The sequence below is a fragment of the Glandiceps talaboti genome, chromosome 2, assembly GCF_964340395.1.
Source record: "Glandiceps talaboti chromosome 2, keGlaTala1.1, whole genome shotgun sequence".
Lineage (NCBI taxonomy): Eukaryota > Metazoa > Hemichordata > Enteropneusta > Spengelidae > Glandiceps > Glandiceps talaboti.
Window position 1 is genome coordinate 15,213,239 of NC_135550.1, and position 144,179 is coordinate 15,357,417.

Sequence of the window (144,179 nt, forward strand, 5' to 3'; positions counted from 1 at the left end):
TTCATGGAAAGGTGGGAAATCTTGTCAAACTCTATGCATAAATTTTATTTCATTTCATTAAATTTTAATACTTGAATTTAATTTGGTGGGGAAAACAAATTAAAAAGCCTGGAAAAATTTGGATAGATCTATCCATAACAAAAATATAGACATGGCAAATTGAGTTATTTCTTATTTTGCTTTATTTAGAATTATAAAAACGTAAAAGTTTTCATGACCATGTTTAAATCATACATGATTGTGAAAATGGTGTTTGTCTATTAAATACAACTGACTTTACCTGGCTGGTATTCATTATTGATAATATAATGGACAATGGAATTAGCATACCGAGGTGGATGGGGTGGAAGATGGAATTTATGATATGGGAGGGGGATTGGAACAATGGAATTAGCATAATATAGAGGAGGGGCAATGGAATCAGCATACTGAGGTGGATGGGATGGATTATGGAATCAGCATAATATAGGAGAGGGGCAATGGAATCAGCATACTGAGGTGGATGGGGTGGATTATGGAATCAGCATAATATGGGAGGGAGGGGTAATGGAATTAGCATAATATGGGGAGGGGTAATGGAATCAGCATAATAGGGGTTGGGGTGGGGAGGACAATAGAATTACCATAATATGAGGGGGGATGTAATTAGCATAATGGGGGTTGGGGATGGGGCAATGGAATTACCATAATATGGGGGAGGGGACAATAGAATCAGCATAATGGGGGTTGGGGTGGGGTGGACAATGGGATTAGCATAATAGGGGGGGGGGGCAATGGAATCAGCATAATAGGGGTTGGGGTGGGGAGGACAATAGAATTACCATAATATGAGGGGGGATGTAATTAGCATAATGGGGGTTGGGGATGGGGCAATGGAATTACCATAATATGGGGGAGGGGACAATAGAATCAGCATAATGGGGGTTGGGGTGGGGTGGACAATGAGATTAGCATAATAGGGGGGGGATGGAATCAGCATAATGGGGTTGGGTGGGGTGGACAATGTGATTGACATAATATGGGGGAGGGGGGCAATGGAATCAGTATAATGGTGGTTGGGGATGGGGCAGTGTAATCAATATAATGGGGTTGGGGTGGGGCAGACAACTGAATTAGCATAATGGGGGAGGGGGTTCGTTATGAGAAGATTACAACTAATCACTCACCACCTCCCCCAGTCATTTAAAATAATAGTCTCCTTTTATAACCTTTATCTTCTCAAGAACACAGTATAGTACTTTACAAGATATTTGCGTACAAAAAACGTAGGCCGTAAATTTCCTCATCATAAATCGCTGATCCTCTTGACAACCGACAACACTACTAATGTTCCCGTGAGATATTTTCACAAGGGCAAACAAATTTCTCTGTCTCCTGAGAATGCCAAACTGTATGGACAACAAAGTGAAAATTAACCACATTTATAAGATATTACTGTCTATAAAAATAGCGCCTTGAACATTCTACCACAGCTGAATATGAATCAATTCTAACAGTACTAAAACAATTCACTCGGTTTGTAGTTGTTGATTTAAAAAAAAATCTCACTTTTAATATCTCCAATAGTGTATAAATTGAACAATTCTTTGAATATCCCTACATTGGAGAGACAGAAATCAAGAATCAACCAATTTTTTTATACATATTTTGACAAACAAATAACATTTTCAGACCTTACTGTTTGCACATCAAATTTCTGAACAATTCGTCATCTAACCATCTCTAGAAACATTCAACCAAATGTCTGAACAATTCGTCATCTAACCATCTCTAGAAACATTCAACCAAATGTCTGAACAATTCGTCATCTAACCATCTCTAGAAACATTCAACCAAATGTCTGAACAATTCGTCATCTAACCATCTCTAGAAACATTCAACCAAATGTCTGAACAATTCGTCATCTAACCATCTCTAGAAACATTCAACCAAATGTCTGAACAATTCGTCATCTAACCATCTCTAGAAACATTCAACCAAATGTCTGAACAATTCGTCATCTAACCATCTCTAGAAACATTCAACCAAATGTCTGAACAATTCGTCATCTAACCATCTCTAGAAACATTCAACCAAATTTCTGAACAATTCGTCATCTAACCATCTCTAGAAACATTCAACCAAATTTCTGAACAATTCGTCATCTAACCATCTCTAGAAACATTCAACCAAATGTCTGAACAATTCGTCATCTAACCATCTCTAGAAACATTCAACCAAATTTCTGAATAATACGTCCAGTAGTTGTAGGGTTAATAAGTTTTCAAAAAAACCAAAAACATTTCTTTTAACTCGAGTTGCCAATCCCCCAAAAGTGAACAATTCCCCAACTAGACACCATAAGTAACATCCCACTAAAAAATACAATGGAAATGACATATTACACAGTTTAAATCTACTATTACAGCAAAGAGACATGATGGTACTTTTTGATGATGATGATGGGAAAAATATTACATCTGGTACAAAACTTCTAAGGTTCTGTCCTCCTAAAACTATTTCAAATATTGGAAACAGTACAAATGTCGTTCTCCTACACTGGAACCTTTGACAACTACACTTGATTGATTGATTGATTAATTGATTGATTAACCATTTGAGAAATCTTGTGACCTGGCTAGATGGACTACAGTAGCATTCAGAACATGTATGTCCAATTCAAACATTACAACTGTCAACAATATCAATCATTATACGCTACAAGCTGAAAGTAAGGCTTTCATGTATGATTCTAAATTAGTCCATAACATATTATATTCTCTAATTATGCATACATACACTAGTTAAGAGTAATTGTGTCACATTCTATCAAAAACTGAAATGCGCTTTTTTTTCTCTGTGTGATTGAAATGAAAGTGGCAACTCTATATAAATAGAATAAACATTAAATGAAGCCTGAAACAGAGTGTCACCTGACTTTGACAAAACACCTGACAACAATGACAAATTTCGTTGACTGACTTGACAAACTTGTCAACACTGCTACATATCATTGTCTGCAGTGGCAGAAATCTCACCAAACATGTTCTATGTTCTTTGCACGGGCCACCTTTAGGTGATCTACACCCAAAATAGGATAAAAATACAACAACTGTACCGTACTTAAATTTCTGTCGCATTGTTTAGCGATGAGTGTACAAGATTGTTGTGGAACCAGACAATGCTTCATTTCAGGTATATAACACAATTATACAAATATTTCAACTTTTGCTATAGTATGCAACCACTGTGGCGTGATATGTACAAATAATATATTTTACACACACATCAAAGTCTAACCATATCTTATGACAGTGCTATAAAGCAACAAAACAGTGCAAGTCTCCAGAGGGCTCTTATCAAAACACTAAGTTCCTGGGGAGTGAACTCGCTGAATATTTCATAAGGAAGCATACCTGTTCTTCGTTAAATATGTATCCTTGTATTCTCAGTTAATAACTGTTATCTTGTCTTGTCTTGCCTTCAGATATCATACACAAATACACTTGTCATCAAATCAAACACACTGCCATCTCAAAAAATGACAGCACACACACAAAATTATAATTTGTTGGTTGCCTTAGCATCCCTACTTCAGGCGTTGTTCACAGTGTTGAAATCCTGCACGCGTCAGATTGTTAGAAAGGGGCACAAGTTGAGTTTATATTTCTATGGGTAGTTTTTACCACACATTACAAACATACCTGCAGTCTTCTACTTTAACACTGAAGCCTACTCAACCATCACTTGCTTTTGGCAAAACTGAAACAGTTACTTCATTTTTAATTTAGTATATGTACACTAGTAGAATGTGTGTGAAGTGTGCTAACAATGCCAGAAAAAGAGTCTCAATGTCATCGAAGGTATGTATTGACATTAACATTTTGATGGATATAGCATTTTCACAAGTAAAACTAATCAACCATGCTGTTTTATCTCAAAATAGTACACACTGGTACATCATTATCCCTACACCCCTACCCCTCCCCCCACCCTCAGTGAATACACAATAATTACATGTTTACACACTTCATTGCCAATTAGCATTTGCCTTCACTATTTTCTGTTTTAAATTTGATGAGAATTTCTGGAACAGATGTTTTAGCATTCATCAAAATTTCTGGGGCAGAACTATCAATAATCCATTATGACCCCAGGTTTGACATACATGTATACCATATGGCTATATGATTGTGATGATGAAAAAAGGATACACATATGCCGCATTGTGATAAATTTGACTAAACATTGTGATAGTGAATATTAAGTGGTACATAGGTGAATTTGAATGCCCTCAATGCGATAGTGATGTTAACATTACACCAGTATGGTAATTTATATTGGTTAAAAACTAAATATTAGTCCTGTCCCCACGTGGAAGCTTGAAAGGTTTTCAAAACTGAATCAAAAATCAGTTTTCCCAAATTGCACTTAAAACCGGTTTGGTGGTTTCAAACTGATTCAAAGTATTAAATCGGATTTTGGACCTGATGCAAAAAAACAAAAACAGAACTGAATTGATTCAAATTTATTGCTCAGTTTTGTAGTGGAGACAGAAACCCCAGTTTTAAAACCATGTTTATAACTGAATTGATTCAGTTTGAACCTGTTTGAATTGATTGAGGTGGGGGACAGGGTTATAATATCATTTGTACATGTACATGTATGGCTGTCGACAAGCTACATGCAGAGCTAAATCAGGGCTTTCTTTCCAATGCTTTCAGTACACGAGTAATACAAAGATGATAACAAAACCAGTATACAAAATAAAACAATGCAATATCTTACAACCAGAGTGAATCTAATTTACAAATATTGTGATCTTATCAATATGACCTCAAAATGGGGAAATTTTCTAGTTGTTATGTACAGTAAAATACAACTCGAACTTCTCATCAAATCTGAATGGCTAAAACCCTTGAAGCGAGATTAGAACCATGATTGTGCTTTGGTTGACCCAGATGTGTAACTGGGGACCTAATAGGACAGAGGTTTCTATGTCAATGCTTTTTCCTATGCACTTTGAGAGACTGCAATAGACTGTATGCCCCCTAGGGAGTTGAGGAAGTTGTACTGGGTCCGCTGTACCAGTTATAGGCCTGTACCTGGGGTAATACCTGCACAGTGCTATGATTATGGCATCCACTGTGAAAAGCACTCTACAGCTGATATGTATTCATTCTATGTACACTATTATTATTTAAAGCTGTGTAAAAGTAAGGAGTATAAAAACAGTCACGATCACTATTAAGTGCATTTTGCACAATCCTGACATTTCAAATGAATATTCGTTTACCTAAAGGATAAGACAAGATAAAATGAAGCTTCAAAACCCAACAGATATCTGTGTACTGAAAGAGATCATGATACACCTCAAGTTCTAATAAACAGTAAAGTACGCATAGCAAGATCTAAGAATTTATGCACACCAAAAACAACCTCAAAAAAATGAGCCCTGAAAGATCAAATTAGCATAGTTAGATAGGAAATGACAGAAATAATCTATCCATTCTATTGGGTTCTAGTGTTCCGAACCGGAAAATATTTTCCTCTTCCTATCATTATTATCACTATTATTATTACATTGATGGGCTTTCTATTTTCAGTCATTAATATAATACAACACATTCAAAACACATAACCAACATCGACAGAGATATAATATCTTATTTTGGGTTATTTCTCCATACCTGTTAAAAATGTAAATATCTATTTTTTCTGTGACTCAAAATAACAGAGGTATTAATTTAGATTTTCAGAATTCCAGAAAACTGTCAAGTAATCTTCCATATTGTATTCAACGTAAATATATTTATTTGATCTATTTTAATATTCATCTAGTCAGGAAGCTGATCCACGGCTAGGGCAAGGATTCATTAACCTTGGTGAAAGATAAAATATTATCAGATCACCTAGTGAAATTAATAACATTTCTTAACATGATTATCATCATTATAGGTACGCTGTAAGCTGATATTTAATATCAATTTCTTTCCCTACATCTGGATAACCAGTTTTTGCATATGTGTCAATTGAGGGTGATGGTGCCACTTGAGGGCGATAGTCATTTAGGACAATCATATGTCATCAGAATACAGGCCTAAAACTATATATACTACAGCCATTTTGAAATGGATGGATAAAAAAAATACCTTGTGTTTCAAAAAATTCACATACTTTACAATTCAGTTTTATTTCAAATTTAGAATTATACTACATGATTTCAAATGTATCCCTCACTATTAATGAATGAGTAATGAAAGTGACTGCATTAACACACAATATAACGTCATATTTTCACCAATGAATAATCCTGAGAGCTTTTTTTTAGTTTGATTCATGGTTGTGACATGATGCTCCTTGGAAAAAAATACACAGTAATAAACATAGACATAGATATACATATTAAGCTTGCCAGCAAGACAGACAGACAGACAGACAAACAGACAGACAGACAAGCAGGTAAACACAGACAAGTCATGCACAGATACTGTACATACAGATAACACAAGAGGCAAGTCAGTCAGTAAGTCAGTCGGATAGTCAGACAGACAGATAAAACAGACATAAGGCAGTCATACACACACTGTTGACCACACACACACATCCACCCACCTACTACCCCCCCCCCCCCCCCCCCACACACACACACACACATTTTCCAAAGCTGAATGAAATTATGTACTAATTTTTGACTACACAATACTTGAAGTGGTCATATTTTTAGAGTGTTACTCAAATCACCAAGGAAATACTCCCAAGCAGTACCTGGCACAAACAGGATATAATTTATAAATCAGGACTTGACCTTTCACCTTTTGAGTGGTTCTAGTTATATACCCCTACTGATGTCATAAAACAGGAAGTGATGAACCTTCAGCTTTGAAGTAACTAAACTTACAATTTGAAAAATTTGATTTCTTTGTTTAGCAAAAAAAACCATGATCCCCCCCCCCCCCCAACATGAAGAAATGGGTCTAAGGTTTGACATTGAATCTGGAGTAACCCGACCAGTGTGCCCCTTAATGATAGCCAAATTTTGTTGTTGTGAGTCAAAGTGTGAAAAACTGTCATTTCTTGTGAGTCACCACATAGTAAGGGATAGGGAAACACCAAATTTGGGTGCGTCACTAGCCTGCATCAGTGGTGAGTCAAATTTGCTTAGCGGGCACACTGACCCTAACCCTCACCCCCATCCCCAACACCACAACTTCCTGAAACTGAAATATTACAAAATATAGGAATTCTGCTATTTTAACATTCTAGCCATTGATATTAGAAAAAAACATTGAACAGAAATGAAAATCTTTTAAGGTATGAAATCAACAAAAAAAAATGAAAGCAAGCACTCAAACATTTCACCATTGTGTACAGAGAAAATAATGAAAATCAGAAGATCAGACTGAAATAGATTAATAACAGAGAAATACACAACCCTGCCTGCTGTTAAATCAACAACCCACACACATGGTTTAATATAGTTGTCCAATTCAAAATTTCCTTCTCTGCATGATAGCCCACTTTCCACTACAACACAGTGGAAATCAAAACGATTGCATTACACTGTACATCAGTTCCAACTGAACACTTTCATGTACCGTACTGTTGATACAATTGCCTACATACTGAAAAAAACAAAACATATTTTCTTTTCATTGGGGAAAATACACAGTAAATCAGGCCTCACCAGAAGTGCCGACAGTTGATTGTGTTTACACAAAGCACATGAAAAGGCTGAATTGGAGCTATAGTTATATTTCAAAATACACAAAGCAATGTTTTTTCTCTTTGAGGGTTCCATTTCAACTTATGTATGTGTACTTATTAATAACATGACAGGTAAAAGAAAATCACTCATGCCTCCATTCAACGCATCAAAGGTATACTGATATTTTTTAAATATTTTTTTGATAATGATTAAAAAAGTATATGATTTCTGGTCCAAACCTAAAACATAATATAGTTGTCCAATTCAAAATTTCCCTCTCTGCATGATAGCCCACTTTCCACTACAACACAGTGGAAATCAAAACGATTGCATTACATCAGTTCCAACTGAACACTTTCATGTACCGTACTGTTGATACAATTGCCTACATACTGAAAAAAACAAAACGTATTTTCTTTTCATTGGGGAAAATACACAGTAAATCAGGCCTCACCAGAAGTGCCGACAGTTGACTGTGTTTACACAAAGCACATGAAAAGGCTGAATTGGAGCTATAGTTATATTTCAAAATACACAAAGCAATGTTTTTTCTCTTTGAGGGTTCCATTTCAACTTATGTATGTGTACTTATTAATAACATGACAGGTAAAAGAAAATCACTCATGCCTCCATTAAACGCATAAAAGGTATACTGATATTTTTTTAATATTTTTTTTTTATAATGATTAAAAAAGTATACGATTTCTGGTCCAAATCTAAAACATTGAAATTGTATATCAGGTATTCCAAGAGCATTTGTAGCCGTAATTTCTAACAAAAGTTATTATATTAGATAGTCTATTTTTTTTGAGTTACTACTCTGGAAATAAAGCTATCCTATCAGCAATCTAATAAACTGAAACTTTTTGAAATGTTGATATAAGCTATCAATGAATGTTGATGTAATAACACTAACAGTAGGGTGGCATCTCTGAGAGCACATTTTCCTCAACTCATTCTCGCAAACCAGATGCTCGTTAAGAACGTTGCCGTAAAACAGGCCGTGGTTTGCGATGATGCATCAACTTCTTACAGTGTGGTTACATTACCAGTTGCAAAATCAGATTCACAATGGCAGACAATGAGTCCAGTCTCATATTGAGCTTCAGATTTAGTCTCTTTGACACTCCAAACCTGCATACATTTCATTACAAAATTTCTTGAAATGGCCCACTGAGATGCAAAACTAGTTGAGGGATCATAGCATTTTTTGTACACATTCTTTTTTCTGCTGATACTATAACACACACTGTTGAACTGTGAAATTTGTCAAACAATGAAGACGTTTTTGTACACATGTACACCTAACATTGACATGATAAAAGCACTTTTAAATAAGACATTTGGAATTTACCGCTAGTATATGAAACATATTTATTAAACTCATGATGGCAGATGAAAAGGTTAAGTCACTATGGAATACACATACATAGATCGATTTCTGCTATTTTCATTGTACAGACACTTGTAAACACCCAAGTGTATTAAAAGTTGAATTCCGTTGCCCCGAAAGCAAAGCTACATCAAACCCCCAATAGACTTTGCAGTAAAAATTTCCATCTCAACTTTTAACACAAGTCAAAACCAAAATCTATAAACTGACATGTGAATGTGTTTATTCAAGCATACTTGTATCACACAAGGTGTTTCAACAAATTACTGAGGGAAATTGGAATGCACTTTGCTTTAGTAATGATTTGAATGGACTTTGTCATGTTATGCTGATATTTTCAGAGTTCAGCTAGTGTTTGGTCTACCCCGTCCCTCATGGCCATTAAGTTTACACAAAACGATGTAAATCCGGGGAGGATTTTGAAATGAGAACAGAGATACAAGTGAAATCATTTCACTTCAAACAGCCTTGTTTTGATTGACAATTTTTTTTCCTATATTGCGATATTTCATTGTGTGACTCAAGAAAATTTTTACCAATACACCTGGTTCAACAAAAATCTTACCAATACGCCTGCCTGGTTAACAAAAATCTTACTAACACTGTGTTATTTTTTTTTTTTTTTTTTTTTTCACATTTTGATATCATTACCTAAGGTGATTGTTACACTGTAACTTGCAAGTGATGTATTCCTACTGGGGCACTGCTCAAAATATATTACAAAGTAAATGTTACTACATTGTACATGATTTGGTGACAATATGCTCAGAAAATGTAGCAATGTTGTCAGATTTGAAGTGTGTCAGACGACACTGTTTCAGATTAAATGGTTTCAATTATAAAAAAATTTGGACTTCCTGGTTGCCTCTATCTTCATGACATGATGTTTAGAATAATATTGAAATGTACTTGTGGCTTTGTGATGACCATGTATTTTGACAAAGCATCATCACAAACACACAGAAATATCATTGTCGCAAACCATGGCCTCTTTTACGACACCGTCCAAAACGTGCCATCAAGAGCTCTGGTTTGCAAGAATGAGAAATATTATAGATAACTAACCACCAATACCTAGAATTACATACTTGATAAACAAAAGATTTTCAAAATGACCTAATGAGGGCAGCCTTCAATAAATTTGTGCCAGGTTTATCATTGGGCATGATTCAAGGTGATGGATGACCTACACCAGCTACCCTTTGGACATCAGCTGATTAAAATCAAACCACAAAGAACACCAACATTAACATCATAATGGCTACAGGCAAAACATCACTGTAGTATTCAGTTAATGTGGCACATACAAAGAGAGTTTTGATGCTTGAAAAAAAATAAATACACAAAACCTAGATTGCTTGGTGGTCTGAAATTACAATACTTTTGTTTAATGTTCATGCATGCCATTGTTGGCATCAAAAATAGTCTTCTGGCATTGCTAACACAGTTGATGGTATCTTAATAATAGGGGTTTCCTTGCCATTGTAGCATTACATGTATACTGTAGTAGATAAATTGTCAATGAATAGTGTATGTATTATAGCCAAACAGACAGTATGTACACATCATGTTTGAGTTCTACTAATAGCAGGGTGATGGTTAAGTAGTATGCTTATAAATAGAATTCAAGAAATGCACTTTATGTGCTGCACAAAAATGCCTTCCCCCTCTCCTCCCATCCCCTCCCCTCCCCCAGCTTATGCCCCTTTAACACAAACAGAGAATACTAGACTGTACATCATGCTATGTTTACTTACAATATAGTCTCAGTGAGACTTGCTCAAGTCTTTGGCCTTTTTTTCACTCTTTTATTTGAATACAAAATTTGAATACAATTATTCATACGCATGAAACAGTGACCTGAGTAAGGGATTGCGAACAATTGGGTGAACAATAAACCCATGGGAGTCTACTAGTAACCGAGAATAATGTGTGGTTGCAAATAAAGCCTGTGACTTCAACACCAAGAGTACAAAATGGCCTGGTTAGAAATCTGTACCAAAACAGTCTCAAAACCTGTTTAACCTGTTGTAAAACTACGTTGTGACGAGTCTTACAACAAAGATTTACTACACCACTGACTATACCAAGATGCCATTCAGTCACATGACTACCATGTGACTAGGACTGAGTAACCAATGAGAAGAGGCCAATATATGATGGTTCTTACCTTGTACCTCCAAATAGTACCATTTGTTGGCCAACCACACAACAACACTGTCTTCTCCTAGGGCATGGTTTGACAGGACCTCCGGCTTTGATTTCTGTCCACGTCATACTGGTTGGATCTAGTTTATACATGTCATTATAGTGTTTATCTTTAAGGCCGTTGTATCCTCCAAATATGAATATCTGACCATTGTGCAAAACTGTCAACAGAAATAACAGACTAAGCTTTATCGGTTTGAACATTTTAACCTTTTTAAACCTTTAATTCTATTTGACTGAAGTAGCTACTACAAATTACTAGCATAGACAGTGAAGGGATTCATTCCACTGTCTATGGTTCAAGATTGCATTACTGTTAGCCACCTTTGAATTAAAAGAAAGAACATATAACAGTAGCCTCTTGAGGGCACACTATCGAATCATCATATCAGAAATTTGTTTCTTGATATGTGTCACTAGTGAATACACACACACACACACACACACACATACATGCACACACACACACATACACACACACACACACATACACATACATGCACACACACAACATATGAATTTTTTATACATTGATTGTATATATTACAGTATTAAAAGTACATGTACATACAGTGACAAAAAAGTTGTATCACAGGCACAAAGACACATCCAAACACACGCACACACACACACGCATGCACACACGCACACACATAATACATACATACATACATACACACACATACATACACACATACACACATACACACACACATACATACATACATACATACATACATACATACATACATACATACATACATACATACATACATATATGTTTTTCTTGAAAAAGAATATTTATTCGAAATGTCGGATTTAACAGCTATATATACGGACTGGTTTATTAGTTCCTTATGCATTTCTTTCTTTCTACATACATACATACATACATACATACATACATACACAATAACTAAAGTATGTACATACAGTGAGAGCAAAATTGTACCACACAGGCACAAAGACACATCTACATTAACATCCACACCCCCACACACCCCCCCCTCCCACACAAACACCAAAACACTCCAGGACACACACACACACACACACTGATTACACTTACAGGTGGAGTGACTCCGTCTGCCGTCAGGAACAGGTCCTGAGGTGACAGGTTGATACCATGAGTTATCCCTAGTATCAAATACTTGTACTTCATTACAATAAAGTTCCCTGTTAGTATGCCAGGGTCCTTGTACATCAGATCGACCACCAAACACCACCATCAATGAATCTATTGCTATAGCTGTGTGAAAGTCTCTCCAGTAGGCTGGCTCTCCCTGCATCAAACAAACAAACAAAAGATTGAAGAAAAAAATCTTCTATATACTACTTTGCAGTTCCATCATTAGATTGTCAAGCGAATGTGTATTTGAACACAGATATCAATGATGACCACACACTATTAAACTTTTTCCTCTTTCTTGTTATAACAACAGATTTACAAGAAACTGGTAATAATTGATCATCTTCAAACTTACCCTTGTAACACGGAGTAGTTCCCACCTCATAGTGGTCGTATCAAGTCTGTGTACAGTATTGGAGAAACATTCAGACTGCAAGGAAAGGAGAGATAATATGGAGTGATGAATGTAACGACCAGAAAACCTCAGAACCCATATCAATCTAAGCGCTCTTTGACTTTCAGATCTGAAATAAAACACTTGATTCTTTTCATGAGTCCTGATGGCCTTGTTGTGATATAACCATAAGGTATATAAAAATGCAAGGAAAATATAGTTTAATCTTTTTTAAAAGGAAATGCCATTCCAAGAAATAAAGGTACTTTCATAAACTTTGAGTTTTGAAGAGTCATTTTATGATTTCATATCACATAGATTTCCCATAATTACCAAGAAACACCAAATAGGGAACTTGCAATCCAAACTGAGCATGCTCAGACGCAAATGACTATGGGATTATCTGTGGTTATCGTAATACCTAATCTGGAGCTACTGATAAAATTAACCTCCCACAAAGATCAGGGTGACTATGAATTGATCATTCCTGGTTATAAACAATGTAACAATATTGTTTACAATGCTAATTGATTAGTATTTATTATCACATTTCCCATGATTCAACATGTCGGGTTTGCAAGTTTCCTATTGAAACTCTCTTTCACCTTACATTGGTATGTTACCTTATGTGCCTGTGAGCACACGTATATGTATTAGATGAACAATGAGTTTCCATGACTCCTAAGTGCTTCTTACCTTCAGGTAAATTGTTATGAATACTTATTGTTCATCTGATACACATCCATGTCTCTCCAGAACCCAAAGTTTACAGATATACACCATTCCCTGGAGTAGTGTTTCCCTTCAATATGCCACAACTGCATGAACACTCAAAGGGTATTTTCACAACAACTTTCTATACTGCAACAGACTTCTACAGGTGGTCTAATAAACACATTTCTATACACAGTATCAATTTTACAGTTTTCTTTACCTATAAAAGAGGGGAATCGTCATCTAATGAACACAGAACAATTTCTATTTACCTGGTCTTCATATCCTCCAAATATAAAAATATTTTTGTTAATAACACAGGCTGAATGGCCATCTCTTGCTTCAGGTACATCACCACTCACAGATGGACAAGACCACACATTATCAGCTGCAAGGTCAAAGTTCAAAGTCTATAAACATTTGTCATGTCAGATTCTAGCTCAAATACATGGTTGCCAGGACAACAGTGTCAAAGTTCAAATGTTTCATGTTAGTTTTGTTTGTTTACATCATTGCCATACATGTACAGCATAGCTAAGGGACTGTCTTAAAATTTCACATAATTACTTCATTTTAATAGTTGATCAAGACCCCCTTTCCCCAAAACCAAAGTTCACAGGTGTGACATTAGGATGGGTACATGTAAAACAATATTTCATTTGACACAAACTTGTTGATTTAATACTGGTGGCAAAACAAATAGAAAAGACCTTTCCAAAATTTGCCATGGTGGCGCGCTACTTCCTGTCTGTTTGTACTTTGGGGGTATACATGGTATAGGTTACTCAGTTAATCATAGAGTACTACTACTTTCCTCGATGTCTAAACAATATGAAAAACATCCTTGATTTACACTTCTACAGAACACCAAGGGACAAAGCTTGTGAGAAACGGTACTATGAGGTAGTGATACCCCCCCCCCCCCAATTTGAGTGAGGGCGCTGTATTCTCAATTTCCTGTTTGCAGTCTGGAATGGCCTATTGCCAACATACACTTTGTATAAATTGCCACTTTGTATCCAGATGTGTTTGAGTTCAGTCAGTTGCAAGTGATCGCTTTAGTATACTTAACTAAGTAAGTAGAATACTGGGAGCACTTTTTGAATATGCAAGTAACTATTATGCCCAAAAATGTATAAACTCAGTTTGTGTCTCTGTAAACTTCAAGCTTTTCTCTTTTTTTTATCTACACTACCTTTCCTAGAAATTACAAATGTATAATAGGTACATATTGTGGTCTACTTAAAGTGTACTAACCAAGTATGTCATATGAACATAAAAAGAAAATAATCATTGAACTTACATGTGTTATAGCAAAACAGTCTGTTACATGCCCCAATGGAGTCATTTCTTCCTCCCCATAGGTACACTGAATCTCCAACAGCAACAGCTGTATGTCCATATCTCATATATGGTATGGAGTCTGGCATATATGTGTTTGGAAGCTCTGTCCATCTGTATGTCACTATCAAATAAACAACAACAACAACAACAACGACATATTGAGAGTTAGAAGACATGACATGATAAGTATCTATGAAACTGTTAAATAATGTACTTCCTTTTTAGTAGTTCTTTTATGGATAGTTAAATATAAAAACTATGCAAATGTTCACATATAAACAAACAGACAGACACTTCACCATGCCAACTGCACGACCGAACATTAGTTCAGTAAAAATGGCAAAAGTTAGTACATTCCCCTGGCTTTTGGTATGGGGTGTGTTGGAGTAGAGGGTTCTGTTCCAGCGTATATACATAATTATTCTGTTTAAAGGCCCACTTGGTATTAAGCTTAAAATGTAGATTTGAAAAAACAGATGTCTGTCAAAGCTACAGAAAAAGTTGGCCCGGAACGAAAGAATGAGACTATGTAATCGTCATTGCTCAATTGATACGATAACACTAATGTGATGACCCAGAACTGAAACATGGCCCTTTAACCGAGTAAGTAAAACTACAATTGCTACATCACTGCACAAACAACTTTGAGATAATAATGACACAAACAAACACACAGGTGGCCAGACAGACAGACACACATCCCTATCAAAACCTCTCTATTGTAAAAAATTAATTGGTCAAATATCAAAATCTAGGGATACCATGTAACAATGTTACAAAACAACTGCAACGTGCTCACACAGATATCAACTGCACAGAAGTCAATTTTTAGATTCTAGCTTATGTGTTTTTGATAAACAGATGGTATGTTTTTATATCGTAAACTCAATCCCAGGTGAAATAAAGACGACAAAGTCTTCATGAACCCCAGAAATAGTAATGCATTGGGTTCCATAGACCAGGACATAACAATTCTTCTATGATGTAACATAATATGGCTGACATAAAATATACAGGTACATCTACTACCTATTACAAGTCTTCATAGAAAACATAGCCCCCAACTGGTTTGATGTACAATATATTGCAAAGTTATTGTCCAAATTAAAATTTGACCTTGCAGATGAAGCTCTGTGATCAAAAGTCAATATCTAAATAGCAAGCGTACCTCTACAAAACTTCCAAAGATACTGAACGATTTAGTATTTGACCTTGAAGTTGAAGGTCAGGGTCAATGTTTTTAGTATCCAGCTGAAAGCTTAACCCTATGATATACAGTATATGCAGACACTTGAATGGTATCTCTAGATACAAAAGTTCATAAATTATTACGCACTTTGCTCATTGACCTTGAATATGTTGGTCAAGGTCAAAGACCCTGGTACAAAAAGAAAGCTTACCTTTGATAATATGGGTGTAGATATTGAATTGAGCCTTTGTGTATTCAACTACTTGATATATGGGAGGAAGATAAATTTCTGGCTATTTGACCTTGAAAATGGTGGTCAAAGACAATGGTTAAGGCCTCATTAGAAAGCTTAACACACTGACAATGTGAAGGTAGACACTTGAATGGTGTCTGTAATCCTGACCATGAATTAGATTAGTTTCAAGTGAACTATTTCCATGGTCCTCGCCATAATATTTTCTTATTAATTAATGATATTTTCTTTTTGCATTGTTATTATCACTATCAGATGTTTCTGGTGGAAATAAATTCAAATTCAAATTCAAATCAAATCAAATACAGTAGTACTAAAGTCACAAATTAGCCTTATATTGGACTTTTCTTTAAGGTGAATTTAACAAGCTTGTGCTAAAAAGGGAACACATTTACTGGGATATATTCTCCTTTTGGCTATTCTGTACTGTAGTACATGTACTTGCAAACTACTTAATACATGCAAGATGCAAGCAAAGCCAGTGTCATCATAAATATTCACAGCTAACAATATTCTTGTCATTACGATAGATAGTTTCTGGTTCTATCCAGAGAGGGCGCTGTATACATTCAATGTACTGGCAATGTGAACAGAAGACATCGATTGGTCTAAAACTTACACCTATCAAATACATAGACATTGATTGGTCTAAAACTTAACCATACCAAAATACATGGACATTAATTGGCCTAAAACTTATACCCATCAAATACACACATACTGATTGGTCTAAAACTTACCCATATCAAATACACAGACGTTGATTGGTCTAAAACTTACCCATATCAAATACATGGACATCAATTGGACGTAGAGTTTCGTAATCATCCCCGGTGCAATAACCACCAAATGTAAATATTTTATCTCCTAATGCAACAGCTGCATGATTCACACGACGAGGTCCTCCCTCCAGGTGGACTACCCACTGCAACATGGTTGAACTACTGTGTGTCTAGTTCTGTGAACACAACAAAATATGAGTATACCATCTCAAAGCAGTGGAAGAGAGGGACAGTTGCTTTTTGTTTCTTTCATGAGATGAACAGACAGGTATTCGAATCATCGCTGTCATATAATACCTACTAAACCTTGGAAAATTGATTTCATAAGTGTTTTGTTTGCCAGCCTAAAATCTTTATATAGGTACAGATAAATTACTGGTAGGTGTTATATATATATATATATATATATATATATCTGTGGCTTATTATCTGGGGCTTGTTAAGTAATTACAAATTGTGTAACATATATTCTACTGGTAAGGGCATGGCAGCCCTGGGTGAGACTACATTTTATCAGTAACTGGTCGCATTATTGTTTACACTCTATAGTCTACATAGCAAGTAGTGTTCTTGTTAAAAGGAAGAATGCCAGGAGGAATTCAATGTGAATTGTCACAATCCCTCCACTATATTGAAGAAAATCTGACATTGTTTGCATTACAATAATTCCATTGCCTCCGTCTTATTTAACACTTTAACCAAAAACTTCTCATTTACACTCACTACATGTAAGTAATAAGATAAGATAACGCATGTATCACCATCAAACAACAAAGCAATAAGACTGGTAGGTTTTTACTTTTAAGTCTGTCACACACACACACACACACACACACACACACAAACACACACACACACACACACACACACACACACACACACACATACACACACCTCAGTTCAGTTGTTCTAAAAATTCACCACTGCCATGCACAATGTATATGTATGTGTATGATGCAGTTAAAAGTTATCTGTAGGCCAAATCTGTGAGATTACAAGCCAAATCTGTGAGATTACAAGCCAAATCTGTGAGATTACAAGCCCAAAAATGTGTTGACAGTTATGTGTCATTTCTATCAATCTCATCAATTTCCACAAACTTGTGAAAACACAGAATTGTTACATGGTTGCAAGTGATGGTTAAGTACATGTATCCACCAGTAAGTAGAATACGGAGTCTGAATACCTGTTAATATGCAGGAAAAAATGACATCACCAAACATATAAAGTCAGATTATGCCCCTTTAAACAGCAATACTGACAATAATACCTAATAACAATGTATGTAAGATACACATACACATGTAGTACTTTCCCACACTGTGCTAAAAGTATTTTATGGCTATTACCCTGGTACACACATACCAACACAATAGCATATTTACATACATACAATGTATACATGTAACTCCCTGTCTAAGCAGCCTACAATCCACTACAGCTTCTGTACACACATAGGACTACACCTTCCACTCTAGTCTACCAAATCCTAAGTACATGAATGGTTGACTGAGGTACAATCATGCCATCATGGTTTATATCTTTGCCAAAGAACTGTAGCCATTCAGAAACAAATGGCAGCAACGAGGGTCGACCCAACTAGACTCTCTCACAGTCCTCGGAGCTTCACTTTACTAAAGTTGACACTAAATGAATTATTTTGTATGTACTGATTCCATCTACATAACGTACTATATAACTGTACTCGAATATCCTTGTACTGTGCGCCCTCATCGACCACATAGAGATAACTATTTATTGACCTGTGACAGCGATGCTCGGTGTTTTCTCGAAGCCCTCTGAGCCCACGGAGCTTTGCAGTCACACGTCAACGAATGGTTATCTCTATCATGGTCAATGAGGGCGTACAGTACAAGGATATTCAAGTACGGTTATATAGCTGGTATTGGTACATACTAAATAATTCGTTTAGCTTTAATTTTAGTAAAGCGAAGCTCCGAGGACTGTCAAAGAGTCTATGACCCAGCAAGTTATAGATTTGAAGCAGTCCGCTTTAAACATTCAATCACCAATGCAATGTATTGTGAAATTACACACTGACTGGATAGGAAATTTTTGTGAATTATTTCCATCACATCTTTCAGTATCGCACCGACATTTCTGAAACACGATAAAACCAAAGGAACCACCTACCTTTGAGATATTTCAGTCTTTCCTACGACAGGATGTCCTGGGTACAATATAAACCCAATTTTCATTAAAATGTTTTCTTCTATCAAAACAACCCACAGCAATAAAGAGATGTGATGCTGGTTAGATCAGCTGCTGTTAACAGAAAATAAAATTGATAACGTTGAATTTCATATTTTGTAAAAAAAAATGTTTCCTTCCTGCAAAAAACAAAAACAAAAGCAAAAAAGTAACACACATAATGCTTCGCTATATTAGCTGCTGCAAACAGCAAAACAAGTGACACACACACAAAAAAACCCTCGCAAAATTAGATACATGTACAATGTATCACATTTCATTATGTTTTCAGTCTGTAGGTAAAATCTACCTGAGTTCCTCAGTTATTTGTCATGGTTTACAAAGTAGATTGTGTACACTGCTGTATGGGCTACTTTTACCAGATTTCACTCCTCACTCACTGTTGTTACCTGGTTTCCAAAACCATGGAAAAAAGGCTGATGATGGATAATATTCAAGGCTGTAAAACAGGTGAAAGTCGAGTACAACAAGGCTATCTATTACATATACATGAGCATAATTTGTAAGTGGGTGGTTATGGCACTTATGTAACACTCAAATGTCTGGATTCAATTCAATAAATCTGTAGAGAGATGGCTGCCACAAAATGTCAGTGTGTCGTCCTACATGTACGTACATGTATGTAATAATGTAACAAGTTATGATGACTACAATTTTGTCAATTTTTTCCTGTAGCTCAAAGCATCAAATTTTCACTCTACAACGCACACCAATCCCAAAGTAAAAACAGATTTGTGTGAAGTACATGAATGGCATTTACATCCTACACAAATCTAGATGAACAAATTCACAAAAAAAAATGGGGACTAAATTCCGATATATACCCTGGTCGTTCTACATCAAGACAACACATACATCTATGTCAGTTAATCTGCAATACTGGAAATACAAGTCAAATGTTCATTAGCCATTTTTTTGCAGATTTTTCATAAATTATGCTTGCAGTTGCATACATGTAGGTACAATCATACATGTATCATCTTATTTTTGTTTTGTTTTGTTAACTACTATTATTACTGTAGTTATATATTAACTCGTTTGCTTTAGCACCAAAATACATTTTGTACTTAATGCAGAAAATCCAATGAAGAAATGTAGTTTTCACAAGAAAGACAAGAAAATATAATTACTAGTATTATTAGATATTCTTGTCCAGTACATGTACTTGTACTACATTTGTAGTTGAGTCAGAAATAAGTATCAAAACCGTGTGTTTGTCAAGGGTACAAACTGGACATTTTGGTGGCAAATTCATTAATAAAAGTCACTGTTTTGCTGTTCAAATCAACATGGCTAAAACAGTAACAGAGTAAGAATTGTAGGTGTAATAATTTGTCAAATTTGACAATACGAATTAATGTATAATGTGTCACAGAAATAAACATCTTACATTTTGTTTGTTACTTTTTCCATGAAAACTTAAACCCACTCTTAGTTAAAAAAACCAAGGAAAAAAATCAGCTGTCACCATAGAAACATTTTAAAATAGACGCATCAAAATGAACATAATAAAAAATTGAGCTAGTTTTACCAAATCCAATAAATGGCCACAAAATCATCAAATTTCCTGAAGATACAAATCCTTGAATTTGTTTTAATATTTCAAAATGACAAGGAGAAAGATTTCATTTGGTAAAATTAGGACTAACAGCTTGAAGAACTTTGATTTTGAAGGAAATTGATCCCTGAGGGGCATTCTACATTAAGATGTACTACACTGTTGCACTTGACCATTTTTTTTAAATAAAACTGTTTTGTTACATGTAGATATAATGGCTTCCGCTCAATACTATACACCCTGAGGTGTATTGATTTATCTACATCTATATGTAAACTTGTACATGTAGCTGTACACATATTAAACATGGTAAGAAAACATAGTGATTTTGTAAATTTTACGGAACTAAAAACAATGCCTCCGTTGACCAGGACACGTCAAATTTGCACACAAAATGTAATCATTCTCAAGATACACCTGGCAATAATACACATGTACACAGCAGTCACTGTGACTGAGAGTATGACCTACATTGTACACTTGATATCGAATATTTAATGAGCACTACCATATATAGGTATCAAGGCAGGTCAAACTAACATGCCCCCCCCCCCCCCCCCCCCCCCGATTCAAAATAAGCTTTCAAAATGATTTCAACCTATCACCACACCACACTACCTACAGATATTATAATGATTGACCACTAATTAACAGATACAATTGTCTAATTATAAGTAATCAAATTATTTTTAGCAAGTACATCTTTGGTTGTGTGATGAAAACAACATTTCCAAGTTGTAGGTTTTTAATAACATAATCTAAAGCCAATGTGTTTTGGTACAACAATGAAACTACAATAGACATTTTGGGAAGGCTGACCCCCAAGTTTTTGTACAATAACGTGTATTCATTACTATCCCATACGTAACCACAGAACATTCGCATTTATTCTGAAATTTCTAGCCCTATACATATTGATACACACTATTTGCTGCCCCCCCCCCTTTCTCCCATACTTCACATGAATCAGACAACATCACAACACTACCAAATACAATATACCTACATATACTGTATACCCATTTCATAATCCTAACACAATGATTCACTACTGTAACTCACCTTGTCAAATTATCAAAATTGATATTTCATATCTTGAAACCCAAAATATCTTTCTAACAGAAAATATATAGGATATCTCGATTGGCAGAGACAAACATAGAAATAGTGTTTAATATGCATGATGTCATCTTCATACGCAAGTCATGAATAATTTAAATTACATATCGTCTTTCCTCCTACGGCTTACAGTTTATATTTAAGTATTATATCCATGTATCAGTACTTTGAAATTGATAGTTCAACCAACCGAGAACTAAAATCCTCCCACAAAAGACATTTTAAACTTCTTTTTAAAAAAAACTTTATATATGTATATGTATATACATATATGTATTCTACAGGAAGCGTTAGCGATTTTGCACAAAAAAATGAGCACATCTACTTAGAGTGTATACAATGTAGTGTACAACATTGTACATGTACATACATGTACATTGTAGCTGTTTTCTGTTGTACATTCAAACCTGTGTATAGCAGACACCCACGGAGCCCAGACTGACACAGTCGTCATAGGGAGGTGTTTGTTCTATCATGGGTTGTTAATTTACAATGTATATGAAAATCAATGCAAATAATATCAATCACATTCTATATATGAAATGATATCAATTTATCCATAACTAGTACATGATCATACATGTATGCTCACATTACAGTCGACTGTAAGATACATTTTGTACATGTACATGTACGTCCTGCTGTTCACCCTATCAGGCTTCTTAATGATGAGTGCTGGCTGATACATGTACTTAGCGTAGCATGAACGTCTATATCTTACAGACTGACATTACGGGTACCCAAGTCACTTCTACATGTAGTCTGACTTAAAGGCCAATGATTCAATCCCTGGTTATTGCATTAGTGTTATCTTATTAACAGTTGAGCTATAAGATTATTGTTTTGTTCTGGACCACCTTTTTTCTATAGCTCTGCCAGACAACTGAATTTCAACCTAAATTGTACTCCTAATCAGAACTGTGCCTTTACATGTACATGTAAGCCATGATACTAGTAAAACACAAGAACTGTTTTTTGGGGGGGGTTCCCATGTCATTTTACCTAGGTTCCCAAACAAAATTACCATAGACTCTATGGGGAAACACTGCTATTTTTACCCCTTTCCCATTTCTGTTACAGGGGTTCCCCACCTTACTGTAGCAAAAACACTGCCTAGTATAAAGTTACTGTACAATGTAACCAAACTCTGAGCCTACTTAAATTATTCACTTTTTTTCAAAATCAGTTAATTACATAAAAGGGTAAGACTACAACAAGTACTAAATACTTAAAAATAGTACATCAATTGTTTTGTCAAGTGTCATAAATACTTCACTTTTTTAGTTTAAAATGATTTTTTTTACCTTATATTATAATATAAAATGAATTGATCATGGCATTAGCTCAAAGCAAAATACATAGAAACAATATCACAAAACTACAATCAGTAAAGACAGTACCAGGTAATGACATTCACTGTACAGGTAGATACAAGTAAGTGCTGTATTTAATGTGGTCTCCCTTATTGTGTTCTTGGTGCATACCTACTACGGATCCACATATTGTTATAAACTTGAAGGACAAAAGAAACAAAATCTTCAAGCAAAAAACGACTAAAAGCTTACACATCTGGAATATTTTCAGTTTCAGTTTATGGTTAACATGTCATGGGAGTTAGTGGACATCTGGGGAGAGCAGAACTGTCTGACTTAAATTAAGTCAATTCTCCTGTCCCCATATCAATGATTCGATTTCAAATTGATTCCAAATTCCATGTGGGAATAGTGTACCTCTACATCATGTAGCCCACAGTTTTTATAGCTTATTCATTTTCCTTTGTTTTTAATATCATTGCTATATAAACAAATTTTTTTTTTTAAATGGCGCCAATGGCCTTGTAGCAAAACTGAGTATACTTTAATTCACAATTTCAATGTCACCTTGATAGCTTGCAAAACCCACAATTCTCTGTACTTTTCTAGTACAGACGTTGGTTCATGGCTAATTTGAATAATTTGAAAATTTTTATTGACTCTTCTTTTCAGAGAAATCACGCGATGCAGAGATGGTGAAAGTAACTTTTTCGTGACTTTTACATCAACTAAAGCAGCTAGGATAAAACAGGCGTCGTCTTTGTTCCCTTTTAAAACTGGAACTATATGTCATTCCTAATTAAATATGACCACATGGTTTGAACAATGGGGATGATGAAAAGTACTATAACTTTATTTGCCTCTACAGTGGAATTAAATCTAATTTTAAATCAGAACAAGGGAACATAATGTTCATGAGGGTCATTTACATAATTTTCTCTTCTATCATTTCGTTTCACCCATAAGTACTGTTTGTCAGGATTTTCATATTCTGTATAGACTGTTAGAATGGGGTCATTACATATATTACATGTACATGTACCTTACAATAGGGTTACAAGTATTCAGGCATCGTGTATTTCAGGATGCTTCAGATCTGTATATGTTGTAATCCACTATCTAGGGAGACATTATGTACATTACTTGGTCAATTCCAAATCTGCATTATTTTCATTAGGCAAAAAAAAAATAATTGTGTGTTTCCAATAACATATCTACATGTAGAGAATATGTAGATACAACATGTAGGTAGGTCAGGATTTTATTTTATTTCATTTTTATCTTTTTAGTTGTTTTTATTTTTTGCTTTGACCCAAAATTAAATGCAATGTCAGTCAGATTCAGAATACCCAGTCTCTTCTGTGATACTTTGATGAAATGTGAACAGACATCACTGGGGAAAGAAAACAGACGTAGTCATACTACATGATGAAGGGCAAGATCACAAAGAATTTCTTCTCTTTCTGTTTCAAATGTTTAAGAAAAGGTTTAGGGTCGGTCAGGTTATCGGAAACACACAATCTTTTTTTTGTTATTTGGCCTTAGCTAAAATGTTTGTAGAGTTCAGTGAAGAATAACCAGGGCTACATGTACCTATCACCAGTAATTTTCTGAAGTCTATCAAGATATACAATCTATGATAAAAAATATTACATGTCTACATGTTATTGGGAAGAAGTCTCAATCGACATGTGTGGACCATTTCCATCCGGCAACCATCTACTTGTCGTAAGTGACAACTCTATACACATTCATCTTAAAAGACTTTACACTGTGTATTAGACATAGACCATATCCACTCTAACTATGCCTAAATCACCTTAAGATAACTTGACAAGACTATTTATCCAAAGGTAATGAGGACTTAATTTATCTGAATATTCATGACTGTTTATCTAAAGGTAATATGAGTCATGAATATTCAGTGTTCATCTAACAAATATGCAGCCTGCCAAGTACATGTACAATGAGGCAACAGTAGACTACTATGAGAACAATGAAGGTGAAATGACAGGTTTCAATTTCGTGTTTCTGTTGCTGTGCAATCACATGAAATTTACATGATGTGAAATCATAACATTACTTTCCAGAAGCCAAAGTTTAGGAAAATACCTGCATTTCCTGGAGTGGTATTCTCCAGAATTCAAGGTTTATGAAAATACTTGCATTTCGTGGAGTGGAACGTAGTATTCCCCTTTATTTGCAATTTGTAGAAGTACTCTTACAAGTCAGATAGTCCATGTGATTGCTTGTGATTAATGTGCTACATCATCTGTCTTGCATAATTTATCATCTACACATCCTTGGAAACATCTCATTTAAATTTCAGACATATCAACCCTGTATTTTTTGAGGTCAAGTGTTTTACCAATATCACCATGTTTTTGACCCAAACCACATAATCTATGGTGCATTATCAATAATCATTTTGATTTGAACGATTTCACACCTCCGAGTACATTTTTAAACATCTCAATTTGTCATATGCGTCATGATTTCAGAAAACATTGACAAAGCCATGGTGGATACCTAGTGAAAGCTTTGGTGAGCTAATTGAAAATTTCAGTGTAATACAAAGTTAAATTCATGATCTTTAATATGCCATTCTTTTTTTACTCATTGAGTATCATTCATTCATTCATTGTGATTTCATGCAAAAATGGCTACACATGTACATTTTATTTTGTACACTGTAGTTTTACATTTGCCATACAGGCACTGACAAAGTATATTTATCAAAACCACTACATACACAATGTACACTGTGAGCCTTTGTTCAATAGTTGTATACATGTATGTCTTGTTTTTCTCTGTCTATACATGTACATGGATTTTTAAGCATCAAAATGAATAGATTTTGATAGATATTTTTTTATAGAGGACCCTGACACATCTTTCCATGTTGACTTTTTATATGTAGGCCATAACAGAATGTTATATGAGTTGCATATCCACAAATGTACATGTATTACATCACAGCGTCACACACAATATTTGCATTCTTCAAATCTTATCAACATTCTCATTTTTTATATCTTTTCATACCTCTTGTTCCTCATAAAAGTCACAGTTTGAAAGTGATACTTCTGCGCATTTCTGAGAAATGGCAGCCTATGAACAGATATCATTATATACTGGAAGGGACATGGGAATTACACAATGTGATATTTTTTTTCAGTTGATCATGTTACACATACTAATTCATGTTAGTCAGTAGACTTGTCCCCACATTTAACTTTACTTTGAATCGTTCGAAATTGAATCTAAATCGATTCTCCAGTCCCCACATGTATTAAAATCGGTTTGAAACAATTTTAATAGTGCACTTGGTTCACAACCACCTAAGAGAGGGATAATGGGTGGGAGTGGGGGAGGGGTGATTTCAAACTGATTCACAGTAAATCAGGTTGAAAAAGCTGAATCGCATCAATTGCTCCGTTTCCTCAAAGGAGCAGAAACCAATTGAACTGAATCGATTGCATTGGTTTCAAATTGATTCTGGTGAGAGGGAAAATGTGCATTCTGCTTCGCAAAACCACCCTTCTTGAATCCTTTCCTATCTACATTACAACTCAATTAGATATTCCTGAAATGTCTGGATTTATGTCGACTTTACACCTGTGTTCTACATGTTACAGTGTAAAAAGAAGATGCAGAAAACTGTGACATACATGTACATGTAGTTGGCTACCTTGAACTCAATGTATCATAAACTAACACTCATTAATAGCCAAGGCTATCCTGTACAAGTTAGGAGTTATTTCCCTTTGATGTTTTAGTACATGTAAGACATGTACTGGTATTTGAAAGTAATAAACACAATTATGGAACACATCAATACAAATATTTTTATGATGTAAATACATATGGCCATGCATGATAATTCAATTTTCAGTTCATGTTCATTTAGAAGCTTCTCTTTCTAAAGTGGTCATATGGATGAGAAATGGGTATTTATTTTTCTCTATATTAAAACCAATTTTATTATGTTTTTCCCTTGAAAAACAACATACAAATAAAAAAAATGTATACCACCTCCCAGTTTGCAACTCAATAAAATGCAAAAAAAACCCTACAAAAATGTCTGAAAACTTTGCACAGGAAGTGATTTGTACATACATATGTATGTACATACATACATACACACACACATACACATATGTATACATACATACATACATACATACATACATACATACATACATACATACATACATACATACATACATACATACATACATACATACATATCATGAAATGTACTGTATAGTGATTATACACACACTCACATACTTGCTATTCCTACTCTATGGTAGTAAACAACTTTGTTCATATCAGTATTGAAAACTGTAAGACAAGATAAGACAATTCCTAAGCTACCATAGATAGTGATGAGAGACTATAGACAGCTGTCCCAACATTATACTAGACAAGCTAAATACAATTGTAGTGACAGGTGTTAACTTTCTCATTGGTATGTTTGGTATCTAAGCAATTCATCAGTTCCTTACACATGATAGATTGTGGCATACAAGGCTGCACACAACACTACAGTGGTTACATTACGTATCCTAAATTTCTCCAAAGTAAAAACGTATCAGTATTGATAAACTCAAGGATCAAACGTCTGAGTTTTGTTTCTTAATTAAGTGTTAATAGAGGGTGTGGTCAAGAACTGTTGCCAATGATAAATACATAGTACATGTTAAGACTACATTTTGTATCTCCCAAATAGCCCTCCTTAGTACTAGCAGCAGTACACTTGTACCAGTCATTCTATTCATTAGGGTGACCTTATTTTTTTATAATGTTTCTCATAACTTTTTCATAGCAACCATGGATCGGTCGGTTGATCTTTTTTTTTAAAAAAGGTAAGATAATAAAAAAATCATCTTCTTCATGTTTCTCTGCCTCTCCTTATCCTCCTTTCTATCTTCAAGATCTTTTTATTGGCTTCCTGGTAACAAGCACTTCCCCAGCTTACATGTATCTATACAATAGGCATGTTCTCTGGCCCCCTACTTGAATAACTTCCGATATGCGGACATGAAAGAAATGCTCTGTTTGTGTCGCCGTCACCAGAGGCCACCACCATGACTGTAGATGATGTCGACAGGCAAGACACTCAGTTGATTATTCTTGCCAGAGAGGGCACTGTTTCACAAAATATTAAGGGTGAGCAAAACAAATCATTTTGATGTCGGAGTTGAAAATTTGGGTCGATCAGGTAATATGAAACAAAAAAAATAATAAGGTCACGGGACTCACTATATCGTCATAGTAAGGTGTCTGACATTATTAATAATTCTCTTATAAAAACAAGCCCTGATGTCTTTGATGTTTCTATGTAGTACCTTAGTTTCAATATCTATTGTATATGAGACAGACTCTAAAAATGCTTTTGCTTTACATGAAGGAATAGGGAAAACCTAAACGGTACTAGTTTGTATTAATTATGGTTAGGTCAAATAAAAAAAGTTGTTTGGTTCCGGTTACCCGACCCCCACCTAGTTTTTCATGACGACCCTAAACTTTTTTTTACATATTCAAGAAAAATAGTAATAAAATCGTGAAGTCTCACAAGAAATAGTGGATGCGGAAACTGACATCAACTTAAAAAAACAATATAAAACTGTTCTTCCAATCTGTAATGGCTGTACATCTGATAGGAAGAAATAAACAACACATAGACCATTTGGAAAACAATGGAAAACCTGAACTAGACACTCCCACATGAAAAAAAATATTTAATAAAATTAAAAAAAAATCTACCTACACCACCTATTTTAAAATTGAATGTAATGGGAACTACAATCTACACGTCAATTTTTTTTTTTACGCCTTATGATATGCTTGGCCTAATTATAGCTTAAAGCTACACTAGCTTACTTGAGGTATTAGTCTTTAAATCATTCAACTGACAATATTTTCACTGAAAATTGTTGAAATATCAGTAATCAGACATTATACATATCAATTTAGAGGTCTATTTTATCTATCAGCAGCACAGTAATAAGTTGAAATCATTATTCATTGGGGTGCTAAATTTTAGGTCTGGACCCAAAAATCAATTTGATAGGGTACATGTACATGTATATGGCACCATACTGTGTGAACTGCTACAATGTACACAGATGTGTTTACACATGGATGATTCAATAGTGTTCATTATATCCGACAAAACAAATGTTCCAGTTCAAGTTGCAGGTACTGGTAGTGTAGCTTTAAAGGTCAGAAAATAATATCAACTATACATTTCCTTGACTGTGACAGGGTAGGGTGTTCATGATAGTGGCAACATACATGTTGTATTTTACCATGCAGGAGCCATTTTTAGAACAAAAAATATGGAATATATACTGTGGTCAATCTAAGTCATGACAATATGCATCTATGTCACTGGTTCTGCTGTGTTTGAAATATTAGTCAAAATGTTGAAAATTGCCATAACATTCCCCGATTTTTCTTGATATTACTGGCTCTGGTATAATGTTATCCTTCAATATTTTTCTTCAGTCAGCTGGAAAATACTCATGACCTAAGGGTTGTCATTACTTGCATATCGACTCGTAGTGACAAAGACTCCTTTGGAATAGGTAATGAGTATTTTCATATTTTCTGTATAAAATACTGGGGAATGACATCCAATAGTAAGAACCAAGAAGACTTAGTACCTCAAGTGTATCACAGATAACATACACCAAAATAGATATCATTCCCCTATAATTTTCCTTCATTCAGCCAAGGAAAATATGAGTGACCTATGGGGCCTTGTCATTACGAGTCACTAGACGAGCAGTGGCAAACCCTTAGGTCATGAGTATTTTCCAGTTGAGTGACGGAAAATATTGGAAAATAATTATACTTAGTAACTTCTCAAGTATAATTTATGAAATATTGGGAAAAATAATGGCAATTTGGAACATTTTGACTCATATTTTAAGCACCACAAAATAAGTGATGTGAACATGGGGTCGGATTGCCATGATGTAGAACAACCTCAATATCTAGGCTTGTACATGGTATAATATAACTAATATTAAGTTCAAATAGGTTCATTCACTGTGTAGATTCAACAACAAAACTTAATTTCGTCAATCAACAGTGCAATAAAATATCAGACTCTTCCAATATTTCAATGACTGACAGCTATCTTCATCTGGAAATGAGGTCATGACCCTAAAAAAGGTCACGACCTCAAGCCTGAGGTGGTGTAAGTGTTAGACACCTTGTACAAGATGGAAAATTTACGACTACACGATTTGAGCTATATTTCTTTATAGTTTGGACACACTGCTTCTAGGGTGATTATATGTATACACTTGTACATGACTTTAATAGATGATTGATTAACATTCGTTAAGATGTTCACAAATCAACCATTCAATATCCATACGCTATAACCAACTTCCATTTAATCATGTCTCAGAAATATAAGTCTTAACATTTTGCTGTTATTTTGTTCATGAAAACTCAAATCAAGGTGCAGTTAAAATCAAGAAGGAGGAAACTAGGGTCAATGTACACACTTTTGAAATTTTAGAATCCAAATGTATGGCCATTAATAAGTTGTAATAACTCTATAATAACTCTATGGGAAATAAATGATTGTTGATTTTCTTGGAAAACAAGAATGTAGACCACATAATTTATTACTTTAGCTCAGAAGAATAAGGAACAAGATTTCACACAGCAAAAGTTTGGCAACATTTTAAGAACTTTGACGTTCAGTAAAATTTGTACCTGAGGTAAAAATACAAAGTTGTGCCTTCACTCTATACAGGTTTTTAGAAATCACAAAAATTTTATGATATTGCTGTGGGATGAAAACAGCTGTTCTAAGTAACAAACATGGCATTGATCCATGATTGAAGGTGAAGTACTCTATACGTAGTAAGGGGACAGACAGGATTTCATACATCAACTTCAAGTCCAAATGATGGAAATAGGCTATGAAATCAATAAAACTGGGAAATGTCCACTACAGTGTGAAACTAGTTGGAGGTTCAATTCATTTCTGTCCTTCAGCATCGTTACTCTGTTGTGACATGAACTGAACAGAGGATATGCAAACATGTAGTTTTACAAGTTGAAAGAGTTTTAACTTTTTAATACCTAAAGGCCAATACCAGATCAGGATTAAAATTGGGGCATGAAAAAACTATTGTCTGGCAGAGCTGAAGATAACGTTGGTCCTGAACAAAAGAAGGCTTTGTATTTGGCTCCACTGATAAGATACAAATAATCCAAGACCATGGGATTCCAGTATTGGGGTTTAACCTGCTTGCAGTGCTTACTAAGGTACAATGTACATGTAGGTATTTAAATCTACTCAGAACAAAGTGACACACAAAGCTGTCCTGTAATTTCCATCTGTCTGTTTTATAAAATAGACACTATAACTTAAATATATGCAAACACGATATTATAACAGCCACAAGATACAAGATTCTCCCCTCCTGGTTTCTAAGCTAACTGACATGTACATGTATCACACTGGATATATATACGATGTATCCATGATATCATTGAACCCTCGTTATTGTAAAAACAAAAATGAAGTGTCTACTGACATGTGTGACCTTTGACATGGCCCCGAATTTGGCATGGCTATTTCCAATGTCTAGGTATGCAAAACACTTTGCCTCAGTATATTGAATGCCAAAACTTTGAAAATATGTAGGGCCATTTGATAAATCATGTATTTCCAATTTACAATCCATGTGATTATATTCAGATTATGTTAGATTATGCAATCGACACTGAGAGCCTTCAGTATGGCTTGATTGGATCGTGTAATATGCATAATACATTGGCTGCTATGTTGACATGTGTAAATGACCGAACAAATGTGATGTATTTACATTTGTTCTTCTTGATAATGAACTTTCAGTGATGTAAGCATTTTACATGTAGTTTCTAGAAAATTACATTTAGACATTGCAAGTGCCTCATACAGAATCATGTGTTTGTAACATGTGGTGTTTGTAGTTGTACGTACGAACACTGCATACATGTCGCATCCATGTTATGGTGTAACGTGTGCAGCTTGTTAGGCTCATGTAGAATATTTCAGAATCATCATACTGTACACATACACGGTGACGGATCAACTCGTCCCAATTTCAATTCGTCCCATTTCACCTCGTCCCAACTCTTTACAATATAATTTACCTGTGCATATATGAAATCAAAGCTAGTAGTACTCAGTTTGGAGGGTCTGTGGTATCTCGTATTCCACTAATGAAGTACCACTTTTGCTGTAAACACATAATACTACAATACTTAGTTGCATTAACTAGGGAGAGGAGACACGTCTCCAAAACCCATACGCGCGGAAGTCGTAAGCCTGTCAGTCACTAATATTCTCCCTGGTTATTATCATTATTATTTCTTATTTGGATTGTAAACATTAAGTCCTAATGTGAAAAGTGATATTCCATGACTGAGGAAAGTTGTTATGCTAGTATAAGTTCTAGATCTATCAAACACTTAGCCAAAACCCACACCATTTTCTAGCTACGAAATGTTACATTTGCTATGCTTCAACTGCGCCAGGTTGGTAAAATCATGTAATTGTTTTGGTCCCCGTACTTCGAGTCCGTGTATCGTTTAGATTTATAAACGTTTACTAGTGTTGTTGGGGCGAGTTGAAAATGGGACGAGATAAAAATGGGGCGAGTTGAAAATGGGGCGAGTTGAAATGGGATGAGTTGAAATTGGGGCAAAGTGAATCGCAATCCACATACACATACACATACACATACACATACACATACACATACAGCTTAATACAATTTGTATAAAATATAATTTCATATGCTGAAGCAATCATTTTCTAAGATAACTATCCTATCTTTGTGCCAAAACATACGAAATTGAGATTGTAAAATTCAACATGGCATGCTGGTGACAGGCGCCTGTCTCCATCATGCCTTGCTGGTGACATGCATCTGTCACCAGACTTGGCCAAAAAAATAATGGGAACACGAACCATACACACAGTGTACATGTACAACAACAACTACAACCTAAACAAGACATCATTGCCTACTTTGAATTTATGTACATTCTTATTTCTGTTGATTTGTATTTGAGCACAGTGACATTAGAACGCATCGCTCTGAGTCAGGTATTATAACAGTAACACCTTGTTGCACAGTGATTTGGTATTGTACAATGTACATGTACATGTATGGATGGCAGGTACCTAGTGTTTTTAATCGATCACACAACTTCCTAATGTATCCGCGCCGCGGCTCCCCAAATGCCACACCAGACGGCTTCTTACTTAAGTTAGCATACTTACCACTCCAATATCTATTAAAGGATGCTATGACTGTCTCCAAAGTATAAAAGCATGCATAGTACCGAGTATACAATCACAGAAAGGTGCTGTAATCCTGGAATTCTGCTTTTCACAGTTTGACCTCCATTTAGTTTTTGACCTTTGTGACGTTTGCTGTGCGCCCTCTAGAGAGAGTGGAGCTTGGATCATGGAGCTTGCTTGATGGAGGAGCTTCAAACTCATTTGGCGCCATCTACGGCTATCTATTTTTTTTAGGTTTTGCTTTTGTTAAGTGAGTGTCACATGTGCGAATCACAATTGTCGATGACGAAAACAAATGAATATCGAAATGTTTATTCGAGAAATCAGTTAGCGTATGCATTATCTGCAGTGACTGCAGTGCCAGTTGTATGTTTGTGCAGCACACAGTCCCCACTTTTGCGGCTCTAAGACGTAAATTGATGTACAACTTTTTTAAACGTATCGAAAACAGTCAAAATAGTTTAATTGCAGCAGTGCTAAATTCCGATACAATCCTCTATTCGGGGATTCATAAACTGTATAGAGATTTGTTGTATTTTTAAATGCTTTTATTTGTTCATGTGTGTATTTGTCAGGTTGTCTTTTTAAAGTCTTACTTGTTTTAAATTGCCGTTTTTATGTATAGTTTTTTATCTATGGGATGTTTTTGAGCGTGTTTGCGTTCTTTTCTTTCCCGAAATAAATTTTAATAATAATAATAATTATTATCGTTCATTTTCATCTCGATGCTTGGTGATGTGGTAGCAGTATATATGTCGACCTGGCTCTGGAAATATGTGTTCCCACTCAGAGAACCCGGATGGAGACTTGTTGGAGTTCTCGGTGCTCATATCATTTTCTAGAGCTATGTGGTTCGAACTATACATAGCTACCGAATGATATATATTTCTTATTAAGTTTACAGACAGACAGACAGACAGACAGACAGCCAGCCAGACAGACAGACAGACAGGCAGGCAGGCAGACAGACAAACAGACAGACAGACAGACAGACAGACAGCCAGACAGACAGCCAGACAGACAGACAGACAGACAGACAGACAGACAGACAGACAGACAGACAGACAGACAGACAGACAGACAGACAGACAGACAGAGACAGACAGAGAGGGGGCGATCACAACTTGAGCTGAGGGAGGTAATAATAATAATAATAATAATATTAATGTTGTCTAGACATTTAGGGAGGTACAACATTAATCTAACACACACAACCACTGAATCAACTGAAAGAAGGCGATAAAACATCAGCTTATTTGATATATATATGGGAATTCTTCTTTAATATTTCTATCTTTTATTCAAAATATTCACAGTAATTTCTTAATTAATCTATTTCATTTTCGTACAATACAATGGAATCTTCTAGTTTTGGAATAAGTTCTTTGACAGCAGGTCTTCCATTTGGTGCATTGAAACATGGTAACAGAATGTCGACCAAACTGTAACTACCAATGTCTTCCAGTCCTTCAGGATATATAACATAGCCTCGTTTCAGGACTTTTGGAAAGGCGTATCTAAATTCATCGTCATCATCTACAAGCGGCCATGGTTTTGCTGATGTGAATATTTCGATGATGGTGGCTGCTGTAGACCACACGTCAAGGGTTGACCGTAAAGTCTTGGTCAAGGGGATAACTGCTTCTGGTGCCATATACTGTAATGTACCGTCACCAACGTGTCTTTTTGATCCAATATATCCAGAGACACTGAAGTTGCTTAGCAGCAGTTTATCATTATCGACCTGTGAAACGATATAAGTAAAAATATTAACTTCTACAAAAATATGATAATGGAAACATAAAATTTGCAAATTATAGCTTCCGTGTAGTGTTTGGCACAATACATGTAATCAGTGGGTGGAGAGAGAGAGAGAGAGAGAGAGAGAGAGAGAGAGAGAGAGAGAGAGAGAGAGAGAGAGAGAGAGAGAGAGAGAGAGAGAGAGAGAGAGAGAGAGAGAGAGAGAGAGAGAGAGAGAGAGGGAGGGAGGGAGGGAGGGAGGGAGGGAGGGAGGGAGGGAGGGAGGGAGGGGGAGAGAGCGGGACAGACAGACAGACAGACAGACAGACAGACAGACAGACAGACAGACAAATATACAAAAATAAAGAAAGCTATGTACGAGTAGTAAAATTGTTCTATATGACTACATTGGTCTTCACTAACATTACAAGTCTACAGTAATGTATACTTACCAGAATATTACGTGGGTTGATGTCATTGTGTACAATCTTGAGATTATTGTGCAGGTTATTCACTGCCTGACAAAGCTGAATAGCATAACCAATCTTCTGCGTGTAAGTAACCTGGCAGGTAAAACATATACACTGTATAAAAAACATAATTCATATCGCAAATCTAGAGAACAAAGGAAAAATGTAAGGTTATTTTGTTGGTAGCAATATCAAGTAAAATATTTGATAACTCACCTCAAATCTGTCTTCATAAATAATATGTCGCAAAGTAAGTTCGCCTGGAATGTAATTAATAAAAGTCGATACTGTGTACAACTCAGTTGATACTCCAAACAAGTGAATGAAATGACGACTGCCATCTTTAGTGATATCCCTAGGAAAGAGAAGTAGAAACAACAGTGAATAACTAAACTTAATGTGCGATAACAACTGCTCCTTACTAGCTAATTTAATAGCAAAATTTCACATTTTGGCATGAAGCTTATTTTTCTTTCGTTAACATTTCGAGCAATATTTCATTGTGACTTTTCAATTCTGTCAAAATATTATCATTGCGTACGATCCTTACAGTTCACTTTTAGCAACTCCAGCCGTCCGTTGCCAAGAATTCATCAGAAAAAATATTGTATCGCCGACGTCGACGTATCACATCGTTTGTTTATGGACTCCGGTGAAAATCGTTAACTTGTAGAATTTATATGAAACAATGATACACATTAAAGAGTACGCATACCATTGACATTTACACGAGGATGTTTTCTTCATGCACTCATTTTCAATCTCCCATTCACATTAAAAAATATATATTTGATTACCTTAATATTTGCAACTCGTTGTGGATGTTATTTGGTGCTATTTCGTCACTGAGATGGACTTGTTTCACAGCCATTATCTTATCGGCCATTTTTATCTTCATAATTTTGGCGAATCTGCCACTATGAATTTCAGTGAGTGTCTCCCAGGAGTTCGGTGCAACTGTGTGCACACCTGTAAGCAAAATATAAGTAGAAATAGTCTGTCAAGAAAGTGTACTTTCCTATTAACGTTTTTGGATTCGAAGAACGTACTTTGTAGGCCTAATTACGAGGAAAATTATTTTCGCCAATTTCTAGTTAGTTGACATTTAGTTAGACTGTTATACCCTATTTTATTAGTTCAATATAGAAGGAATCCCTTCCAAGGTATGTATACAGGTGTGTAATCTGTCATAATTAATTCAATTCAAGTCATCGAAGTCATCAGTCATCTATTATCATCTTACTCACCACATGGTATGAGACCTTCAATGATATCTTCATTTACAACATTGCTTCTATCCTGACGATTATCTCCTTTATAAAGTTGACGGATCTTTCTATTTACTACAGTCATCACACTTTTCCAAGTGGCACATCGTAATAAACTTGATGCCTTTCTTGGTACGTCCTTTAGTATCAAAGGTACGTATTTCATCCATTTGTTCTCTTGCACTGAAATGCGATTTTCAACTGCAAAATAATGATAATAAATAGTGACGGGGAACCCTAACTTTTCAAAGAAATGTGTGACACGCTATATATATATCAAAATAATTTTCGGGTTTCACGATAATTTCAATGGAATCGAATATGGTAAAATATTGATATTTCACAGGCGTGGTGTTTTTTTGGGGGTCATCTAAATTACAGACTAAAAATACGTTTCAAAAGTTTGAATCTACTCACAAAATCGACATTTAGGCTGGAGGATATCAAACTGCTGAACTCTGTTATATCGGGCAACAAAAGTTGGCATCATCTTGTATAATTCAATATTTGTTTGTAAGAACACACGCAAAGTAAAGTTTACGGAATGTCGTATAGCTCCGTAACTAAGAAGATGTTCCAAACAACAACAAAACAACATAACGAGACAAACGAGACGTGGTTTACCCTTCGAACGTACATGCAACGCGATCTTGACGACTCATGGTTTACCCTCGAACGAAAGAACGAACGTACGATCGATGCGATTCCGACGCGAATATTCGTTTATTTGCCACAGAAAGGTTGCGAGGAAAACGAACAGAAATTTGCTGTGCCATGATCATATTCTTATGAGACGTTTTTTTGCGGAGGCGATGAATCTTTTATCGATCAGGTGATCAGCGTCGATTAATATATATATACTCATAGATTTTAAAATCACGGACATTCAGAATTACAATGTATACCGTCCACTTCATTGAAACTTTATATTTATCCATAATCTTTGTCTATCTCCGGTTAAACAGTGTGTGTTTTTGTTTACCATTGGTAAGCTTACTGAAATGTCCTCTATACCATTATAATCCTAATTGATACCATGGCACAAGAAAAATTACCGTTGGCAGTTTAAAAATAAATATGTTATAACGTATCGTTTTTTACTCCATTTTTATTTTGTATCATGTATCATGTATCATGTATCATGTATCATGTATGTGTCATGTGTCATGTGTCATGTATCATGTATCATGTATCATGTGTCATGTGTCATCAGATGGTGTATTTTCATATGTTACAATGATACTAGCACTGACGATCAAGTATACATTTCATTTACTCAAATCACTTACACTTACCATTGCTTAGAATATTGTTGTTTCCCTAAGGGAAATATAATATGAATTCATCATGTGTATCAATGTGCACTCTCTACCAAAAGGTAGGGAAAGTATATTTAAGTCAAAACATTAGTAGATCTAGAGTGTAGACAAGGAATGGAACACAACAATATTTATCTAAATAATACTACACGCGCCTTGATCAATATGTGCACAACAGCCTTCAGTTTGTCTGGATTGCAAAACGGGTTAGTTCGCACAATGTACCATGTACAATTGGCCTGCAGCTGATATTTGGAAATGAAGAAAACAGAGTGTAATGAATTTAAACGAGTTGTTTTTCTATCTTCACCCTGAACCACAAGGGTAATTATAGGATGACTCTTCGTAGACCTCCAAACTTCATATCAGTACTGTTGTCTTACGAAAAAGAGATCCTTTTTCCATACAAAAACGCAATGTCGGACCGGACACATATGCCCATGAATTTGTTGTTACTATTGGATGTGTTATGATTTTGAACCCTTTTATTTTCTCAGTTATAGTCGTGTACTCGGATTTGATATTTTACCATCCTCAAGAAAAGTTCAACTTAATTTTTAAAATATAATATTTCGATGTATCAATATTAGAGAGAGCAAGGCGGTTTGAACTATTGCTGTTAAAGCGCACGCTTGCAATTGTTTAATAGTGAATTCAGACTTAATAGTCGACTGACTAAGTCATGGGATTCCTTCATCATATATATGCTAAACGTATGACGAATACAGAACATTTCACATGACTTTTTCCACCAATCATGAAGTTTGGAGAGCATAAACAAGACTTGTTAGTACATAAAATTTATATGTTTCTCAATTTCGAATTCTGTCACAAATATATTCCGGTTACAGATATTGTACATTTTTTCACCAAAAAGTCTATTCCTGAAAGCGAACATGAAAAAATGAATATCGAAATGTTTATTCGAGAAATCAGTTAGCGTATGCATTATCGTTCACTTTCATCTCGATGCTTGGTGATGTGGTAGCAGTATATATGTCGACCTGGCTCTGGAAATATGTGTTCCCACTCCGAGAACTCCGAAATGGAGTTGGACGGGGAGTTGTTTGAGTTCTCGGTGCTCATATCATTTTCTAGAGCTATGTGGTTCGAACTATACATAGCTACCGAATGATATATATTTGTTATTAAGTTTACAAACAAACAAACAAACAGACAGACAGACAGACATACAGACAGACAGACAGACAGACATACAGACAGCCAGCCAGACAGACAGACAGACAGACAGACAGACAGACAGACAGACAGACAGAGCCATAGAGAGAGGGGGCGATCACAACTTGAGCTGAGGGAGGTAATAATAATAATATTGATGCTATCTAGACATTTAGGGAGGTTCAACATTAATCTAACACACACAACTACTGAATCAACTGAAAGAAGGCGATGTAACATCAGCTTATTTGATATATGGGAATTCTTCTTTAATATTTCTATCTTTTATTCAAAATATTCACAGTAATTTCTTAATTAATCTATTTCATTTTCGTACAATACAATGGAATCTTCTAGTTTTGGAATAAGTTCTTTGACAGCAGGTCTTCCATTTGGTGCATTGAAACATGGTAACAGAATGTCGACTAAACTGTAACTACCAATGTCTTCCAGTCCTTCAGGATATATAACATAGCCTCGTTTCAGGACTTTTGGAAAGGCGTATCTAAATTCATCGTCATCCTCTACGAGCGGCCATGGTTTTGCTGATGTGAATATTTCGATGATTGTGGCTGCTGTAGACCACACGTCAAGGGTTGACCGTAAGGTCTTGGTCAAGGGGATAACTGCTTCTGGTGCCATATACTGTAATGTACCGTCACCAACGTGTCTTTTTGATCCAATATATCCAGAGACACTGAAGTTGCTTAGCAGCAGTTTATCATTATCGACCTGTGAAACGATATAAGTAAAGATATTAACTTCTACAAAAATATGATAATGGAAATATAAAATTTGCAAATTATAGCTTCCGTATAGTGTTTGGCACAATACATGTAATCAGTGGATGGGGAGAGAGAGAGAGAGAGAGAGAGAGAGAGAGAGAGAGAGAGAGAGAGAGAGAGAGAGAGAGAGAGAGAGAGAGAGAGAGAGAGAGAGAGAGAGAGAGAGAGAGAGAGAGAGAGAGAGAGAGAGAGAGAGAAATAGACAAAAATAAAGAAAGCTATGTACGAGTAGTAAAATTGTTCTATATGACTACATTGGTCTTCTCTAACATTACAACTCCACAGTAATGTGTACTTACCAGAATATTACGTGGGTTGATGTCATTGTGTACAATTTTGAGATTATTGTGCAGGTAATTCACTGCCTGACAAAGCTGAATAGCATAACCAATCTTCTGCGTGTAAGTAACCTGGCAGGTAAAACATATATAAAAAAGTAATCATAATTCATATCGCGAATCTAGGGAACAAAGGAAAAATGTAAGGTTATTTTGTTGGTAGCAATATCAAATAAAATATTTGATAACTCACCTCAAATCTGTCTTCATAAATAATATGTCGCAAAGTAAGTTCGCCTGGAATGTAATTAATAAAAGTCGATACTGTGTACAACTCAGTTGATACTCCAAACAAGTGAATGAAATGACGACTGTCATCTTTAGTGATATCCCTAGGAAAGAGAAGTAGAAACAACAGTGAATAACTAAACTTAATGTCCGATAACAACTGCTCCTAGCTAATTTAATAGCAAAAATTCACATTTTGGCATGAAGCTTATTTTTCTTTCGTTAACATTTCGAGCAATATTTCATTGTGACTTTTCAATTCCGTCAAAATATTATCATTGCGTACGATCCTTACAGTTCATTTTTAGCAACTCCAGTCGTCCATTGCTAAGAATTCATCAGAAAAAGTATTGTATCGCCGATGTCGACGTATCACATCGTTTGTTTATGGACTCCGGTGAAAATCGTTAACTTGTATAATTTATATGAAACAATGATACACAGCAAAGAGTAAGTACCATTGACATTTACACGAGGATGTTTTCTTCATGCACTCATTTTCAATCTCCCATTCACATTTAAAAAATATATATTTGATTACCTTAATATTTGCAACTCGTTGTGGATGTTATTTGGTTCTATTTCGTCACTGAGATGGACTTGTTTCACAGCCATTATCTTATCGGCCATTTTTATCTTCATAATTTTGGCGAATCTGCCACTATGAATTTCACTGAGTGTCTCCCAGGAGTTCGGTGCAACTGTGTGCACACCTGTAAGCAAACTATAAGTAGAAATAGTCTGTCAAGAAAGTGTACTTTCCTATTAACGTTTTTGGATTCGAAGAACGTACTTTGTAGGCCTAATTACGAGGATAATTATTTTCGCCAATTTCTAGTTAGTTGACATTTAGTTAGACTGTTATACCCTATTTTACTAGTTCAATATAGAAGGAATCCCTTCCAAGGTATGTATACAGGTGTGTAATCTGTCATAATTAATTCAATTCAAGTTATCGAATTCATCAGTCATCTATTATCATCTTACTCACCACATGGTATGAGACCTTCAATGATATCTTCATTTACAACATTGTTGTTAGTCCGGTGATTGTCTCCTGTATAAAGTCGACGGATCTTTCTATTTACTGCAGTCAACACACTTTTCCAAGTGGTACATCGTAATAAAGTTGATGCCTTTCTTGGTACGTCCTTTAGTATCAAAGGTACGTATTTCATCCATTTGTTCTCTTGCACTGAAATGCGATTTTCAACTGCAAAATAATGATAATAAATAGTGACGGGGAACCCTAACTTTTCAAAGAAATGTGTGACACGCTATATATATATCAAAATAATTTTCGGGTTTCAAGATCATTTCAATGGAATCGAATATGGTAAAATATTGATATTTCACTCGCGTGGTGTTTTTTTGGGGTCATCTAAATTACAGACTAAAAATACGTTTCAAAAGTTTGAATCTACTCACAAAATCGACATTTAGGCTGGAGGATATCAAACTGCTGAACTCTGTTATATCGGGCAACAAAAGTTGGCATCATCTTGTATAATTCAATATTTGTTTGTAAGAACACACGCAAAGCAAAGTTTACGGAATGTCGTATAGCTCCGTAACTAAGAAGATGTTCCAAACAACAACAAAACAACATAACGAGACAAACGAGACGTGGTTTACCCTTCGAACGTACATGCAACGCGATCTTGACGACTCGTGGTTTACCGTCGAACGAAAGAACGAAGGTACGATTCCGACGCGATGTGGAATATGCGAGGAAAACGAACAGAAATTTGCTGTGCCATGATCATATTCTTATGATGTTTTTTGCGGAGACTATGAATCTTTTATCGATCAGGTGATCAGAGTCGATTAATATATATACTCATAGATTTTACAATCATGGACATTCAGAATTACAATGTATACCGTCCACTTCATTGAAACTTTAAATTTATCCATAATCTTTGTCTATCTCCGGTTAAACAGTGTGTGTTTTTGTTTACCATTGGTAAGCTTACTGAAATGTCCTCTAAGCTTATACCATTATAATCCTAATTGATACCATGGCACAAGAAAAATTACCGATGGCAGTTTAAAAATAAATGTTATAATACATCGTAAAATACTACACGTCCCTTGATCAATATGTGCACAACAGCCTTCAGTTTGTCTGGATGGCAAAACAGGTTAGTCCACACCATGTACCATGTACAATTGGCCTGATATTTGGAAATGAAGAACACAGAATGTAATAAATGTAAACGAGTTGTTTCTAAACCTTCATCCTGAACCACAAGGGTAATTATAGGATGACTCTTCGTAGACCTCCAAACTTCATATCAGTACTGTTGTCGTACCAGATCTTACGAAAAAAGATATCCCTTTTTCATACAAAAACGCAATGTCGGACCGGACACATGCCCATGAATTTGTTGTTACTATTGGATGTGTTATGATTTGGAACCCTTTTATTTTCTTACAGTTGTGCAGCGGAACTAGGATTTGATATTTTACCATCCTCAAGAAAGGTTCAACTTAATTGTTAAAATATAAGATTTAGAGGTATCAGTGTACGCTTGAATTCAGACTTTAAGTTAATAGTTGACTCTAAGTCATGGGATTCCTTCATCATATATGCTAAACGTATGACGGATACAGAACATTTCACGTGACTTTTTCCACCAATCATGAAGTTTGGAGAGCATAGATAAGGCTTGTTAGTATATAACATTTATATGTTTCTCTATTTCCGTCACAGATATCCGGTTACAGATATTGCACATTTTTTCACCAAAAAGTCTATTCATGAAAGCGAACATGAAAAAATGAATATCGAAATGTTTATTCGAGAAATCAGTTAGCGTATGCATTATCGTTCATTTTCATCTCGATGCTTGGTGATGTGGTAGCAGTATATATGTCGACCTGGCTCTGGAAATATGTGTTCCCACTCAGGGAACTCCGAAATGGAGTTGGACGGAGAGTTGTTGGAGTTCTCGGTGCTCATATCATTTTCTAGAGCTATGTGGTTCGAACTATACATAGCTACCGAATGATATATATTTCTTATTAAGTTTACAGACAGCCAGACAGCCAGCCAGCCAGCCAGCCAGACAGACAGACAGACAGACAGACAGACAGACAGACAGAGAGGGGGCGATCACAACTTGAGCTGAGGGAGGTAATAATAATAATATTGATGTTGTCTAGACATTTAGGGAGCTACAACATTAATCTAACACACACAACCACTGAATCAACTGAAAGAAGGTGATATAACATCAGCTTATTTGATATATGGCAATTCTTCTTTAATATTTCTATCTTTTATTCAAAATATTCACAGTAATTTCTTATATAATTAATCTATTTCATTTTCGTACAATACAATGGAATCTTCTAGTTTTGGAATAAGTTCTTTGACAGCAGGTCTTCCATTTGGTGCATTGAAACATGGTAACAGAATGTCAGCTAAACTGTAACTACCAATGTCTTCCAGTCCTTCAGGATATATAACATAGCCTCGTTTCAGGACTTTTGGAAAGGCGTATCTAAATTCATCGTCATCATCTACAAGCGGCCATGGTTTTGCTGATGTGAATATTTCGATGATGGTGGCTGCTGTAGACCACACGTCAAGGGTTGACCGTAAAGTCTTGGTCAAGGGGATAACTGCTTCTGGTGCCATATACTGTAATGTACCGTCACCAACGTGTCTTTTTGATCCAATATATCCAGAGACACTGAAGTTGCTTAGCAGCAGTTTATCATTATCGACCTGTGAAACGATATAAGTAAAAATATTAACTTCTACAAAAATATGATAATGGAAACATAAAATTTGCAAATTATAGCTTCCGTGTAGTGTTTGGCACAATACATGTAATCAGTGGGTGGAGAGAGAGAGAGAGGATGAGAGAGAGAGAGAGAGAGAGAGAGAGAGAGAGAGAGAGAGAGAGAGAGAGAGAGAGAGAGAGAGAGAGAGAGAGAGAGAGAGAGAGAGAGAGAGAGAGAGAGAGAGAGAGAGAGAGAGAGAGAGAGAGAGGGAGGGAGGGAGGGAGGGGGGAGAGAGCGGGACAGACAGACAGACAGACAGACAGACAGACAGACAGACAGACAGACAGACAGACAGACAGACAGACAGACAGACAAATATACAAAAATAAAGAAAGCTATGTACGAGTAGTAAAATTGTTCCATATGACTACATTGGTCTTCACTAACATTACAAGTTCACAGTAATGTATACTTACCAGAATATTATGTGGGTTGATGTCATTGTGTACAATCTTGAGATTATTGTGCAGGTAATTCACTGCCTGACAAAGCTGAATAGCATAACCAATCTTCTGCGTGTAAGTAACCTGGCAGGTAAAACATATACACTGTATAAAAAACATAATTCATATCGCAAATCTTGACAACAAAGGAAAAATGTAAGGTTATTTTGTTGGTAGCAATATCAAATAAAATATTTGATAACTCACCTCAAATCTGTCTTCATAAATAATATGTCGCAAAGTAAGTTCGCCTGGAATGTAATTAATAAAAGTCGATACTGTGTACAACTCAGTTGATACTCCAAATAAGTGAATGAAATGACGACTGCCATCTTTAGTGATATCCCTAGGAAAGAGAAGTAGAAACAACAGTGAATAACTAAACTTAATGTCCGATAACAACTGCTCCTGGCTAATTTAATAGCAAAAATTCACATTTTGGCATTAAGCTTATTTTTCTTTCGTTAACATTTCGAGCAATATTTCATTGTGACTTTTCAATTCCGTCAAAATATTATCATTGCGTACAATCCTTACAGTTCATTTTTAGCAACTCCAGTCGTCCATTGCTAAGAATTCATCAGAAAAAGTATTGTATCGCCGACGTCGACGTATCACATCGTTTGTTTATTGACTCCGGTGAAAATCGTTAACTTGTATAATTTATATGAAACAATGATACACAGCAAAGAGTACGTACCATTGACATTTACACAAGGATGTTTTTTCATGCATTCATTTTCAATCTCCCATTCACATTAAAAAAATTATATTTGATTACCTTAATATTTGCAACTCGTTGTGGATGTTATTTGGTTCTATTTCGTCACTGAGATGGACTTGTTTCACAGCCATTATCTTATCGGCCATTTTTATCTTCATAATTTTGGCGAATCTGCCACTATGAATTTCACTGAGTGTCTCCCAAGAGTTCGGTGCAACTGTGTGCACACCTGTAAGCAAAATATAAGTAGAAATAGTTTGTCAAGAAAGTGTACTTTCCTATTAACGTTTTGAAATCGAAGAACGTACTTTGTCGGCCTAATTACGAGGAAAATTATTTTCGCCAATTTCTAGTTAGTTGACATTTAGTTAGACTGGTACACCCTGTTTTAACAGTTGAATATAGAAGGAAAGGTTATCCCTTCCAAGGTATGTATACAGGTGTGTAATCTGTCATAATTAATTCAATTCAAGTTATCGAATTCATCAGTCATCTATTATCATCTTACTCACCACATGGTATGAGACCTTCAATGATATCTTCATTTGCAACATTGTTGTTAGTCCAGTGATTGTCTCCTTTATAAAGTCGACGGATCTTTCTATTTACTACAGTCAACACACTTTTCCAAGTGGCACATCGTAATAAACTTGATGCCTTTCTTGGTACGTCCTTTAGTATCAAAGGTACGTATTTCATCCATTTGTTCTCTTGCACTGAAATGCGATTTTCAACTGCAAAATAATGATAATAAATAGTTACGGGGAACCCGAACTTTTCAAAGAAATGTGTGACACGCTATATATATATCAAAATAATTTCCGGGTTTCACGATCATTTCAATGGAATCGAATATGGTAAAATATTGATATTTCACACGCGTGGTGTTTTTTTGGGGGTCATCTAAATTACAGACTAAAAATACGTTTCAAAAGTTTGAATCTACTCACAAAATCGACATTTAGGCTGGAGGATATCAAACTGCTGAACTCTGTTATATCGGGCAACAAAAGTTGGCATCATCTTGTATAATTCAATATTTGTTTGTAAGAACACACGCAAAGTAAAGTTTACGGAATGTCGTATTGCTCCGTAACTAAGAAGATGTTCCAAACAACAACAAAACAACATAACGAGACAAACGAGACGTGGTTTACCCTTCGAACGTCCATGCAACGCGATCTTGACGACTCGTGGTTTACCGTCGAACGAAAGAACGAACGTACGATTCCGACGCGATGCGGAATATGCGAGGAAAACGAACAGAAATTTGCTGTGCCATGATCATAATATTATTCTTATGATGTTTTTTACGGAGACTATGAATCTTTTATCGATCAGGTGATCAGAGTCGATCAATATATATACTCATAGATTTTAAAATCACGGACATTCAGAATTACAATGTATAAGGCTTACCGTCCACTTCATTGAAACTTTAAATTTATCCATAATCTTTGTCTATCTCCGGTTAAACAGTGTGTTTTTGTTTACCATTGGTAAGCTAACTGAAATGTCCTCTATACCATTATAATCATAATTGATACCATGGCACAAGAAAAATTACCGATGGCAGTTTAAAAATAAATGTTATAACATATCGTAAAAATACTACACGTCCCTTGATCAATATGTGCACAACATCCTTCAGTTTGTCTGGATTGCAAAACGGGTTAGTCCACACAATGTACCATGTACAATTGGCCTGATATTTGGAAATGAAGAAAACAGAATGCAATAAATGTAAACGAGTTGTTTCTCGACCTTCATCTTGAACCACAAGGGTAATTATAGGATGACTCTTCGTAGACCTCCAAACTTCATATCAGTACTGTTGTCGTACCAGATCTTACGAAAAAAAGAGATCCTTTTTTCATACAAAAACGCAATGTCGGACCGGACACATGCCCATGAATTTGTTGTTATTATTGGATGTGTTATGATTTGGAACCCTTTTATTTTCTTACAGTTGTGCAGCGGAACTAGGATTTGATATTTTACCATCCTCAAGAAAGGTTCAACTTAATTTTTAAAATATAAGATTTAGAGGTATCAATATTAGAGAGAGCAAGGTGGTTTGAACTATTGCTGTTACAGCGCACGCTTGCAATTGTTTAATAGTGAATTCAGACTTTAATAATAGTCGACTAAGTCGTGGGATTCCTTCATCATATATGCTAAACGTATGACGAATACAGAACATTTCACATGACTTTTTCCACCAATCATGAAGTTTGGAGAGCATAAACAAGACTTGTTAGTACATAAAATTTATATGTTTCTCAATTTCGAATTCCGTCACAAATATATTCCGGTTACAGATATTGTACATTTTTTCACCAAAAAGTCTATGCTGAAAGCGAACATGAAAAAATGACCATTTTAGTCCTTGTAAACTTGCTCACATTTATTTTTCTTGGCTTTGTTTTGTGTTTAGTAAAAATAACTTCTACACATGGATTGAATGCAAACGTCCTGAAAGCGGTCCGGTTCAGGGGGGAAAACGACATGGGGGAAACCGCAACGTACCTGAACGAACCTAACGTACCTTCAAAGCACACTGTATACCGCCATCTACGGCTAGCAGGCAAAATACAAACTGGGCATGCGCATATATCATTTCAATGGCGGTTGCCTTGAAATGTGAAAGAGTTGTTGTATGTTAAAAATTGTTGAAATACGTGTATTTTGACAGTTTCCGACGATCTGATCACGCTTCTACATATTTTACAACTTAGCACAGCGAGAAAAATTGTTTGCTCTGTCGCTAGAAAGTCAACGGAATCAGTCGCGGACAAAGTTTTGGTCACCAGTGCAACAAGCTGGGCAAGTCCAGTCAAGTCTTCAAGTGATCAAGTTCAGTCGAGTCCTGCAGGAGATTGTGGTGGTGCAAATATAATATTTCCTGTGGAATGGTGTAAAACGACCTCTGTTTTTCGATTTTTTGTTTCAGTATTCGGAGTCACCAGTCATTGGATTATTGGATGAAATAATTTCTCGTGGAGTGGCGAGATAATAACCGTAAACACAGCGTACTAAGCTTTAGCAAAACACTAAACTGGAGACGTGGTGTACACGTACGTACGATACGAGAATTCGGAGAAGAAAAAACAGTAAGCAGTGTTATCATCAGAGCTACTCGCCTAACTTCTCAACCCATGTGACGGAAAGCATCGACTATCGTATTGCTCTAGTTTGACCACTGACATTTGTGTTCATGTAATTATTTTTTGTGTTTACAAAACTTTTTGAGTGTTACTGGAAATCAACCGAAAATGTCGTTCACTGCCAAAGGAGGTGACAGCGTCACAAGTGTCTATGTATTTCGTGGTATGGAATATGTGGTCAGTATGCATGTATCAGATTCATGCACGCTTACAGTTGAAGTTGAAGACAGGCTAACTGCAGACCAATGGAGAGGAACATTCGACAATTCATGTAAGTAGCAACACCAGTATGTATCCTGTCTCAAAGAACTCTTTCTATGTCTACAACTTACAAGTTCAACGTCATACTAATTCACCAGAATGCATTTATGTTTTAGTTAATATTTTCTGATGTTTGTAAATTTTGAATCAGTTGTTCTTCATTTTTCCCATCTAAGAAATGCAACCATAATAATGTTTCAAGTCGTATGACAGTTTGTAGCCCACGACTTGTTTTGACATGTCATAATGTTATTCATCTTCCATGCTACCTTTGAATGGCACTTCACCATACTTTGGTTTCCATGTGATGTCTACCACATATAGTTCTTAGTTCTTCTGATCAAATGTACAATTTGAGTCATATATAAACAGAGTTTTTGCATAACTGTGTACAAATTGGATAAAGTATAATGTTATGTTTCTGTTAGTGTTATTGTCAAGAACGGAGTGTACTTTGATGAACAAAGACGATTTAAGTGAGAGTGTCTGGTATTTTATGGTCAATGATATTATTTACCCAGTGTAAAGACATTTACTTTTGTTGATAGGTAGGCCTGTACTACTACTACTACTACTACTACTACTATTACTATTACTACTACTAAAGCAAATGTTAATAATGTTGGTTTTCCATCCGACCTTGGCTCAAAGCACTTCACAATTATTACCCCTGACATGGATCGAGACGACACAATGGCTCTTTAGACTGCCTAAAACTCCCTGGGAGCATAAGTCTATTGTGGCCTCAATACAATAGCTGCATATCATTAAAGCATTCACATTGCAACCTTTATCCTACCAGGTCCTCAATTATACAGCTGGGTTGACTAAGGCACATATCATGGTTGAAATCGTGCCCAAGGACTTTTACCAGAGACAAATGACAGAGGCAAGGCTTTAGCCTTGATCAATCTGTGGATGCCAAGCAGGACACTAACCATTTGACCATCACAACTCCACTGTTGACAGGAGAGTGATAGCTGAAAATCCATAGCATTATTTCACTGTCAATGACAATTATTTTCCATTTCTTGCATTAGTATTAACTATCTTATCAGTGGAGACATGATTATTAGCTTGGATTATTCTTTTTTCTTGAGAAATATTTTCTGAAGCTCTGTCAGACAACTGTTTTTCTATCCTAAATTTTAAAATTAATCAAAACTGTACATTACCTCAGACCACCAAATAATGTTGTGGTCTGTGACATCCCCCCATACATTTGTAGATGAGCCAGGGTCATGAAACAATTTGATTAAAATCTGATGTAGTGGATGGGCTAAATTGTCCTAAATGTATTTCATGTTCTTGTTTTGGTCTTGCTCACTGCCCTACATGTGTATATTGAAGTAAACCAAGCAAAAATCAAAGGTACTGCTCATAGCGAAAAAAATAGCTGTCCATTACATTAGATTTTAATCAGATTGGGTCATGAAAATTCGTTAAAACAATCAGAAAAATCCTTAATGTATATGTACATGAACCAAATATATAAAAATAGCAGAATTTTGTCTCTGTTGCTTGCTTTGATTTTAACCATTTCTTTTGTTGTTGTGTTTTCCAGATGTTGAGGATTTGACTCACAAGACTGGTAATTTCAAACAGTTTAACATTTTTGTCAGTATGTTAGAAACAGCAATTACAAAGGTAAGTAAAGATCCACACCGTTTATCAACCCATTTCCAACAAAGAACTTAGAACTTATTCTTGTCCAGTGATTTTTTGCTAAAGATGACGAACAGAAAGAATATCTGATACAACATGCATTTTATTTTCATTTACACAATGTATGTAAGTGCTTGTAGGTCATTGATATTCTGCATCAAATTCATTTGGTTATATATATAAATATAACCAAATGAATTTATATGTATCTATATATAAATCACGTCCAGATTTCATGATTTATTCATTATTATTATTCATTGTCTGATTTGCAATTGATACCAATCAGTGTATACCAGCATGTATATATTATAATGTATCTAACCTTAATTGAGTACAGTACAAACCAGCATAATTAAAAATGGCACAAGCTGAATTTATACACTATTTGTCTTAAAGTGAAAATACGTACATAAACCCATAATTTTACTACATGTATACTATAAATGTTAATATATTGATACATGCCATTGATGGCACTGAAATCATATTCTGGCATTGTTAGTACACTTTATAACATGATTGTATGTTTCCTGGACATTTTAGTATACATGTACTTATGTCATCAAATTGTTTTATTGTATGTATTATTCCTAAATATCTGTCAATAGCAAGCGATGTTTTACATATGCTTCATCAGTAATTAGAATACAATGGATAAGTTTTAATATACAGTAAAAATTAAATCCCAAAACATATACACTCAGCTTGTGCCCCCCTTTAATTAAAGTCCTATTCATTCAATGACAACGCAATCTTTTTGTTGATTACAGACAAGTGAATCTGTATCGTTGGATTTATTGACATACAATGATTTAGAACTACTAAGGAATCGTAAGGCTGGTGTCGGTACCAGGACCATCCCAGGAGCTAAGGCTGCAGCACTGAACACTAAAAGATATCTTATTCTGACTTATACTGTAGAGTTTGATAGGTAAGATGAACATTTAAATTAGTCGCCAATATTTTCCTTTGTTCGGCTGAGGAAAATGTGAGTGACCTAAGGGGCCTTGTCACTGAGTTGATGATGAGCAGTGATAAAACCTTTAGGTCATGAGTATTTTCTGGCTGAATGAAGAAAAAAATATTAGGAATAACGTAATTATACCTACACAAACTTGATTTAAGATAAAATGGAGAAAATAATGATGGTTTTGAATACTTTGACTCATAATCATATTTCGAGTGCTGCAGATCTAATGATGTAGATGTCATGATGTAGAATGACCAGGGTATACATTCCATATTTTCTTTTTGGTTTGACTAGGCTTGCATGGGCTATAGCAAAAGACACTGTGTATTTGTAGAATACACTATCCATTACGGTTACCCCTACATTGTGTTTTGATATGTTGTATATTTGATTGTAGAATACACTACCCATTACCCCTACCCTATGTTGGTAAACCTGACCCAGTCTTACTACAGGACACCATCAGAAATCTCAGGGATGAAATCAAACGATTCAAGGTTCAAGTAAGTATATATGTTGTATTAATTGAATTGCCTCCTATACAGTTGATGTGTTAAACAAGGTTTTACTTGTACATCAGTTTTGGATTTATGGGTCCTTAGGACCCAGGGTCTGGGGTCCCAACTGCAAATCTGGGGGTCTTTTACAGAATCATGAAATTAGACTGAGTGTGACTGTGTCTGACTGTGAAATGAGGATGAGAGATCAAAATAAGTAAGAAATGCATTGAACTTTTTGAACACAAGTCTGATTCATTAACATATTCCACAGTATTTGGCTCTAATTAGTCAAGGGAAATATGAGTTACCTTTTAGGCAATTTGTGGACAAGTAGTAACAAAACCTTTTATCAATATGTCTTGTGTATTACTCCTAGCTAAATGAAGAAAAATATTTGAGAAAAATTTAAATTTTAAAATATATCTGAGCAAGTTTAATTTGTGAATGCTTTGACTGATATTTTGATCATTGCAGTATGACAATGACTTATGTATTGACTGCACTGTCGTATGTTCATGTAGTTTGTACTGTGCAGTAGTCCAACGTACGTTAACTTCAGTTTTGGGACATGATAATTTATTTATATTAACAGGAATTTTCACTGTAATTGAGTATGTTGTAAAGGGGTTACAGTTAGTATTGGCATAACAGTGTAGTTCATGATGTTATTTCATACATACATACATACATACATACATACATACATACATACATACATATGTATGTATACATACATACAAAATGTACATGCATACATACATACATACATACATAGATACATAGATACATACATACATACATACATACATACATACATACATACATACATACATACACGTAGGGGTGAATCCATTGTATGAATCTGAATCTGAAAACTGTTTTGTCTATATTGTGCACAGGGTCATTCTGAGTATAAGGAGGCAGAATTTAACAGGCTGAAAAAAGAGTAAGTTGTCTTAGTTTAATTTTCTTTTCATTCTAAGGTCTGTTTGTATTTTTTCAGATCATAAACCTCTGCCGTATTTTCATAATGTTGACTGTTGATAATTATATTATTTTGTGCAAATGTCTGATTTTTGATTGCAGTTATGACAAATTACTTAAAGAGAAAGAAGAAATAGAGTCAGCTTTCCTACAGTATAGGAGGGAAGTTAAAAACACCACCAGAGGTACTGCTGCTAAAGAAATCAGAATAATGAAAAATATTGTGAAGAATCTAGAAGAAGAATTGATCACAGAAAAGTCTAAATACCGACGACAAGCTAACAAAAGAAATCAAGATTATAGAAGTTTATTAGAAGAGGTAAAATTAGTATTTTGATAAATCTCGGAGAGTGAAACTTACCTTTTAGTGCAACTGAACTGAGGTTCTTTGATAACTTATTAACTAACTCAGTAAGGTCTGCCACTGAGTATCGTCTGTGAGGTACGTTGTGATGTGCGCCCTCACACATCGGTCAACTCCTTTCACAGATAGAGCAGATAGAGCAGGCTGGTGAGGGCAGAGTGACACAACTTATCTTACACTCTACCACTGAGAATTGACATGACATGGAATGATTTGACAAAGATATATAATTCCTGTTTACTGGCAGTTTAATAGTTGCTAAAGGAGTGAATTGAAAATTGGTACATGTAGTTATTTAGGATGCAGTATTTTTAGCTGAAGCTTGGGAGCCCCAGTAACAGAATGGGGGAAATCAGGCAAAACTTTCCTCTATATTCTACTATGATTTCAATGTTGAGAAACCTCAGTAAAATACCTCGACAATACTTGGTAGATTTTTCCAACTTATCATACCATAACAAAAACACCATGGATTTACTAAAAGGTTGATGCCATTCTGAAATGTAGTCTCATCACATTGTGAAATAGTTTGATAACGTTTATTACTGTCCTTATCATTTACAGGTTGAAGAGTTGAGAGCCAGTGAAAGGAATCTCCGTGCACGAGTAAAAAGTCTTACCAATGAACTTGCCGTTTTCACCAGAGGGTATGTCTACACCTTTGTTTTGTCAATTTTTTGGTGGCTAACCTCATGTGGGCATCACCCAGAGAGGCAATATAGAAACGGATTCAGTCTAGTCCATTGGTCCATCTGTCTGCGTCTCTGTACATTCCATATCTTTGCCATGAATCAGCTGTTTTTGTTTCACTTAAACCATTGTTCTTATTGAAAAGATCTGGACACTGTTACTACTGTTCCTACAGTATATATATAGTCATCAGGATTCAGTTTTATTATGCCATAGTGAATTAGAAAGATAGTGTCTGTGCACTTCAAAACATAAGAATGACATAACAGAATGCAGACTTTGAACAATATATACAAATATATCTTGTAAATCAGTACTTGCAGTCTCTTGATTCATCTTGGCTCCAAGTCTGTTACCATAGTTGAATAATGTTGAGAAATTTTTGCATGATTTATTTTAAGGAGAATGAGAGGACCATCTCCACTACCAAGAAGTTCATCTCAAAGAAGGGATGCAGGAAGGAGACCAAGATCAGCATCCAGAGATAGATCACTATCACGTGAAAGACCATCATCTGTGTCATCAGCAAGAAGTGCATCACCATCACCATCAGGTAGATGATTTTGATAGATGGCTATTTTTTAATGTCTTCTTAGAGACTGATATTGAGCTGAGTTTCTGACTATATTTAGCTGTTTTACTTAATGTGTTTACAAACTCAGACAAAATGAGTGTATGACAAACCTAAGCTATCTAATATCAAATATAGTTATTCCTGTATTTTTCTTATTCACTATACTTAGCTAGACTGTAAGATACATAGCATTGTTCTGCCTTCAAAGAGGGGTTGACCAATGCATGAGGGCATCACTGTACAGACTCTACACTTAGCTTGTTCCCTTGTGTTAATAGACAATGAAAATAATTTTTACATATCTATCTTTACAGGAGCAAGAAATCCAAGATTCAACCCAACAGCATATATTGAACACAAGAAGAGACAACAACAGGAAGCAAAACTTAAAAAGTACACTAATAAAATATACATATATTGAGAAATTCACAGACCGTGTTAGGGATTTTATGATAGATATGAAATTCAAGAATAGTTGCAACATCCAACCTGTTCTATTTCTCTGTTTATAGCAAAATAATAAGGTGTCAAAGAGTCAACAATGTCAAGTACCGGTAGTAATTTAGATATTGCTTGTTTTCATCCCTACTGCTGCCATTTGTCATTGATTACCTAATGTTCATGGATAAGATTTTAACCACACTGTTACCTCTTTACTTTGGCGTGAAAATCCTTACTTTTTAGAGGAGCATTCTATATATTGTACATTTCATCCAATGTTGCAGCTAACGCATGTATATATCTTGAAAGAGTTTATAAAGTGTTCATTGTAATACTGTATATTGGAAATGGGATAGGATTAGAGAGTCTAGCATGATGATTTCACATGGCTCCCCTCAACAACATTTGCTGTGACTTCATTGAAACAAAATAGACACTAATAGAATGCACACATCATGTACAAAAAAACAGTACAATGATACCTAGTACCTCCATGGGAAACAAGTAAACATAGCTACCACATATCCAAAATCAGGTTAGGCAAGACAGTGTATCATGTTATATGTACCGGTATATGCACTATCATTGTCTGTATTTTCTTCATGTAAATTCAGTAGATTATTGAAATTTTAACTTGTTTCTGTAGTAAGTTTTTGAGGGATAATAGTTGCACAGTTCTTTGTACATTTACGGGGAAAATGTTTTATGAAAGTGTACACTGGTACTATTATGGTAAGAATGGTAATACAATGAAATGATCAGATCATCATACAATGCATGCTCACAAGAAGATAACAAGTACCATACTGAATGTACAAAGATGGAATGATGATTTACATGATGGTTTGATATGAAATGATTTACCATATTTAGTAATTTGACTACTAGGCTTTTTGACATACATACAGGCATGTATGATATTTTGTGCTAAATTTGTCCTGATTTGGTGTTGTTGCTTTTTTATAGGGAGAGAAGAGGAAGACAAGCCATGTATAACAAAGATAGAAATGCATTGTCAGCTGACAGGAGTAGATCTAGGGCCAGAGATTCACCCCTTTATTCAGGTAATTATATTGCCGTTTCTTCTAACCTCTCCCTTCTTTACACCAGAAGTTGGTCAAGGAATGTGGGTAAGTTGCAGTACATAGAATTCCTACTAGTTTGACAGGCGTATGATGATGGACAAGGTCTTGTACATGTGTTGCTTTCTATATCAGTGCAACCATGCACATGTGTGGCTTACATCCATATGTCTGTCATCCAGTTTTCTCAAACTTGGCACAAAGGTGACATGCAACAGAAATAATACATGCAATGGTTGTTGGTAGTACCATTTTCTTTCATCAGCTGAATTACAGCTGTATTGTTTGTGGTGAAGACAGTTTCGCAAAATAACATGAAGGTATTTATTCCTAGTTTATTTACTCTGATTTTCCTGTGAATTCCACACTAGGTGGATATCATAGAAGAAGTGGATCCGTTGGCAGTCTTGGTAGCAGGACGTCTTCTCTCAGCGACATTGAAGTAGCCTCCACTGGATCACAATCAGCTAGAACAAGGTGAGTTCTACTCTGATTTAAACAGAAATACTGACACAGACTTAGTTTTAATAAACTATTGTACATGTAGTGGGTTACTTAAAATAGGTGATCCCGATCCCTTGGTGATGCAGATAGAACTGCCCTTTCATCACTGAAGTTCTTGAAAATGTGCACTAGAATTGTACACAAGTAAAAACACTACATGGGACTTCTGGGCCATAGACTGAACTGTTCTACTGTTAGTGTAATTATGGACATTATTTGAAAGATTTATGTCAATGCATTACAACAATAATAATCGTTTTTGTATGTTTCTGTTCTGTTGTGTCTTGTTGAATGTGATCTTACCAGAGTAATATGCATTCTTATGTTTGATGAATAGTTAGGAAGTGCAACTTGAGACTTGCAAATTTCTGTGTGGATAATAATACTCATATTTATCATTGTACATATTACTATACACTGCCTTGTTGTGCTGTATTCCCAAGTTCAAGGATAAATGTTGGGACTGTATTCCAATGGAAGACTAATTGTGAGCAGTTTGCAATGAATGATCACTTTGAAATTATGCATACTTTGACCAGTAAAACAACAACTGTACACTTACCCAGAGAACAATAAATACTGTCCAAAGTGCTAATAGAACTTTCCCACTGTCACTTAGGAATTGTACGATTAACAACAGTTTCTAAGGATTTTTAATAATACAGATAGTAGGACCAGAAGCATTTTCATCCTATTTTTTCCCAACTTTGTATTATTTGTGTGCAAACAAATAGTCCCTTGTAGAAAGTGGATTCACATTTCTTTGAGTGTTAATTAGTGACACTCAGCCATGGTGAGAACCCTATATGATAACATTAATTATGCGTCTATTTCAGGAATAAAAGGAATGTACTGAAACGAGGCAAGACATCATCATCATCTATGTGGTTAACTCCAGATGTTGTAAGTAAACAAATCAGTCTTCATGTCAACAGATAATGACAGAGGAGATATCATAAAGTATATTTGCAAGACAAGTATTAAAATCAAATGAAAATATTGCTTCAGATCTTTTCAGCACACTGATTTGCATAAGTATTGTGCAAGTGTTTAATGGTGCATTCCAGTACTCTGTTTTTTAATTTCCATTGGGATTGAAAAAAAAATACACTGATGGGTTAATTGTAAGACTTGTTTCTATTTTTCTTTTAGCCCATGCCAGGAAGTGGGAAGACAAGAAATAGTAAAACAAAGACTAGAAGATATCCTTTTTAAACAATTTGCCGAATCATGTGTGTTTGTATTTGTATTTGTATTTGTATTTGTATTTGTATTTGTATCTGTATCTGTATCTGTATCTGTATTTGTATTTGTATTTGTATTTGTATTTGTATTAAATTTTGTATTTGTATTTGTATTTGTATTTGTATTTGTATTTGTATTTGTAATTCGTATTCGTATTCGTATTCGTATTTGTATTTGTATTCGTATTTGTATTCGTATTCGTATTCGTATTCGTATTCGTATTCGTATTCGTATTTGTATTCGTATTCGTTTGTGTTGTTCAAAAGCTGTAACAGTTACTGTCTGGTCCAATACCTGTAGTGTTGTAGATATTTTAGACAGTTCTTGGAGATTCCATTGAGAGTGGATGTCAAGACAGAAACATTCTTATCTTTGAATGATTTACAAGTGTCATTATAAATTGTTCATAAATTATTATGGTCAGTGTACTTCTGTTTTCTCTTTGTTAAACCTGTTTGATAATGTCCTGTATTTCTACACTTTCACGAAGTCACAATGTAAATGTGACAAATGATTTATAAGTCTTTGATGTACTGCAGTGGATTGGTTTATGATGTTTTGTATTGTGCTGAATCATGCTTTTAATTGTATTCTGCTGTACTTCACTGTAGTGTAGTGTAGTGTAGTGTAGTGTAGCATAGGGTACTGTATGGTAGTGTAGGGTGGTGTAGTGCAGTGGAGTGCAATATACTTATGTAGTGTTGTACACTCAACTATGCTGTTAGATATAGTAATGTACCATACTGTACTGTGCTGCACTGCACTGTGCTGTACTTTGATACACTACACTGTGCTGTACTGCATCATGGCATCATTTGCACCATATTACATCATACTGTATAATACTGATTGTAAGTTGACTGGTACTGTTCATTGTAACAAGTACTATTCCCAATTCTACCTTTCATACCGATTCCTTGACTGTTATCACAGCTGTCAGTACTCCCGATCCCGCTGCTGATCTACAAAAAGTCAGGAAGTTAACATCATCATCCGGTAAAATCAGGAGAAGTGATCTTTTGGAATATGGAGCAGCAGGTAGGATTTCTATTGATGTAACCAAACCATCAGCTAAATGGTGTTGAAGCAACTTTGTGAAACAATGTGAAAGACATGTTGATTCAGTATCACTTAGATACTGGGACTATCAAGTAGAGATGATATGAAACTGATTCAATGTCTTTTAGTGTGTTTATGTATTGGTGACTGGTATTAGACAAGTGTCCAGTAAGCTTATCTTTCGAAACGGTCAAGCGTGAGTCCTCCAATCACCTCTCTCTTTGTATGTTTACTTTCTAAAATGGCTTTTATTTCCTGCAAAGTATCTCTCAAAGTATATTCTGTCTTATGGCAATGATAACTCTTATCTCCTCTAACATATATCTGCTGGAAGAACAAGATATAATAAAATTTTCCAAATATGCTGCCATGTACGGTTGAAAAGTGCATTCATTTCTACCCATTTACTTACTATTCTATAATTTTTTCTATTTCAGATCACAAAAATGGATATTACAACAGATCAGCAGAAATGTCGGAGATAGATGCCAGACTTAATGCATTACAACGATTTATGAATGATAATCTGAACTGAAATCCAGAATTTTAAAACATAGCTGCACTGAGGTTAACTTGTGTCTGTGATTCTTATCATACAGAGCACCCATGATGACAAATCTTTGGTCCCCTTCTATGAACGTTCACATCTGTTCAACAAATCAATTCTGCAAAACTGAACAAATTGGTCTTCTACACCAGGAAATAAATCAACTTAGACTGAGAAATTATAAAATGAAGTAGTGGAACTCATCATCTGAATCTTCTACTGTGTGTGTGAGTTAAGAGTGTCAGATCATCGTGTGTTCCTTTATTTATTTTTTTTTATATACATTTGAGTTAGGATGTGTATTGAGTGTAAATTTGATTATGATTTGAATGTGAGACTGTCTTCTGTAGAAATATAATTGTCTCTCCATCATTATTGCCATAACTGTAATGTATATATCATTTTAGTTTATATGTGACACTTGCATGGCTGTGGTATTGTAGAAGAAGCAATTTATGCAAGTATATAGTATTGCCTTCCTGCACCATTTTCTGTTCACACAATGTCCTTGTTACTTCTGAGCTGCTCGCTTTAGTGATAGTGCCGCTATGCATCAAATTGTCTACACCAGTCAATGATTTCGAAAATTTAATAGATTATTTTAAACTTTCAAGTACACACACTCTTTTTTTATGAGTAAGTGATATGAATATTATCTAAAAGGTGGGATTGGGTTGGAGTTATTGAGTAAAATAACTTAGAATGAAGACTAAAGTGACATCAAAGAAGCAATAGGCTACCATACAATACTATTAAAAATGAATGTTACTGATTGTGCACACATGTGCCAAAAGCCAGTTTGTAGCTATGGGGTTAGAAGGTGAAGGTCATTAAAACTCTTGGGTTAAAGGGTAAAGGTCAGTGTACAATGATGGGGTTAGCAATAATATATCTAGTCTTGGTTACCCAGACTCAGTTTTGGGGAAATGAGATTTCAACTGTCTCATGCAGGAATGAGCTTCTAGAGCAGTGCATGCTGGGGAATACTTCAGTACAACATTGTAGGCTAAACGATTTAGGCACTTTGGTGACAATTTATTACTTCTCATGGGAGTGATACATCTAAATTACAACAAACAGGCCTTGTAAGCCCATTTTTTATGACTTGGAAGGAATACACTGTGCGACTCCCAGCGTGGGGTAGTTGAAACATGGTTTGTGCAGACTCTTGGCTGGGTGGCCTCGTAGAAGAGCCCCCAGTGGCGAGTCTCTGGGCAGCCGAGACTATAATATATACCGTGTTTAGCTGGGGGGGTTAGAAGGCATATAACTGTGTACAGCTATTGAATTGTGGGGGGGGGGGGGGGGGGGCATTGTAAAACTGTATTAGGCATTTATAATAAAAAAACACTGCCATCAAAATTGTTTTATTTTTCAAAATTAAATGTATTTAAACTTGATGTACTTATGTAACAATAATTTGATTGCTTTAAATTGAAATGAAGAGTAATTTTCAATAAATTCAAATATTTGGAATATATTTCATTGTGTTGAAGTTTTTAACTACACATACAATGTTAGATCTTCAAGAAGGTTGCAGGAATAGCATAATGTGTTAGAAAGTAAATCAGCACCTATAGCATATCAGCTGAGTTACTCGTCTGTAAGGTATGCCATGACTGAGCGCCCTCACACATCAGTCAACCCCTCTGAGGCCAGGGAGGGCGGCACAACACAATGTATCTTACAGTCTCCTGAGTGACCAGTGAAGTTATCAATAACATAAACTGACATCAACTCCCATGGTTTGACCTTTGAGTGGTTAGAATGTTATTGATTTTGAAACTCATGGCAGACATGCTCATTGTGATAAGTTTAAAATAGGGGTTTCATATAGTGTTTAACTGTTTATCTTAGAGAGAGACAGCTAAACTTAGTTTGTAACACATTAATATATCCTTGTTGTAGTGACCAAAAAAAACAATTATTTGTAAATATTCCATTCACGACATTTCTTTATTGTGATTTTGATGCATACTAAAATGAAACAAAATAAGTTACATCAACCACCGCGACAATAGAATAACATTTGTCGTGCATCAGTTTATAGTATTGATGGTCCCTATAATACATCATCACTTTTAAGAAGTGCATCAGAAATGCATGCATGCACAGACAGCCAGATACAAGTGAGTTTGGATGAAAGATATATGTAGCAGTAATTCTTTTGAATTGTACATTGTAAATTTTGTCGTAACCCGTGACAAGTCACACACATACAGACACAGATACATAGGCACACATATCACACCTTTTATTATGGTTATTCATACAAATGTATACAATTACATGCAATACTATAAGAAAGACAATTTTTGTCATCAGACACAGTGGAGATACGTTTTTTTAGTTATATAACTTCATTTGATCATTAAAACTTAGCTATATACATGATCCTATACTATCATGAAGAAAATAAAGATGGTAGTCAAGCAGTTGTATTGCTGTATTGTTTGGCAACACTTCTGATACAAATGACCAATTTCACATTAACTGGAGCTGTCTCTCCAAACTTTTTCTGCTGGTAAAATATCAAGAAATACACAAATGTACTTTAGAACAACTGTTCATATGTTGTTTCCCTTACCTTGTAATCTAGAAACCAAACATTGGTGGGCTTGATTTTCTCAATCTCTCCCTCCATGTATAGTAAAATGCATATACTCTATCCAAAATCTAGCTAAATCTGCTGGAGAAAGGCTGAACAGTGCATGTCAGTAGTAATCTATCACACACTGATAGGTGGTTGTAATTAGTTGACTCAGAGTTGCACCTCCAGTCAGAAAGTAAGTCATGTGAGGACGTGATAACGTCATCATATTTATAGAAACACTCCAATAGCATTGAACTACCACTGTCGGTCAGAAGAAAGCTACAGAATGCCATTTTACTATGCAGTGGAGAGAGAGAGAAAATGTAGAAAATCGAGCCCACCAAGCTTAGCTTCGGGACTACTCATCTTGTCATATGTTCTATTTTCATGGCGAGTGTAATCATTGTCAACATCTACTGATTGATTAATGCCAAGTTCAACATGACATACAGTCAATTCACAATACCATTAAGCTTTGCGGTTTGATACAACCAAGCAGAAACCAACAAGAAACTATTTATTCCACACTTTAATAGCAAGATCACATTTTTTGGTACATTTAGTCGAAATGAAATAAACCATTTAAATATATTGCAACTCCTTGCAGACATTGGGGAACCAATGTTTTTCTTAGTATCAAAAACCCAATGAATGATGCGTAAATGTCCTTTGTGGTGTTCATTTGATTTGATGTCTGTATTGTGGCATGTACATGAACTATTACATGTATATAGTTCATTTCATTTAGACAAAATGTAGCAAGAAACTGTACTCATTCAATCTTGCTATCTTAAAGTGTAGCATGTCCAGTTTAAGCTGCCTGGTATTGTGAAATAGACTGTAATATGTTGTAAGTTTTGTTTCTGTCTTAGCTTGTTAAAACTGATCTAGTCAGAGTAAAATCTGTGTTAGGGAGCAGACACTACTACTACATGTACTATCATCACCAAAACCACCCTTTACGTTTTGTTTCATCGTTCACGTTTTCCTTAATACTTTTGTCGACAATCAACTTTCCGTTCTGTGAAGAATTTTTCTCAGTGACCTTTTCATTTGATAGTGTATTCACTGGTTTTTGTTTTCCATGATCTAAGTATGCAAGTCTTCGATTAAGTTCTCGTAACTTAGCGTCTTGTCGCTCCATGACGAAATGCAATTCCTCCACTTGAGATTGTAACTCCAGTATAGAGTCATTTTGTTTGTCTTCTTTGTGTTGTTCATTACGTGCCTGACGCCAATACTCCGCAACCAGGATACCAACGCCCACTGTAAAGATGAATGTTTCTCCGATGATTTCAGCGCCCAGCTCCACGGCTGATTGCTCACTAAGTGGCTTCACCGACTTGGCTTTACCGAGTCCAAGAATTCTCATTTTGATGTTGATTTCACTCCAATGGTACACTACAAGAAAGATGATGAAACTTCCATTTACTGCCAGGTTGTTGTATAAGGAATACTAACCCAAACATTTGGCTTTCTGCCTTGATAATGCTGTTACCATGTACCAAATCTACAACAGGATTATTACATCTGTAATACCATAAGTCACAAGTATACTACATACTCATAGAACATAGATCATAGATGTATAAGTAATATAGAAACATGCATAGATGTAATGTACAACTACTAGTGAACAAGTTATAGATAATTTGTTCGTGTCTGGAAGGGGTAGGGATATCTAGCCCCCCGCTCCAGCCACATGATATCACCCACCACTTTCAAAGGTTGACTACACCCCCACCTCCTGCAATAGCAATATACCGAAAATAGTAGCTTGTGATTTTTTAGCAATCGTTTCTGAGCACAATGTGAAACCAATCATTGCGTACTCAACACACAACTGTGCTGTCACATAGCTGCTTTTTTTTAACAGTGCGATTTCAGGTGATGCGAGACGGTGTGTAGGGTCTATGGTTGGGGAGGGGGGGGGGCACATTTACTGTATCTATTACGTAATGTTACATCATTGTTGTTTGGTAAACCTATGTGTAACTTGCGGATGGAACAACGGTCGAGTTCCAACTTTACTCCGTCTGCACGCAGGACTACATCTAAGCAGACTACGGGAACGTTATTACTTTACCGTGTACGTAAAGCCCCTGGTTGTCTGAACATGTTGTTGAGGGTAAACCGGGGTTTACACGTTTCAGATTTGTGCATGTACTACTATAGTCCTGCTTGCATACGGAGGAATTCGGGACTCGATTCTGACAATTGTCCCTCCCCCTTTAGAGTCAAGTCAGTAATACAGACTCGTGCACCGTCATGGAAGCAGGACTAGTACTACTATTATCCCGAAACTGTACTTACACTGTGCTGGCGGCATACATATATTCTTCCTAAAGAATTCGTTAGTTTTAGCTGTCATTTTGAGAGCATTGGCGATGGGTTTACTGATTTGTTTGATCGCCAGCGACCCAAGTTTGAAGAGTGGGAAAGCTCCCACAACCATCCTGACTTGACCGTGCGTGAACGATGTCTTGCTTGCTCGTTGCTTTGACCCAACTTTGACCCCACCGTGTTGGGCCCACGTGTTTACCGAGCACTGAGCTGGCCGGCTGAGGGCGCTTCAACGAATCGAAAGAAGATCGTACGCGACGATAGTGCTGAGGCAACAAATCTGAGAATAAAAGCCATTCCATATCATTTATCATGTTTTTTTTTTAAATTCATGATCGAAAGCTCTAACACATTCATTCATTCATTCATTCATTCATTCATTCATTCATTCATTCATTCATTCATTCATTCATTCATTCATTCATTCATTCATCCATCCATCCATCCATTCATTCATTCATTCATTCATTTGTCTGCCTACGTCTGTCTGTCTGTCTGTCTGTCTGTCTGTTTGTTTGTTTGTTTGTTCTTTCGTTCATTTATAACATCGCCTACTTTTACTCATTTTTTTAAAATCTAATTTTGCATTATTTTGTTATTTTGGCATGATCCCACCGCTGCCACCCACAATCCTACTGCTACCACATCCCACCACTGCCACCATTGTAAAATGTCATAATAATCCCATCATTTCGGCCAGATTTTAATAACTACAATTTGTTTGTGGTCGAATAACTTCATTTATGAAAATTAATTTGCAAAGTTGCCGGCCTGTCGAATTGCAAGACGTGAATGAATCAAACATTTTGATCAGTTTTAAATTTCTTCGCAAATCATTTTTAAGTTTCTTCATTTTTATTTAGGATTCGTAAAAAATGAAGTTCCCGGTCGATGGTTATATTTGGTGGTCAAAGTAAAAAAAGAAAAAATAAGTACATTATAATAATGATTTTGTTGTCGTCGAAATGCAAGGATTAGAAAAATAATTACATTTTAAGACTCTGTGGGTGGCCGATTTATATTTAAAAAGTAGTCAAATTGATATGATAGGATATGATACTGTGGGTAATAACATATCAGGGAAATGCTCTAGGAATAGCAGTGAATTAACTGTTAGTTGTGGTGTGAGGAGAGGAGCAAGTCACAGTAGTGTAAAGGGAGAGTAGTGTGGAAGATATTGGGGATAATTAATGTGGCGGAGTGGGGATGTTGACTTCAAGTTCAGTTCTTAGGTTGTCAGTTGTGTATTAATCTAGTCTTTGGGAGTTCTGGCCTTCAGCTCAGCCAATGACATCCAAATGCAGGCATCGATTTTAATACAAACACAAACTCGTTGTGGTGATAATAGTGAGAAACAATAAATGCCTTTAAAAACTATCAATTGTGGTGGGATGTTGCTATAGCAATATTATATTCCCTGTCTTTAGTGGGACTCGAACCGAAGACCTCTAATCTTGAGTTCTAACAACTTTGCCAGAGGGAGGCGGTGTTAAAAATGTTTTTTTCCCCCTTTAAATGTTTGAACAGGGGTAGGGTCATATTTTAGAGAATGGAAATTCAGGGAGGGTAATAGTTTAGTACAACGGGCTAGAGGAAGGGTCACATTTTATGCCACAGCCCTATTTTCCGTTTTCTCCTGTTTCCTTTTTCCATCATGTTTTTGTCAATTCTTTACAATTCTGGAATAAAGTAATATTATTATTATTAGCCCGTTGATTTCCCATCCCCTCCCCCTTGTAATTACTGAAGGCTACCTTAATAGCAGTACTAGTATTCCCGATAGGTTACAAGACGTTCTTTGTCCAGAGGAAACTGCATCCCGAGTGAATGATACATGACCTTTTTTATTTTTACAGACTATCATTTTAATGTGTTGTTCAGAAAGTGTTAGGTGCGTACTGGGGGTTCCGAAAAGTCAAAGTTGACCATAAGGGAGAAGGCTTGTATAACTGAAAACATAACTATTTCGTTTTGCAACTTAATTTTCTGCTCTGTAAAAAGAAAGTTTTGTCACAGAAATTGTAGCTTTTTGCTTTGATATTTTTATTTTGACCCAAAAAATTAATGTCTTGTCATATGAAAGAAAAGTTTTATCTTTGTATTAAATATTTTGCTCTCAAAAATCAGTTATTTATTCCACAAATTTAGTTTTCCTTTGTCGCCTGTGGGCCATCGTACATAAAAGTGGGAGCGTTTGGAAAAAGAAATGCCTACATTTTTTAAAAACTTGACGAACAGGTTACTTACTCTTAGAAGATTGGTTATGCTATTCAACTATTCAGCTTTGTCAGGCAGTGAATATCAAGATTGTACACTTCAATGACATCAACCCATGCACGTAATATTCTGGTAAGTACACATCGCTGTGGAAACCTATTTACAGACCGTTATAATCAGAGAAGACCAAGTTAGCCCTAAAGACCAATATTTGCATTCTAGGGATAACAAACACTCTCTGATACTCTCCTGTAGCACTGATCCGAGTCTAGGCCGTGTGGGCGCATCTTGTCTTTGGGAGTTCTGATCTGATAAAAAACGCAGGGGTTAATTAATACAATGCCGTCACACAAATTCATTGTGGTGGTAGTAGTGCTTACACAATCACTGTCTTTAACTATACGGTGGCAGCGATGTGGGATAGAGTCCATACCATGGACTCGTGTCCCTTCCCAAGTCTGACAATTTTTTAAAATTTTTTTTTAGAAATGTTTGAACAAGGGAGGGTCATGTTTTAGAGAAAGGAAAGGGCAGGTGAACCACTTTTTAGAAAGCAGAATCGGAGGAGGGTCATATTTTACGCAAAATCAAGTCGCTATTAAAAACTGTTGAGGTAATCGATTATAAAGTTGATTGCGCAATTCCTTGTCATCCGTGATGTACGCCATCAACGTGTTTCAATACAGCTGTAAACTTTTTGGGCCGATCATGCGCACTTCGCCCCACGTGTTAAAAAAATTACAAAATGGCGACGACGGCGTGTCCGTGTGGCATTTCACCAAATGCGGAATTACTAGCCCTTTGCAGTCCAGATGGGCGCTTGAAAATATGGGAGACGGCGACCAGTTCCCTTAAACAACAATACACACCTAGTTCACATCTTTCAGCTACTTGTACATGCCTTTCATGGGAACCACTACGGGCAAGGAGGGTAAGTTTTTTGACGATCGACATCCATCACGGTTCACGTGTTTGAAAATGTTGAGCCTGGTGCAACCTCGGCACACGGACTATCTCCGTCTGAAGTTCTCCGACCTCGTGTTCTTCTCCGAAAAATGCGAGCGTACCGTAGTGGTTTTAAGTACGCTATGACGTCTTCCCGTAATGGCGTATAAGCTGAGAAGGCTCTAAAATCAACTTGTATTCCGTGTCGTATGGTGACACAGATCATTATGGACTACTTTTGGTGTAACAGACTTTAGTCCTTAGAATAAGATTAGCGGAGATCAGTTGTTCATTCATTATGCGATAGCAATAGCAATCTCTTAACAAACAGTTATCTCATACAACATCATCCGCTCTCCCCCGTATTTGTTACTGTATTGAATTATAATGAATAAGTAAGTCATCTTTTTTGGGGAACGATGTAGATTTGAGCTCCTGGGGACTTACAGCAATAAGTGAAAAATAAAGTTTCTTCCGAAAATGGAAGATACAGTGATGGAGGCAGTTTATTCGTTTATCTAAAGACATTTTGTTTTAGGACATGATATGCTAAGAGAGTTAACTAAAGTCAATGCGTCCATAGCACGTTGGATGTATGACCTGGCAAGTATTCTCCTTCATCAGTGTTAGAGACTCTCCCAGTCTTTGGGGCATCGCATCACTACAACTTACAAGGTCTGTGTTGTATGTACCTATATCTACTGCATAATTGTACCGTGGGCCCGCATTGACTAACATGGAGTTGCAGTAACATCATGTCAGCAAAATTATTAGCCCTATGTAGTCGATGAGGGCCCACAGTACAAGGATATTCTAGTACAATTATTCGGTAGATATTGGTACATACAAAACGGCTAATAGCGATGCTCCCGAGCACTGTTGAGAGAGTCTACATCAGTGCATGTAAAGAGAATGAATTGAATGCGTTCCAGGTCAACAATCCAGCCTTCAGTGGAGACTAATCAACTGCTATGATAAGTTACAGAACAGTACCATTTAGGAACCACAATTTGTGAGCAATGTTTTTTTGGTATCACAACTGTTTGCTGAAATCTTGTAGCTATAACTCCTTTATCATTCTCTGTTGTCACCAGGGAGGCCATAAAAAGAAGAAGCGTAAATCCAGTAGTAAAGGTGATGGCGTTGACGTTGCAGCAGGAGGAGAAACTGTAAATTTAATTGCCTTTGGAACATCAGTAGGCAGTATTTTATTATACAGTCTAGTAAAAGGAGATTTACAAAGTCAAATGGTAAGTGGTTTGTAGAACAATACCCATGTGGTAAGGTAAGGTAAGGTAAGGTAAGGGGTTTATGTATGGGACATTGGTCTGAGTAGCATGTTTCATATGCCACCTCTCTTACCAGTGTTCTTTGGGAGATCCTAATTTTTTACACAGACTCAAAAATGTTTTCTCTCAGTTTACTACAATGTTGACAAGGATGGGATCAAGGACTGGACTGTCAACCCCAGGAACACTATACAGTTCAGTTGTACCTACAACTGTGCTACCCAGGCCTACATCCACAGACTCTACTATACTCAAATATGTTATGATAAGTTGGAGAGGGGGGGGGGGGCAGGCATAAAAAAATCACTCCATACTATACACTTGTAGGGCTCAGTCATCACCATTCCATACAATTATACACTTGTAGGGCTTCAGTCATCACCACTCTATACAGTACACTTGTATGGCTTGAGTCATCACCACACCTGGTACACTCGTAGGGCTTCAGTCATCACCACTCCATACAGTACACTTGTAGGGCTTCAGTCATCATCATTCCATACAATTATACACTTGTAGGGCTTGTCATCACCCCTCTATATAGTACTAAGCTCACTTGCAAACACACATCCCTGTCCTGTATCCACCAAATGCAATCCAGCCGTATTCACTTATACATTTTTGGCTTGATACATGTCTGTAATTTACCATTTACTACAGGAATAGTTTTCTGCAAATACCTCATATCTGACCACTGTGCTATGTTCTATATCAGGAAGGTGATATACCAGTGTTTCTGTTAAGGTTTATTAACCTCACTAAGACGGGAAATGTGGTAAAATTTGTATAGCTTTCCATCCGTTTTGTCATGATTTAGAAAGGCACTCTGGTAAAAATTACCTTGAGGTCAGAGGTACCCTCTGAACACTGGATATTGCTTAACATCTATGCTGTTATAGTCTTTAGTACGAAAGGAAATATGCTTTTAAAAGTATCACTGTGTGGGATTTCAAGCAAGGTATGATGTGGATAACTATTGCCTTGTTCTTTAACAGGATGGGGGACATGATGACACAGTAAACTGTTTATGTTGGCACTCTGAAGACGACACACTCTACAGCTGTTCAGATGACTGTTATATTGTTGAATGGAGTATAACAACAGGAACAGTGAAATGGTAAGGCAACCCATTTTTGACTGGCTATTTCCAAAGTCGCAGTGCAAAAAATGACTAAAACTTGAGATGTACATAGTGTAGAATTGTGTGTGAACAAAACGCTGTACGTGAACTTTATATGCACACAGTTTGAAACTTGTATGTTGAGTCTTGGCATTGAAAATGAGCACATGAACATGGATGCCAAATTTTGTGGCTAACGGCTCAAGTAGAGAGACTGGCAAATTGTTTGTAACTATTGTAATGGCATCTGTACTTACATGAATTAGGAAATAGCAGAGTTTGATTCAACCTATATTAGCCAAAATACGGATAACTTCTTATTGACCATTCCCCATTTGACATGTCTTAAGGTCAAGTAGGAATTTCTTAAAGGGTATTGTCATGAACAGATTGATTTTGGGGAAAGAGACAATGACAACTTTTGCAATATTACAGAATTGAATAATCATGCGCCATGACTAGTTCAAAGTTATGCTCATGTTGTTGAGCCTTAGAAAAAAGAAAAAATTTCTTATCAGTAAGAATACTTTGTTTATTGCAGACTTTGGCTAAAAGGTAGACTTGTGGGCACCGGACAATACAAATAAAATGTATGACATCTTCAAAGTGCTGTAAATCATGTTTACTTGCTTTATGCAATATTTTGATTCCTTGTCTGATATTGCTATGTTTTGACTACCATGTAATCTGTTGTTCCACTTATTAAAAATGGAAAACTGGCTGACACTTGATTTTCTGTAAACTAGTAAAGAGAGAGTTTGTTGACCAATGATGATAGAGTTCATGCACCACTCTGATTCCACCGAGATGTGAACCAATACTCAATAATCTGTCTGAGGTCATATAGCCATTGAATAACAGTCTTGGCCTTCAAAAATATAGAAAGTTATGAATTCTTTAATTGAGAGCCAGTGTTCATTGTAATTTCTAATTATAATTCCAAAAGCAGATGCCTTCTTTCTTAGTCACCACATCCTTTAAAGAGATATGTCGCAAACTTGACTTCTCAGCAGACAAATGAAAGAATAGGGTACAGTATTGTGGAAAATCAATGTTTATACACTCCACTGGCAAGACCATAAAATTGTTCTGAGTCAGCCCTTGGAAGTCTTGGAATTGAAACTTACTGAATGATGATCAGCCTTGAAATATTCAAAATTCTTATTGTGTATTTAAAATTAATATTCCCACATTGATTGTCAAATGGCAGTTTTCTTATACATGTACTGTGAAATGTTATTGGACACTTGTATCTGTTGGACAAGATTGTGAAATTCCTAGATGCAAATATTGTAGTTAACAACCAGGCATGAATTTGAAACCATGATGAACTTGAAGGACACCTATCACTTTACTGCACAAGCAAGACTGCTTAGCACTATTCTGATTAATATTGGTGCCGTCCAAACAAGAAACAATATTTGCAGTCAAAGTATTTTCTAATAATTGATTCAATCTGTGTAAGAAGCGTGTCAAATCAATGGAACGTATATTTAATTGTATTTTTAATTAAAATATTTCAACTGAGCATAGATTTAATTGTTTTAATTAAAAGTGGCTTATTAAATGGAACACAAATCTTATTCTGTTTTGAATTAATTAACCTATCAACAAGTATGAGCAACTCATAAATATGACTACATGTACTAATGACAACTCAACCCACTCTGTACAGTTTTTGTTCCAATGAAAAATGTTATGACACATGGCAAAATCTTTTGTAATTTTGATACTTGTATACGTTGCTTTTTATGATGATGGATTTGTGAAGTAAGTTTGTAAAATGTAAAATATTGATCTGTGATTTTGACATTTGCAGTAAATGGAAAGGTGATAAGCATGCAGTTCATTCAATATGTTTGTGTCCTGGTGGTAGAAATCTCTTGTCAGCTGGCAGGAAAATCAAACTCTGGGACTTAGAGAAGAAAGAGGTTCTCAAGGTGAGAATTTACGTGGTCATTTCATTGTACAACACTTTCTTTTCACTTTTCTGGTCATTCTAGCGGTAGTGAATTGTTGTGAGCATCAGTTAGCTTGCTAAGCTGAGTTTTCAAGCATATTTCTTTCACAACAATTATCTTTGTGCCACTTACATACTGTGATAGACTTAGAAATTGTTTGCTTACCTTTGGAAAAATTTGTCATAATTTGATGATCAACGTGGCAAATGAATTCAAGAAAAATTGCTAACTATTTGATATATTCATTCCTTGACAGAGGTACACAGGTCATGCCAGTCCAATCTCACAGCTTAGTTATGTACCCTTATTACAAGCACAAAGTAGGCGGCCCAGTGGCGATGACCAATTCATTGATGTAGAAGGCTTGTATTTTTTATCTAGTGCCATTCATGACAGGGTCCTCAATGCATGGTAAGTAGATTTCATATTGGATGTGTAACTAGAAAGTGGAGCTGTAATTGTGTCTGTGTATACACATGTATTGATAGTACATGATATGGGTAGATAAAAGACAACACTTCAGAGATGTTGACTGGTTACACGTCAAAGCAAAATACTTTAATTGTAACATGTCGTTGCCACTGAAGTCTTTTAAAGTCTGGTATAAATAAATGCATAAAGTTTACATTTTTACCAGATTTGTCACACAGAAGGCAGGTTGTATGTATGTGAAATGTTGCATGCCATATAATTTTATACATGTACAGTTTGATGTATGAATATTGTCCCAGTGCAATGATGTTGAAAATATGAAAACATCACTCTTGCAGATTTTGATTATCTTCTGTAGCTTTGAAAAGGAGACAGTAATAAATATTTGTGTTTCTGTATACATATTGTGATGGATTGAAGTCAGTTTTTCAAGTCTCTCTCTCTCTCTCTCTCTCTCTCTCTCTCTCTCTCTCTCTCTCTCTCTCTCTCTCTCTCTCTCTCTCTCTCTCTCTCTCTCTCTCTCTCTCTCTCTCTCTCTCTCTCTCTCTCTCTCTCTCTCTCTGTCTCTGTCTCTGTCTCTGTCTCTGTCTCTGTCTCTCTCTCTCTCTCTCTCTCTCTCTCTCTTGCTAAATGTCAATTGTGGATTATTAGTAAATGAAAATTTATGTTTCTCTTGTTTCAGGCAAGTCAGATCTGAAGCAAAAGATAAACACTCAGTGGCAGCATTTTCTCTCATAGAAGAACCTGTTAATTATGATGTTTCAAGGCCCTCCGATTCAGATCAGGTACAGCTATTATGTGAACTAGCTCACAATTTTTGTCATTTCTAGTAAATAGACGCACATGAAAAACAGGCAAGTTTGATGGGCTTGACACTTTATTCTCTCTGTGGGCACTTGCTAGTTTTCTCTATGTATCTCTATGTATGTATGTATGTATGTATGTATGTGTGTGTGTGTGTGTGTGTGTGTGCGTGCGTGCGTGTGTGTGTACATATGTACGTATGTACGTATGTATGTATGTATGTATGTATGTATGTATGTATGTATGTATGTATGTATGTATGCGTGCATGCATGCGTATATGTATGTATGTATGTATGTATGTATGTATGTATGTATGTATGTATGTATGTATGTATGTATGCAAATATTAGTCAACGATTGCTAAATCTACTTTTGTATATGGAAGTAATCTGAATGCCATTATCAAACTTGCTGTTCATGATTACAGGCCAATGAATATATTTAATGACTGTTTTGAATGTTATTGCCAAATAAAGGAATACTAATTAGTCTCAAATGATGAACCAGATGTTACAAGGTTCTGTGGTGTCGCCAGACTTTGATGTTGTATGCTCCCAAGTATTAATCTATAGTTGAACATTACTAGTATTTGAACTTATTGCATGGAGTTGCATTATAAATCCAAGCACCATACTATTTCAAATTTTTTTTGCAAACATCAGCCAAAAGTACTGATATTTTTCATCAACTTTTTTGTTGGGTTCTTTGCAGACAACGTTTATAGCAGTTGTTACAAGAAGTGGACAAGTACAAATATTTGATCCAGTTCTCAATGGGTAGGTGTACGTTCATTCAAATCAGAAGTAGTAATGAGAAAGAGACGCCAACTTTATTGACCAATGATGATAGAGTTCATGCACCACTCTGATTCCACTGAGATGTGAACCAATACTCAATAATCTGTCTGAGGTCATTTTATAGTCAAATATACAACATTGTGGAGGTGTACCATGTTGGCAGTGAAAACATGTTTTCTAGCAAGTCCTTTTCAGTTTCACAATTGAATATAGAACCACAAATTTGGAAGACATTACTGTGAAATATAGGGGTTTTTATAGCTGAACTGTTCTATTTGTTGTAGAGGTCAATATTTCTGTCTTGACATCCGGAATAACCCAAGTGTTTTTTGTTAAAGGGGCACATGCTGAGTTTATACATATTTGGGTGTAGTTTTTGCTGCATTGTTATAGTTACTGAAGCATACTTAACTACCACTTGCAATTTACTGAAGTCAAACCTGGTATCAAGATATATAACCCATAAATAATCTGATGACATAATTTATCATACGTATAAAAAAATGTTGAGGAAATCCATACTATGTAGCTAACTGTTCTAACAATGCCAGAAGACAATTGTAATATTATAGAAGACATGCATCAACATTAACAATATACTGGAATGTGGTTTTAAGTATTGTCACTGGAGTAATATGCTTACAAACTAAGCTTGTGCCTCTACCCTTTCACCACCGATTCCCTCAATTGAGGGAACGCGCTAGGGCGCCCACCGATTCCCTCAATTGAGGGAACGCCAAAGTTCATTCACCTACCTCGCCGTTATGCCGTTAAACGGCAGCTATTGCTGCAAAACTTGCTGCCATAACTAGTTCCACACATGCGTATTGGCCTTGTTTATCTACACTGCCATTTTGAAAGCATGACAGTGAACGATATCTCGAGTACGATCCAAATGACGAGCGATCGTAATTTTATGTGCGTTTTTCGCTCACAAAATCGAATTTCAACATGGCGGAAGTAATTAGCGGCTCTCATAACATGGCCTACGATATAAATTATGTCACTATCTTGGGATATTTCGACAGAATTTGACTTGAAATACATCGTTGAATACAAGTATTTAGCTGTGGGAACACGTTGTACTTGTATGTAAGCATCAAATTCCCGCTAAGGCCGTGTGAGCTGCCGATGGCAGTTTACGGTTGAATTTTTGAATGTCGCTCAAATTTACGCAATCTTGTGACCGTGCCGACACCCATGCTAACGTTTTGGGGGTAATTTTGGGCTATATTGTGGATTATTTTGGTTTCATTTCTTTTTGTTACGGCTCAATAATGACTTGTATTTGTATTAGCTCAGTGTGTAGAGGTCAGTGGAGGGAAACTTACTTGTGATATGGGCGATTTTCCGATCGGATTTTTACGCGAGTTTTTCAATGTAAAATTCAAATTTTAACATCGCCGAAGCAAAATCTGTCTCCCCTAACATCGTTTGCAATGTAAAAAAAGGTGCCGTTCGTAGAAATTTCCACTCAATTTTGACTATGAATACGATGTTTTGTACAAGGAGATGGCTGGGTGAACTCGATGCGGTATATGGAAGGATCAGATTATCGCAACGTAACTTCAAAGTCCCGACTGCATATTTGCTTTCGTGGGTAAGCATGTCGGCGAAAAGTGTCACTTTGGCGTCCCGATTCTGACTCGTATACTACCAACTCTTGGGCATTTTTTACTGATTTTGAGGATAAATGTGGTGATAATTTTTTGTTGTTCTGTCAAATAATGATATATAATTACACAAACTGATTTTTCAGAAGGTATTGGGGCGACGACTTCAGATATTTTTGTCCCTTTGATTGCCGGTGCGGGGCTGACTATTGCGTCGTAATCGGATTAGTGAGCCGTTAATTATTTTAGTTCAAATTTATTACGACTAAATATAACATTTTCTGACAAATTTTCGCCGATTTTGACCATTTAACCAGTATACAGAAGTTTTGTAGGAACATAAATGTTGGTATTTTGAATTTTGTTTGTAATATAAATATTTAGTTTATTTGTGATATGTCAATAAATAAACAACCTATGTTTGTTTTATTAATATTTTATTACATTAGTCCATATTTCGGTTATGTGTGTGATATTTGAATGTATGTATTTGGTACTATGATGTAGAAAATTTATTTTCCATTCAGATGATACCTTATTTTTAAAAAATAAGCAACTCTAAGTATTTTTATACCAGTTTGATTACACCACACTCACTCTCACATTATGTTAGTGAGGGGGCTGGTGGACAACACACAATCCCATGAGGCCATTGGTGGTGAAAGGGTTAAGGTGTTTTGGAATCGTAGGGAATGTGCTTTCTAAGCTTTTAGAACCCTAGAAACAGAATGGGGATTCTGCTAAAACTTGCATGGGTTTACATGTTGTGTTCCATACATTTCTTTTGTGGATAACCCTGGTAAAATATAAACATTCAGAGAAATCAGGTAAATCTTACACATACAGGGGTGTATTGCCTTAAAAAAGAACACTGATGATAAACAGAGATGGGGAAACTCTGACAAAACTTGCATAGTGTGGCACACCATTAATTTGGTGAAAGTCCAATGAAATAACTGAGAAATATTCTTTTTTGACTCATCACCACTGACAAAAACACTGAACCAGGTAGAAGAGCTATAATCCTTGCATAGCAACTTGAATCATTTTCACCTTATCTCTATATGTAAATTAAGGCGATAAGTATTCCATAGACTGTAAGATACGTCAAGTTGCTCCACCCTCACTGGTCTTGCTCTGTAAGGGGTTGGTTGATGTGTTAGGGCATCCTGTAACAGTGTACCTTACTGACAAAGTGCTGAACTCTTTGAAATGGTTTCTTTACCGTTATGGATACTTTTAAAATGATGCTAGATAAACACAGCAGGTAGGTATGTGTAGCAGTCATGAAGGTTTTGTCGTACAGAAGATATGAATGTTTATTGTGTTGTTTGCTCCTGTAGGAAAACCAAGAAACCAATAAAACCCAGGTGTTCTATACAAGTAGCAACCCAAGGAAACAAAGAAATAACACCAAAACCAATACCCATATTGTGTGCACAGTTTTGTAGTAAATCACCTGGTAACATTCTTATAGCTTATGGAACATTGCTGAAACCAGTATTTGAAGAAGTGGTAAGTCGACTGATACAGTTTTTCTGCGGAATGTTAGGTGGAGTTCATGTTATGATTGGGGATTGATGAAACCATAGAGTGCAGTGTTGTACTATTATTTATATGTGCATTGTATCCAGGGATGACTGTGTTGACCAATGATGATAGAGTTCATGCACCACTCTGATTCCACTGAGATGTGAACCAATACTCAATAATCTGTCTGAGGTCATTTTATAGTCAAATATACAACATTGTGGAGATGTAGTGTGTAGCATTGATAGTGGTGGTGATGGTGATGGTCCAATGCATAGTAGAGGGGGAGGGATGGGGGAATGATGATGGTCCAGTGCATAGTAGAGGGGGTGTAGGTGTGTGGGGGGGGGGGGGGGGAGATGAGTGGGGGTATAAATTATCAATTAAGTGAATAAATGACTGATCAGTGATAACCATCATTTTATATTATGCATGGAAAATTTCAATTTATGAATTGTGGAGAAAATACATGTACATTTATATTTTCAAAAAAATAGATATTGTTTGCATGTCATCCGATAGAATTTTTTTATTTATCGGGGCTTTCATTCCAATGTATCGTTGAAGTCAGTGTTGTTTATACTCTATGATTACGAAGGGCCAGATTACTTCATCCAAATATGGTCTGTTGTACATTTGTAATTCCATGTTTTCTGTCTGTAGTATTATCTCCAAGGGGAACCTGAAATATGTCTGATACGAGAAGATTCTGCAATATTACATGTCAAACAAAACACCTCAGTCAACAAGGTAAAGTTTTTAGATATAAACTTTGATATGTTTATATGTATTGTAAATTGTAATGTTTTGGTTGTCTTGGAAAGTGGAGAGACTGAATGAAATCCAGAAATATTACATTTAAACTAATAATATTACTGGTAATGCATATTGATATAAACAGAATAGTGTTAGAGTAGAGTGAGCTAAAAACTTGTAAAATTATACCAAGAAATATTTTTGTCTTGAAACTGGAAAATACCAAAAAGAAAGTTAGTGAGATGTGTATCATGTATTTTTGAAGCTCGTAATTTTGTCGTATTTTTTCTGGAGTCTTGGATGTATCAAAGTTGTATGCCTCACTGATCTTCTTCTGTTACTTGCTTGTTACTATGGCAGTCAAAGTATACTGATCTGAAGAAGTATGGTGTCAAGCTTGGAATCCATGTTGTTTGCTTCACACATTAAAGGCTGACTATTTTGGTCAGTGTGGCTTTCAATGCATGCACTGTAAACTGATCTCTTCATTGCAGGTGAAAACACCTTTGACATCAGACGAAGTGAAAGTAGTTCATCTTCATCATTCCACACCAGTTGGCCCATCACAAACAAATGATGATGCAAGACCAGATCAGAAAAAGAAGAGGAAAACACATGCAGCTGAGGTGAGTTTGTTTGATGAACTGTAGGTTAGAAAGATTCTGTGGTTTGATAATATGTGGGAACTTGATTCGGGGGGGGGGGGGGGGGGGGGGGGGTGTCTGAAGATACATGCAGAGTTTGTTGACCAATGATGATAGAGTTCATGCACCACTCTGATTCCACTGAGATGTGAACCAATACTCAATAATCTGTCTGAGGTCATATAGTCATTGATACATGGTTGCCTAGTAATGAGCTGTTTTGATCTTCAGATATATGTGTTCTGCTTGAAACATTTAAGTTATCATGAAGTTTTTGTACGTTTACAGGTGTCCATGGAGGACAGATTAAATGCAATCAGTATTGCCAGTCACAACTTTCAACAAAGGGCAACACAAGTACCACAGACAGATTCCCTGGTGTTACTCCTTACACAAGGCCTTCAAAGTCAAGACAAAGAGATCATAGAAGTAAGTCAGTGTAAAACGTCTGTGTAGATTGTGAATTTTGTATGCAGTGCCCCGAGGGGCGGGTTCAGACTACCAGATCTGAGAAATGTTGCAACTTTTGCTATAATTCCATTTTGATGAGCAGCTAGTGAGACAATGTTGGAAGGAGAGGGTGTCATTCTGTGAATGATTAACCTTGGAATCTATATATTAGGAATACTGAGTAGTCATGATTCACAATTAGTGAAATCAGGATATTTTCTTTGAATCGAGGACATGTTATCGGAAGTGTTTTTTGAAAGTTCTTTTTTTGACACATAAAATTATGCTGCAAGATGTGTATGCAGCACAATTTCATTCTATAGATGTGCACACTGTGAATATGTTTTAGTGGACAAATACAGCTTTACACACTCAAGATGACAACTGTGTGTGTCAGATCACAAGTAACACTTGTAGTTACATAGACCCTTCAAGACTGGTTGTCTTGCCAACCTGTCACTTTCGATGTAAAAGAGGTTTGAAATGAATGTGACAGTTGATGCCAGTTCCGTTGTCCTTGCTGTTAGCAGAGAGCATTGTACTGACTTCCTCCTTATCTGTTTTCTTTTTTCCCCAGAGAGTTTTAAACTACAGCAACGAAACACTGATAAGGAATACAGTCAGCCGATTACCAGTACAAATGGTCTTGCCGTTAGCAGAACAACTTACTGTCAGAATTAATAAAAGTGCGGAAAGGTAAGACATACTGGATAACAGCTGTGGTTTGATAAATTGTTTTTGAGTTATTGTTCATTGAATATGTGTGTGTGTGTGTGTGTGTGTGTGTGTGTGTGCGTGCGTGCGTGCGTGCGTGTGTGTGTGTGTGTGTGTGCATGTGCAAAAATTAAAATATTTAGTCATCTGGTTATAACTGATGAGATCACTTTTGACAAGCAAAGACAAGAAAATTTATGTGATTACACTCAGTCGTTCAGTGAATTTGACAATCCACGCTATGCGCTTTTTTTTGTGTTGACTTCCAAACTTTACAGATACTCATACCTGAAATTAAATATTCAAATGAAAGTCTGAATCCTACTTTCCTTCTTCTTTTTTTTCAGAGGGACCATAATACTACGATGGGTAAAGGCTTTATTTACAATTCATACTTCCTATCTCAGTACTTTTCCGGAAATCATCCAAAAACTTAGTGTACTCTATCAAATGATGGATCAAAGAATTCAGACATACTCGAAGTTATCCAGGTTACAGGGAAAGGTGTCACTGATGATGTCACAGGTAAGGCCCCAACTATGTATATTATGCTAGGTTTATTTTGATGTGTTTTTATTTTACAGTGTAGGGATATCTTGACTTAGTCTATTATATTACATGGGAGGGAATGCATGTATAATCTGTGGTGCATCTTTCTGTTTTCCTTCTTTTTTTTTTACATTTTGTTTATCAGTAGCACTGTTGTAACAAGTGCAGGTGAGCACTTCAAGAGGAGACATTTGTCATGGCAAATACAAGTAAATGTGTCAGAGCCAGATTGCCTTGAGAAGTTATTTATTTATCAGTATTATTAAAATGTTGCTTACTTTTGAAGAATGTTTATGTTTGAAATGACTTGCCCAATAAATACTGTATGTTAACATTTAGCGTACATTGCTTGTTTTGACAGATTACGTCACAGGCAGAGGAAGCCGTGAGTAAAACCCTGAACACCAAGCCATTGATGGTATACCAAGAAGGTGCGTTTTACTTTGTTCTAAGTATTGTTTGCTGTCTGTCACTTCCACTCTGTGTGATCAGAGAGTGGTACATGACAGTTGAAAGAAATAAGAAGAGAGGCGGTTAGAGAATGGAATGTTGTAGTGCCATCTGACATTGTCTTCTTTTTCTCTGTGAAGCTGACGGTTCCTTTGGCAAATGTTTTCGCATTGAACTGAGGTTCAGTCGTGCTATAGGAATAGTGAAAAGTGTGTGTGTGTGTGTGTGTGTGTGTGTGTGTGTGTGTGTGTGTGTGTGTGTGTGTGTGTGTTGTTAATATCAATCTAACCTTTGCAATTTCATGTTTTATTGTAGATTCCTCTGATGAACAAGAGGAAATAGAGGAGCTGATGCGAAGTCATTCAGAGTCTGAAGTAAGTTATTCATTCAATTCTTCTGTTGTTGTTCTGTTTTCCACCCAGCCTTGCCTAGGTGGGACTGCAAAAGTGATTCTGCCCATATGTGCTTCCTGATGTGCACTCTACCATAGTGAATTTCATTCTAACCAAAGTACAGAGATACATGTGCATGTGCGCGTCTGACTCTCTTTCGCTGTCTGTCTGTTTATCTGTGTGTATGCGTCTGTGTGTTTGTGTGGGCATACACCCACATGCACTAGAATTGCATATGCAATGCTCAATGTGCTATAAAACAAGTATTTCATTCTTCTCTTTACAGGGTGAATGGGAGCAGTTGTCTGATATGGATGCTGATGATGCCGACGACGACGATGATGATAATGAGGATGAAGAGGAGATGGAGAGTCATGACGGAGATGACAAACATAAAGATGATGATGATGATGATGACGATGAGGAGGAAGATGATAGTGATTTTGAGGATGATTAAAGAGAACTAACCCTGAAATATTTTTATCTGAGATATTTTGAAATTGTACATTTGTAGGGTCCATGGGGGAAGAAAAACTAAGTTTTAACAAATGTATTAGTACATATAAAAATGTATATATAAAAACAGCAAAAAAAAGAGGAAAGCCTGTTAACTCGTAATTATTCTGTGAAGAGAGGTGTACAACAAATTGACATTTTAGTAAATGTTGGCCCCATTCATGGCAATGTTGAGTAGAGCTTTACTTTGTTTAGACCTTGATTTGCAGTATGTATATTGGCTGGCAGTGTATCATGTATTGCACTATCTGAGGGCAAGTATTTATGCTTATTATGGCTGTGTATTATTGCTGTATGCAAATTTATGATACTAATGATGGTTATTCATTGGCCTCAGATTATGCATTGTGTAATCGAATATATCTTTGCTGACTTTGCGTAGCACAGTTGCATTTCCAGGTATGAAATGTCGTACAAACATGATTGCAAGGTCTGTGTGGGAACTGTTGTCATAAATATTTGTGCATATTTGGTTTCTCATAACACGAACCTTTGTCTCAAAATGGTGAATGTGTTTGCTATGTTATTAACAGCAGAGGCAATGATATGTGCCATGGTCATAATTGGACTATGATGGGATAGGTGTACAGCGGGTCAGTCTTGTAGAAAGTTACTAAGTTAAACATACTTTAGTCTGTGATTTACTACAACAGGTAACACTGAAGTAAAGCACTTTCTGTATGTGCTACACTCGTATATAGCATTCGTATCAAGTGTAAAAGTATACTGTTTCAATTGGTTTATTTACAAGCCTAGCATGTGGCCTTTCTAATGTGGTCAATTAGCAAATGAAACAGTATACTTTTACACTTGATATCGATGCTATAAACGATTGTGGTACATACAGGAAACGCTTTACTTTGGTGTCATGAGTTGTAAAATGTTACTTTCATAATCACTGGAAGTGTATCGCATGTATGCACTTTATACAAAGAGGAGGTATTTACCCAGGTAAAGCATGTTTACCTGCATGAATGATACTGTTATGGTACACCTCAATTGCAGTTGTCTCACAAAATTGAGTGACATAAAAAAACCACTTTTTCAGCAAATGCGATGACAGGTTACATCAAATTACCATTACTTACTGCAGATACCACCATAATATGCAACAATCAATGTTTGCCGTGCCAAACTATCTTTAAAAAATGAAATTCCAAAGAAAATGTTTTTTATCCGTTTTCACCATTTCAAAATGATGTCTACATATGGGTGAAACACTCCCCGAAATGAATAAGGATTGTTATTGGACAAAGGAGATACCATAATTACTGACAGAATTGGGGAAACGATCATGTATACTGAACTATGAAAGAAAAGAATTATGAAATTATTGCTATACAGTCTTCCATATTGAACTAGTTTGATAAGTGTTGAGTAGACTGGTACTGCATGAGAAATGGTAGATACTGTGTTCTCCCTGAACCAAGTCCAAGGCTGCAAAACCTTTTGTAATTTCCAAGCACCCTTGTGGTGATTTGAAAATTGTACCTTTAACCATTTTGTAGGCCCAAAATAGTATCAAAATGGTCACTGGGCAAATATTCTTTACCCAGATTTTCTACAGCCAGCTACGACAGCAGGGACGGGTCCCTGGAACCCTCTTGTGAAATAATTCTAAGGAGAACACTGAGATACCATTTTTTTTTATGTCTGAAATATGACAAATGATCGGTCAAGGAATCTATTTTGAAAACTCACATATCGTAAATGCAGACACTTCTCTTGAACTGAATAATGTTGAGAGAGTTCACCTTGCAAGTTTTGAAACTACAGAAATAATATTGTATCAAATTTGCAGCTTTCAAATTAAATTACTGCCAACCCTACTTTTCACATGTAAAGGGTGAGAAGTATTAGATGTCTGTTATAGGCAAACAAAATTGTTATATTTTACTTTATAGAAAAGCTTTTATTTTCTATTTTTCTGAAGTTGCTCTTTCATTTCAATACTTAAAAGTGAAAAACTACAAATGATACGTTGTTGGAGTCAACAATAGTCTGATTAATTAAAACGGCCAGTGCTACCAGTATATTTTTTTTTTCAGAGAACCCACCCACCACACATACTTGGTTGATTGATTGTGATTTGCTAAATGCATTAATTGAAGGGGCATGGGCCAAATCTGAACACGTTTTCATTTTTTCCTTTCATATGAAGAATAGCCATATGTTGTACTTTATATTGACGTGTGATCATCACTAGTAAGAACTGTAGCATATAACAGTCGGGCAAACCAAAGCAATGATTTGATGAAGTACCACTGATGTCGAGATCATTGAAAAAATACACATGCATAAACTGATCAGTGCTATATATATGGATATTTTAGGCTCATTGCAGGGCTAAAATCAACATAAATGTAATGAGAGTTTTATGTTAGTATTTAAAAATAAGATAAAAATGTTGTCGGAGGTTGCCCCATGTCCCTTGAAAGAAGTTTATTAATTGTAATGACTGACCACATTAAACAATTGCTATTCATGGTCAATTTGACGGAGACAGAGAGAACTCTGAGAGACTACATGTCTTGAAAATATCAAATGCAATTGGAAATATAGTTAATATTTTGATTACTTGCTCACTTTGAGACTATCACACCTTAACATCGTGGAGTACGTTATCAGTTCTGTTAGCAGTCCAGTCCAGTTCACCTTTCTAGTCTTATGCATTCTGTTTTTAATATACCATAGTATGCTGCAACTTGCAAATAGAAGTCTAAACTTTGGCTGCTACTTTAGTCTCTGTTCAATTCAGGAAGGAAATTAAAGATCCCCAGGCAATATATTTGTGAATTGAGAACAAAGTGGTCTCAAAATTTATCTGCAGTAAATTTCAGAATGGCAAACCAAATAGTATGCTAAATCATAGACAGTGGACATTGTATTTGGTGAAATGAACGCTATGTAATGGGGATAATTTTCTTGTAAACAAAATGGTAATTTCGGAAAAAGAACCTGGTATAGGCCTTCAAATGACAAAGTTTTTGGTCAGTCAAGCTACTGTGATTATCAAGTAAGCGAGTACCTGATGCACATTCTTTATTATAACAGAAAAAAAAAATTTGTAAATTGCAAACCATTTTGTTATCGGTCAGATGTTTTTATGACATGTAACTTTGACTTTAATACAAACCACACTTACAGGCAGATTATTCTCCCTATCGTCTTCATACAACTTCAGTTGTATTCTGTTCCATATTAATTTAATTATGGATACATCTTCCAAGAATAAAATAGTATCTTGTTATAATGTATCCACATTGTCATTTGATGTATTGAGTGGGTGATACACAGTCTGTTTGAAAACTAATGTTTAGGTTGGCCATAGTTTTGTACGATACATAGCTACATTGTCATTTGATGTGTTGAGTGGGTGATATACAGTCTGTTTGAAAAGTTGGTTGGCTAACCTCTAATGATACATAGCTACATGTTATGTGATGTATTGCATGGGTACAACTGTGAGAAGTGAATAACAGTTCAACACTATAGTCTATTATCACCAACAGCACACTGTCAGTAGCCAAACCCATTTCATCAATATAGCAGCAGATATCAGTTGTTAGGCAAACCAAGATTCTAATGTTTGGGTAAGCTTAATTAACCACTTCATAGAAATCAAATGATGACGACATGTCTTAGGATTAATTAGGTGGGGTCTAGTCTGTGTTTGGGATTATAACATAGACTTGACAACAGATGTGTGATAGAGTTCTAGGAAAAGTTGGTCCAGAAGACAAGAATGATCCTATGTAATCCTTATGAGAGTACCTGGTGTTGAAACCCTGGCTACTGAAAGCATCACATCAGGAAAATTCAAGCCCATGCCCTGTTGTGGACACGTTCTCTGAATCCTCAAGAACTTGGATTGTATTCTGGACATGATTGACAAAAGAATAATCAATCACCATGGCAACATAACTCACAAGCTACCAGACACTTATTCAGTACAATAACTCAGAGCTGAACGATGACAGCAAATACTGACTTTTTTTTTAATTTTTCATCAGAAATATCATTACAAATAATTCATATTTTGCAATATCAACATGTCTTTTACATTGATAGGACTTATTGCATATTTCATATTCATAACTCGATATATATGTCAACTATGACATTTGAGCTTTATGCAAAATAAATCTAAGAAAATGTTCGGATATGGCACAGAGTTGAATGTTATAAAATTACAAAAGTTTCAAGATGTTTGAAATCATTTGCTCAAAATTACTGCAGAATAAAAATCACAAAAAAGAACACTGCCAACACAAATTTGTTCACTGACATACAATGGCCGAGAAAAGTCCTGTTTTTTTGTACTATGGAAAATGCAAAAAATGCTCGAGCCAATTTCACCTAACTTCATCACCAAATCACTTGTTAGACCTGATTTGCATATTGCTATTCTAACCTCACTGAAACAGTATGTGGCACAAATTTACTTTCATTTTGGTTCTTACAAGGTACACAAGGAAAACACTTCAGATGTACTGACAAACGAAAACAAAAAATAATTGTGATGCACTTTAATACAACTAGTGGCAGGCTAGCATGAACAAGCGGAACTTGTTACAAACAGGGAAAGTAAACAAACGAATTAGATTTACTGGTACTAACACTTGGCATGCTGCATGTTGGAAGTACAGAAATATGTGTTACAAGACCATCATTTGATAAGAATAGTTTTATGGCCTTTTTTTACATAGTAACTCACTTTCACAAACATATTTCAAGTTCCCCTGGCATTTCATGTACATGTAAAGAAGCTATGAAACTGCACATACCAAACCATGAAATGTAACTACATGTTCTCCTAGTTCGAACATGCTGAGCCAAGTGTTATTAAATCCAATTCATTTGTTTACTTTCCCTGTTCCACTTGTTCATGCTAGCCTGTCACTGGTTGTACTACCCGGCCCACTGCAGTACACTACATAAGCTGTAACATGTACAATGTCCCAAACTTCAAAGACTTTAGTGGTAATGATGTGTAACAAGCAGTGTGTTTGTTCAGGGCAGTAAGCAGGTAAAATCTAATGGGGTTCTTAAACAAAACTATGGTAGATTGTATGGGGAAACTCTGCAACTTGTATCCCTTTCCCTAGTTCTGTTACTGGGGTTCCCCAACCTTAGCAAAAACACTGACATGTATTGTATTTTGTTTTCATTTGTAAAGAGTCAGCATGTCTGAAGAGTTGTCCTTTATCTACCAACATTGTATGAACCAAGATAAAAAATACATTTATACAGTGATACACACTGCTTCAGCGAAGTTAGATGAAATTGGCTACACAACAGATGAATGATCAATCCAGTTTTAACTCTCTGTAGAGCCTTGTCTCCAATGACATGAAACTTTTATGACAGCAGAATGCAGAACAGATGTGTAGGCTTTTTCTTTGGTTATATAATTACACATTAAAAGAAATCTGAAAAAAGGGCTATGAAACACTTGATCTCAGGCTAAACACATGGGGATGAGAAACAAAACATTTACTTTGTTTGGCCTCAGACCTCTGGTGGTGGTCTTTGGTTTGGTCATTTTTTTATATAAACAGAACCATGTACCTTACAAGAGATATCACAGCCCTTAATTTCAGGTAGTTTTTGTGCAGCTAAGTTGAGGCTAAACACATAATGAAATAGCTATTATTCTTGTGAAGTATTTGAAAGACTTGAACACTACAGCATCTTTTGTAAAATATCGAGATTACTTAAAAAATATATCAGCTTTTAAAACCGGGTCCAATGTAATTTCAGAATAAAATTAATGTTTGAGTATTACTGTAGTTCAGGGAATTTTTTTCAATTTCCAATTATATTTCAACAATTATTTTTATAACAATTATTTTTATATTCAGTTTTGTTGTCATATAATGGAGGTATAAGTTCTCCCTATTGTGTTTTTATACATAATTTCTCTCCTTCCACAGGCTCTCTTCAAGGCAAGATATTAAGTTAATTTTCTCTCTTGGCTCCTAGCTTGTACTGTACTTGCTTGTACTCAGGATTCTGAAACACAATTTCTTAGTTGGCTGTAGTGGGAAGGTCAGTTAATACCATATTTACTAGATTGACACCCAAACATTCCAGTATATTGGAAAGATATTGACAGCCTTCCCACTTGAAGGGAAGCAACCTACCAAAGTGTCTGTCTGTGGTCACAGGCATTGTACTACTACCAGTAAGTTCAAGCTAGGGACAGTGTGTTATAGTGCAGTTATTCTATGCACTACCACTTACTACAAATCAACCAAGTGACGATTAATTTACATAACAAGAACTTGATTTACATATTATGCAAATCAGTTATAATGATATGATAATTTATTGAAAGAACAGTGTTTCTCGAATAATACTTTTTTCAAACCATTTGAACTTAAAGCTGGTTTGTACATAATACACTTGAATGTATATTATTTCTCACAAGGCATTTACCATTCACCAGAGTATCACAAAGCTCACTGACAGGCTCCCCTGTATTTTCCTTGGTTGTACGAATTATTACATATGTACCAGAGATTGCACCAGTATGCACGCATACTAATGGTATTTGCACTGCAGTGCAATACCGAAGACTTTATTGCATACCTGCATGCAAATGATATTCAAATGAGGACTCAATTGTTTGTTCTACACAATAGTGTGTGATCACACAGTGAAATTTTTACGGAAATTTATTGTTTCGGATAAACATATGTAACAATAACAGAACAACCCAATGCCACGCGAGTGCAAGTGTGGATACTCAAGGATATTTGCACTTGTGCTTGCAGTGTTTTCTGCTGTACTTTCACTTGCTAGTACGCTTGTGAAAGTACTGCCGCAGATACTGCAAGTACTCATGCACATACACCACACGAGTACACCACATTTGCACAACAAGGGGTTGTCATAGAACAACCTAGGAGAATGAACATTCAAGTATCTAAGAATACTCATGTTTTAAACAGAAATATGGCAAAAAAAAAATGGCAAAACAGTTCAGTAAAAAGCTACAGGTACAACAACAAATGAAAGCAACTATTGGCAAGTATTCATGAACAACACACAGTTCAAAAGTTGGTAGAATGTACTAGTTTAAGTTTTCAGGTGGTTATAGAGCGAACGCTTCAACTATGCCTTTATACAAATACTCTTGAATAATATCCAAAACAACACACCAATCAACATGTCTTAAAAGAATAAGTTGTCTGATGGGTCTGCATGTCAACGTAAACCCACACACTAGAATATGGGCATGTATATGTAAATACATACATGCATACATGAGTACATACATGCTTACATGTATACATTCATACGTGCATACATATATAGAGTACATTGCATACAAACATACATACATACATACACACACACATACACACATACATACATACATACATACATACAAACACATACATACGTAACATACATACATACATACACACATACATACATACATACATACATACATACATACATACATACATACATACATACATACATGAACATACCATTGGTATGTGCATACTTCATGTCATGTCTGTCTGTCTGTCTGTCTGTCTGTCTGTCTGTATGTATGTATGTGTGTGTAACCATACATACATATAGATGTATATATACATATATATACCTATATTTGTACATATGCATTTCATTCACACACAAATATGTCTCCTAAAACTTACTTTACACAACCTCTTCAGTAATATCAAACCGAGTTAAAAATCATGAAATCACATCGCAACTTCATAGTTCTTGTTTAAAGTAGTTGACAGCGCTAAAATCATAAGATCACGTCTCTACTTTCTAGTTGTTTCTTACAGTAGTTGTGTTCAATGAGTTGATCATCTCCTTCTTTGCCTTCGTCGTCTATTCCCCATGTCAGGATTGAAGCCTTCCGGGTTCTGTCCATGGAATGGATTCCATGGACCAGGTGGTGGGCCTCCTTGTAAACCAAAATTGAATCCCTGAGCTGCAACTTGTATACCAGGAGCATTAAAAGCCATTTGCTGGGCTCCACCTGCACCGAAGGCTGGCATTTGGAACATCGGATGATGTAGGTGAGGGGGTGGCATTGGGGGCACTGGTGGGATGGGGGGAATAGGTGGCACTTGAAAGTTAATAAATGCACCTGGTGCGTATGGATTCGGAAATGGAATCCCATGATTGGGTGCTGTTTGCAAATCTGAAAAAAAGAAACAGATAATGTCTATTATATCCTTTGTTCTTGACTTTACAGCCAAGGTTTTTTTTTATGTGCTTAATGTACTTTGATAACATTGCTATCTGAAAGCTCTGTTAAGAACACCTCTTGAAAGGTGAAGCATAATCCTGATAATGAAATATCTTTAATTACAAGGAATACCTGGTAGTAGAATTTTCCACAGTTTGACTTTGTTGTTTTTACTTCAGTTGTCGCCTCAACAGAGATTTAAATATCACTGTATCAGATTATCATATACAAAACAATGTGATCATAGTGAATGCTTATTCATTTAGACACCCCTACGAATATCCAAATCAAATTTTCAGACCAATCCACTCAGTAGTCACCCCCACTCCTGCAAAGTTCTTGTGAGCTACAACTTGTAATAAGACCAACATTTCTGACCAGCCATTTTTGTACACAAAAGTTATTTACACAAACACAAACACAAACACAAACACAAACACACACACTCACACACACACACTTAACTATGCCTATAAACAGAGTAGTGAAGGACTAACTGAACAAATACTGTCATATTATGAAGTAGATACTAACTATTTTGTACATCTTTAAGTGGATCATATTTCAGATCTACATCTCCTTCAGGATTGTCTTTACTGTACACTTCTTTGGCTTTCACTCCAGCTGTGGCTACTTCATTCAAATGATATGTTCTATGATCAATGTTTAGAGTTGGAGGGCATCTGAAAAAACAACAAACAAATAGATCGGTGTATTTAACTTAAAATTTGCAAAACCCGGGTAATAGAGGGAGAAATCTTGTATAAGTTGTGTAATGTGTGAATGTATGTTCCTTATCACACTACTCAAGTAGTAATAGAAGGAATGGTAACAGTGGTACTATATTATTATGATAGTATTATAAGTGTTATAGATTGGGCGTTAGAGATTCTCAATTACGTGTACAACATGAAAACTGAAACAAACTGGACCAGTTCTATTGGCATTTCTTTCTCAAACCATTGCACAGTTGCTCTGATGAAACTGTGCGCAGTATGACCACATACAAGTACGCAAATCTGTAGTCATTTACGAATAGCAAGATCCTAGCCAGCACAGACCCAAAACTGGCCAAAACTCCAGGTATATAAACATACCTTTAGATCCAATACATTAAAAGATTCATTACTGTTAGCACTCCACATAGTTGTCGCTTATGTTAGCAATGGGGAGCACTAATGATGACAAATCTTTTGTTTTAAAGATCTGGTGTATATTCATATATCATATATTTGATAAATTGTGAACTTACTGTCCTGGTGCTGTGCCAAAATGTTCATATCCCTTGATGGGTTGTCGACAAATGTAACACATGGATGCACCACATTCACATGTCATTTTGTTACAACCATCTTCTTTGAAGAACTTCTTCTTACATTTCCAGCATGTTCTTAACATAGCTTCTGTCATTTGGTTTTCTATGAAAGTCCTTTTCTTGGTTTCGTTTTCTTTCTCCACTTCTTCACAACGGAGTGGGACATGGTTTAGTTCTTTACATAACCTGCAATGAAACCATGCTAACTCTTTATAGTGGCGTTTGCCATATCAACTTTCATTTTAAGCATTCATCTACGGATTCATTTATGTCTTAATTGAAGTTTTTGTCCTAAATCTGATGAACAGAGACATGAAAATCAAGCAGTGTTTCTTTCCAACATGGAAATGTCCTACATGAAGAGGACCATATGCAAATGTTGAAAATTGGTACTACAATATCACCTATATGTTAACTCCCATTTTCATCTCTTTGGGAAATTGTTGGCGCGAGCCTGTAAGTTACCGTCCACATCAGTATATACAGAGAAATGTCACTTCACCAAGTGACTTGACATGGTTGAGTATTCCAGAAATTTGCAAACTCTTATGATGAGATTTCGTAAAATGCACTCGAATAAACCATTTAAACCATTGGGATGCTTATCGCATACTCAGCATTAGGCAAATTATTCATGAACTTGAACTTGAATATTTGTGAGGGTACCGAGTACACAAAGAAGAGGTTGCAAAGAGGTGGACAAGAAAGCCTGCTAACTAACAACATGTACCTATAAACAGTAGAGTCAATGATGCACCTAACAACAGCATGTGTCAATGTACACCTTTAAATTTTGGAATTATAAGAAGGTGCTGGGACAGGAAGTATCTCACACACAAGGTCATGACCCTTGATAAGCTGTTGTGTTTACAAGGACCCGATTTCACGGCTATGCACTACACTTTAATTAAACTGTGCTGTCTTGCATGACACTACACTTACCTGCAGGACTCCTTCAAACAATCTGTATTCAAACACTTGAATACCTTATCCTCGGGATTATCCATAATAGTGGCAAAGCTACAAAACGGACACGTTTCTAAATTAGGTATGTCAGCTTTACGGATCTCTTCTTCCTGTATTCTTTTGAGTAGGTTGGAGAAGACGGACGGTAGCAATACTTTCTGTAGCACTGACACACTGAAATGACACTTGCAGTCTGGTGCTAGACATGGGAACTCCACCCGACTTCGACCTATGACCTCTTCTGATGACCTCCTGACACATTCTTTACAGAACAGGTGGCCATCCTCACATGCTACCATTTCATCAAACAGCAGCTCGTCTTCATAACAACAAACACATACTTGAAGCTCCCGTCGAGTGCGTGCCCTTTCAACCCGTGCCTGGTGGGCTTGTTTCTTCTCCTCCAGTTTCTCTATTGAAACAAGAACGAAGAATCAGAACAATGAGATGGCTATACATGTAGTTGTGTAGCAATGAAAAATGTAATTGCTAATGTAGTATTGCCACCAATATAGCATTTTAGCTCATGTTAGAGGGTCAAAATAGAGCGAGCATGTCGACTTATTCTCATACAGACCTATACTAATGCATATGAAGAGCGTAGAATGGAAGTTATGATGTCGACCAAGAAATCAAATGTTCATTTTTTTTTATTATACATCTCGATGGTAATATTCTAGTTCGGATACTGAGAATTCAAAATGTGATGTTAGTATCAGTCATAATTTTGTAATTAGGAATATCCTCAATTTTACTTCATTGCAACGTAAGTTGTTATTTACATTTTGTGAATGTTTAATGGACAGCAAGAATACTGTTATTTACAGTTGTGTACATTCCGATTCCTATTTCCATTCTAACTTTTGGAAACACTTTAGGTCGATTCTTTATTAGTGCTTTTTGTACTTTTTAGACTTTAATTTATGGAAGGTTTTCACTTCAGTGTTACATTTTAGTCTTTTTTCTTTTCTTTTTATTTGTATGGGCCGCTGGCCTGAAATAAAGAATGATAATGATAAAAAAAAACCTCTTAAAGAGTAAAATGCATATTCTCAAAACAGACTTTTTGACTAAAAGAGACACATTTTATGAAAGTTACGAACTCACCAAAAATGTCTCCAAAGACAATAAAGAAAGCAAATACAAGGCAGTGTACACTATTGTATGCTCTTCAGTGTGCCCTCTCTAGGCCAATTTAATGCAAAATCTATAGTGACGCACCAAAACTTGGTGTTCCCTATCTCTTACTATGTACATGTATGTGGTGACTCACAAGAAATGCCAGGTTTTTTTTGAACATTTTGACTCACAACAACAAAATTTGCCTATCATTAGAGGGCACACTGATGCTCTTGCATCTCAAAAGTGGTGCTTACTCTAATAAATGTTGGAATCCTAAATCCTTGGCGCTTATTTTTAGATACAGCAAGTTCTGCATTTACATGTACACATAGGCAGTATGCCTCACTATAGGGATTCACACACACACATTTACAATTGGATACAGGATGGTTACAAGATTTCCTATGGGCGTCCTATGTCAGGATTATTTCAAAATGTTTTGAGTTCCCAAAGACAGAAAACTTTTCTGACCCCCCAAAGACCAGTCTTGCTAGAGATACCAGTTGGGAGAGTATTTTATGCCTGAATAATTGGGGCAAATGCCTGTCTTAGGCTGTCTACCTTGTTGATTTAAAAGAGAATGTATAAGGGGCTAATATTCTTCCACAACATTTATGCACACAGAGTAGCTTCTAACTATAGACCCTTGTTATATGTGTAGGATTTACAAAAATGTACATGTATGTTTAAACATCCAACCTGTGGGGGGGGGGGGGGGGTGCTATTATCATACATTCGCTACATTTTCTCACCTGTTATTAGGGGCTCATGCTGCATAAAGAGGAGTTCTTTGAAGAACATTTCATCTAAATCTTCAGGCCATGGTTCCATTGCAGTTCTTGCTTTAAGTCGATACTTCTTTCTGTTATGAAAACCTGGTGAAGGAAGTGAAACAGATGGTAGTGAATGTGAATTCGCATTTGATTAAGTCATCTCTGTTGACAAAATGCTGTCATTGAAAATCAATATCTTTGATATTTAGATGAATAATGTGTCACTAGTGTGAAATAGGGTATTATATTATACCAGTATATTGATGGTGGAAATCGAGGGATCTGATTGGTCTAGACATCGAGCTAGCGCGTCTAAAACGAGTGATAATGCACTGCTGGCACGCGTCCAAATTTTGTTCGTCTACGAGCATTGAGTTGTAGTCCGCCGTGATACTGATAGTGAACTCTTCGAATTGTCAGAGGAGGATTTTCTCTCAATGAGACAATATTTTATGAGAAATTATGAAGGAAATTTCGAAAGCAACCCAGTCATCGCGTATTTGTTCAAATCATCGCCTTCTACATGTACTAAGGTCAAGGCGCTAGGCATGCACGAGATCGGTCGCGGTCCCAGCCTCGGCGCGGCTGGAATGGAAACATTGGTGAGCTGTCCTGTCCTGTCATAAAAATGAAGCAAGTGAAAGAGGTTACACTGGCCGACTTACCATTAATCTAAATAGAAATTTGTCTGGGATCCTGTCCTAGAGTATCAGTCATCAATCCGAGAGGGAAATCCTCAAACCCGAAAATCTACTGACGTAACTTCCAGTAATATAAATACATTGTAAATATCAACCTGCCGCCATGCCTATCGTCTCACTTCACAGAGTCGCGAATTCGGCCGGGAACGATCGAAGCACGCTGTATTTAATAAACCACTTCAAGTTTATACCTTGAGTCAAACAGGTTGTTTATTCATCACTGTGCACTTTTAATGAGCCGATCAATGTACAGATTATCCCTAGAAACGACGAGCAGATAAAATAAATCCAGTCGCTGCACGACGTTCACATTAAGGCCAAGATCAGCTGTCTTGAAAAGCAGCGTTATTGTTATGCAAATTAGACACAGAGGCGCATATGAAACGAGAAAACGTTAGTTCTTATCTTGTTTCCTATATTTTCAATATACTGGTATAATATAATAGCGATAAACCACCCCCTGGGGAAGGTATACCACTCGGTTTTGACCAGTGAACTCAATATATGCACTCGCTATCGCTCGTGCATATATTTCGTTCACTGGTCAAAACCTCTTGGTATACCATCCCCAGGGGGTGGTTTATTGCTTAATTATAGCATGTCAAAAGGTATTCAAGTTTGACCAAATATGAATTCTGTATGGTTCAAATGATACCTTGGCAATCTCGGCAAAAGCCTTGTATGCAAATGAAGAATATATGCACTTACACTAGTACTTCCCAAACACAAAAGTTTTACATGCAAAATCATACCTTCCAGTAAATTTCTTTTCAAATAAAATCCTGACATACCTTTGTATTTAGCACCCCTTCGTTGATATTCACACTGTTTCATAAACTCCAGCTGTTGATCTCTCTCCAATTCTCTCATGGCAGGCAGAAAATGACTGTTGCGTTTTTTCAGCACAGTCGTTATATAATCCTGAGTTAACATTGGGAATTCATTCATTAGTTTGACAAGAGAGTGTTTGATATAGTTCTCACTCATTTTCTTCTCTTCGTTGTAGAAATATTGCACAGGATCATCAAACAATCGCAGGAACTCTTCCATTTCAAATTTCCCATCCATAATTTTTTGCTTCCGTGCAATTTTTTGTTGTTCTTGAAGTACGTCTTTCAGTTTGGGATAGTCATGTTTCTCTAGCATGGCATTGGCGATGTCATGAACTCTGTTGTCATTGCCAACCATGCTTTCAAGAGCGTGAAAAATATAATTTGGGTCAGCGTCAGGTATAAGTGATTTCAGCGTCTCAAAGTCTTCTTCCAACTTAGCAACAATGGGATCAATCAGATGAGATGTACTGGAAGCAGAAGCATCCGCGATATTAGTTGGAGAATTGGCCTTTTCAAGGTTTCGCATTTCTTCACCATCATCATCATCATCAACAACAATACACGCACCATCCTTCTTGTCGGTGCTTTCATCAGAAACTTTACGTTTCTTGGCAACAATGCCAACAAATTCGACATCATCTGTTCCCGAGAGTGTCCTCTTCCTCGCCTCGTCATCATTTGCATTCAGACTATCTCCCACATTGTCTAAATTGAGTAATTCATCAATAACAAGAGGAACTCTGTGTGGTTTATCATGGTGAGCTTCGAGATATGCCATGATTTCATTTGGGTCCCGGTAAGGAAATACTTTCGCAACAACTCGTAAGTCCTCAAAGAGTGGATGCGCCGTGAATGCTAGAAGTTCGGTATGTTCACTATTAGGTTCGGTTTGTATTTCTTGGTGATCATGAACTCCTTGAGGTATGTGGAGTCCATCATTGACCTCTGACCTTTCTAACGGTTCAAAAGGATCCACATCCATGAGTCCTTCTTTCAAATTGCCTGAATTCACAAAATGATCCACTGTCATTTGAATTCTCGTATCCTGATCACCTACATGTTCCAGGACTTCAAATACAACATTCCTGTCTGGAAGGTTGGATAATCCATGGGTTGTTAGCATATCTATAACCTTTTCTACATCTGCAAAAACTGAATCGAATTGATAATTTATGTTCGCGTGATTCTCCGCAACATCATTCGTAGTACTGTTTCCATGACAACCACTTTGCTCCTGTTCTTCAAGTAACTGGTTGGTTACAATGTCTATTCGGTTTGGAAGACTTCTGACGGCTTTAAGTTTGATGTGTATAAGCTCTGTATCAACATTTTCAAATATTGCAGCTAACTGTGCAGCATCATATGAGATGGACTGTTCAAGTTTCGGTTGAACTAAGGGGTCGGTTTCATCATCCGCACCCTCTGTGCTCACCCTGTCAATGTCAGTAGAGTTGCCTTTAGAAGTGTCAATATTTGTATTGGAATTTTCTAAACGAAGCTTTCCATATCCACAGTTACTCGAGTTTAGCACATTTGAGTTGTTTCTAACTATCTTTTCAGGTGGGGAACAGCATATAGCACTATTATTCGAAGTGTACGGAATATCAACAGCGTGGAGGGGTGACGACGGAACAGAATTTGAATCACGGTCGGAGTCGTCAGCCGTATGATTTGGAGGCGAGAATGAATAGGACAATGTCCTTTGTTCATCGTCTACCTGAGTTTCATGTAAAAAATCAAGGAACGGATTTGACGCTTGGTTTGTATTGACAGTAGCACCCCTATCGGTTTCATTTTGAAACAGTTCGTTACCGAGCCCTCCACTTTCCTCATCGCTTTCATCAAGAAGCAAAACAACATTGTCAGGGGACTGGAGGGAGTATTCTAAAGTTGTCGAGTTCTGACTGTCTGACGTTGGAAAACTCGCCATATCTACTACAATGGGGTACAAACAGACGTAACTGTTTGATATGCGAAGTGACTGACACAACCATAGAATAAATGCTTACGTTTGCAGTTCATTCCTGGCAAGTTCTCACTTGTCCATGTTCATTCACTCCATTCGCTACGCCCGCGACGAATGCTATAGACTTTACGACGCATGCGTCCTTCAGTTTACTTCCTGGTTACAAAGTCTCGTATTCGATTCTCGTGCTTTGCAAGATATTCTTAAAAGTGGAAAAACCCTGCTTTATTTTTCAGAAAGCGTTTTAAAAATATAAAAATGATTATTGAATTGTGTTTTGATTTCTCTATTAGAAATTTGCGTGATTCTTGAATTTTGAAGCGACTCGATTTACCGCACTCTAGACGTGGGTGGCGCTCTATAATATATGCTTCACACGGAATGATGCACGGAATTGGGAATCACACTTTATTGACATGTTACCATGTGATCACTTTCTTTTTTGAACACCTTCTTATCTATTTTGAGTTTTTATTTTCTTACAATGGTTGATGTTTCGTTGATAAAAATGTAACATTTTAAAAACCTTGGATAACAGTTATTGTTTTTGCAGTATTTTGTAAAGTGTAAGTTTTAAAAAAAGATAACGTGAAGATTATGATGTAAAATTTATCATATTTGTTAAACCCAAAACATAGATCAGAAAGTGTTCAATGATATAAATTTCAGTTATTGGGTTATGTGATAAAGAAGAATGAGGAGAAACTCTGTGCATTTATGATATTCTGCTTTCTATCCATCAGTTATACTCAACACAAAACGGTGCGACCGTGGAACACCGGGTCCGTTGAATATGGTGTTATGTTGAGTCTATCCAGTTTGTAATCCAGACAAAACTTGAAATTCGAGACAGTTATTTTTCTCAATCACAAAGCTTGTAAACCTATATGTCTAAGTTATTTAACTTGTTTTTTTTCTCTCTATTTCTCTTTCTTAGGGATCACAAAAGATTACAGTTGTCATTTTATTCGCTTATTTGGAGTATCAACTGAGTTGTACAATAGTGTAGCCGACTTTTATGAATTACATTCCAGGCGAACTCGACGTGACATCATCTACAAACTTCAAAACATATTTCAGGTGAGTTAGAATAATTACCATGTGAATACACTACAAATGATATTTTTCCAACACATTTTATTTTAAATTGTATGAAGTTGGAGATATCAATTAGTCATGATTTTTTTTCAATGTTTGATTTTAAAACAGGTTAGGAGTAAATGTGCTTGCACCCAGTGTAGTGTAGCCCTCGCGGCCGGCTGGGCAACTTGATGTAAACAGCGCCCTCCCAGGCCTAGTACTGGAGAATATAACAAAGCTACAGCTACCCATGCTGTACACGAATTTTCGACAGCATACCAACGTTTCCTTCCTTTATCAAACTGTCAACTGATGGTATTTTCTAACGCTAATAGTATCTACACATCATAACGCAGAAGTCTTAGTATCAGCTTTAAGCTATAAGTACCAAATGTTCAGCAGAACGTATTGTCTACGGCCATACTACGTAGAACACACCGGTTCTCGTCCGATCACCGAAGTTAAGCTGCGTCGGGCGTGGTTAGTACTTGGATGGGAGACCGCCTGGGAATACCACGTGCCGTAGGCATTTCCTTTTTTTTTTTTTTTTTTTTTACATTTTCATCGCAATCGCATTCATCTTGTCTTTAAACAGACTATTTTATTTCCATCCTCAAAGTATTTCTCCTACATGCTCAATTTGAATAACTAATCTCATCTTAACGAGCCATTTCAAATGAACAATGCCAAGGGGGAGGTCATTTTAATTGACTGGGGCGGGGCGGGGCGGGGTGGTGTTTTGGTGGGGTCCGATTTTGAAAAAGAAACCCCATCACTTAAAGTGGGGGGGGGGGGTAATTTGGAGACCACCACTTAAAGTTGGGAGTCACTTTGGAAACAAAAAAGATAACCGTATTTGACATTTTGGTGCCAGTGAAATGACTCCTGAACAATTGTAATTTGTCAAACTTTTTCTAACGCAGGGGGGGGGGGGATACCCCTCCCCTACCCTGTCCATCGACATTTCCATATATACATGCACCATATGAACTATTTAGAAAGTCGACCATTTAGTATTTGATATGCCATCCAACAATGGTTAGTTGTGTATCAGGTTAGGGTTGAGTTGGGATTAGACCGTTCTCTTTCTTTTCATTTCATCGAATTCACCACAAGGGATATATTGATCAGCAAACACAGCATTTCAGTGTTAAAGATTGATAGTTTTCTAATGTTAATATTTTTCTACTACAATTTACAGGTCGATAATGATAAGCTATTGCTAAGCAACGCCAGTGTCTCTGGAAATATCGGATCAAAAAGACACATTGTGACGGTACATTATGGCCCCAGAAGCAGTCATCTCCTTGACCAACACTTTACGGTCAACCCTTGACATGTTGTATACAGCAGCCACCACCATCAAAATATTCACCTCTACAAAACCATGGCCGCTCGTAGATGATGACGATGAATTTATATATGCCCAAAAGTCCTGAAATGAGGTTATGAACATTATTGGTATTTAAAGTTTGGCCGACATTCTGTTACCATGTTTCAATGCACCAAATGGAAGACCTGTTGTCGAAGAACTTATACCAAAACTAGAAGATTTCATTGCATTGAACGAAAATGAAATAAATTAATTAAGCGATTGCCGTGAATATTTTGAATTTTTAACCAAAGTTGGGGCAATTCAGTTCAGCATCCTGTAAAGTGGCAATGTCCAATGACGTATACACAGACAGCACTTTACTATCCTTTACTCCACACAGCTAGTGTAACAGTTCAGTTTTGTTGGATTAGACTAAAATAAAAATAAGGGTGAACATCTTTTGCTTCATCAGAAATTACAGCTACAGGTAAAAGACACAAATATCCCCCAAGTCGATGGGTATCATTGACCAGTTATGGTTGCATAACTAGCAACATCTAGGACAAAATTACATTTCCTACAGTGGAGAATGTCTTTTCCCTCAAATTGAAACTCTGAACAACATTCAAACACCAACCTTCCCCCGAAGGTATACAAATTGGTAAATCTTTAGTACACGCCTGAAGCAGAAGTCTGTTGATACACACACTATTTCCTAGGGGGGCTGCTCCATATTCTGTGACGCCGTGACAGATAACAAATATGCCTGGAGTGTATACACTACTCACTGAAATGTCAACCTGAATATTCATTATTTCCACTCTGTTTCTCCCTTACTACTCCATCAAACCTGTTCTTCTAAACAAATCCAGGGGGTCATTTTTTTTGTTAGAACAGTTATGCATCACTGCAGTCTTGAGACACGACAACAGAAACTCAAACATCTTTGTCATGTTGATAAAATGTTACAACCATAAAAAAACATCCCGAGTTGAAAGAACTGGCAGCCATGTTTTCTTCCATGAGGTAGTCAAAGCTGTGTAACATACTAATTTCACCCATGATGTACAAACGATGATGTAACGTTTTGTTGTAGTAAACAAAATAATGAACATCACTATTTGTTCACTATCTCCAGGCAATCATAATACGTTTGAATAGACGTTAATCCAGATCGTCCTTGCTCAGGCTTACGGTTGGTTTAGAGGGTCATATTTTACAGAATGTTTCTTGTAAAACAGACGTAGACGTATCGATCAGCTGTGGGGAAAACCCAGTCTATGATTTCATACGGAAACGTTCGAGAATAGTCTTCCGTCCTAAGTCTCAGTGTAAGCTTGTAATTCCCGTGGGTTCAAAACGACTAATTGTGTGAACATAATAGAATCGGGCACACATTTCAAACAGCTGTAAATTGAAAAATTAATTACAATTTTTTTCCCCCACGGGGCTTAAGTTATTACGCATTTCTCACTTCTCATGTTTACCGGTATTTATTATCCATACATGTAGACAAGTCTGGTATAGCTTAAACTATATCCCTACCTGTTATAAAGAATAGTGATTGGTATTTTATTTTATTGCATGCTATATATATATATATATATATATTTTTACTATTTAGAGATAGCTAAATGCACACCATTGATATTAGTACATCATTGATTCGCCGATGAGTCCTATATTCACAAGATTTGATATAAAGTATGCATATTAAATATATATTATTCAAAGTACGTAGTTACACTATTTCTTTAGTACGTCATAGCCATCTGTAACAATTCTCGAACTTGCCATAACTGTGACATTGCACATTGCTATTTTTCAAAACCGCAGTCTTCAATTCGTGGTCAGTATTTACAATAACTGCAATAAATGGCCCACAACTTCGGGCACACAATGCAATCTCAAGGTCTTGCATGCCGACTGGGCCTTTCACTTTAAACTTTCCAGTACTTGGAAAACTGTAGGCTCCATCGGTCCTCGAGGCGATGTTTTGGGCTAATTTTACAGTACAGAGCATCCATCAATTAATGTTCTATGAATATATGCATCTGGTCAATAAAAGAGATCTAACTTATCTGTTTGCAACAACGGGAACTACTACTTTCCCGGGCCTCCTCTTTCTAGTGGTTACTGATAATGATCTATAATTAACACAGACAAGGAGAAGAATTAAAACACAAGTAACCACTCTGGTTAAGACGAACAATGAAATTTCCACGTCTGTTCAGTGAGCACTTTCCGTTGAGGCGAAACAAAGGCGAACAATGCATACAACAGTGCTATTGTCTTGTCATGACAAAGGTATTTGACTTATTTACCCTTCTACCGTAGAGTCTCCTCTTTCATCTCGCTTGCATTTAAAATCTCAATTACCCCTCAACGTTGGCGTGACCATTCGTCTAAACCCCAGGGTATATTGGATTTCGCTCAATGCAAATAACAATTCTTTGATAGATTTAGTGCTACCTGCACGATATACCATAGGCTCCTTCAAAACCCATGAGTGGATTAAAGTATAGCCGAATGTTCATATAAAGACCCTGAGAACATTAGCGAAGATGTTTTCCAAAATTTACATTATCAAAACCATAAATGAGAATTGCGAAGATGAGCTGATGATATGAGTGATGTGGCTAATTACTACGTGCAAAATTATTAATAACGAAACCTGAAATAAAATATTTGTGTAGGCACTAAATGTAGGACCGGGCGTAATTTGACGTGCTTTAGTGACTTCGAAACGTTGATTTCCCACTACTTTATGTAAAACGACGTCGAGTCACTCAAAACACGGGCTAATCAGTGCAGGTGGGATTATGCATTGGTCCATCAAAGGATGCACCTGGCCACATAGTGGCACATTCACCTGACCTATTAGAATGTTACAGTTAATCCTAGATCATACAGACCACTTCTGGTTGGGTTGGCAGCATTTTACAGCTAAAATGATGTAGGCTTGGTGTTTCACTCGGGTGACATGACATTTAATACACACCCTCAGACAACTTTTAATGCAAGAGAAACAAATTACACATAGGTGCCGTGCACAGTGGGGATGTAGAAGTAGTCCGTAAGTTGAAATGTTGATCATCAAGTCCATGTGTAATGTTTTGATTAGAATCCTGTTTTTACTGCACTGTGAAAGAATAGCAATGCTGATCAGTGTTCAATGTGATTGAGCAAAGGATCCTGCTGTGTTTATTGCGTCTCTGTTATTGTTCGTCTAGTAGAGTTGAAATGTGTCTAGCTCTGTGTCAGAAGCATAATGTCCCACGAGTGAAATACCAAGCCTACATAATTTTAGCTATAATCAGTACTGTTTATTCCGGGTTGAATTCGGTTGTTTTGATGTCTCGTGTTCTTCGGCCATGGGTATGATATTGTATACATACTGTATAATGGTTGTTTTTAAATGACAACCATAAATCTACCTATATAGATTCTGATATTTCCATGAACGGTGATATCAATTTTCGAAATAGAGACATTAGACACGTCGGAAGACATATATTATTTGTATTAAATTATAACTGATCTATAATATATAGATTAGAGACGAATTTTATATAGTTTGTTTAAACACTGAACAGGCATGGTTGACATGGTAACGGCACGCTGTTTGCATTGATTAAGGAATGGGATCCATGTAAAACTATGTATCATGCAGTTCAAAGACAGCGATTGAAAAAAAACAACAACAAAAGAAATATTGCAACTGTTGACTGTTATTACGTACAATGTTTGCGTTTCAGTGAAAACTATCTACTGTCTACATACGTAAATCTCAAGTACTGTTAACGAGTTAGAACAAAAGGAGCGTAAATAATACATACATTTATTGTGACATCTTCCTTCTGCCTTTTGACAAAGTCTCGGAATAACCGGTGAAGGGATACAGCTGACTTTACTGTGTAAATTGTTCCTATTCAAAGAAATATACATTATCATTAACTAAATCAATTTCAGTGCCTGGCCTACTTTGTTGGATAACTGAATGTCAATATCAAGTAACTGTTTATAGAGATGTAAATTTCTAGATTTAGTGCATTTATATGTTTCTGTAGTTTATTCGCATTTCAGCGAGGCTGTCGAGTGAAAGTCGTTTGTAAATGTATTCGCATCTTGAAAAGATTCTTATAAACTCCGCAGCGTCTTGACTTTTAGGGGTCTTTAAAGATTGCAAATCAGGTAGGAGCAGTGGCATCATCGAAGACATGAAGAACCCCATGGGGTATTGTTTTTGTAACCATAGAAACGAGTACTAGTTTTTTTCCACCGAATTACAACTTGTTTGCCCTGCGGCCTCAGGGCAGAAGGAATCCTCAGTTACCGTTAACTGCATTCTAATGATTCGTCTCATTGTGTGTTCTGACATGGTTACGAAATACCGCCAACAATAAAGACACATATGCAGAAATGAAAGCGTTGTTTTCTTGGTGGATTTTATCTCTCTCGCTCTCTCTCTTGACATGTTGATTCGGTCTGCTGACACTCGAGTTTAATCCAAAGTTAAATGATTGTCAAGTGTGTTTTGATAGTCCATTCTTTACCTTTATGGGGAAATAGTCAGCTGCGCAGAGTAACGTCTGCTCTACAGCAGGTGTGATCATAAAGAGTATTCCGCGGTCTTTTGGTGCGATGTTAGCCTCATTGGCGAGAGATTGAATGTAGAATATGTGAACCATGATTGGGGCAATTGTTTTACTCATTATCTCAACATTGCCCAACTTCTCTTTCGGTAAGTTGTATTTCTGTTTCTCGGTACTATATGTCCCACATGTACATTTTGTAAAGTATCAATTTCGGCCTATAAAATTTAGTATACATGCTTGGTATTGTCACTGGCTGTGGTACAGTTCACCACCATGTTTTGGTATTTTGAACTTCAAAAAAAAATAATTCAGAACTTGAAGAATTATACGCACATGACAAAGATATCTTAATGTATTACAAAACATTTTCGCCTCTATATAGAGTGGATCAACAGAAATCAATGTGCTAATTTCCATAGACCCTCCACCCCCAGGGTCTATGCAATTTCCAAAAACAATCCGGTTGTCGCCATTTTCAAAACTTACATTTTACTTTCCAAATCCCACGAGTGAATAACCGAATGCACGGCTACGACCTTGTGATATTCGTTCCCCCATTTCCATTTATAAAATTATAATGTATAGATCATATAAATCTGGGATTGGATGATGCTTTTTCAAAATATATTTCTCGATATATTTCAGGTTGTGGAGGAACGTATGAAATATCTCCAAATGGATATGTGGAGTTTACGTCGACGAACTATCCATCCAACTACATAGACAGTGAAGATTGTTATTGGTTTATCAAAACAACTTCGGGGTATTATTTAACTGTGGAATTTTCCGCTTTCAATTCAGAAGATTGTTGCGATTTTATCAGGATTGGGACAGGTTCTGTATACGACGAGTCAACCCAAATCATCGCCCACTCCGGTACATCGATACCGAGTGACTGGACTTCTTCCACCAACGAAATTTGGCTTCGATGGGCTTCCGATGGCTCAGTCACAAGTACAGGCTGGAGTGTCACCATTACAGCATCGAATACTGGTATGGGTAATTGTATACTACACTCAGTAAATAATTGAATAGCTACTCACATTACACGTCTGTCTGTCTTTGTCAATATTTCAATGATACTGATTTTGCCATGACTGACTTAACGACTTTAAGATAACAAGAAAGTTTTAAAAAATACAACGATGCCTTCAAGATATTGATTTATACGTACGCATGAATGCTGTATGTATGTATGTATGTATGTATGTATGTATGTATGTATGTATGTATGTATGTATGTATGTATGTATGTATATTCAAGACATTGTAAACATCAGTGTTTCTTTTGGTATATTTCCTTGCCAATGTAACTTCTTGTGTACACGGCTTAATAAATAAATAAAATAATATGTAGGGTAGGTATACATACATGTATGTATGTATGTATGTATGTATGTATGTATGTATGTATGTATGTATGTATGTATGTATGTATGTGTGTGTGTGTGTGTGTGTGTGTGTGTGTGTATGTATGTATGTATGTATGTATGTATGTATGTATGTATGTATGTATGCATGCATGCATGCATGCATGCATGCATGTGTGCATGTATGTATGTATGTATGTATGTATGTATGTATGTATGTATGTATGTATGTATGTATGTATGTATGTACGGCTGTATGTATGTATGTATGTATGTATGTATGTATGTATGTATGTATGTATGTATGTATGTATGTATGTATGTATGTCCAGTTTACTCGTTAGGGTATCGATGATAAAATACTTTTGGCAGTATTTTCACCTGGAAATTTGTTGGCGACGTGGACGTTTTTTCTCCTTCTATTATTAAACTACCAGCTGTTAGAGTGATACAACTAATCTTTCTTTTGTAGCGTGTGATTCAACCTACACGATATCGGCGGGACAGTTCATGGAAGTTGCGTCAACAGGCTTTCCCAGTGGTTATGTGGCTGGCGACGACTGCAGTTTATATTTCGAGACGACATCAGGCTATGAATTTTACTTTCATTTTGTGTCTTTCGATATTGATACTGGTCACTCGCTCGGTATTGAAGAAGATTCAAGTGGTTCTGGAAGTTACTCTCAGATTTATGAGTTCAAGGATACTTCAGATCCAGCAGACGTGTTTTCGTCCGCCAACTCAATCGCACTGCAATGGTCAACTGGAGATTCAAATACGGGAACTTCTAGTACGGGATCAGGATGGAAATTTGTGATTGTGGCTGTAGAATCTGGTAAGTCCGTTATAGAAAAGAAAGATGTGCAATTTTTGTAGCGGGGAAAGTTTCTGCAAAACATCTGATTTTATCGACTTTGTCACTGGCTTTACAATATATTCATATACCTTTACGAACGCTTTCCAAAAAGTGGTTTGCGGGCCAGGGAAATACTGCACAAAATAGAAATTGCGTCACCTAAAATAGAGCGACGTCTGGCATGACAGAAATCTTATTGTACTATGGAAGCTAGTGAAGTTGAAACAAACAGTTTGGCTCGACAAAAAAACAATCTTGCTGAGATTACTACATTCTATTGTCTCAGTGGCTCCACAAATGTCTTACTGATGACCTTGTTAAATCGTATGATCTCAGTGGCTTGGAAAATGTCTTATCAGCGTTAAATTGGCTACACTGTATCATCCAACACTGCACAATTGAAGTACAAGTCGTTACATTTTAACCACCCATTGATGACATACAAATATACATTGTTACAATGTCACATTATTTGGCGACCGTCGATCAGCTAATTATACAGCAGGTGAAGGAAATGTAAGAATGTTGGTAGGATTTTTTGTCATACCATGCCAGACAATGAAAAGAAGTACCAGATGACGTTTTGTTAGAAGTCAACTGGACTACATTGTAATACTGTATCGCTAAATTGTCTGGTTTGACAAAATGTTACTAACACTGTTTCATTTGATTATCTAGCTTAACAAAAGCTTATCAAATTTTATGTTTTCTTTGCATGAAATACCATTATCTTTACAAATATTCCATACTGTACACAAAGAATAATATAGTTAGAGATTTTGTCGATCCAGACAATGTAATGCAGTACTACTGAATTAGGTCAAAGTTTTTGTTGAGCCAGGTGATGCGTTGTTTCAGGTGCCATCATTTTGGTTGTATATAATATCACCGATAATTCTTTACTTCACTTAAAGTTAAATATGCCTTGAATTCGATCTAAAATCTGAACTTGTCAGAATTATGTAGTCCAAAGGGACGTATACTGGAAATAACAGTACTTGGAATTGGAATTTGAGTAAAATAATGATTAGCATAAAGATACCGACTCCCCATCTTGTATTGTATTGCTTTATTTTCACTAATTAAATGAATAATAAACGTAGTACTACACTTACAGACACTAAAGTTACGATAGTGAAGGACATAACAAATAGCCCTAACAGAACTAATGAGACGTCATGTCCTGCCACTTGATTAAACATTGTAAAGTAAATAATACTACACTCAGCAAGAATGTATTGAAAAACTTACAAATCTGCATATCATTTGCATAACTATTGATTAAAACATACTCATTGGAAAATTAATATACATTGACTAACTACATAAGAGAAATGAACGCATTTTGTGTTTGGTATATCAACCAGTCACTATGTAGGCCCTACACTTTTTTTTCGTAGGTACTTTTGACTTGAGATGTGGTGCAGGATACATTGTTGATAGTTCTCTGCCAACTTGTTACAAATATGTCAGTGATGAGACGGTGATATGGACGGCAGCAGAGACATCATGTCAGGAAAGTGGAGGTCATCTTGTCAGCATTGCAGATTCTTCCGAGGAGTCGTTCCTTGTAGCTGGTAAGTAATAGAATCGTGTACACTCAGAAAGGGCATTGACCATAGACATACATACATACATACAGACAGACAGACAGACAGACAGACAGACAGACGGACAAGACAGACACAAGACAGACAGACATAGGTACATAGGCAAACACACCCAGTGACACTGACAATCGCAGCACGTCATGTGTCTGTTAATATTGCATAATTGAATCAAGACTTACAAATCGAGTTGCACATCCACATACCACTAATAGCAGTGCCTAGAATGTTTATCGTGATATATTGACATTTTAGTCAAGTGAAAGAAGTTGGCGTTTCTTGTTATAATTCTATTCAAACTAAAGCATACATGGATTGCTGCTCGATTGCTTAGAGGGTACGCGATAGAGCGACCGTACAAAATACATGTAATGTAGTCTAGCTGCTAACGATTCATATCAGTTATTCTCATAAGCTTAGGGCAGTAATACTAAGGGTACCTACAATCAATGGTTGGAGTTCGGTGGCTGATGATAATGTCAAGTCACGATGCCACCTTTAATAATATATGTATTTACTTTTGGTTACCTATAATGGCGTATACATACACAATGTATTCTCATTTGGCGAATAAACTCTTCGGCGTTTTTTGTGTATTTAAAATACAATTTGCAATGTGTTTACATGCAATAAGAAGACTTTTTATTTTACTATGGTATTATTTGACCATGATATCATATAGAGATGTTACAGACAGACAAACCGACAACGGATGGACGGGCAGACAGACAGATAGACAGACAAACAGAGAAGACAGACAGACAAACAGACAGACAGACACACACAAACACACACACACACACACACACACACACACTTGTGAAAACAATACCCCCTATAACTCTCGTCCGCGGGAGTAATAACGAGAACGTAGTGAACAGAGTCTGAACAAAGACCCAGATAATAGATATCAATATTCCTTGCTTTTTGGGACGTTAAATTTCATTCTTTCTTTCTTTATCTGTGTTCGATATCCTCAGGTTTTGGTGATTTACATATCTGGTTGGGATTACATGACCAAAACACAGAAGGATCATGGGAATGGACTGATGGCACAGCGTTCACATATAGTAACTGGAATTCTGGTAGGAAACTCATGTTGTATTGTAGTCATCTTGACATATTAGGGGTGCGCGAAGAGCGGGTGAGGGCACACCTTTTGACAAACAATTTCTCATTTGCTTAGATACTGTACTGTGCGTTTTTAGTGAGATCCATCTCTCAATTTCCTGTTTGTATTATTTTCACTCACAATGTCCTTCATCTTTCCTTACGGGCTGGTGTATACAACAAATAAATTGGACAACCCATCCTAGATTCAGCCAAGTTCAGTTGTCACCTACGCAAGGAAAATTTACAGCATTAATTAAATCTGTTTATTGAATATAAAACAAGGGCCAAGGTTCAATAAAACACATTTTTCGACTATAACAATGGATCTAATCCTTAAATAATAACGTTCTTGTGATTACAGGAGAGCCGAACGACTCAGGTGGAACAGAAGAGTGTGGTGAAATGTATATTTCTAACTCTATTCCTGGATGGAATGACCACCAGTGTTCTCAGTTACGTAACTATGTGTGCGAAAACAGAGGTAAACTATTGAACAACATTTTGTCCAATCAATTTGAGGGGGAAAAAGTTACATCACAATTGGAGAGCTCTGATAGCTCCTCGCGAGAGAGAGAACATTTTACAATTCTTCATTGTTATCCCGATTTTGTTTTTGGATTAAGAGGTTACACTTGTAACTTAACTTATATATTACACACGATTAATCCTTTACTAGCTGCAACTGGCACAGTTTTCTCCATCAAATAACCAAAGATTATATTCACTAAAATTGGTTCAGTACTTATAAAAAGAAGACATTATATCCGTGTTTTTGGTCAATATTATCTGTATGTTGTGTGTAGTGGCGAAAGCTAGGTTTTGAATCTGTCACCACGTTAAAACTGTACTAGGATCATTTTTCGACAATAAATTCACAAAATATAATTGTAAAAATTACCTAATAATTAGACATTGTACATGTAATAACGGTCGATATTATTGTTATTGGGAATGATCGAGAACACACAGAGACTAGGTAACTTAGACTGTGGTATGGTATAATTTATATCTCATATCAGAAAACCTTGGGAAAGCAATATATACAGCGGTGCTGAGAATAAATCAACACGTTTTAGTACTTGAATTTGAGTATCATGAAGAATATTTCAATGAGAAACTAAAGTAAACACCAAAACTGTAAAAGTTACAGACAGTGCGCATGCTTCGTTGATAGCTACAGCAATATTATTGACTGGTGATAACTTCAGATGCACGATAACTCGTTTGAATGTTTTCATTGGACAGGTGACGTCGTTGATTACTTCTACGTGTATCGTGACGCCATGATTGACGGGATCAGTGAATCAACGGTGGATTTAGTTTACCCATCGGATTGTGCCACACTGTGTATGTCCGAAACTTCGTTTACTTGTTTGTCTTTCAACTACGATAAAGATAATACAGCCTGTGAATTATTCTCTGTGAATTTAGCTAACGGAAATGGATTAGCGAACACAGTTGATGACGACACCAACAACATGGATTACTATGAACTGATAGAAGTATCAGCTATTACAAGTGATTCAGGTAGGTTTGGGATTTATTATCTCAAAGTAAATCCAATCCTTTCGATGCCTGAATGTATCAAATAATCGATCACGCTATCATAAGCGTCTACGAAATGTTTATTTTCGTCTTTTAATGCACATCGATCTTCACTGACATTTCCCTTTCTAAATGCGAAATAGTATTTTCTCTACATCTAGAGATAATGATTTTTAGTGCCCCCCAACTTATTGTATTTGGAAACATGCTACATTTTCACTCATTTATATCTCAAGTTTATGATCTACTTAATACACATGTGTACCTGCTTTGTATCCTCTAAGTGTGTCTTGTATTATGAAATAGCTTCTGGGGGTTTGACGAGTTGGTCACCTCTATGCATGTATACTTTTATATCTTTTAGGATTTGTGAATTGAAATGTAATGCTCACATATATGTAAAATCAGGTCGAAAGCATACTTTCAAAATTTACTATTGATGACAAGAAACCTGATAGGTCTCATCACTCACTTTCATAAACAAAACAGTAGGCCAACAGGTATAGCATATACAAGCATTTGGAGTGAAATGTAATTACGAAGACAAATTGTCCGTTACATGTAACAAACACAACTCTACATAATTACCTTCAATCCATGTCAAATTACCTGTGAAATGGCGTACAATTTAACTAATTACACATTGCCAAGTATGTATTACCTCCGTGTCTGTTGTTAGTGTAAACAAAGCAGTAAAGGGTACGACAATACTTGTTAATCAGAAAAGAAGGTATTTGACTTCACAATAGAAAGGAAGTCAAGAGATACAGTTTACCATACACAGTTTGATATCTTTCAGGTTTGAAGAATTGAAATGTAATGTTCGCATATGTGCAAAAACATGTCGAAAACATACTAACAAAGTGTATTATTAATGACACGAAAACTTATAAGTCGCATCACTCACTTTCATAAACAAAACAGTAGGCCTACAGAGACTTCTGATCTGAGTATGTGCAAATGGGCTGAAGCAGACGTCTCATATAAATAAATAAATAAATAAATAAATAAATAAATAAAATGTCTATCCGTTTGATAAACTGACGAATGAATGAATTTCGTATTTACTTTGGACGGGGTTTGCTTTATATTAGTAGAAGTTAGTATATTTAGTTGAAGAAATAGTAGTTCTCATGGTCTGATAGCATATATGATCAAAATAACTCAACGCAGATTTTAACGTAAGATCGAAACTCAGAAGAATTTTTATGATATTGACACCTAGTATAACACTGGAGGGTCTCATCTAACACAGCCTTTTATGATTCTAAGCCAAATGTACTGATTTTGACACATTTTCAGTAAGAAGAAGTTCAAGTCACAGTATTTGAAAACATGTTCCACTTTCACTAGTTTATTTCCCAAGTTTCTGATCAACTTCATTTCTGTTTTGTATCCTCTAGAGTGTGTGTTATATTATGAAATAGCTTCTGAAGCGTTTCAGGAGTTGGCCACCCCTGGTTACCCTAGCAGTTACGGCAGTGACACAGACTGTACGATATACGTAAACACCACAGACGGTTACTATCTGTACACTCACTACATCGCCTTCGACACGGAGAGTGATTTCCTCATTACTGGTGAAGGATCTAACCCTTCTGACAGTACCTCATTGGTCTATAATATCTCCGGTAGTGTCATTCCGTCAGACTGGATCTCGTCAACCAATGCTATCTGGATGCAGTGGTCTACAAACTCTTCAGGGATAGCCACCGGTTGGAAAGTTGTTGTATTGTCGGTTGATTCTAGTAAGTTAATTTGATTGCTTTCTCTGCCGTTGTTTTTGTTCTTTGCTTTGGCTTAGTATCACATTGTATATATATTTATGTATATCAATAACTATATAGATAGTGAAGAGAAATCAAATCAAATTGCGTCTTCTAAACTGCAATGGTCTTGGAAGAACTTTTGAAAGTGATGGTGCATACTTTTATACAACAACAACAACAACAACAACAACAACAACAACAACAACAACAACAACGACGACGACGACGACGACGACGACGACGACGACGACAAAAACAACAATAATGATAACAACAACAACCATCACCACTCCCACTACTACCACAAGCAAACATACAAATAGTTTGACCTCAAATTTTACAAAGTAGTTACACTCCCTTTATGTTAAATAGATAAGCATAAACTATAAGCTTCAAATAAGTAAACAAATGATTTTCTATCACAGCTACATTCGACTTAAGATGTGGAAATGGATATATAGCCCACGACTCTATGCCGTCCTGTTACCAAGTTGTTGATGACCAGAGTGTCACGTGGTCAACAGCCGAGGCTTCCTGTCAGCTTGGAGGGGGACATTTAAGTAGCGTTTCTAGTTCCGAAGAGGAATCAACTATTTCGGGTAATTTGTGCCGAATTTATGTATTATAAAGAGAGTTTTTTTTATGTATGTATGTATGTATGTATGTATGTATGTATGTATGTATGTATGTATGTACTTTTTATCTGACATGTAACCGATGCTCTGTCAATTTCTAGATTATGTGGGCGGAAATCTAGTAGTTTGGATTGGCATGACTGACCAGTTTACTGAAGGATCATGGGAATGGTCTGATGGACACTCAGTAACCTACACAAACTGGGGATCAAGTAAGAATTTAAAGTTGTCATGTTATTGTTGTAGCTTTCGTGAGTTTCAAAACTTAACATTGATATGCTCACAGTTGGCAAACATAGAATGTTACATGTGGTTGTACACTGTAAAAATATAAGGACGCAAGTTGAACTTTAACCTTTACCGGTAGAAGGGATAAATGGGATAAAACCAGCATACAAAGGTAGTAAAGAGATCTTCCTATCTTTGTATCGTTTATATGACAAGAAAAAACATGTATGTAGGGGTGACAGGGTGAGGAGTAGTGAGGCGCAAGGAAAATATTTGTCAAATTCAAATTAATTTGACCGCTTTTTTCATCGTGATGCAACGCACTGCGAAAATGTATATTGTTGAGTTCTAATGTGTTTGTATAAATATGATATGCAAAAATGTTTCTTAACTCTTGTCATCAGGTGAACCAAACGATTCAGGTGGGAATGAAGATTGTGCTTTGATGATTATTTCCGGGTCAACTATTTATTGGAATGACGGAACCTGTACTGCAAGTTTTCAGTATGTTTGCAAGAATGACGGTAAATATATATTGTCGTCTTGCAATGGTACAATTAACCCAAAGTTTGCTTCCACCATTAAACAAAGGACACTTCGTAACTTTGGAGGTTATGGGTTGTATAGAGTATACGATTTACTCACTCTCGTGCTGTAACACAGTGCAGTAAAACTGTGACTTGACATTTTGGTATCAATCAAGCCGAGTTTACAAGATTATTTATTTTTGCTCATTTACAATACCTATATAAAAACATTGGTGAAACTATTCAAGTGCACCAGTGATGTCGATGCATGTCTTAGGCGACGTTTAGATGTTATTCCCCAATATCTGCCTTCTTTAAGGACAATACGAATGACCTAAGGGGCCGTTGTCACGAGTCACTAGACGAGTAGTGACAACCCTTAGGTCACGAGTATTTTCCGACTGAATGAAGAACAATATTGGAGAGGAACTTAATACCAGTGCCAGTAATATCAAAAGAATTTTTTTTTTTTTTTTTTTTTTTTTGGGGGGGGGGGAGTAATCGCAATTTTGAACGTAGTATGAACATATTTCGAACACAGCAAAACCAGTGACATAGACACACGTTGTCGTAACATAGACGCGCATTGTCGTGATGTAGAACGACCAGAGTATATATTCCATATTTTTCGTTCAACTTGGCTCATGCATGGTATAATTTAGTATATGTATATTATTTAAACTGTTGGTGAAACCATTATTATGCCATAACCCGTGGTAACAATTCCTGAAGACAATTGTTATTATACCATGGAATAGTTTATATATTACCCCTGAACACCAGTTTGGCTTTAACCAATAACAAGTGACGGTTGACTATCCTTCAGTAAACATCATACTACAGGTAAATCTATAGAACAAATTACACCTCGGCCAAACGCATAAACTGAACTCGTGCCTTTGGAAGAAGAACCATTGTGAGCTAGGGTTAACTTAAAATCACTCTTTGACAATTTGTTTTCAAAAGGAACTCGTGATCTATCCTAATTCTCGTGTTTTACATCTTTTAAAAATACAGCTGACGTCACGGACTATTTCTACGCGTTTCGAGACGCAATACTCAATGCGACAGTCGAGGCAACTACAACATCAGTCTACCCTTCAGATTGTGCCACACTATGTATGACGGAGACGTTGTATAGATGTCTGGCATTCAACTATGATAGAAGCAACGAAGCATGTGAATTTTTTTCTGTGAACTTGGCAAGTGGAAACTCTCTACTGAGTACAAACAGTGAAGATTACAACATGGATTACTACGAATTGATAGACTTTATGTTCACGACACGGTCCCCTACAACAGTTTTCACGACGCCTTCACCAAGTACAATGGCCACGACTACAAAGCCAACAACCCAGGCTATAACGACTGATTTAACCACCCTACGTTTGACAACAGATGTGACAACTGCACCACCAACAACTCACGTGACTACACCAGGTGTAACAACAAAACCAACAACTGCACCCACCACGACCGATTTTACCACACCGTATATAACAACTCGTGCAACTACTGCTCCAGGTACTTGATTTTCATATATAGATACACCGAATATGGATTGTTCTATTGGAGATGTACAAGTACAAGTACATCAAATGATTTTGATACATTCACAAAAATGCAACGCGAAAGGAAATCAGTTTGAGTTAAATTATTTAAAAACATAAATTACTTCCACATGTTTATTCTTTAGTTTCTAATCGAGTCCATTGCTTCTTGTTCTTTTAGATTGTGTATTATATTATGAAATAGCTTCTGAAGGGTTTCAGGAGTTGACCACCCCTGGTTACCCTAGCAGTTACGGCAGTGATACAGACTGTACGATATACGTAAACACAACAGACGGTTACTATCTGTACACTCACTACATCGCCTTCGACACGGAGAGTTGCTGTGATTTCCTGAGTAGTGGTGAAGGATCTAACCCTTCTGACAATACCTCGTTGGTCTATAATATCTCCGGTAGTGTCATTCCATCAGACTGGATCTCATCAACCAATGCTATGTGGATGCAGTGGTCTACAAACTCTTTAGGGATAGCCACCGGTTGGAAAGTAATTGTATTGTCGGTAGATTCTGGTAAGTTGGTTAGTTTAATTGCTTATATATATTTATAATTGCTCTCCCAGGCTAAATTTACGTCGACCAATGTTAACTGGTCTTGGTGAAATGGTCTATTCTGGGTAGTTCTGTATCAACTACGACTGTGCGGAGACTCATCATAATCTTGTTAACAGCTATTGGTAGGTGTTGGAACATTTATTCCAAAGTATTAAACCACTTGTCATTAGGCCCTTCACTTTTTTCGTAGGTACTTTTGATTTGAGATGTGGTGCAGGATACATTGTTGATAGTTCTCAACCAACTTGTTACAAATATGTCAGTGATGAGACTGTGATATGGACGGCAGCAGAGACATCATGTCAGGAAAGTGGAGGTCATCTTGTCAGCATTGCAGATTCTTCAGAGGAGTCGTTACTTGTAGCTGGTAAGTAATAGAATCGTGTAAACTCAGAAAAGACATTGACCTGGACATACATACATACATGTGTACATACATGCATACATACATACATACATACATACATACATACATGCATACATACATGCATGCAGACAGACAGACAGACAGACAGACAGACAGACAGACAGACAGACAGACAAGACAGACAGACATCGGTACATAGGCAAACACACCCAGTGACACTGACAAGCATACACATGTGTCTGTTAATATTGCATAATTCCATCAAATGTTACTTACAACTCGGGTTGTATGTGCACGTACAACTAACAACGCCTCGAACATTTATCCTGATCTTGTCAGCAGGAGCAAGAACATAGTGAACAGAGTCTGAATAAAGATCCAGATAATAGATATCAATATTCCTTGCTTTTTGGGATGTTAAATTTCATTCTTTCTTTATCTGTTTTCGATATCCTCAGGTTTTGGTGATTTATATATCTGGTTGGGATTACATGACCAAAACACAGAAGGATCATGGGAATGGACTGATGGCACAGCGTTCACATATAGTAACTGGAATTCAGGTAGGAAACTCACGTTGTATCGTAGCCGTCTTGGTATACATGGGGCCGGGCGGAGCATACTTTTTGACAAACAAATTGTCATTTCAATTGGAGAAATGGGAATATTTTTGTGAGCTTGCTTAGTTCAGACTGTGTCTTTAAAAAAAACTCCGAAGAAACGCCAAGTTCTCATTTGGGTACTCTCAAGTACAAACGGGCTGGTGTCACAACATATAAATTGGACCGCCCTGTGCTGAATAGTCCATCGAAGATTCGGCCATGTTCATTTGTCACGCCTGCAAGGAAAATCATATCATTAATTAAATATGTTTCTTGAAGATAAAACAAGGCTCAAGGGTCAAAGAAACACATTTTTTCGACATCTTTATTAACGTTCTTGTGATTACAGGAGAGCCGAACGACTCAGGTGGAATAGAAGAGTGTGGTGAGATGTATATTTCTAACTCTGTTCCTGGATGGAATGACCACCAGTGTTCTCAGTTACGTAACTATGTGTGCGAAAACAGAGGTAAACTATTTGAACAATATTTGTCCAATCAATATGAGAGAAAAAAGTTACATTACAATTATAAATTGAGTGCAGATGGCTCCTTGGGAGAACATTTTTTAGTAGTTGATCGTTTGCCTTCGTTTGTTTGGAGTAAGAGTTTACACTAACTTCATCTGTAGCAACTCATGAAACCCGCATTCGCTGCAACTAGGACATTTTTAAAATCCCCATCAAATAACCAAGGATATATTCACAAAGAACTGGCTTATTACATATAAAAAGACATTATATCCGTTAGTTTATGGCCAGTATTTCCGTAGGTACATGTAGTATAGTGGCTAGTTTAAATCTTGTCATCATGCTAAAACTGTACTAGTTATTTGTATTGACCGGTGATTACTTCAGATGGACGATAACTCGTTTCAATTTTTTTTATTAAACAGGTGACGTCGTTGATTACTTCTACGTGTATCGTGACGCCATGATTGACGGGATCAGTGAATCAACGGTGGATTTAGTTTACCCATCGGATTGTGCCACACTGTGTATGAACGAAACTTCATTTCATTGTTTGTCTTTCAACTACAATAAAGATAATACAACCTGTGAATTATTCTCCGTGAGTTTAGCTACCGGAAATGGATTAGTGAGCACAGTTGATGACGACAGCAACAACATGGATTATTATGAACTTATAGAAGTACCAGATATTACAAGTGATTCAGGTAGGTTTGGGATTTATTATCTCAAAGTAAATCCAATCCTTTCGATGCCTGAATGAATCAAATAATCAGTCATGCTATCATAAGCGCATACAAAATGTTTACTTTCGTCATTTTGTGCACATGGATCTTCAATGAGGCCAAAGTGATTGAGAGTAGGTGGTGTGGTAGGTCGGTTTTTAATTTTATTTTTCAAATGTGATATTTTTCATTGGCGAGTGTCTAGTTCAGGTAGTTGTGTTTTCCGTTGTTTTCCATATGGTCTCTGTTTTATTGGTTTCTTCTCATCAGATGTACAGACATTACATATTGGAAGTTTTATATTTTCTTTTCAAGTTAATGTCACCTTTCTTTTACGAGACTTCACAATTATTGGGATTTCATTATTTTTTTCCCGACTAAGTAAAAAACGTTTATGGTTGGCATTGACAACTAGGTGGGATCGGGTATCAGGAACCAAGCAATTTATTGTTGTAGACCTGACATTTCCCTTTCTAAATGCGAAATAGTATTTTCTCTAATCTAAAAATAATGATATTTAGTGCCTCCCAACTTATTGTATTTGAAAAATCTCACACGTTCACTCGTTTATTTCTCAAGTTTGTGATCAGATTCATTTCTGCTTCGTGTCCTCTGGAATGTGTAATGTAATTGTGGAATAGCTTTTGGAGGGTTTAAGGAGTTGGCCACCTCTATGCATGCATAGTTTTATATCTTTCAGGATTTGTGAATTGAAATGTAATGCTCACATATATGTAAAATCAGGTCGAAAACATAACCAAATGTATTATTGACCAAAAAAGCTGATGATAAGTCGCATCACTCACTTTTATAATCAAAGCCTACAGACTTGTATTCTATGTACTAGTGAATTATAAAAAAACCATCTGGGGTGAAATGTAATTACTAAGACAAATTGTACATTACATGTAACTACACACATCTCTACATAATTTACCTTCAATCCATGTCAAATTACCTGTGAAATGGTGTACAATTTAACTAATTACACATTGCTAAGTATGTATTACCTCCGTGTCTGTTGTTAGTATAAACAAAGCAGTAAAGGGTACGACAATACTTGTTAATCAGAAAAGAAGGTATTTGACTTCACAATAGAAAGGAAGTCAAGAGATACAGTTTACCATACACAGTTTGATATCTTTCAGGTTTGAAGAATTGAAATGTAATGTTCGCATATGTGCAAAAAACATGTCGAAAACATACTTACAAAGTGTATTATTAATGACACGAAAACTTACAAGTCGCATCACTCACTTTCATAAACAACACGGTAGGCCTATAGAAATAAGATGTCTGTCCGTTTGATAGACGCACCTTAGATGACGAATGAATGAATTTCATGGGGTTTGTTCTATATGGGTACATGGGTACTAGTAGAAGTTAGTATTCCAACGATTTGGAATATACATGTTTATCGGCCACGGTACATGTTAGTACATTGACTCATCCCAAATAGCCTGTTATGATTCTAAGCTAAACGGGTACATGTATATTAAATGATTCTGAGAAATTTCGAAGGAGTAGAGTGAAAGTGAAGGAGTTCAAGTTACAGTATTTGAAAACATAGAAGATTTTCATTCGTTTTTTCCTTCAGTAAGGAAGAAATGTATTTAGTGGGTGGAAGTCTGTGTGTGTGTGTGTGTGTGTGACTGTCTGTCTGTGTCATCGTTTTCTCCATAACGGCTTGCTCAATTCAAACGAAATTTTAAAGACATATTCCGTAAGGTAATGGCAAGACTTGACTAGGTTTTGATAAAAATCCCATGAATATTAATGAGCAATTTACGTAATTAATGATTTTCGGTAATTAGGCTATATCTCAAGAACGCTCTCTTCAAATTCATTATAACTTAGTACACACATTTACGATACCAAAGCGCACCTGTCCTGAAAATATTACTAATGTAGCTTTTAGTTTTAATAAGTTATTGGCATATTTTTGATTGGCCACAAAAAGAAAAGAAATAGTTTCTCGTCAGGAAATGTCGTCTGAAGTGGTGCGACTTTATCACCACTTTCTAAAACATGACTGGCTCAATTCAAACGAAATTTATTGCATGTGTTCTGTAGGGTAGTGACAAGAACTGATTAGGTTTCGGTAAACATCCCAAGAATATTAACAAGAAATTTACATAATGAATGGTTTTGCGGTAATTAGGCTATATCTCAAGAATGGACACTTCAATATAATTTGATACATGCATTTGCGATACCAAAGCGCACTTGTCCTGACAATATTATTGATGTAGCTTTTAGTTTTAATAAATTATTGGCATATTTTTGTAGGCCACTAAAAAGGAAAAAATAGTTTCTCGTCAGGAAATGTTGTCTAAAGTGGTATGACGATGCGCTTATTTTTTTTTTTACATTCTCAATAAATGTCATAGTGCATGTTGTTGTTAGCCAGGAGATCACTAACAGCAATGAGCAAATAGCAATCAATGAGAAAAAATAACTTATTACAAATGTTCTGTTGTATTCCAACATTTGTCTGTAGGAACGACAATCTCAAAACTTTGCAACTACGGAAGACATTCAGTTTACATCTGGTTTTCCTGGTTGTAATCGACTTCATTTTTTTGCTTTTTATTCCTCTAGAATGTGTCTTGTATTATGAAATAGCTTCTGAAGGGTTTCAGGAGTTGGCCACCCCTGGTTACCCTAACAGTTACGGCACTGATACAGACTGTATGATATATGTGAACACCACAGACGGTTACTATCTGTACACTCACTACATCGCCTTCGACACGGAGAGTTGCTGTGATTTCCTCATTACTGGTGAAGGATCTAGTCCTTCTGACAATACCTCGTTGGTCTATAATATCTCCGGTAGTGTCATTCCATCAGACTGGATCTCATCAACCAATGCTATCTGGATGCAGTGGTCTACAAACTCTTCAGGGATAGCCACCGGTTGGAAAGTTGTTGTATTGTCTGTTGATTCTAGTAAGTTAATTTGATTGCTTTCGCTGTCATTGTTTTTGTTCTTTGCTTTGGCTAAGTATCATGTTATATATATATATATCAATAACTATATAGATTGTGAGGACAAATCAAATTAAATTGCGTCTTCTAAACTGCAATGATCTATTGGAAGAACATTTGAAAGTGATGGTGCATGCTTTTCAACAACCATAACAACAACAACAACAACAACAACAACAACAACAACAACGACAGCAGCAGCAAAAACAACAACAACAACAACAACAACAACAACAACAACAACCATTACCACTACTACCACAAACATATCTACAAATAGTTTGACCTCAAATTTTACAAAGCAGTTACTCTTCCGAAATGTTTTATCAAAATCCACTGAGCTTGAAATAAGTATAGAAATGATTTTTTATCACAGCTACATTCGACTTAAGATGTGGAAATGGATATATAGCCCACGACTCTGTGCCGTCCTGTTACCAAGTTGTTAACGACGTGGCTGTCACGTGGTCAACAGCCGAGGCGTCCTGTCAGCTTGGCGGAGGACATTTAAGTAGTGTTTCTAGTTCTGAAGAGGAATCGACTATTTCGGGTAATTGTACCGAATTTATATATTATAAAGAGAGTTTTTTTATTCCATGATTAATATGATCAAATACTATGTATGTATGTATGTATGTATGTATGTATGTATGTATGTATGTATGTACTTTTTATCTGACATGTAACCGATGCTCTGTAAATTTCTAGATTATGTTGACGGAAATCTAGTTGTTTGGATTGGCATGACTGACCAGTTTACTGAAGGATCATGGGAATGGTCTGATGGAAGCTCAGTAACCTACACAAACTGGGGATCAAGTAAGAATTTAAAGTTGTCATGTTGTTATTGTAGCTTTCGTAAGTTCCAAAGCTTAACATTGATATGCTCACAATTGGCAAACATAGAATATTACATGCAGATGTACACTGTGAAAGTAAAAGGACACATGTTGAACTTTAGCCTCAACGAGTAGAAGGGATAAAACCGGGATACAAAGGTAGTAAAGAGATGTTCCTATCTTTGTGTCGTTTATATGACAAATAACAAACATGTATGCGGAGTTGAGGGTGGGGTAGCAAGGTGTAATGAAAATATTGGTCAAATTGAAATGTAGACCACTTTTTCATTGTGATGCAAAACACACTGCCAAAATGTGTATTGTTGGAGTTCTAATGTGTTTCTACAAAATTAATATGATATGCTTAAATGTTTGTTAACTCTTGTCATCAGGTGAACCAAACGATTCAGGTGGGAATGAAGATTGTGCCATGATGAGCATTTCCGGGTCAACTATTTCTTGGAATGACGGAGCCTGTACTTCAAGTTATCAGTATGTCTGCAAAAATGACGGTAACTATATATTGGCGTCTTGCAATGGTACAATTAACCCAAAGTTTGCTTCCACCATTTAAAAAAGGACACTTTGTAACTTTGAAGGCTATGGGGTTGTATAGAGTATAAGATTTACTCACTCTGGTGCTGTAACACAGTGCAGTAAAACTGTATCAAGGACTTGACATTCTGGTATCGATCAAGCTGAGTTTACAAGATTATTTGTTTTTGCTGTGTTAAAATACATATCTAAAAACCTTGGGGAAACTATTCAAGTGCACCAGTGATGTCGATGCATGTCTTAGGCGACGTTTAGATGTTATTCCCCAATATTTGTCTTCTTTACGGAAAATACGAATGACCTATGGGGGCCTTTGTCACGAGTCACTAAACGAGTAGTGACAACCCTTAGGTCACGAGTATTTTCCGGCTGAATGAAGAACAATATTGGAGAAGAACATATTTATACCAGCGCCAGTAACATTAAAAGAAAAGGGGAGGGTGGATGGGCGGGGAATAATCACAATTTTGAACGTATTATGAACATATTTCGAACATAGCAAAACCAGTGACATAGACACACGTTGTCGTGATGTAGAACGACAAGAGTATATATTCCATATTTTTCGTTCATCTTGTCTCCTTGATGGTATAACTTAGTATATGTATACTATTTAAACTGTTGATGAAACCGTTATTATGCCATAACCCGTGCTAACAATTCCTGAAGACAATTGTTATTATACCATGGAATAGTTTATATATTACCCCTGAACACCAGGTTTGGCTTTAACCAATAACAAGTGATCCTTCAATAAACATTATACTACAGGTAAATCTATAGAGGAAACTGAACTCGTGCCTTTGGAAGAAGAACCATCGTGAGTTAGGGTTAACTTAAAATCACCCTTTGAAAAAAATTTTTCAAAAGGAACTCGTGATCTATCGGCCTAACTCTCATGATTAATATGTTTTATAAATACAGCTGACATCACGGACTATTTCTACGCCTTTCGAGATGCAAGACTCAATGCGACAGTCGAGGCAACGACAACATCAGTCTACCCTTCAGATTGTGCCTCACTATGTATGATGGAGACGTTGTATAGATGTCTTGCATTCAACTATAATAGAAGCAACGAAGTTTGTGAATTGTTTTCTGTGAACTTAGCAAATGGAAACTCTCTACTGAGTACAAACAGTGAAGATTATGACATGGACTACTATCAATTGATAGACTTTATGTTCACGACACGGTCCCCTACAACAGTTTTCACGACGCCTTCACCAAGTACAATGGCCACGACTACAAAGCCAACAACCCAGGCTATAACGACTGATTTAACCACCCTACGTTTGACAACAGATGTGACAACTGCACCACCAACAACTCACGTGACTACACCAGGTGTAACAACGAAACCAACAACTGCGCCTGCCACGACCGATTTTACCACACCGTATATAACAACCCGTTCAACTACTGCTCCAGGTACTTGATTTTCATATATAGTCTAGATACACCCAATATGGATTGTTCTATTGCAAATGTACAAGTACATCAAATGATTTTGATACATTCTCAAAAATGCAACGCGAAAGGGAAACAGTTCGAGTTAAATTTAAAAAAATAAATAAATTACTTCCATTTGTTTATTCTTTAGTTTCTAATCGAGTCCATTGCTTCTTTGTTCTTTTAGATTGTGTATTATATTATGAAATAGCTTCTGAAGGGTTTCAGGAGTTGACCACCCCTGGTTACCCTAGCAGTTACGGCAGTGACACAGACTGTACGATATACGTAAACACCACAGACGATTACTATCTGTACACTCACTACATCGCCTTCGACACGGAGAGTTGCTGTGATTTCCTCATTAATGGTGAAGGATCTAACCATTCTGACAATACCTCGTTGGTCTATAATATCTCCGGTAGTGTCATTCCATCAGACTGGATCTCATCGACCAATGCTATGTGGATGCAGTGGTCTACAAACTCTTTAGGGATAGCCACCGGTTGGAAAGTAATTGTATTGTCGGTTGATTCTGGTAAGTTGGTTAGTTTAATTGCTTGTAGATATTTATAGTTGCTCTCCCAGGCTAAATTTACGTTGACGAATGTTAATTGATCTTGGTGAAATGGTCTACTCCGGATAGTTCTGTATCAATTAAGGCAGGGTGGAAACTCTAATAACCTTCAGATATTAGTAGGTGTTGGAACATTCTTTGCAAAGTATTAAACCTCTTGTCATTGGGCCCTATATTTCTTTCGTAGGTACTTTTGACTTGAGATGTGGTGCAGGATATATTGTTGATAGTTCTCAACCAACTTGTTACAAATATGTCAGCGATGAGACTGTGATATGGACGGCAGCAGAGACATCATGTCAGGAAAGTGGAGGTCATCTTGTCAGCATTGCAGATTCTTCCGAGGAGTCGTTCCTTGTAGCTGGTAAGTAATACAATCGTGTATACTCAGAAAAGGCTTTGACCTTTACATACATACATACATACATACATACATACATACATACATACATACTCACATACGTACGTACGTACGTACGTACATAATACATACATACATGCATGCATGCATGCATGCATGCATACATACATACATACATACATACATACATACATACATACATACATACATACACACATACGTACGTACGCACATAATACATACATACATGCATGCATGCATGCATGCATGCATGCATGCATACATACATACATACATACATACATACATACATACATACATACATACATACATACATACATCATACATGCAGACAAGCAGACATGCAGACATGCATGCATGCATGCAGACATAGAAACAGACAGACAGAGGCACATAGGCAAACACGCCCAGTGACACTGAGAAGCATACACTTGTCTGTTAATATTGCATAATTCCATCAAATGTTACTTACAACTCGGGTTGTACGTGCATGTACAACTAACAATGCCTCGAACATTTATCCTGATCTTGTCAGCGGGAGCAAGAACGTAGTGAACAGAGTCTGAATAAAGATCCAGATAATAGATATCAATATTCCTTGCTTTTTGGGACGTTAAATTTCATTCTTTCTTTATCTGTTTTCGATATCCTCAGGTTTTGGTGATTTATATATCTGGTTGGGATTACATGACCAAAACACAGAAGGATCATGGGAATGGACTGATGGCACAGCGTTCACATATAGTAACTGGAATTCTGGTAGGAAACTCATGTTGTATCGTAGCCGTCTTGGTATACATGGGGCCGGGCAGAGCATACTTTTTAACAAACAAATTGTAATTTCAATTGGAGAAATGGGAACATTTTTTGTAAGCTTGCTTAGTTCAGACTGTATCTTTAAAAAAAACCCCGAAGAAACTCCTAGTTCTTATTTGGGTACTAACAAGTACAAACGGGGTGGTGTCATAGCGTATAAATTGGACCGCCCTGTGTTGAATAGTCCATCGAAGATTCGGCCATATTCATTTATCACGCCTGCAAGGAAAATTTATATCATTAATTAAATATGTTTCTTGAAGATAAAACAAGGCTCAAGGGTCAAAGAAACACATTTTTCGACATCTTTATTAACGTTCTTGTGATTACAGGAGAGCCGAACGACTCTGGTGGAGTAGAAGAGTGTGGTGAGATGTATATTTCTAACTCTGTTCCTGGATGGAATGACCACCAGTGTTCTCAGTTACGTAACTATGTGTGCGAAAACAGAGGTAAACTATATTTGTCCAATCAATGTGAGGGAAAAAAAGTTACATTACAATTATAAATTGAGGGCGGATGGCTCCTTGGAAGAACATTCTTTAGTTGTTGATCGTTTGCCTTCGTTTGTTTGGAGTAAGAGTTTACACTTGTAACTTCATCTGTAGCAACTCATGAAACCCGCATTCGCTGTAACTAGGACATTTTAGAAATCCCCATTAAATAACCAAGGATATATTAATAATAATAAGAATAATAATGATAATAATAATATTTATTTCTTAAAAAGTTAACGCTTTCAATATAAAAACATCTCAAAGCGCCTTACAATGCTACGACAAAAAGGCAATAAAAAGGATGTAAAACACAATGGAGGAATCTGCCAGTAATAAAACAGTTATTCAAATAAAAAGGTATGTTTTAAGATTTGACTTAAAACGTTAATATTCTTACTCAAACGGAGTGACAGTGGCAGCCTATTCCACAAATGTGGAGCACATGTCGATACTCACAAAAAACTGGTTTATTACTTATAAAAAGACATTATATCCGTTAGTTTATGGCCAATATTTGCTGTAGGTAGTGTAGTGGCTAGTTTAAATCTTATCACCATGTTAAAACTGTACTAGATGGGCGATAACTCGTTTCAATGTTTTCTTTGGACAGGTGACATCGTTGATTACTTCTACGTGTATCGTGACGCCATGATTGACGGGACCAGTGAATTAACGGTGGATTTAGTTTACCCATCGGATTGTGCCACACTGTGTATGAACGAAACTTCGTTTACTTGTTTGTCTTTCAACTACAATAAAGATAATACAACCTGTGAATTATTCTCCGTGAGTTTAGCTACCGGAAATGGATTAGTGAGCATAGTTGATGACGACACCAACAACATGGATTATTATGAACTTATAGAAGTACCAGCTATTACAAGTGATTCAGGTAAGTTTGGGATTTATTATCTCAAAGTAAATCGAATCCTTTCGATGCCTGAATGTATCAAATAATTAGTCATGATATCATAAGCGCATACAAAATGTTTACTTTCGTCTTTTTGTGCACATTCATATGATCTTCAATGAGGCCAAACTGATTTTAGAATAGCTGGTGTGGTAGGTCGATTTTTTATTTTATTTTTCATATGTGACATTTTTCATATGTGAGTGTCAAATTCAGGTAGTTATGTTTTCCGTTGTTTTCCATATGGTCTCTGTTATTGGTTTCTTCTCATCAGATGTACAGCCTAGCCATTACAGATTGGAACTTTTATATTTTCTTTTCAAGTTAATTTCAGCTTCCGCATCCACTATATCTTGCGAGACTTTCCAATTATTGCGATTTTATTACTTTTTCCCTGAATACGTAAGAAAATATTAATGTTGGGTGTGAAAACTGGGTGGGGTCGGGTATCAGGAAGCAAACAATTTATTTTTGTAGACCTGACATTTCCCTTTCTGAATGGGAAATAGTATTATCTCTACAACTAAAAATAATGATTTTTAGTGCCCCCCCCCCCAATTTATTGTATTTGGAAAATCTCACACTTTCACCCGTTTATTTCTCAAGTTAGTGATCAGCTTCATTTCTGCTTTGTATCCTCTGGAGTGTGTAATGTAATTGTGGAATAGCGTTTGGAGGGTTTGAGGAGTTGGCCACCTCTATGCATGCATGCATAGTTTTATTTATTCAAGTTTGTGAATTGAAATGTAATGCTCACATATATGTAAAATCAGGTCGGAAACATAATAACCAAATGTATTATTGAACAAAAAACCTGATGATAAATTGTTCATCACTTACTTTTATAATCAAAGCCTACAAGTATAGCTTCAACGAAGACGTGCAGTCTATGCACTAGTCAATTATAAAAAACATTTGGGGTGAAATGAAATTACTAATACAAATTGTCCGTTACATGTAACTACACACAACTCTGCATAATTACCTTCAGTCCATGTCAAATTACCTGTGAAATGGAGTACAATTTAACTAATTACACATTGCCAAGTATGTATTACCTCCGTGTCTGTTGTTAGTGTAAACAAAGCAGGAAAGTGTACAGCAATACTTAATCTGAAAAGAAGGTATTTGACAGAAAGGAGGTCAAGAGATACAGTTTACCATACATTGTTTGATATCTTTCAGGTCTGAAGAATTGAAATGTAATGTTCGCATATGTGCAAAAAACATGTCGAAAACATACTTACAAAGTGTATTTATTAATGACACGAAAACTTATGTCGCATCACTCACTTTCATAAACAACACAGTAGGCCTATAGAAATGAAATGACAGTCCGTTTGATAGACGCACCTTAGATGACGAATGAATGAATTTCGTGTTACTCTATTGGGGTTTGTTCTATATGGGTACTAGTAGAAGTTAGTATTCCAACGATTCGGAATATACATGTAAGTACATGTATATTCAGTTGGAGAAAAGAAGCAGTAATTTTCGTGGTTTGACATGACAGCAAATATTTTCAACATTCAAAATACTTTTTAACGTATGAAGCTCAGAAAAAACCTGTCATGGTAGTGACAAATTTAGTATATTACAGAATGGACTCGTCCCAAATAGCCTGTTATGATTCTAAATTAAACGGGTACATGTATATTAAATGATTCGGAGAAATTTCAAACAAGCAGAGTGAAAGCGAACGAGTTCAAGTTACAGTATTTGAAAACATCGAAGATTTTCATTCGTTTTTCCTGGTTGTAATCGACTTCATTTCTGCTTTGTATTCCGCTAGAATGTGTCTTGTATTATGAAATAGCTTCTGAAGGGTTTCAGGAGTTGGCCACCCCTGGTTACCCTAGCAGTTACGGCAGTGACACAGACTGTACGATATACGTAAACACAACAGACGGTTACTATCTGTACACTCACTACATCGCCTTCGACACGGAGAGTTGCTGTGATTTCCTCATTACTGGTGAAGGATCTAACCCTTCCGACAATACCTCGTTGGTCTATAATATCTCCGGTAGTGTCATTCCATCAGACTGGATCTCATCAACCAATGCTATCTGGATGCAGTGGTCTACAAACTCTTTAGGGATAGCCACCGGTTGGAAAGTAATTGTATTGTCGGTTGATTCTGGTAAGTTGGTTAGTTTAATTGCTTATAGATATTTATAGTTGCTGTCTTACGTCGTCCAATGCTAACAGGTTTTGGTGAAATGGTTTTCTCCGCGTAGTTCTGTATCAACTACGGCAGGGTGGAGACTCATCATAATCTTGTCAACGGATAGTGGTAGGCGTTGGAACATTTATTCCAAAGCATTAAACCACTTGTCATTAACAAGGCCAGGTACGGATGATTTTCTCTTGTTAGCCTAAGAGATATGCTATCGGAAAATGTTGTTTTGAAGGGTATGGGACATGTTTTACTAGTACCATGATTGCAGGCAAAGAAACATATGTGTTTTTTCTCCGATGGTCCAGTGCTATTGTAAAGATTGAATAAATGTAGTGAAGTCGATATAAACACAATTTAGTCAAAATAGGAAGTCATTTTCATATAGTTCAATGTTAGCTATACAGCGTGTGTATGCTTTTTTTTTTATATCAACACCTTACATATTGTATATGTTATTAATATGTATACACTAGGAAATGATAGTTTCCTCCAATTTTTGCATAATTTTATTTCTGTCCGCCTAAATATGTTAATGAATGAATGAATGAATGAATGAATGAAAAGTTAATATTTTCTATTGAAATGGCTTATAATATCAATTGCTAAATTTTAGTAACTCCATTCTTGTAAAAATAAATAATAAAGCCGTGCATGTGTTCTCAAACTCAGATACCTTCGACCTAACATGCGGCACTGACTACACAGTTGACGCTACTCTGGGGTCATGCTTAAAAGTGAAGGCCGGAGAATCGGTGACGTGGTCCACTGCTGAGAATTCATGTCAGCTAGGTGGAGGACATCTCATCAGTGTTTCGGATGCTGAAGAAGAATCGATTTTGTTAGGTAAAGTAAACCATTCTTTTTTGAAAACCGTTGAAGTTGGACATTACTATGACATGAATTGACATGTCATTTTGTAAATTTTGTTTTGTTTTTTGATAGGGGTGGGGGTGGGGGTGGGGATTGTGTCGCTGCATATTGAAAGTTACATGTAGCATTGTACTAACTGAAGCGCTAGCGTTGGCAAAACCCAAACCTGGTATTAAGACATAATATGTAAATGATCTTTGACGTAATTTAGTGTACGTACATGTATACAACGTTAACAGTATCTAGGGAAGCGATATCATACTATCAAATGTACTTACAACTCAAGTAGACTTTTCACTAGTTGTGGAGGCATGCATTAACATAAGGTTATGAATATTTTACAATACATAATTAAATCAAAATTTTATGTAAGTAAGTTTGTAAATATTTCCACCAGAATTATTAACGCAGGTTGTGCCATAATTACGCGGTTTAGCCTTGCTTCAGTCTGGCTCGAGTTTTGACTCAGTTTGACAACACCAACACAGAAGTCTTCAATGAGAAACTATTATCCCGTCTATCCTCAAAGTTTGTTTCGTAAATACTAATGCGAAAGGTTCGTCCAAAGGATCTCACAAACTGATCCAAATAGCATTACGCGAAAGGCAAGAAAAAAATGAAAGCTGGTAAACACGCTACATGTATATATATTTTCGTGATATTTCTTCTTAAGGCCTTTTCCTTGTAAATACTTTTATTTATTATCGAAATTTGCTTTGCAATGAATTTATAGGTTATGTTGACGGTGCGACAATCTGGCTCGGTTTCAATGACCTGTCTAGTGAAGGGTCATTTGAATGGACTGACGGGGCACCCGTCACGTATACACACTGGAGTTCAGGTAATGTTAATGAAATTAATTAATTAATTAATTAATTGGCAGGTAACGTAATTAATTTTCATGTAATAAGTTTGACAGATGACAAGATTGATTGACAAGTAAGAGTAATTGACAGGTAACGTAATTGGTTAATAATACAGCATGTTTGACCGGTGATGTGATAGGTTGACACGTATGAGTGATTGACAGGTAACGTAATTGGTTGATAATAAAGTATGTTTGACAGGTGATTTGATAGATTGACACGTATGAGTGATTGACAGGTAAATATAGACGGTCAACAGTCGTCTTGACTTTTTTGTAATTCATCTTTAATACTATTTTTGTTGAAGGAATACAATTGTAACATGGTGTATACACTAGTTCAAATGATTTTGAATTGTACGGAATTGTAAATCTTTATGGCCTCGATTTTCATTGATTTGTTGTTACCAGGGGAACCAAACGATTCTGGTGGTCAGGAAGATTGTTCACAAATGTACACTTCCGGGGACACCATAGCTTGGAATGACTGCTCATGCACTGGACCCATGCCTTATATTTGCAAAGCTGACGGTAAGGTGTCATTTGTTACTTAAAATGGGGATTCCGCCTTGGATTAGAAAAATGATTAAACGTCTGTTAAATTCTACTACGTTCTTTATTTTAGAGTCTTGTTTTTCAGGACAGGAAACTTATTTGGGGAGGGGGAAAGAGGTGAGGGGACGAAGACGGGGAGGGCACTTTTTCTTGGGCAATCACCAATGTAATAACAATAAGTGAAAGACGACCGATTATGGACTAGTTCGAAGATTTTTTTCCAAAGGAAAGAAAATGAACGTGTTTTACCTAACATGCCTTTAATTTTTTTTAAAATCCAGCTGACGTCACGGACTATTTCTATGCGTTTCGAGACGCAAGACTCAATGCGACAGTCGAGGCAACTGTAACATCGGTCTACCCTTCAGATTGTGCCACACTATGTATGATGGAGACGTTGTATAGATGTTTGGCATTCAATTATGATACAAGCAACGAAGCATGTGAATTGTTTTCTGTGAACTTAGCAAGTGGAAACTCTCTACTGAGTACAAACAGTGAAGATTACAACATGGATTACTACGAATTGATAGACTTTATGTTCACGACACCGTCCCCTACAACAGTTTTCACGACACCTTCACCAACCACACTTGCCACAACTACAAAGCCAACAACCCTGGCTTTAACGACTGATTTAACCACCCTACGTTTGACAACTTCTACGACAACTGCACCACCAACAACTCATGTGACTACACCAGGTGTAACAACAAAACCAACAACTGCACCTGTCACGACGGATATTACTACTCCGGCTATGACAACTGGTGTGACAACGGCTCCAACAACGATGCACATGACTACGCCAGTTTTGACAACTTCTATGACAACTGCACCACCAACAACTCACGTGACTACACCAGGTGTAACAACAAACCCAACAACTGCGCCTGCCACGACCGATTTTACTACACCGTATATAACAACCCGTGCAACTACTGCTCCAGGTACTTGATTTTCATATATAGATACACCCAATATTGATTTTTCTATTGCAAATGTACACGTACATCAAAAGATTTTGATAAATTCACTGTGCCTGCCACGACCGATTTTACCGGGTGTGTCAACGGCTCCAGCTACGACACACATGACTACGCCAGTTTTGACAATTGTCAATAGTAAGGAACATAAAATGTTTGCCCGTTAGAGAGAAACACGTCAGATAATAAGGGGTTGATTTTCGAATTTGCCGCCCATTAAGGTTTGTTCTATTTTGGTATAACTTTGTATTCCAACGATTCTGATATTAGTGAGAGAAAGGAATTTGTAATCTTCGTGGTTTGACAGGATACATTATGAAGATTTCACGTAGTTTGTCACGAATGAATGTCACATTTCACTTTAGCCATGCTTCAGAAATATTCTCATGACAAATAGCCTTTTATATTTAGGATTGTCAGGCAAACTAAGTGAATACGAGTTCGAACTGAAATATTTCAAAAAATATACAACGTTAACACTTCCACTCGGTTATCTTGTTCGTTTCTAATCAATTCCACCTGCTTGTTATCCTTGCAGATTGTGTATTATATTATGAAATAGCTTCTGAAGGATTTCAGGAGTTGGTCACCCCTGGTTACCCTAACAGTTACGGCAGTGACACAGACTGTACGATATACGTAAACACAACAGACGGTTACTATCTGTACACTCACTACATCGCCTTCGACACGGAGAGTTGTTGTGATTTCCTCATTACTGGTGAAGGATCTAACCCTTCTGACAATACCTCGTTGGTCTATAATATCTCCGGTAGTGTCATACCATCAGACTGGATCTCATCAACCAATGCTATCTGGATGCAGTGGTCTACAAACTCTTCAGGGATAGCCACCGGTTGGAAAGTTGTTGTATTATCGGTTGACTCTAGTAAGTTAATTTGTGTCTTTTTCGTTCTCTTTCCTGTTGTTGTCCTCTGCTGTGTAATGTAATTTGTTATGGATCAGTATGTTGTATATACCTGTAATGATATAGATAGTGAGGACGAATCAAATTGAATTACGTTTACTGAACTGTAACAGTCTATTTGAAAAACTTTGAAAAGAGGCAGTGCATGCTTTTAAATACCACCACCACCACCACCACCACCACCACCACCACCACCAACACTACCACCACTATTTCCATCACCAACAAGCTGCACTTCATATGTACACGTATTTGATCAAAATCCTCTTTAAACTTCAAATAAGTAAACATGATTTTTTTTATCACAGCCACATTTGATTTAAGATGTGGTTATGGATATGTAGCCCACGACTCTGTGTCGTCCTGTTACCAAGTTGTTGATGCCCAGAGTGTCACGTGGTCAACAGCCGAGGCTTCCTGTCAGCTTGGAGGGGGACATTTAACTAGTGTTTCTAGTTCCGAAGAGGAATCGACTATTTCGGGTAATTGGTGCCGAATTTATGTATTATAAATACAGTTTTTACTGCTGTATGAATACAATCAAAATACTATAAAACAAGAAGAAGAAGAAGAAGAAGAAGAAGAAGAAGAAGAAGAAGAAGAAGAAGAAGAACAACAACAACAACAACAACAACAACAACAATTATATACAGCAAATCCACATAGCAAAATAATAAGTCTGTCTGTCTGTCTGTCTGTCTGTATGTGTATGCATGCATGTATGAATGTATGAATGAATGTATGAGTGTTTGTGTGTGTGTGTGTGTGTGTGTGTGTGTGTGTGTGTGTGTGTGTGTGTGTGCATGTATGCATGCATGCACGCCCTTCAGCCTTTCTCTGTCACCATAATAGTATGTTACATGAGAGTGTACTTGGGACACGCATCTGAGATATGGGTAAAAGACAGATCTATTATACACGGTACATATTTTAAATCAAAATCGACATAATACCATTTCATACATAGTTTTATTTTGTTTGATGTTATTAAACTTCTAGATTATGTGAGCGGAAATCTAGTTTTCTGGATTGGTATGACTGACCAGTTTACTGAAGGATCATGGGAATGGTCTGATGAAAGTTCAGTCACCTACACAAACTGGGGATCAGGTAAGGAAGTTGTCATGTTATGTTATGAGTGTACTCTTCGTGAGTTAAACGTGCACACAGTAGGCAAAACAGAATGACATATGATGTACACTGTATTACATGTATAAGGACACAAGTTTAACTTGGACCTAGTGTAAAGTATCAAATATAATGGGGATACAAAGTTTGTAGAGATATGTGCCTGTCTTTGCATCTTTTATATATTTTATATTACTGTTCCAATATGGGCATTTACGACATGTTACCTTTTTGTTATATCTCCCACTGGCAATGCGAGCTTCACATGCCCAGCAACTATCCCGGATGTTTCTTGTAAGATTGTGTGTATTTATAAGGCATGTTAAAATTAAAGTTGAAATATAAGTCTGGGGAACTGGTACGTTTAGAGTTCATGTCACTGTCATACTGTATCTATAGATATCATCATCAGTGAGCAAAGAATGCTTCATTCATACAAATCCTAGAAGGTGAAGGAAGTTAAAAGCATTGCTTCTACTAAATTCAGTACAGACGATATTAGCACGCCGATGATAGTACTAACCATTACAAACAATAAGCGGGTGTGTGTGGGAGGCCTCGAGGGGATGGGGCGTGGGGAGGTGCATGGTGCAATGACAATATTTGTAAAATTCAAATTTGGGCAGCTTTTTAATCACATAGCGAAATGACTATTGTCGAGTGTTTCATGGTGTATGAATAAACACATGCTAAAACATTTTTTTTTTAATTTTTGACATCAGGTGAACCAAACGACTCAGGTGGCAATGAAGATTGTGCCTTGATGAGTATTTCCGGGTCAACTATTTCTTGGAATGACGGGCCCTGCACTACAAGTTTGCAATATGTCTGCAAGAATGACGGTAAATATATATGGTACAATTCACCTAATGATGATCAGTGATATCTGGTAGGGTTGCACAACACGTAGTATCTGACAGACTGCTCACTCTGTCCCACTGCAAAATTGTTCCAAGGCATCGGTATGACTCACTTAAGTAGTCATGGTAATTCGATCGCAGTCATATTTTAAGTGACACACACCGAAGTCATGACATTTGTTTATGTGATGAATATACTTTAAACTGACATTCTTGTATCTTTTATAAATGCAGCTGACGTCACCGACTATTTCTACGCGTTTCGAGACGCAAGACTCAATGCGACAGTCGAGGCAACTACAACATCAGTCTACCCTTCAGATTGTGCCACACTATGTATGATGGAGACGTTGTATAGATGTCTGGCATTCAACTATGATAGAAGCAACGAAGCATGTGAATTGTTTTCTGTGAACTTAGCAAGTGGAAACTCTCTACTGAGTACAAACAGTGAAGATTACAACATGGATTACTACGAATTGATAAACTTTATGTTCACAACACGGTCCCCGACAACAGTTTTCACGACACCTTCACCAACAACAATGGCCACAACTACAAAGCCAACAACCCAGGCTATAACGACTGATTTAACTACCCTACGTTTGACAACAGCACCACCAACAACTCACGTGACTACACCAGGTGCAACAACAAAACCAACAACTGTACCTACCACGACCGATATTACTACTCCGGCTGTGACAACTGGTGTGACAACGGCCCCAACAACGACGCACATGACTACGCCAATTTTGACAACTTCTATGACAATTGCACCACCAACAACTCACGTGACTACACCAGGTGTAACAACAAAACCAACAACTGCACCTGCCACGACCGATTTTACTACTCCGGCTGTGACAACTGGTGTGACAACGGCTCCAACAACGACGCACATGACTACGCCAGTTTTGACAACTTCTATGACAACTGCACCACCAACAACTCACGTGACTACACCAGGTGTAACAACAAACCCAACAACTTCGCCTGCAACGACTGATTTTACCACACCTGTTATGACAACTAGTGCAACATCAGCACCAGCAACGACCTACATCACCACACCAATTATGACAATCGATGTCACAACAATGCCAGCAACTACCAATGTGACCACGTCAGCTATAACAACTGATGTGACAACGATACAGCCATCAACGACACTTCCTACAACTGAATTCCCAACGACTACTGAAGCAACGACCAAAGTAACAACAATGCCTTCGACAACCAAAATGACATCGATTCAGACAACTGCACCTATGACAACTCATACTTCAACAACTCAACAAACAACGTCTATGCTGACCACCCAGAAATCAACTGTAAAACTAACAACACAGCCGATGACGACCAATTCATTAACAACAATTGACCCAAGTCTCAGTGCTTTCGAAGTAAACATCAGGTGCGTGGACAGAATCTATTGTCTTTCGATTAAATAACATAGGAAAGGTTGTATCCCAAAGCCTCTCAAAGCACCTAGGGGGCGGTATTCATTCGAAAAATTAAATTAAGAATCAATTTCCAACTTGAAATTAAGACAGGTCAACGAAGGTCTAAAACACTATGATGAGGTCAAATATTTAACAGCTTATTTATTGTTGTTTTTCATCTCAGGCTGGTACACAATTACTCAATCAATTATATGTATATGTGATTCCTACGTTATGGATTTCATTTATCGAACAAAACTTATAGCAATATAGACCAAAACATGTTTCAGCTTTGTCCCGTTTTTTTTTTCATCGTCAGCTGGCATTTTGAGCTACATGTCCTAATAATAACAATAGACATAAGACTTAGTATACATGACCCTTGAACTTCAGGTGTGTGTCAAATTGCTATCAAGAAGCCGTCACTACAAGCACGACTCTCCCAGTTACTGTTGACTGTACAGACTGTCCTACAAACCTCCAGTATGAATGGAAAGTTGTGTATAAAGAATCCTCAACTAATACATTTGAAGTTTTTGACACAAGTGGTTCTGTAACAAGTACAGGTAAATACCGTTTGTTGTCTTAGTCCATTCAGAAGTCAGTGTGTGTGTGTGTGTGTGTGTGTGTGTGTGTGTGTGTGTGTGTGTGTATGTGTGTGTGTGTGTGTGTGGTGTATTCTTGTCATTGATATCATTTTTGTGTTGATTGCCTTTGATCTTCCCAATAGCTTGACCGACATTTCGTAAACTTACTTGGAACAGTGAAGGGAATTAGTCTGTTGATAAAATAATTTGTATTATCTAATGACAATTAGGGTCAGCCAAATGGTAACGTTCATTGGATAAAATCGACCAAAAACACCGAACCTGCCAACCAATCAATCAATCAATCAACCAACCAACCAACCAACCAACCAACCAACCAACCAACCAACCAACCAACCAACCAACAAATAAACCAACCAAACACCTAAACAAAACAAAACAAACGAAGAAACACACAAATACTACTTTAATAATATTAAATGCCAGCGAAATAAATCGAATCTTGTACACAACTGATACCTTAGACCATATTTTAACGTCTGAATTTATACCATAAGCAAAGCCTATCCAATTCAATCCAATCCAAATGATATCCAATCAAACCAAAACCAAACTAAATAAAAACCAAACAAAAATGGCAACAAACTAAATAAAGATATGTAATATTGATTCTTCCCAGGTACAAGTTCAGCATATCTATCCATCAATGCAAACCAGTTGGATCCTGGAGTAACGTACAAACTGAAAGTGAACGTCAGTGTTAGCGATGTTGGGTATGGTGTTGATGTCTGGACATTTGTCACCAATACCCCTCCAACAGGTGGAAACTGTACGGTAACACCAACATCAGGTAAAACAACATTGGTGTGTTATTGACGTACAAAAATAGATTGTAACTTATAGTATTATTTATGAACTGATCCAATAACACAACAATAACCTGTACACTGTATTTATTTTCATATTATAGGTCATCCTATCACCACTTACTTCCAAGTCCAGTGTACTGATTGGTCAGATTCAAATACACCATTGCAATATGCGGTGTATTCCAGACCTAAAGGTTCGACACTGTCAACGTTGCTGTACAGTGGAGTTGATGCTACATCGTCAAAGTTCTTGTTAGCACTAGGTGACGAAGACTATAACTTTGAAGTGGATATCATGGTGGAAATAGCTGATTCATATGATTCAAAGTCGAGTCAGACGTTAACAGTTCAAGTGAGTGTAGACCAGTGCATGTTCGTGGCCGGGCTTCGTTTTCACGTCTGTCTGTCTGTCTGTCTGTCTGTCTGTCTGTCTGTCTGTCTGTCTGTCTGTCTGTCTGTGTCTCCCACAAACTGACTGACCGCCCGTCCTTTCGTCTGTCAAGCCTTTGAAGTTGTCTTCAAATTTGTAAAAGTTGCCTTCCAGTGAAAGAGTCGTGTGTGTAACCCCCCCCCCCACACACACCCAATCATCACTATTTTACAACTTCTCGTATCACAATTTCTGCCCATTGCATTTTTAGGTTGAAGCACCATCGGTAGATGATGGCAGTCTATCTGAAGCTATCTTGAATCTTACAACAGGCGAAAATAATGCGTTGGATGAATTGATAACGGGTGGTGATACCAGTGCTGCAGTGTCCCTCGTGATGACAGTAGCTTCGGTACTGAACACTGATTCATCTGACACAGTAAGCTAAAGTACTCCACAAATTCCTCTCTAACTTTTGACTCTAACCCTAACTCTGAAATACCTCATAGATAGATGTATAACTTTTGTAGCTTACGTTTTGAATTTCTGGAAATTGATTATCTCAGGAAATACCTGTTTGGTTCATTCTAGGTACAGGGTTAGGATCCATCGTCCTTTATTACGATTATCATATATTATCACTTATCTTTGCCTGGATATGTGTTAAAAAACTTAAGACACACAGCAAATTGTAAACCAATGAAAAATAATACCGTATTGTTTTACAGGCATCTGGAGATGATTCAACTGTGACAGACGAGGAACTAGAACAGAAAAAGGAGGTAAGGAAGCCCATGTGGGACATTAAAATCTTTCTAATCTGTCAGTACATATCAGTGCATGCATGCATTATTATTTTCTTCTATAAATCAAACATTGATTATACAAAAAGTAAAAAAAGAGAGCAAAACTAGACAGGAATGAAGAGAGAATGAACCGGTGTATACACGAACAATTTTCCCTTTTATGTTCACAGCTACGTCAGTCCATCATAGAAAGTTTAGCAGCTGTATCGGAGTCTGTGGAGTCACCTGATCAAGTGTCTCAAATGGCTAGTGCATTTGCTTCAATGACGTCAGTTGCTGATGAACTCTCAGAAGACAGTCAGGTAAAGTCAAGTAACAATAAGTTTATTCATCCTACGTCACTAGAGAATTGTATTAATGCTTTCTGAGAAACAGTTGCTTTGCTTGATAAAAAGTAGTAATGATTTAAGTGGGCAATCTTGCAGCGTGTATTTTGTCGAACCCGTGTTGAAATGAAGCAGTACCACTACATTCTGAGTTGCCATATGCCAGAAGCCCTTCACTCTAATACGTTTTCCTTTATAACTACCAGGTCAGTTCGGCAGCAGCTATGGAGTCACTTTCAGAAAGTTTAACATCTATGCAGAATGTATCTGAAGAAAGCGTGATGGCAGCAGCAGAAGGTGCGGGGACATTTTTGTTTCTCTATTATCACCTTGTTAAAATTATCTGTTTCTTTCCTTGTGACAATCAACAGCGCTACTTCAATATGTATAGTTATGATAATATCAAACAATTTCTTACGTACTATTCTTTGTTGTAGCTATAACCCAAAGTGTAGGAAACGTCCTGTCGGCATCCATGTCATCAGACACTTCAGCAGCGCCTTCAACGGTACGTTATCGATCTATTATCCAAATGTGCTTGCTCTAAAAACATGGTATTTGATTGGATGATACATGTATGTTATACGTATACAGTAATGTCATCCCATAATCTCTAATTCTTGACCACGGTCAGTACAATATTTTTGTCTCTTTTTTCGCCAATCTTGAAAAATATTGACATAATCCATCTCTCAGATATGATCAAATTATGTTAAACAAATCTGGACCTTTCTCGTTTTTAAAGTGTCATTTTTTATTGAACTTATGAAACACTTAATTGTATATTTAATTTGCAGAGTTCCTCCGTGACAAAGAGCGTTGTAAACGCTGTGAATTCATTATCGTCCGCTATTCTGAGTAAGAGAGTGCCCGGACAGCCACCCGTTGTACTCAACACCTCCACGTTAGCCGTACAACTACAAAGGGACGTACCTTCGTCTATTTCCGGATCAACACTAGGTTCGAAGTCCGGAAATTTCCTGCTGCCCTCGGCATCCGACCTGTTTGGAGAAAGTGCAAATGGTTCCCACGTCGATACAAAGGTAACACTTGGTTGATATATTTATATTGTTGTTTTTTTCGATTACGGTTTCGGTGCCCAGGGATGACACTCAACTGTAGGACACATTTCGTTATTGCGTACCTTATTTTCTTTCTTGTTTTTTTTTTGCATCAGTTGATGTCTTTCAGTGGAAATCCATACTCCTGGGATAATTCGTCATTGTATATCAAATCTGACGTCATATCATTATCATTCGCTGACCAGGATGGGGGCGATGTGATAGGTTAGTTAATATATATTGTTTTGGTTATCACAACCACTAACACCACCACCACCACCACCACCACCATCATCATCATCATCACCATCACCACCGTCATCACCACCGCCATCACAAACACCGTCACCAGTACCAGAATCACCAGCACAGTACCACCAACAGCAATTGCAATGCAAACATCACTCGTATCACCGTCGGCATCAGAAGAACCAGAACCACCACCACCACCACCACCACCGCCGCCAACAACAACAACAACAACAACAACAACAACAACAAAAACAACAACATCAACATAAAATAATGCCAACACCCCTAACAGCAGAAGTACCATGATTACCCTAGTACCAGCTCTAACAACAACAACAACAACAACAACAACAACAACAACAACAACAACACGGCAGCAACCATTACAATCATGATAAGAGAACTACCAACAAAATTTATTTTACAGTGACGGGATTGGAAGAAGAAATCTTTATTGAACTTGATCGCAGTGTTGACGTTCCAGATTTTGAACCAATCAACGCAACATCAGATGATACCAACGAATTGATCATCTACACAGTCACGGTAAGAATGACATCATTGACAATATGTGTTTAATATTTCAAAGTGAACAAATGCTCGAATGTAAAGGTACCGAATCAAACCAAAGACATTGTCTTTAATACCATCGTTGTCAATGTTGTTTTCAGGCCAGGGCGGATACAGCACTTCACTTTCGAATGCTTCCGAGCAATTCATCATGGGAAAATGTGAATTACACATTATATTTTAGTTATGGAGTCCTTCCAAATACGACAATGTTCAACTATAGCAACGTTTTACCGAATACTGAATATGATAACACTACTGATATTAATGACGTCACCAGGGAAGAATTAAGGAGCACATTTTTTGTACCCAGTGAAATGGTTACTGAAGCAGGCGACTATTACATCGGTATTCGTGCTGAACCAGGTGAGTGCAGTTCTTGTGCTAACTCAGATCTACCGACTGGTACAAGTAGATATGTCTAGGGCACGTTATATCAATAATTCCAGATTAATTCAATGAAACATGCTTGTTCGAAATATCCGAAATATAAGACAACTGAAAGGGAACCAACACTTTGGCAATGTTAGGCTTACACAGATTATTTAGCATTTCCTGTAAGTTTGTTCCCTTCCAATCGCGAATAAAGGGCATAGTCGTTTTAGGCCAAGACAGCACAAACAAGTGTCACACGTCAGCTTTTAGCCCGCTCAAATGGTTTCTTTTAAAATAAATGTAATAAGAAGATGTATGTTTTGATACAAAATGTATAGTTAGGATGTGTAGTCACGTGTTTTTACTTTCTATAACAGGTACTCTAAACGCTAGCGTGCAACTCTTTACTTCTGGTTGTCGTTATTGGGATGACGCCTCTGAAGTGTGGACAGCAGACGGCTGTAGGGTTAGTATTGGATTTTACAAAAAAGTATAAGGTTTCCAAGGTACCCCATTAACAATTTGGCAAGGGAGTCACCTAATATCCATAGCGGGTCACAGATCAGTTCTCTGAAAAAGAATTCTCTTATTTGGTGCTCTATTCCATCAAATTGAACGGACGTCTTGTTTTTCTACAGCTATTTTCAAAAACACACACATAATCCTCACGTTTAATTATGACATAATTCATCCCTTCCAGGTGTCGTCAAAATCAACTGCTGGTACAACATTCTGTCTTTGCAATCATCTGACAGCCTTTGGTTCTGACTTCTTCGTCCCGCCCAACACTATTGACTTTGGCACAGTGTTTCAGAACTTCGCAAATTTGAAAGATAATCTTGCAGTCTTTTTAACGGTTTTCCTCATCTTCGGGGTGTACATATTGGTGATGATATGGGCTAGACGTGAAGATAGGAAAGACGTAGAAAAGGTATAGCGTGTTTTAATACCTCCTTCCGTCTGAATTGTGAACATTTTCTAAGATAAACAGATCTGATGACGTTTTCTTCATTTACCATAATTTGATCCAATACATCACCCTGAACCCCACGTCAGTGAAGACTCAGACCGCCAATTTTGGTGAAGATGAACATATCAGTGTTTTAGAGGCGGATATTTTGTCTCTATTTGTTGCTGATATTTTCGAATTGTTGTTGTTTTTGTAATCATTTTATAACTTAGATATATTCCTCCTCGAAGCAACGACTCGACAGTGACGTAAGCACG

The 144,179-nt window shown here is 36.5% G+C and overlaps 7 protein-coding genes and 1 non-coding gene across 8 annotated transcripts in view; 3 read left to right on the forward strand and 5 right to left on the reverse strand.

Annotated features, from left to right (window-relative positions):
- The window catches only part of LOC144448838 (kelch domain-containing protein 3-like), a 95,258-nt gene extending 61,513 nt beyond the window's left edge, over positions 1-33,745 (reverse strand). The window contains exons 1-8 of the mRNA XM_078139149.1: positions 33,625-33,745; positions 19,248-19,379; positions 17,092-17,269; positions 14,829-14,990; positions 13,798-13,913; positions 12,773-12,847; positions 12,358-12,571; positions 11,251-11,449 (exon numbers count right to left, since the gene is read on the reverse strand). Coding sequence (XP_077995275.1) covers positions 11,251-11,449; positions 12,358-12,571; positions 12,773-12,847; positions 13,798-13,913; positions 14,829-14,990; positions 17,092-17,245 — 920 coding nt within the window. The 5' untranslated portion in view covers positions 17,246-17,269; positions 19,248-19,379; positions 33,625-33,745. The remainder of the gene's footprint in view (positions 1-11,250; positions 11,450-12,357; positions 12,572-12,772; positions 12,848-13,797; positions 13,914-14,828; positions 14,991-17,091; positions 17,270-19,247; positions 19,380-33,624) is intronic.
- A 1,227-nt stretch (positions 33,746-34,972) lies between these two features.
- LOC144444619 (putative mitogen-activated protein kinase kinase kinase 7-like) lies at positions 34,973-37,208 on the reverse strand. The gene is made up of 5 exons (XM_078134111.1): positions 37,103-37,208; positions 36,653-36,824; positions 36,072-36,210; positions 35,838-35,948; positions 34,973-35,389 (listed from the first exon to the last, which is right to left on the reverse strand). The coding sequence occupies exons 1-5, from the start codon at positions 37,206-37,208 to the stop codon at positions 34,973-34,975; spliced, it is 945 nt and encodes a 314-aa protein (XP_077990237.1).
- A 2,728-nt stretch (positions 37,209-39,936) lies between these two features.
- LOC144444627 (putative mitogen-activated protein kinase kinase kinase 7-like) lies at positions 39,937-41,602 on the reverse strand. Its single transcript, XM_078134124.1, has 4 exons — positions 41,514-41,602; positions 40,938-41,076; positions 40,706-40,816; positions 39,937-40,353 (listed from the first exon to the last, which is right to left on the reverse strand). Exons 1-4 carry the CDS (start codon positions 41,600-41,602, stop codon positions 39,937-39,939), a joined length of 756 nt encoding a protein of 251 aa, XP_077990250.1.
- Positions 41,603-49,209: 7,607 nt separating this feature from the next.
- On the forward strand, positions 49,210-59,978 carry LOC144444638 (centrosomal protein CCDC61-like). The gene is made up of 15 exons (XM_078134136.1): positions 49,210-49,372; positions 50,927-51,009; positions 51,801-51,961; positions 52,398-52,503; positions 53,400-53,446; positions 53,587-53,803; positions 54,413-54,495; positions 54,940-55,091; positions 55,427-55,505; positions 56,520-56,617; positions 57,007-57,112; positions 57,976-58,042; positions 58,292-58,322; positions 59,318-59,422; positions 59,881-59,978. The coding sequence occupies exons 1-15, from the start codon at positions 49,210-49,212 to the stop codon at positions 59,976-59,978; spliced, it is 1,596 nt and encodes a 531-aa protein (XP_077990262.1).
- Positions 59,979-63,322: 3,344 nt separating this feature from the next.
- LOC144453581 (optic atrophy 3 protein homolog) lies at positions 63,323-65,038 on the reverse strand. The gene is made up of 2 exons (XM_078144903.1): positions 64,897-65,038; positions 63,323-63,984 (listed from the first exon to the last, which is right to left on the reverse strand). The coding sequence occupies exons 1-2, from the start codon at positions 65,036-65,038 to the stop codon at positions 63,527-63,529; spliced, it is 600 nt and encodes a 199-aa protein (XP_078001029.1). The 3' UTR covers positions 63,323-63,526.
- A 2,850-nt stretch (positions 65,039-67,888) lies between these two features.
- Positions 67,889-82,698, forward strand: LOC144444648 (WD repeat-containing protein 43-like). The gene is made up of 16 exons (XM_078134148.1): positions 67,889-68,074; positions 69,183-69,338; positions 70,373-70,494; positions 72,317-72,437; positions 72,715-72,869; positions 73,573-73,675; positions 74,408-74,472; positions 77,450-77,621; positions 78,300-78,386; positions 78,887-79,018; positions 79,325-79,465; positions 80,064-80,182; positions 80,548-80,725; positions 81,111-81,180; positions 81,515-81,573; positions 81,878-82,698. Exons 1-16 carry the CDS (start codon positions 67,889-67,891, stop codon positions 82,046-82,048), a joined length of 2,037 nt encoding a protein of 678 aa, XP_077990274.1. The 3' UTR covers positions 82,049-82,698.
- Positions 82,699-89,764: 7,066 nt separating this feature from the next.
- Positions 89,765-94,581, reverse strand: LOC144453676 (uncharacterized). The gene is made up of 5 exons (XM_078145007.1): positions 94,487-94,581; positions 92,589-93,024; positions 91,584-91,832; positions 90,866-91,014; positions 89,765-90,283 (listed from the first exon to the last, which is right to left on the reverse strand). The coding sequence occupies exons 1-5, from the start codon at positions 94,563-94,565 to the stop codon at positions 89,943-89,945; spliced, it is 1,254 nt and encodes a 417-aa protein (XP_078001133.1). The 5' UTR covers positions 94,566-94,581; the 3' UTR covers positions 89,765-89,942.
- Positions 94,582-99,497: 4,916 nt separating this feature from the next.
- On the forward strand, positions 99,498-99,616 carry LOC144453861 (5S ribosomal RNA). The gene has a single exon (XR_013482439.1). It is a non-coding gene; the product is annotated as a 5S ribosomal RNA (ribosomal RNA).
- The last annotated feature ends 44,563 nt before the right edge of the window (positions 99,617-144,179 follow it).

Coding starts and splice junctions, on each gene's coding strand:
- LOC144444619 (XM_078134111.1), bottom strand. CDS start 37,208: ATGACTGTAGTAAATAGAAAGATCCGTCAACTTTATAAAGGAGATAAT. Junction 36,825..37,102: donor TGAAGGTCTCATACCATGTG/GTGAGTAAGATG, acceptor TTTTGCTTACAG/GTGTGCACACAGTTGCACCG. Junction 35,390..35,837: donor TCAACCCACGTAATATTCTG/GTAAGTATACAT, acceptor ATCGTTTCACAG/GTCGATAATGATAAACTGCT.
- LOC144444648 (XM_078134148.1), top strand. CDS start 67,889: ATGGCGACGACGGCGTGTCCGTGTGGCATTTCACCAAATGCGGAATTA. Junction 72,870..73,572: donor GACAGGGTCCTCAATGCATG/GTAAGTAGATTT, acceptor CTCTTGTTTCAG/GCAAGTCAGATCTGAAGCAA. Junction 81,574..81,877: donor GAAGTCATTCAGAGTCTGAA/GTAAGTTATTCA, acceptor TTCTCTTTACAG/GGTGAATGGGAGCAGTTGTC.
- LOC144453581 (XM_078144903.1), bottom strand. CDS start 65,038: ATGGTTGTGGGAGCTTTCCCACTCTTCAAACTTGGGTCGCTGGCGATC. Junction 63,985..64,896: donor ATGTATGCCGCCAGCACAGT/GTAAGTACAGTT, acceptor TCTTTCTTGTAG/TGTACCATTGGAGTGAAATC.
- LOC144453676 (XM_078145007.1), bottom strand. CDS start 94,565: ATGGAACCATGGCCTGAAGATTTAGATGAAATGTTCTTCAAAGAACTC. Junction 93,025..94,486: donor GCATGAGCCCCTAATAACAG/GTGAGAAAATGT, acceptor TTGTTTCAATAG/AGAAACTGGAGGAGAAGAAA. Junction 90,284..90,865: donor ACTTAAAGATGTACAAAATA/GTTAGTATCTAC, acceptor TCTTTTTTTCAG/ATTTGCAAACAGCACCCAAT.
- LOC144444627 (XM_078134124.1), bottom strand. CDS start 41,602: ATGGCCGATAAGATAATGGCTGTGAAACAAGTCCATCTCAGTGACGAA. Junction 41,077..41,513: donor AACGAGTTGCAAATATTAAG/GTAATCAAATAT, acceptor TCTCTTTCCTAG/GGATATCACTAAAGATGACA. Junction 40,817..40,937: donor TTTATGAAGACAGATTTGAG/GTGAGTTATCAA, acceptor TTTACCTGCCAG/GTTACTTACACGCAGAAGAT.
- LOC144444638 (XM_078134136.1), top strand. CDS start 49,210: ATGTCGTTCACTGCCAAAGGAGGTGACAGCGTCACAAGTGTCTATGTA. Junction 51,962..52,397: donor TATACTGTAGAGTTTGATAG/GTAAGATGAACA, acceptor ATTTGATTGTAG/AATACACTACCCATTACCCC. Junction 54,496..54,939: donor CTTGCCGTTTTCACCAGAGG/GTATGTCTACAC, acceptor ATTTATTTTAAG/GAGAATGAGAGGACCATCTC.